Source organism: Ylistrum balloti, unplaced genomic scaffold (assembly GCF_031769215.1).
Source record: "Ylistrum balloti isolate Yb309-2 unplaced genomic scaffold, AGI_CSIRO_Ybal_v1 Utg370076, whole genome shotgun sequence".
Taxonomy (NCBI): Eukaryota; Metazoa; Mollusca; class Bivalvia; order Pectinida; family Pectinidae; genus Ylistrum; species Ylistrum balloti.
The window spans coordinates 164,111-308,289 of NW_026782115.1; the positions used below are offsets into that span (position 1 = coordinate 164,111).

General features: G+C 35.0%; 8 protein-coding genes and 1 pseudogene across 10 annotated transcripts; 5 read left to right on the forward strand and 4 right to left on the reverse strand.

Annotated features, from left to right (window-relative positions):
* The first annotated feature begins 331 nt into the window (after positions 1-331).
* Positions 332-27,597, forward strand: LOC132549710 (methylosome protein WDR77-like). The gene is made up of 9 exons (XM_060213665.1): positions 332-411; positions 22,004-22,189; positions 22,714-22,855; positions 23,405-23,454; positions 23,768-23,838; positions 24,073-24,127; positions 24,550-24,733; positions 25,102-25,179; positions 25,545-27,597. Exons 1-9 carry the CDS (start codon positions 354-356, stop codon positions 25,804-25,806), a joined length of 1,086 nt encoding a protein of 361 aa, XP_060069648.1. The 5' UTR covers positions 332-353; the 3' UTR covers positions 25,807-27,597.
* Positions 27,598-28,104: 507 nt separating this feature from the next.
* On the reverse strand, positions 28,105-31,356 carry LOC132549730 (transmembrane protein 216-like). Its single transcript, XM_060213685.1, has 6 exons — positions 31,323-31,356; positions 31,029-31,045; positions 29,978-30,071; positions 29,607-29,699; positions 29,073-29,274; positions 28,105-28,800 (listed from the first exon to the last, which is right to left on the reverse strand). Exons 1-6 carry the CDS (start codon positions 31,354-31,356, stop codon positions 28,785-28,787), a joined length of 456 nt encoding a protein of 151 aa, XP_060069668.1. The 3' UTR covers positions 28,105-28,784.
* A 467-nt stretch (positions 31,357-31,823) lies between these two features.
* LOC132549753 (staphylococcal nuclease domain-containing protein 1-like) lies at positions 31,824-45,851 on the forward strand. Of its 2 annotated transcripts, XM_060213710.1 has the most exons (21): positions 31,824-31,879; positions 33,023-33,172; positions 33,405-33,528; positions 34,485-34,566; positions 35,181-35,344; positions 35,821-35,912; positions 36,283-36,441; positions 36,782-36,888; positions 37,272-37,362; positions 37,611-37,699; positions 38,125-38,257; positions 38,490-38,572; positions 39,008-39,191; positions 39,448-39,589; positions 39,929-40,230; positions 40,701-40,842; positions 41,141-41,267; positions 41,646-41,712; positions 41,961-42,068; positions 42,367-42,615; positions 42,977-45,851. In XM_060213710.1, the coding sequence occupies exons 1-21, from the start codon at positions 31,835-31,837 to the stop codon at positions 43,040-43,042; spliced, it is 2,706 nt and encodes a 901-aa protein (XP_060069693.1). In that variant the 5' UTR covers positions 31,824-31,834; the 3' UTR covers positions 43,043-45,851. The 2 variants fall into 2 exon arrangements, with proteins under 2 accessions (XP_060069693.1, XP_060069694.1); XM_060213711.1 differs by lacking the exon at positions 42,977-45,851 and having other exon boundaries at positions 41,961-41,983; positions 42,367-42,507.
* A 4,124-nt stretch (positions 45,852-49,975) lies between these two features.
* LOC132549668 (organic cation transporter protein-like) lies at positions 49,976-56,904 on the forward strand (annotated as a pseudogene).
* A 2,383-nt stretch (positions 56,905-59,287) lies between these two features.
* On the reverse strand, positions 59,288-62,913 carry LOC132549715 (BLOC-1-related complex subunit 5-like). 2 transcript variants are annotated; one of them, XM_060213671.1, is made up of 4 exons: positions 62,815-62,913; positions 61,833-61,965; positions 61,047-61,390; positions 59,288-60,383 (listed from the first exon to the last, which is right to left on the reverse strand). In XM_060213671.1, exons 2-4 carry the CDS (start codon positions 61,948-61,950, stop codon positions 60,147-60,149), a joined length of 699 nt encoding a protein of 232 aa, XP_060069654.1. In that variant the 5' UTR covers positions 61,951-61,965; positions 62,815-62,913; the 3' UTR covers positions 59,288-60,146. The 2 variants fall into 2 exon arrangements, with proteins under 2 accessions (XP_060069654.1, XP_060069653.1); XM_060213670.1 differs by having other exon boundaries at positions 62,521-62,913.
* A 1,800-nt stretch (positions 62,914-64,713) lies between these two features.
* On the forward strand, positions 64,714-65,723 carry LOC132549741 (uncharacterized). Its single transcript, XM_060213698.1, has 4 exons — positions 64,714-64,796; positions 64,943-65,039; positions 65,164-65,299; positions 65,431-65,723. Exons 1-4 carry the CDS (start codon positions 64,714-64,716, stop codon positions 65,721-65,723), a joined length of 609 nt encoding a protein of 202 aa, XP_060069681.1.
* A 20,230-nt stretch (positions 65,724-85,953) lies between these two features.
* LOC132549669 (caspase-2-like) lies at positions 85,954-103,824 on the reverse strand. Its single transcript, XM_060213620.1, has 12 exons — positions 103,784-103,824; positions 98,052-98,378; positions 97,239-97,477; positions 95,883-95,951; positions 93,416-93,496; positions 92,960-93,040; positions 90,789-90,872; positions 90,449-90,538; positions 89,344-89,442; positions 87,570-87,872; positions 86,301-86,505; positions 85,954-86,104 (listed from the first exon to the last, which is right to left on the reverse strand). Exons 1-12 carry the CDS (start codon positions 103,822-103,824, stop codon positions 85,954-85,956), a joined length of 1,770 nt encoding a protein of 589 aa, XP_060069603.1.
* Positions 103,825-109,907: 6,083 nt separating this feature from the next.
* On the reverse strand, positions 109,908-111,205 carry LOC132549695 (uncharacterized). Its single transcript, XM_060213645.1, has 2 exons — positions 111,110-111,205; positions 109,908-110,699 (listed from the first exon to the last, which is right to left on the reverse strand). The coding sequence occupies exons 1-2, from the start codon at positions 111,203-111,205 to the stop codon at positions 109,908-109,910; spliced, it is 888 nt and encodes a 295-aa protein (XP_060069628.1).
* Positions 111,206-117,871: 6,666 nt separating this feature from the next.
* Positions 117,872-119,171, forward strand: LOC132549694 (uncharacterized). Its single transcript, XM_060213644.1, has 2 exons — positions 117,872-117,967; positions 118,380-119,171. The coding sequence occupies exons 1-2, from the start codon at positions 117,872-117,874 to the stop codon at positions 119,169-119,171; spliced, it is 888 nt and encodes a 295-aa protein (XP_060069627.1).
* Positions 119,172-144,179: the final 25,008 nt, after the last annotated feature.

Consider the following 144,179-nt stretch of genomic DNA (forward strand, 5'->3'; position numbering starts at 1 on the left):
TGACAAGCGACATTCCCCACACCGTGCCTCTTTCAACTTAATGGTCTAGGGGACATAACTCTGTCAAGCTTAACGACAATAAAATGTTCCAATGCATTATTTTTCATTTCCGAACGAAATTCCCATCTTATTGCAACATACATATGTTTGTTAATCTTTATGCAGACAAGTAGGTTCCACTGGTGATATAAATATTTCAATAATATCAAAAAGATTGTCGCAAATTGATGTTTGATTCTGCGCAGAAACGACATTTGAGTCTTCGCGCGGGCTTCCGGTATTGGTTAGAATACACATGGTCGACCTCTGAAAATTTCTTTCCGGTGTTAAAAATAGGTTTCGGTTGAGCAGTGATGGATAATATACCAGCGGCCATGGACAGACACTTAGACGTGATTCAGTGTCATGAAGGTGAGCTGTTTTTATTCATTTATTAGTGATTTGAAATTGTAATTTTGGAATATACGAACACCACCCTCTTGGTACAGTCTCTCCACTGCAGTGATGTACATGTGTTGACTTCTATTGTTGCTGATGGAAACACAGATAACATGTTAAGAAAGAGTTTCATAGACTCACGTGGGTGAGGGCAGCATGGCTTGTGCTGGACAAACACAGAACATGACGGTGTACACTATATATAAATACAAGCTGTTTAGCGTGTTTTCTTTCACCATTGCTCGCAGTCAATATTAAAGTTGAATTCGGTACAATTTGGAAATTCACAGGCTACCATCAGAATGTATTGACAATTTCATTTTTCATTTTGCTAGAGGTTTACTTGATTTTGTTTGAAATTCGTATACTTTTCATTTTTTACAATAACTTTCAATTAACATAAACTCATTGCAAAACAATTGTTTCCATTTTGGTTAGTTGGAAAGTTGGTACAGACACCCAAGAATATGATTTTTTCAGAAAACATTAATTTGTAAGAACCTAAAGAGGTGTCTGGTCTGTACACCTATGGGTCCATTTATGTTATCACTGTCATCTTCATCAGACCAGTTAGGTAGCAAATCATTTGTATACTTAAGTATACAGACTGACGTACAGGGATTTCCAGCAGTCCCATAATATGTGCCTTTGAAGGTTCATATTGAAAGGAGAATCAACAGTAACATACATTTGAAATAAACCTTATAAATCAGGATATGAACAATTGAGGGTATCATCACATGGGACTAGAATTTTCACCTGTTACAATCCTATCATATATACAAAGTTAGAAACTTTGACACAGATAAATTTGAAGCCAAAACTGAAATCCGATTAAGTTGATAGTATTCCATACATACATGAGGTTGTTACAATGTACATATTTGGCATAATATTTTTTTCCTAATTGTGATCTATGAAAATAGGCAAATGAAGGCTTATACATATCCAACATGTTTGAGACAAATGTAGGTTATAGAAGTGCAATGCACTCAAGTAGTAATTTTTGTAGGATTTTTTCGGCAAATCCAGAATACCAATTCCAAAATTTGGATGAGTCATGATACTTAGAGATATAGTGAATTCTCAAAATTTGATTGGGCCCCACAGGAAAATTGCAGGACTCAGGTGCGAGTCCCAAAAATCATTGCTCTAGAGAAGATTATGTAAGTGTAGATTTTGTAAACTTATAAAAAATTCAAAGATATAAAAGTTTAGGGCTGTCAGTAGTGACTGGGTAACCAGTTAGGGGTCAGAATTAAACCGACCCTGATGAAAAATGTGTACCACTCCAGGCAGATGTACCTGTAGTCTTGAAGCCAGAAATATTTGTATTTCAGAACTTGAGACTGAAGAAACAATAAAAAGCTCTGCAGCCTTGACAAACATGTTGTAACTTATGTTCTTACACTTTAAACACAACTATGAATTTCCTGTACATACTTATGTTGGATGTACAATGTAGAAATTTACTTTTTGTTGTACAGACAGATGACACTTTCTCATGACCTATAAATGAGGAAGCATTGACCTCATTCACTTTTACTGTAGGGACCTCTGATGTATTTATAGAATTCAGCAAATTACTGTAAATAACTTTACATACACATTACTTTGGTCACAAACTGTTGCATGACTAAGCCTGACGTTTACTCATCTGCATGTACCTGGAAGCGATGAATCTGTTTACAAGTCTGATTAATGTTTACACACAAAGACTTCATGATATTAATTAGTGGTTTCCCAATCAGTGCTTATTTGCATTTCATAATGTGGGGATTTTATGCACTAAAAAGCAAGCAAGTAACAGGTTATATAAGAGGGCATTTACCAGAAACCAGACATGGGGCGGCGTGAGGCAGTTACCAGTTTTGCAAAATAAGTACCTGGTTACCTATCAAAATAGGAAACAGTTATGTCCTCTCCAAAAGCAGATTCACTAACCTCCAGTCATTTAATATCTGGTAAAAGTCTTAATGTCAAGTGTGGCTAAGTGTTTTATTAAGGATCATCAACGGAAAAAGGTCTTGTAATCAATTTATTGTAGAGTTATCATACTGTAATGTATTTAGATGACATTCTAGGCTGTTTTAATACCCTTTTGACTACGTTTTCCAAAAAAAATTGTAAAATTTTATAAAATCTAATTAAAAGTAAAGAAATATGAGGTGATTCTTCACACTTTAAGGAAGTCATTATGTGGCCAATATCAGGTTGACTTTATGAAATCAAAAGAGTTGGCGACAATGCAAGAGTAAAGTGATTTAGGTAATACAATATCTCAGATAGCTCTGTTTTCTGTCATCGAGGTTGACGCTTTTGTCAGGGGATTTGTAGGTAAACTAATCACTGATCAATAACTAGAAACATTGATTAGATTTGACAAAAGTTCAATCCAATAATCAATTTAGTTTATGCAAGATCATGCTTGTTATTCCATAATATGCATACATTTCTTGTTTATATTACTCTGTCAAATTATCCAAGATTATGTCCATCATTTCTTTAGGTAAATTTCCATTTGAAATCATTTCCACATTCAAGCATCATGTAGAAAAAGCAACATTTTATGATCATGTATATTGAAATGTTTTATTTACTGCTTTACAAATAACTTACAAAAGTCAGAGACTCTGGAAATTTGTTCTGCAATAGATATCTATGGATTATTCTAACATTTGATTCTTCATCAATTTGATTAATTTATTGATGAAACGAAATAAGTAAGACTTGCTACAATAGTTTACAAGCCCTGATTCAGCTGCTTAATTATACTAATTATAAGCGATGGAACTACTACAGGTTACGTCACTTCTTTTTAACCTATCTTCATTTTGACCCATATATCAACTGTTAACTGATTGATGATGAAACTCTAATATTTGACTGATTCCCAGCACCAATATCAATATAGTACTCCTTCCTTCACAAATACTTTTAAGAAACTATCAAACTGTTCTTTGCAACTGCAATCATCACTTTCAATCAGTAGATGAACTGAGAAATGATACTTCAGTCATCTGGGTTTTAGAGTCTGAACTCCTTGGATGTTACTAGACCAAAGTAATGTGTGAGAAACAACCTGGTGCTGTTGCATTAAGCATAGTAGCATCATATGCAACTCTACATCATTAGGTTTTCAAAACAGTTCAAGAGAAAAATCCTCGGACACCTGTGTTTTTCTGTTACTGTTGATTGCAATATTGATGACAGAAACTTGCTGGAAAACTGAAACACTTGAGATACGTCAGACATGCGACAGTGATACAAATGTATCATACGCAGGAAGGCCTTCAGTGAATGAAACATTATAATGTAGACCGTCCAGTATTTTTTCATGACCATTGCTTCGGGTCATCTGACCCGAAGGGTTTGTCATCTGCCATAAACATTTTCAACTTCTTCTTAAGTTCTACAAGTCTCATTGAGCTGAAACTTACCTGAAAAGATTGTGACATGAACTTGACCAAAGTTTGTTAACTTCGGGTTGGTCCGAAATCCAAGATGGCCGCCATATTGAAAACACATTTTCGACTTCTTCTCAAGTTCCACCAGTGCAATTGAGCCAAAACTTGCATGAAATGATCATTACATGGTCCTGACCAAAGTTTGTTACTTCAAACATCCTCTGAATAACCAGAACACCCAGGGTGATGATATTTGGCCTGTAGCATGCTGGGATTACAAAGGTTTACAAAGTTTGTTGAAATGAATAACCTTAACCCATTTTCAAGGTGCAGGTTGAGTGCCCGAGATTCTTAAATCCAGGTGAAATAGTTCAAAATTTGAAATCTTTTATTTTATGTCAGATGACCGTTAAGGCCCATTGGCCTTTTGTTTTTAATTGCCACCAAGTAGGAAGTCATATTTTTTTATCTTTTGTGCCATAAAAGTGGGAATCATGTGAAAAGTAGGATATATTGATATTGCAGAAATTTTGTTTTCTTGAATAAAAGATAACCTGATTTAAAGGTTTTGGGAAATTTGATGTCTCTGGGGAACCTTTTAAAACATAGTAAGCAATTGAGAATAGGTCCAAATACTGATAAGCTACATGTGAAGAGAAATTTGGCATCATGAAATATTTGTTCCTTTTAAAATTATCTCCGAATCTTGTTTGTTGAATGAAGCATTAATTATATCAATTGAAAGTTTCTCAAACAAGGATATAACTACCAAAACATTTTGTAATATTATGAAATATTTACATCACAAATTTACAATATAAATGTTACTTCAAAGTTATACTTAGAATGGCGTTAACTTGTATATTCTGCCATGTGGTTGTGTATATTCTCGCGGAAATGGATGGTGTCCTGGTACTAGCAAATGTAGTGAAAAAACCTCTGAACATGTTTTAAAGAAATCAAGTCTTTAGCGCTTGTGTAAATTTTGTTATAAAAGTGATTACTTTGTATTAAGACTTTAGTATATGTTTCATGACATCATATTAGAGGCACTTATCACAGATCAGTTTCTGGCTGTTTAATGTGCGTCTTCACTACCATGTTGCAAAAGATGGCTGACAAGGTATTGTGCTGTGATTATTATGACCAATTTTAGCCAAGGTTTGCTACATTGTTTGATGCGGTTTAGCATCTATCATTTCTGATGAATAACTCTCAAATGTGACTGATATATTTTATTCTTAGCTTTATATATCAAGAAAACTCTAAATATACAAGAATGACCTTTTTACATTTAACACATGGGAGTATAAGAAGCGTGTATTGTGGGAGGCACAGAAAACCAGACACAATTTAGTGTCTTCATTACAGCTTTCTATTATGCAATATATTTAGTGTTTTGATGATGAAATGTCACAGACAATACACTTTGTAAAACAATTTTACCTGACATTACAGTTAACATTTAAGTTTTCTGGTATATCCAGGGCTCTTGATCTGCCAGATTTGGGGCCGATATTCGGCCCCATTCCCAATGCAAAATAGTATCTTTTTTCCCAGTTTTACCAATTCTAAGGAAAACACCATTATTTTTCCCAATTCAAAGGGCCCCGGGCCCCAGTCCCAAAATGGAGTGTGAGAGCCCTGATATCACAGGTGTGTGTGCTTTTTTTTTTCAAAAAACAGATTCGAATTCTGAACTGGACGTAACCCAGGACACCCTAATGGATCTGGTGAATAAAATATTATCAAGAGATAAGTTTCTTTTAAGTTGCTGACTGTAAAATTGGTGTCCTGTTACATCCGCTAATTATTTTTGTAAATAAAACTTATTTGATTGTCTAAAATTGAAGTGACCAGGTACAAATATTCATGGCAATGCGTTATGTAAATAGATAATAACTTTTCATGAATTTGACAATAAAAAGTACTTCAGAAAGAAATCTATTCCCAAATGAACAGTCTTTGGTTTACCGTTATGTCCAGAAACTCTATATAAACAGCTGCATTTTCTCCATCAAAGCAGAACTTTCTTCTCCTTTATTAATCAGGATGCAACATCATTTTGTGATGTGAAATAAACTGTATCTTGGCGTTTTACATTGTTTTAAATTTTCAAAAGTGGTAACAAATATTTTATGATGCCAAAGTCTGCCTCATATACAGGTGGTACATAGACAGGGAAAATGCCAGAGTCCTGATGATAAGGTGTCATTGATGTGGCCAAAAACAAGACATGAAGAAAAAATGGTTTAATCTGTTTTAGTTAGGTATACCTGTTTTAATGGCTACTCTGTTATTCATATACTTTTTTGAACACAACAAAATGTTTTTTATGTCCAAAATGAATTTCGATTCTTCAGTATGAAGTCCAGATTAATAACGGTTTAAAATCCAACGCAGCACATCTGAAGCAGTCTGTGTGTAAGCTGTTCCTTGACGAAACAGAGAAATTATTCCAATTATTCCAAAATATGCTGGAGAGCCTCATATAATCTAATCACAATCAAGAACTGATCACAATGTTATTTCATAAATGATCGGAATTTATCAAAATTAGAAAAATCCATGTTACTGATACAGAATGAAACCAGAGAACTGAAATGCAAAATGTAGTTAATGAATAGCACTTTTGTTGTATAACAGGTAACACATTCCCTGAACCCTCTCCCCACTTTAAATACATTTGACTTGTAATTCACTCTCTGAAAATATTTATGCAATTTTGAATTAACCTAAAATGATATTAATTCAAATTTAATATGTAATTTTCAAATTAAAGTCGAATTTCTGATACATTCCATCTATTGTTCTTGTATATTTCTGACCTGTTTGATATGTAATTGATACACTTGATATCAACATACCTATACCACAATGTGTGAATAAATATTTCTGCTTTGTTGTGAGTATATAACTTAATCAATGGTGTGTCATACAGTTCGTGTATTGGAGGTTACTTCCAAACTAGTGCTGATGACACAGATCAACTTACAGGTCTAGAACTGTGGCATTGAATGTCTCAATCAAATCTCATGCATATGACATGTCCATTGTCACACTTGACAATGCAGTGCTCACCTGCGGTACTCCCTCACCTGGACACAACCAGGTAGATCATACTGCTATACAGGCCAGCCACTCAAATGTAAACAGATCTCTGGATTGATTGATGTGTATTATCCTGATAATACCATCTACCCTGTTTTTGTCCCAAGAAACTATTGAGAGCTAGGAATACAATAATTATGTATGATAATCAAACCAGATGATAATGAATGTGCGAGAAGTGAGTATTGATACTCGATTAAGGATATTTATTTGTACTCTGCAGATCATTCGAAAGTTGTATTTTGTTTAGAAAGAAGTTTTTCTGAAGAACTTGATGAAACAAGTTGTGAAACACCTCATTTCAGAATCGATTAGACACATATTGAATGATCGACAGATGTTTTGATACACTGTTGAGATACAATCTACAAGTTTTGATACACTAGAGGTCAAGACAAAGTCTTATATTACATTCTCGGTAGCTTAGTTGCTTAAACATGTGACTAAGAAATGTGTGTGAAATTCAAAGAATGCTTGCCTAATTGTTGACAAAGTACTAGAAATGGGACTGAACTAGTAATATTGAAGATTGCGTGACAGTTTCTAGTTAAACAACTTGTATAGCACTCTCAACAATACATACAATGACCATTTCATATAACCTCGTAGGTAGGTAATTATAATATTGGTACTGAAAAGTCCATCAACCAGATGTAGGTCAGTCCTACCTGTTTGTTATATATAACTATTTCTTTCATCTGATCTATAAACCTGTTGTCATTGTTCAGGATATAGAATTGTCTGGAATTTCAATTCATACTATTCATATTTGTTACAGTGTACATTCTTTTACATAGCTTCATGTGTATGTTTCTTGTTAGTTTTACAGAAGTTGTGTGTGTTGGAGGTGGGAAGGGAATGGCCAGTATATTAATCGTCCCTTGTACAGTGTACTATTCTGTCCCAAATAGTCATCACCTGTGTATGTAGCAATGGTGACTTCATGCTGAGTTCGTGTTTCATAATTCCAAGGGCAAGGTCACCATCATTATTTATAGAAAATTGTTGACAATTCTGCATCTTAGATTTAGTGACTTCAATTCTTCAGAGCTTTGGCCTAAAAAAAATTATTGTTATGTGTGGGAATATTTTTGGAAGAGGTCATTTTTCAGGGTTCCAAGGTCAAGGTAACTTGTACTTTGAATAGAAAACAGTATCATTTACCATTACAAAGTAATAGCTTATGCATTCTAATTTCTTTATAAAATTTTATCAAATGGTCAATTAGTCCAATACCTCCTATGTTTCAATGTTTATTTGAGAAGTTCAAATACTAAATAACAGGTGGGGAGTAAGATAGGGGACCAGGTTACACATTTTGGAATATTGATTGTCCATGAATCTGTCAAGGCTGAAAGTTTTGGAAAGGAAAGACCATCGTGTAACAAGAAATTCAGGGCCTTGATATAGCTATCTTTAGGTCAGTAGGTGTATTCAACTGTAATTATTCATCTTGTTTTAGGCATTGGTACAGGGTGCACCCCTCAATGTTCTTCTTGGTTGTGTCTTTATCATTCGTTTGAGTTATGCTATTGGTGAGAATAGGGTATGACGGAGGTAGGTTACAGAACTAATCTGGTCTATAAACAACACACCTTTAGACTAGTTTTTAGTGCCTTGCTAATCCAACAGGTAAACATTGATGTGTCAGAGATCATCGCTTCAAGACCAGTCAGGTGACGATTCATGTTAAAATTTCTTTCGGACTCAATACATGTCTATCATTGTCCAGGGGGTAAAACTGAATTTAAATTTTGAATAATTTTCAAAATGTTATGAAGTAAAATTCAAATTATGTCTTTTAGAATAAAAAATAAAATATTTTCTTGTATTGAGTAACAATTGGATCACTTTCCTTGTAGAATGACCATTTCTTACTGTTTTTAGGTCATCTGACCCAAAGGTGTGTTGTAAGTAAACTTTCAATTCAAATGACTTCTTCTCAATAACTCAATAACTAGAATGCTCAGGATGATGGTATTGGGCCTGTAGCATTCTTGGAGATAGGGCTACCAAGTTTGTTAATATAAATGACCTTGACCTGCTTTCAAGGTCACAGATGTCAAAATCTTTTAACAACATTTTCTCAATAACCAAAAGGCCCAGGGTGCTGGTATTGGGCCTGTAGCATGCTTTTGTCAACAAACAATATGTTTGGAGTAATGGCATTTGTGTAGTGCATGTATAAATAGTATGATTTCAAGTTTGCAGAAAGCGTCTTTATCAACCACCCAGTGTCTTCAATGTAAGCTGTAGTGTAGTTGAGCAATCTATTTTAGGCCTATTTGGCCTCTTTCATATGCAGGCCTTTATAGTCAGATGACCCTTAAGGCCCGTGAAATTTGGCATTACCAAAAGTCAAGTCACAAATCTTGTCAAAACAGATGTAAAATACATGGTTCTTCTTATCCAACAATCCAAATTTACTTTGAGGGGCTAAAATCACTCTGTCTCACTTGTCTACTGAATGTGCTGATACATCTAGGGATGTTTTACAGAATGCTTGTCGCCAGTGTTTAAGAAGTGTCACTCTGTGTTTAACCGTAACTTTAATAAGCACAGATCAAGATGTCCGTTTTAACCCTATTTGTGCAGGCAGTAATTGAGAGACTATTTGAGTTGCATCAATGATACTGGAGAAAAGGATACAATTTTGGATATTGAATTGTGAATGTAGGTGGCGAGCTGACATGCCTTATATAATTGATAAATTGGCTAACGTCATCTCCTCTAAAAAAAAATTTTTTTTTGTAAGGTGATAAGCAACAGATGTTTGTCAAAACACTCTCAGTAGTGTACCTTGGATAATCAAGTTTTCACTCTGTCTGATAGACTTGCTCTATTAATCCTATATTTCCATTGTTTATCACAATGTACATGTTGAAGAAGCTGAATTGGACCGACTTTTACGATTCAGTGATCACTTAGGTTGAAATCCATTTAAGAAGAAGTATGATGTCCATACCTGAAAGATCATGGCACACTTACGAATTTATATTGCCAAAGAACGGTGCTACATTGTGATATGGCAAATCTGGATTGCAGAATATTGAGGATGGTGTCTATGTCTTATTTTTTTCACTTTTAATGAATTGCATGAATTTTTTACTTATGCTTGCTGTTATAAATGATGTAATGGTATATCATTGTTTGTATAGAAGATGAGAGAAGACACCTGAAAGGTACTGAAGTATTACATAATATTCTCCTTATAGATATAACAGAGCTTTATTTCATCATTTCCTGCGGCATGTAAGTTTCACGACAGCCACACAATGACACAGTTATTGCCTGATCAGGAAGGAAAGGGACTGCTACATATTAGATTTTGTACACTATATAGTATACAGTAACACAGACTATAAACCATAAAACAATTACCTGTTATATATTTGTCCTTTTAATTATGAGCAAGACCTGTGACCAATAGAGTAACAAAATCATTTCCATTACATGTTACAAGAAGCATTATGACTCAAATGACTGTTCAGGCCCTTGGGCCTCTTGTTGTATTTCAAGTTCATTACTTTTAACATTGTATTAAAAACGATTCCAGATTTGATGTCTAGATCTGTGATCCAGAAGTCTGGTGCTCCAGTAACAGTGCTACCCCTGCTAAACTTTAGAATATAGATTGCACTCATTACAAATGTCAGATCTGACAAGGTCAAAAGTAAATGAAGAATGATAGAGTTCATTTTTAGAAAACTCTAAATGCCAAATAATCATGTATGCATGTTTAGCAAATTAGGTGTATAAACCAAGAGAATATTTAAGCAGTTTGTACCATGAATTTTTACTTCTAGTAAAACAGTTTAAAAGTTTATCTAATATATCAAATATTTGGCTTAGCTCAGGACAATGAATTCAGACTCGGTATTGTTGAATTCTGTATTTACTGTTGTATGGAAGTATTTGTATCAGTGTTTGAGCTTTCGCAGTGTATGAATAACACACTTCCTCGGATAATTCTTATAATCAACACTAAATTCATTCATGTGTTTAACTGTAATCACAAAAGTAAAATTGGCCTGTATCTACTCTAACCCCATAAAGATACAATAGTACTCCATAAGTAGAAATTATAGATTTTATAATACATTGTGGTAACCTATTCAAATCACCTGAAAGCCATAGATTGTTAAATGTAAGATATTTTCAATGCAAGAAACAACAATTCTTCGCTTAACAATGGAAATTCACTATTGTTGATTAATTACTGTAAACATTGTATTACCACTTTTTGGCAGATTAAGTTTGAGCATAGACAATAATCACTATATAATCAACATGAAGAAATGGCAATTAGTGCATTACGCTCAGAAAAAGGGCTAAAATAACATTACTGTTATAATATATATGAATATATATTTTAAAATATGTGTATAAAATTATTGATTATGAAACTGGAACCAGTGCTCATCATTTGCGTTCTACCCCAGTGCCCACGACACGTTAAATCAAATGTATAGTACACTGTTATTGACAATTTGATTACCAGGTTCTCAAAAGGGAAACATAGTGGCTATCCAAGTTGTTGGCTTAGTTTGGGACACTAGTAGAAATCACACATCAGCCATGATGAAGTAGTTGAAATGAAAGAACATAATGTATTGAATTTCATATCATCCTTGTGTGTATACACGGTGTACTGAACACACTAGTCAGTATGAATAATTAAAGTCAATATCATTCAGTAATTTCTAGGGGGAAAAAATTATGAAAAAATCCATCATATATAGTGTACATGTTATTCGGAGTAGGAAGAAGATTGCACTTTTAAAATCATAGAACATGCAAGATGAACTCTTTCAAATGTCGATGTGGACAGAGTTAAGCTTACAGCAACAATGAAATAATACATCGTTTGATATTGTTTTTTGGCATTAGTGATTCATATGTATGGTAAGTAATAGATTATCTGTACTGTACCCATGGCCCTAGTTTAGTCTCAGAGTTCATCAATATTGTAATATTACTACAGGTAGAACTGGGCCCAAGGCCACCAAATATAAACATTCTTTTTTCAGAATTGTATGCAAAGAGCCCTCTGTAAAATCTCGCAATCATAATTTTCTTACTTACTTTTTCCCCTATAGAATAAATTTTTATCAAGTCCAGATTCAGCTCTCATGAAAGTACAAAGCACTTGACACCTCACCTAAATGAACAACAGAGGACGTCAGTGTCATAGTGAGGTGTGCACCCTGAATTGACACTTGTGTAATTAATGAAGAATCTGCAATGATGAATGTCCTTTAGAACATTTTTTTATCAATATATTTTGTATGTACAACTTCAAGGATTTAACCATTGTTAAAATACTCAAACAGACATACATATTTATTCAGCAAGAAGACCAAATGGCCGACACATTACTTCTGATGACTCAAAGTCGGGGATGGGCTTATTACAGAACAACACAATGATATTTATTGCTTATTTTCTTCATCGGCTTAGTAGTAAGCATTTTCAGACAAACATGAGTAAATGGTGTCTAGATTGGTTAGAAATATTAAATAAAATGCATTCGCATGTTACCAGGTACAGCTTGTAAGCTATGAAAATGACAATAGTTGAATGAGACTCTCAAACCTCCTGAAATTCTATCAGAATGGTTTTACTACTATCAGGTCGGTTTTGGATTTTTTTTGTCTACACAGAACACCTCCTTACTGTACCAATTATAAAAAACACTGGCAGATGAGATGTAATTACTAGCAGACATACAGTCCGTAAATCAAGAAAGCTAATTATAATGAATGGTTTATGTTGTAGAAGATAAGAAAGTTTGTTTCCGACACATCTGTGTGGATATTTTTGTAGACCTTTTCTAACCTAATGTCATTAATTGGTTGTAATCCTGACATCAGAACTACAAACGTCAGTATGAATGGTGTAGTATGTTCTGTAATGAATTATCTGTACTTCAAATGCAACTTGTTTACAAGGTGGGTTTACTGTGCCAACATGTTAAATACAAAAATGGTGGGTATTATTTCATTGGAAGGTTACCTAAGAATGGCCCTTGATGATATCACAGACTCTTCGCATATCTCTCATTGATATGTCTAACAAAAGTCCTTGGAGCATCAATGACAGAAATTGAAATTATGTATTCCATAGCTAAAAGTTAACTCCAAATAGGAAAGAAGACATTGTGCCTGATTATATAGTGTTTGTCTTCATGTTAATTGTTCTGTTGTAAGTATACTACAAAGCAACATAGTTTAAGGAAACTGAAAGTTCTGTCTTTAGAAAATTAATTTTATGAAAATAAAGTAAAAACAATTGTGGAAAAGGAGAGTAGATGGAGCCATATCTCAGTCGGTTTAGTTTGGTGACAACAGCATGACTTTGACCTGAGAGCAACTCCCAGGATTATTGCAGACAATTTATTATTATCATTCATCAAACAACAAATAGGCAGTTTATCTTGAAAAAAATCAACAGATGGAAAATCTGAAGGCAGGGGCCTGGTATATATGGAATAAATGGAGCAGCCTCTTGTTGGGATGTGAATCCTGAGATAACTACAGGTTTTATTGGTGGCAGTAAGGGGGCAGTCACCTTCCTGTAATTTAGATAAGGTACACTGCTATGGTAACTGTGACTTCATACCAAGAAAAGAAAGATAGTCAACTGTTATAAAAAATATCCTCAGATTATGTTTGTTTATGCTCCCAAGGTTAGTTTAAGGACACTTGTAAATCAGTATTTAGGAATTAGATCAGTTTTGTTTGAAGTTGTAGTTGCAATTTTTTTTACCAGAGAAATGTGGTGCTTCTGTACTGGATCTTTGATCAACCATTTTATTTGATTATGTACAATTTTTCTATATAGAGATGTCATTGTCTCTTACCCTGGACAGCTGTATTCAGAACGCCTAAAACTTGATGGTGTAAGATTTTGTTTTTCCTTGTAAGGATAGAGGCTGGGAGGTGCCATGGCAACATAAAAATTTCAAATAATTGATCCCTTTTAGAGTATCAAAGTCATATGCTTAATTATAACCCCTATAATCATGTGACCATGTGAGTAGATTGACATCATGTGACTTTAGCTATTTTGAAAGAATGTCTTGATTAAGACATTGAAACATGTGATATTCAATTTCTCAATATTCATTTTCATCGAAGATAGTACAAGATAAAATACACAACATTGAAACATGTGAAATTCAATTTCTCAATATTCATTTTCATCAAAGAAAGTACAAGATAAAATACACAACATTGAAACATGTGAAATTCAATTTCTCAATATTCATTTTCATCAAAGATAGTACAAGATAAAATACACAACAAATAATGAATAGAAATCAAAATAAAAGGAAATCTATGTTGTATGTTTTTATACACCAGAACATTGACATGTGAACAATTTAAACACTGTTAAATAATCGAAACTGGGATAACCAGGAAATATTAGCCCCTGTGAATTAAACATCTATACATCAACATTATAACCATGATTTTGTTTTAAGTACCTTTCTTTTTTCTGGTGTCAGAGTTCCTTCATTGTTAAACAAACCAGAAATAATTTTGTATGTGTACACTTTGCTTGGTGCTCAACCACATGAAGAGACGGAGCACAGATGTACAGTAGATAAGAAATCAGGTCCAAGTCTTCTGAAAAACATGCATACACAAACAGAGATAACGAGTTAAAAAGTAGCACAATTTCTAACTTGGTAAGATAACCACAGAAAATAGGAAGGGAAAGGAACTCATTATTTCGTGGAAGAATAGTTTTGCTACTAAATTTTGAAGTTTTGTAGATGTTCAGAAATGTTCATTAAATCCCTGTAAAGTTAGTGAGTCAAGTCACCCTGGAGATGATTAAGTGGAATATGTATTTGTAATTTCCTTATTAAGTTTTTTCATTAAGAATATTTCTGCAGATACGCTGTTGCCTTTAAAAAATAATTCCAGGCTGGGTTAGAGAAATAGGTACTGCTTTTCATGTGTCCAGATATACAGGAAGAAGGTAGATTTATATACACAGTGGAAGTAGATATATATGCTGGGGTCCTGTTTATCATCGAATAACATAAAGTTGATTACAAATTAGTCTACCCTTTAAACCATACAGATACTGCAGGAAAATTCACACCATTTGGTTTATAAGGTAACCTGCATACATTCAGAAGTGCATATATTTGAGCTTACTAGTATGTGATATAGCATTCAATATCACACATCCATTAGTTGACATCTGTATTAGCCAACTTAGAATTCTTCTTTAGAACCACAAGTCACAGAGTCATATTTGTCCAGTAGCTTACAGTAAATCACGGTCACGCTGTGTTCAGGAAAGATCAGATTTATTTATTGGTATTTTTACATTGTATATACGATACAGACTCAGTAAAGACAGGTGTTTATGTAAAGGGCATCAACTTAATTGAATGTTGTTTTTTTATTATTTTATGAGTGGTTTGAGATTTATTTCAGTGCACTTAATGTGAACATCAATGATATTCAGTACCATGGAAACTTAAACTGAAAAATATATATATATGTATAGAAATTATAGTATTGAGTTGATCTGTAAATGCTGCGAGGGGGGATTTGATATGTTTCAGTTCTAGAAATATCTGGAGCAGTGAGAGATTTTATCTGTGGGGTGCCTCATTGATGTAGGTGTGAGAGATATATAGACATCCATTCATGGGCAATCAAGTGAAACACTGGAGAAACACTTTTAACAAGCTTGGAATGCTTAACATTTGTAGGATCATTTTTAAATTTATAATTTTTGCAAATATTTGAAGATTTATGTCTTTGTGACTATGTGGAAACCATGTGTATTTTCAGTGTGTTAATGTCGTGGGACATTGCCTAATCTTTGTATCATGAGAAAATAATGTATTACTGGTGTGAATTCTCAGTTTATTCAGCTGATAGAACATTAAAGAGTATATTTTATGTACAGGTGGTTCTTTCTAAAATCTGTTAGATAACTTTAAACTGGGTATTTACCTATACAACTGCCATTAAATGAATTGTATATCAGTTTTTGTTGTCCTGGAGACTCAGTCTACAGTAAAACTGCTTTATAAGTAGAAATTGACACTCGTGGAGACACAATTATTTGTTTGATGGCAGAACCATAGATATGATACTATATTATAATGAGTTCTACAGTATATTAAGGTTTCTGATGAAGCAAGACATCAAAATACTCAGGTATCTTTTTAGACAATGTCAGAACTCATTGATCAGAGCAGACAGGCTTTGCTTTAGAAATTTTTCTTTGCATTCTGTTTTTTTTTGTAATGCAGAGTTATCTGCTCTTATAAGCAAGTATGGATTTTTATTTTGTTTGTTTGCCTGAGAAGATTGTGTTTTCTCACAAATCTCTATGACGTTACTCTCACAAACAAATAACACAACAATCTGTACCTGCTCAGAACAGAAAACTCTGCATTGCAAAGAGATAGAATTATTGGTCTGAATGCCTATGTTACAAAAGTTGGCTTGGTGTACATAAATAAAAATGGAGCCAACCTTTGATACATGAATGAATATATGTAATTTTTAGAGTTATGGCCCTTTGTTTATTTTTTATGTTAAGTTTTGGTATTCACATTGTTTTATATCCAATTTCAGAAAAAAGTGTATTATATGCAATGAAGACATCATGTGTTCTAATCTTTTCTTCAAAGATTTTAATTTGGGGAATCACTTTGAATTTTATGAAAAAGGGTAGAATGAGTGCAGGATGGCATGTTGCTTTGTATACAGCCAATGTCTGATGAAGACACGTTGCTTTGGTTAAAAGCCAAGTGATAAAAAACAATTTAACAAATATTTTCATTATTTATAGTATATAAGACAAATACAAGCTTGCTGAATTTTAAAGATGCTGTTGGTTTTATTGGATCAAATTAATCAGCCTGTTGATACATATACATAATGCTACTGAGATCAAAATCAAGTGGGACTTTCCGGGTATATATACATACCCTGCAGGTGAGTTCTCTCAAACGGCTGTCATCTTTTATTTTCTAAGTTGGTAGATTATCTAAAGAAGATACATTGGAGCAGCTTATAACTGTGATCTCAGGGTTTTAGGGGTTAGGAGCAGAGGGATGATAGGCCTAATCTGTCTTATCTCTCTTTTATGTTGTTTAAATACAGGGAGTATTTAGTTAAGATACATAGACTACTGGTGGTACCAAATATAAACATGTAACCAGGTTCAGCTTTATAGTTTTGTGACCATGTGTGTATTTGACTAATGATACACATGTACCAGTAGTTAAGAAATCTGTGCCATATCCATCTTTCAGAGAAGATGTTTATGTTTTTGCTGAAAAAAAAACAATTTAATTACGGATTCTGCAGAGTTTCTATTGGCAAAGAAAGAAAAAAGAAAACAATTTTGAAAAAGGGATAATTATTGAGTGAGTCACGGAGACATTATCCTCTCAAGAATAAAATTGATCCATTGAAATTTTCATTTTCTATGAATTTTACATTTAATGGACTGTCTATATTCCTATATTAATTAAATTTTCTGAAAATGACACATAAATATGTACTCCAGGATTTTTGTGTGAAAATATGCAGTGATTTCGAATTAAAAAAAAAGTATCACTTTTTAAAACTTAAATAAATCTGATCTGTACTATGTATGAGTGAAAGTGATTCTAACTTTATATGTGCAACTAGAGAATAGTGTTTTGTATCTTCAACAATTTACAATATTTTGAAAATTTACTTTAAAAGTTGAACTGGGAGCTTCGGCTAATTAAATTACTATTGAAATCACACTACACAAGATGATAAATTTGATTGAAAAAGTGTTGTTATTGTTAAAAGTCGTTTGTTATACAATGTGTATGTCTTTGATTGACGTAATTGTACTTGGGAACCTGTTTGTGAAATAGCAGTAGGTAATGTGAACTTTTTGTGTTGTCGTTAACTGTCATGTACATGTATTGTAGTTGTGTAAGTAACAGGCATTATTAGGGGAGGGGCTTAATGAGTAATGGGTATAATTACTGCCACAGGTCACCCGACACTATAAACTGAAAGTGTATACGAGCGGTGATGTCGTGGTGTTTACTTTTAACTTCACTTTTACTGTGGTTTTGTTGGGTCTTTTTTCCTACATGTTACTGGTACACTTCAATCTTGATTCAGTTTGAATTTATTTTAAACTTGAAGCAATGTAAATTTTAAGTATAACTACTTGATACAACATATTCCTTATGCTGTAGAATATGAGAAAACACTCTTACAGTTTTGCTTTTTTCTGGCATGTCCACTGTTAAAGATTAAAAAAAAGAGAGATCTTGTTTCATCTTTAACATGTACTCCAGTCTACCTTTTTGTTTTTGCCCAAATTAGATGGACAAGTAAACATTTAACTGTAGAGAAAATTTCCTAATGTACAGTATTTTGAAGTTTTAACATAGAAGTTGTTGATGGGGCTGGGTTGAGTTGCACAAGTTAAAAGTGAAGTATACATACATGTATATGAAATTCAAAAGATGAAATAAGAACCAATGTACCATTTGCATAGACAGTTTTAACAAAATTTGACTGCATACATCCCTAAGGAACCATGTATCAAAGTTCATTATTCAAACTAATGTATAGTATTGTGTTTAAGGAAGCCTGGGGAAAGTTCATTTCAGGATTTAAATCCCTTATAACATTTGTAAGCATGAAATGTATATTTGCTTGCACAAAAAACATAAAAAGACCAATGGAAACTCTGCATGTTTATGTTCAAAAAATATTAATCTTGACCCTGCTATCTACATCCTTCAATTTGAAACTTTCATTAAGTAGCCATTTTAATATAATGCACAGATTACCTAGACTAACAAAAGTTTTATGCATGTTTTAGCATAGAAGTATAATTTACTACTCTTGTCATAGTATGTCAATTGTCCTGTCAATTTGGAGAGTGTATCCTGACTTTGTGGGAAGAGAAAATGAAATCTTAGGTTGAAAAGTAATATCTTGTGATTCTGATTCTGGCTGGCAACAGGAACAGCTCCATGGGGAGATCCCAGCTTATTGCTCAAGACAGGGTTAAATTTGTCCATGTAGATAGTGACACTGGTTGCTGGGGTGGATCAGAACGAAGGAAAATGTCAGAGGCAGTACATGTATCCCATTTAAATGTTTGGACTGAGACTGTGTGGTGGTCTGTAATATTCTGGATATTGTGATGTCTGACATGTATGCACACTCAATTAATGTCAGTTCTGAAGAAGGCTTTATACATGATATCTTCCAGTATTTTAGACCTACTTGTATGTGTAAAAGATGCATGCATACTCAAAAACAACAATGGTAATTTTTTGCAAAGTTTTAATAAACTAATTCATGTTTGGATTCAAAATGTTCACTAGAAAAGGTGTTTGTAGATTTTTTTAATTGCGATATAGAATTTTAAAAAAAATTCAGACTTTTACAATTAAAAGTTTTGAGAAATATCCATGTTAAGATGACTATGCTTTTTGTTGTTGATATCATAGAGTGAGAGCAGGATGACCTGCAGGCAATGCAAGACATTCTGCAGACTAGGGCAGTCACATACACTTACCTTGTATGCTGTTATTAACACTGGACATTTATCATTGTCAAAAGCTGTTCTACGTCTGCTGTGTTATTGGAACTGTGTTTTCATTCAGTTTACATATCATTTTAAAAAATAACCATATTGTTTTACAATACCACATTTATAGTGGCTGTTTTAAAAATTCTGACATCTCTGGTCAATACCATTCAACATATGGTGTAATACCTTACAGGAAGTTTTCCTCTGAAAAAGAACTTTATTCACAAAAAACATGATATCTTTCACATTTAAATGAGGAGAATCAGTCCAGACTTTTCAAGTAACATCTCATGTACTACTTCTCTGTCGACATGCTTGCCAACTTCTCAGCTATTCATTTTAGAGAAAATGTTACAAAATAGAAAAAGAAGAATTGAAAAGTAGCTTTAGGGAACTTAACTTGATAGATAGTTGTGTGAATTGTCAATGCTAATGTGATAAGGTGTTGATTGTTTTGAAAGAAAAACAGGATAGTCTGTAATATAGGGAGAATCACAAGGCCTGTAATGTATCTTGGGCAGGAAGACTATAGTATACTAAACTAGCTTTATGTCGTGCACTCTCCCCCAGAAACATTGTCACATGTACGCCTCTGTGATATGGAGACTTCATTTAGATTAATATAATTGTATGAGATAATTATTGATATATATTTTGTAAGAAACTTCCTTAAACATCTTAAGCTGAAATAAAAATAAAGAACATGTCATTAGGCATGCTCTGCTCATGTCTACACAGCTGTATGACTGTATAGAGACATATGAAGATAAATACAAATGACTGTCAGAAATAATTAGAACTTTCTGACTTGGAAAGGATTCTGACATACATAGAGCCAGGTATATCTGTCCAGGAGTTATTCAGGTTCAGCCTATCCTGTCGCTGATGTCATACTTCTGTAGCTGAGGGGAGGAATGCCAACTGACCTGTGTACATACACAGTATGTACACATGTCTATCTTAACTCCCCTAGTCATTACCTTGATGAGATATTAGAATTTCATTCTAAACACTTTCAGTTCCCATGTTTATAATATTTGAATATTTTCAGCCATCTGCTTTACAGGGCGTTAATATTTTGACTTGCACCATGTAGAGATTATGTAATCATTTTTTCAAAGTGCACATGTGATGGAAGTAGAAAACGAACTTTTATGGGTGTGATGTAAATGTGCTTTTCTGTAAAATTTAGGCCACCATCTGGCTATCTTATTGTATATAGAGAGGCCTAAGGGGATTAGGTAGAACATCAGTCACACTTCCTGGGATGAGTTTTCTTAGAAAAAAAACTTATCTTGTTAGGAAAAGCTGTCAGATTTATGATGCAAATATATTGAATTTCTGCCTAAAAGATGTTAAATATTCTCTGGTCAGTTTGAGCCAAGTGGTCAAGATGAGGTTCACGGACTTCAGACGTCCGAGTTGGTACATTGTACTTATGTACCATTGCACAAACTTAACCTGGTATTGAGATACACATCACGAAACAGAGTATGATTTAAAGTGCTTTCCCTCATTTACCTGTATTTTTGTAAAGTTATGGTAAGAAGATGTGACCTCAAAGCAAGCGACTTAAAGGGATAGAAAAATCCTATTAAAACTCCGAGTGGCAGATGTGGTTACCAGAAACACATCATAACTCTATCCAAATTGTAACTTAAGGATTTGGCCAATTCCAAATGAAAGCTCAAAAGATCCTCATAATATTGTCTTCCTGACATCTCTAATTAAATGTCTACATCCTAATTTTAGATCTGATGAAATTTCTCTTATCGGATACTAGTGGTGTAGGACAACTTATCGATGTATTGCGATAGCTTTGCTCTCAATAACAATAGGTTAATAACATATTTTCAAGTTGATAATTATTGCGATAGTTTGTTCAACTATTAATTGTTAATTACAGTTTTATAACTTAACAAAAATGCTTCTTGAAAGCAAGATTTTTCGTCGAGTTATTGCCATTTTGAAATTTTACTATTGCAATACTATTGTGATTGCTTTTCCTGGCCTCAATAGTCACCCTTATTTGATACTGCAGCAATATGTTAGACAAGATGTTGGAATACTAAGGGGTCAGATTAGAAGATGTGTTTGAAACTCTGGGATGAAATGAGATCTTATGTCATAATATTCAGGGGTCAGATTAAACAGTGCATCTCAATACCATGGTCTCAGATGAAATCTTATGTCATGATATTCAGAGGTCAGATTAGACAGTGTATCTGAATACCCTGTGGTCTGATGAGATTATTTGGAGGTCGGATGAGACAGTGTATTTGAATACCTGGGGTCAGATGAGAGCTTATAATATTTAGGAATGTTATTAGCAAATGTGTCCGAATAATCTGGGGTCATGACAACAGAATACTCAGGTATCATATTAGACAAATGTTGAAAAAGGTTTAAAGATCAAATATGACTGGTCTCGGTAAACGTGTACATCTTTTCATTCTTTACAGATGGAGGAATATTACTTGGGGCATCAAACCTGACCGGTCGTTACTGGTATGGGTCTATATGGTACTATCAGGATCCCTCATGTGCCCCTGATGTGGAGAAGTGTAAGGCTGGTGTGCAACTGGAGGCGGGGCTAAGTGATGCCTTGTGGCTCAGCAGTACCAAGGTCCTAGTTGGTTTAGATACAGGTGAGATACTTACATAAGAAACTGTACGATTTCTTGTCCTCAACATGCATTTGTTCAGTTTGTTCCACCAGTATTTCAGTCCCCATCAGGTACTAACAGATGCAACAAGTTTGTTTTTCTCCATTACTACCAGTGGGACAACAGATAGGTTAAATATGACTGGTACTACTATTAGGAAATTTTTTATTTACTTTTCTTATGACACTGGTATATGTCTTCGATACTTCTTCAGGTGGTATCGTCAGAATGACAAAATTCACATACCAAAAATTTAGTCTTCAACTCCAGCTAGATTTATGGCCTTTAACTCACCTCACATCATTAGGCCCAATCATCTTATGTATGTCCATTGAATGTCATTTCCTGTTGGCTTTAGAATTACTGGAGTTCACATGAAATGTTCTTGTTTAAGCAAAAAATAAATCTAGTCAATTTGATCATAATGTCTTCACTTCTTAGTTTGATAAAAACAGGAATTCTTAGTTTTATAGATGAATCTAAAATACATTTGATGATTTTTACAGGCGGACTGGCAGTATGGGAGCTAATTGATGACTTTGATACATTTATGCAGCAGTTATCGACGGTAGAACATGATGATATTGTCAGCTCAATATCTATTTGTAGTGACAAGCAGAGGGCCATATCAGGAAGTCATGACAGATGGTATGCAAATAGTAAACTAGGTTTAAACTCATCTTGTAGATAGGAAAACCAACCAACCAACCAATCAGAATTGTTTGGTCAAATATAAAGATACCCAACACTGTACATACATGTATAAAGATACCCAACACTGTACATACATGTATAAAGATACCCAACACTGTACATACATGTATAAAGATACCCAACACTGTACATACATGTATATGTGTTGACAGAGCTTTTCGCTTAATAGTCATTTCAGTTTTCACAAGTATTATTGATAGATGATTTGTAGATCAGACTGATCGCATACAATGTTGCTTTATGTACAACATGTATGTACTCATTTTGAAGTATGTATGGTGTTGGGTGGAGGTCACAACTGTATTTTTATGAAATATTAAAACTACTGATACCAGCTCCAGGTTTTGTGCCTGAAAATAAAATTAATAAATGCTATAACTGCATTTATTAAATTTAGAACGAAAAATAATAAAATGGTCATTGGAAGGTAAGGCATTGAGAAGTAAAGTTCCCTGCAATGATATGACTGTATTTTGATTTCAGTGTGAAGGTATGGGATTTAGAAACTCTAGCATCTAGAAATACATACAGAGGTAAGATATCTGTTATCCCTGATTAGTTCACATTTGTCAGGTTTTGCAAGTTTTCATGTCTTAGGGAAATCCTCAACGAACTACGGAAAGTGTCTACAGTATTCTGGTGTTAATTCCATCCATAATTATGTACCCAGTGTATTTGGGTAGAATTTCCTACATATTTTATGTCATTGTCCACTGCATTGGAATAAAAGCATTCGTTTTGGTCGCCTGGACTTAATGCAGGATAGATACAATAAGACAAGAAAAAATAATCTGAATTTAATCATTACAAAATACTGGTGTGTCAATACTGTGTTTTGTGTTCCAGCTCACGGGGACCTGGTAAACTGTGTCAAGTGTCATCCAACAGAGTCTGCCATTTTCCTATCCTGTTCACAGGTAAGTCAACACTCTGAAATTTCACTCCGTATCTCCAAATATTGTAGAGTGCTGGGATGACAGTATTTCAGTATTTAAATTTGGCTATGCATTTGGTGTAATAAATCTTGTTTTATCAATCATTATTATGTCTTAAATGGAAAAAAGTCTTCTTACAAATTTATAAGGCCAGAAAAAAGTCATTACACAAGTAAAAAAAAAAGTTCAACAAAAATTATTTCTTTCCTTTTTCAGGATGGTAGCATATTTTTATGGGACACACGAAAACCTAAACCAGTTAGTATTGTAGGTAAGTAAATAATTGCATATATTTAAACAATTGTTTATCGTAAAAACATCATAATTGAAGCAAATACAAAATTAATCAAATTGAAAAATTTCACTGGTAGAAAACGTGAGATAGATATTGTGTTGGAAGGAAGAGGTTTTTGTGTCGCCTGCAGAGCTAGTGGACACTTAGGGATCACTTTGTCCATTGTCACGCGTCCAGACTTTTTTGGCTTATGCTTTGAGTTATCAAAATGAAATTTGGTATATGGCTTCTTGTTGGAAGGGTACAGGTTAGTTTTGACATCCAGTTCAATTTCTGGGTGACCGTGACACTTTATGCAGTCGACACATACAGTTTCGAGGAACTCTTGTTATTCACATATTAGTAAATGGCAAGATAAAAAGAAATTCTAAATCATTGTATTTCCTTGTGTACTTCAGACAAATCACCCCTTCAACATTCCTCCAAATGTGTTGTCTGGCAGCCCAACTCTCAACATTCATTTGCTGTTGGTGATGAAACCGGTCAAATTGTGGTCAAAGATACGCGGATGTCAATAGGAACACCAGTGACCTACACAGCACACTGCCGCTGTGTCAACAGACTCGAGTTCTCAAGGGATAGGTAAAGCTATAAGCAACAGTTTACAATAGGAGGACATCGTCAAGATATAGTAACTCTGAACAAACAAACACACATGAACTTTGTGTGGGAGTTGTGAGATATAGAACCCAAATGGAATTAAAATGTATATTTGAACTATATTTGGGTCCAAATCATGTCTATTTTGAAGCCCGAATTTAATCCCCAATACCTGGGTAGTTATGAAAAAAAATTTGTACTAACATCTTACCAGATTATATAGAGTAGATGTCACAAATGCAGTGTAATATAAAGTAACTTGCTACACAACTGGTTGTTACGGATGTGTATGGCTTCTTGTTTTAGATACTACTTGCATCCAAATATCTTGTTTATTTGCTATATTACAGTCCCAGTCTGCTGGCCTCAGTATCCGACGATTGTGAGGTTGTGATCACGGACACTAGTTCTGTGAAATGTACAGAAGTGTGAGTATCCCTGTTGAAATCAACCATTTTGATGCTTAATGAATTGACTGTGTAAATTTTGAAAATTTTGTCTGTCCCATAAAAAATGTGAAAGGTGGCACTTTTTTAAACGCTCACTTTGAAGAATTATCTTTTGTTTAGTTTAAATTTGAGTAACTGCCCAAAAAAGGAATTAGCAGAATAGGCCTGAAAAAGGAAAAGACACTAAAAGTGGATCTTTTCATAACTTCCTTGTCAGAAGTTGTGAAATTGTAAGCTTGCCTAGTTGTAGTTCTTCCTCAGAAATTGATGTAATTATTTCATTTTCACAATAGGATACCTTAGGGAAAACTTTGTTTGAAATTATGTTGTTTTTTTTTTAACAGCTACAGAAACCGATCCCACCGTGACTTTGTACAAGGATTGTCCTGGAAAGGGAACCAAATTTTCACATGTGGCTGGGACTCACAAGTGTTAACACACACCATAGACAATGTAGCCATGACAACTTCTGGCACCGTAACCATAGCAGACAAGGTCAAAGGTCAGACAACTATAGGTGATATGAACTGTAAGGTTGAGACTTCAATGAAGGATATGGTGAAGTGCAATGGAAATGGTGATTCCATGTCCGTGGAGAGTACCTGACCTCACAACTACCTCAGATGTTACAAGGTCCATCATCTATTGTTCACGCCAAGGACACTGAAGATATTTTATTGGATGCTGAAGGCCATTGAAGGTCATTTTAGGTCATTACAGGGCATTTTAAAGGACAATCTTGGTCATTTCCATGCATTCTTCTGTGTGATCGAGGTCACTTCCATGCATTTTATTTGGATGATCTAGGTTGATTTCATGCATTTTCTTGGACGACCTAGGTTGTTTCTATTTCCATGCATTTTTCTTTCTTCTTCTTTTTTTTTTTTTTTTTTTGACAGGTTTCCATGCATATTTCTGGATGATCAAGGTAGTTTCCATGCATTTAATTGGATGATCTAGATCATTTCCATGGATTTAATTGGACGATCTAGGTCATTTCCATGCATTTAATTGGACGATCTAGGTCATTTCCATGCATTTAATTGAATGATCTAGGTCATTTCCATGCATTTAATTGAATGATCTAGGTCATGTCCACGCATTTTCTTGGATGATCAAGGTCATTGTCCTGGAGATCACTCAGAGGGTGTTTTTCATTGACAATTATTGGAGAATTTTTAGATCTGAAGTTAAAGGGTTTTATTGTAAGAAGCTTGTCTATTAGTGTTATGTATGATACAAGGCTTGGATTACTGTCATGAGTTTTTATCCTCATCAGTCAATACAAGCCAAGCCTTGAATTCATAGAGGTTTACAACCTTCTGATGAGGGAAAAAAATCTATTAATACAGTGCAATGATTATTAAAGACCTTAACACACCATTGGATCCCACTGGTGTCATTAACTGGTGTGCTCATAATGGCCATGTCATTCATTCTTTTATAAACCAGCAAATTTGAGGAATACTAGATGTTCATAACAGGCCATGGGAACAAAACTATGGAGTCACAATCAACATAACACACTTTTGTGTTGAGTGTCTCCCAATATTGAACTTAAAAGTGTTATACTGCTAACTATTTAGATTATATAAAGATAGGTTTTATATGTTGATATATATCTCATTAAAGTTTATAAGTTTGAATGACACCAGGTGTACCATGTTTTACAATTTGAAGTTGTTGGTAGGTGAACATCTTCCCATGGAAAGCTTTTAGTTGTATTCAGTAAATATTTTTTCTTTCCATCATCGATTGATCTCTGTATTCTTTTGCTATGTCAAAGCAGTGATCAGTTGTAGTATATAACTGACTGAAAATTCAGACTGTTAAGAATTTTCTTTTGTATTATTACAATAAGTTGTATAGGGTGTACTATATATCAATACATTATGCAGTACTCTAATATAAAGAGTTGTCTCCCCTCTTAAAATTGTAATATTTGTTAGTTTGTTTTTTAAATGTTTAATCATACTCAAAAGGTTAGGGGGGAATCCTCAGGAAAGATTTCAAGGCCCAGATCTCTTCTAAGAAGTTGTGTTCTGGCCTTATAGACTTGATTAAATCATTTGTTTTAAACATTTATCTATCTCTTTATTGCTTCAGTTACAAAATTATATTTGTCCTATATAAAAAAATGTACAATACATTACAAAAGGAGTTTCCTCAAGTAGCAAGAGAAAATGGAAGGACTAGGCCTAATTTTACGCAAGCTCGTGATTTCATACTTTGTTGAAAATGTGATTTCGAATGATGGCTATGAAAGATGTGTGTGTGTGCAAGGGACTTAATCAGCTGGAATGAATGCTGAAAAATACAGGCAAAGACAGAAGTTGTCTTTTTATGATAAAACAGATTAGCAATATTACACAATAAACATTAACAGTAATGTGTTCATACGATGTGCTTTTGTTATCTTTTAGTGTTATATTTACAAGTACCTTTGTAAGTTGCCATCTTGGATAATATTAAGGAGACAATCTTGATATGTTTTGAGATTTTCTGTGATTTATTGTGATTGCAGTCGGCATCTCCTTTCAGTTTGTGTCGTGAATACATTTAAGGAATATTTGAATTCTGTAGAATCAGAGATGAATATGGGGAAAATTTTAATTTAAGAGAAAAAAAATCCTGAGGTAAAATTTCAACAACTTTGGTTTGTTGATATGCAAATAATATTCAACAAAGTGGATCTACATATAAAAATTTTGAGATGAAAAAAATTACACAATTGACAGTAACAAGAGTATCTGGATGGCCATCAGCAAAGCCATTTTTTCCTTCCTACATCTTGTCATACTGCAAGGTTCAAATTGCATGTTTAGATTTTAAAGCTCTGTTTAAACATCCAACTCACAGTGTGATTTATACACATTACAACTTCAAGAAATAATACAAGACAGATGAATTGTAAAAGTTTACTTTTTTTACAATGTACATAAAATCATATTTTGCATTCAATATTCTATGTTAATAATTACAATATATATATACAAACACATATTTCAGTTATAATCAAATGCTGCGTTTAGGGATTCATCATTTGATAAATTCATTACTTCTACGTGAAGGGGTAGAAAATGCAAGAAACCCTATAATATAGAGATTCTTAAACAATGGAACACAATAGTTGTTAAAGTTATATCCCCTTGTCGATGATGAGACATAAACCCTGACACAGACATTATACATCTGTTTACAATTGTGCTAATTCTACCATATCAACTCTGTATCACAGCCTTTAAAGCTTTTGAATGTGTGGTAATGTAGCTTGTCTGTCATACACCATGAAGATATGAAACCTGACCAGGTGTAATCATCGTGTTCCAATCCTTCTTTCTACAGTACCTTACATATTCGGTCTGTGACCCTTTTATTCAGACAAAGCAATTGTACACATGCAAGCACTAATGTCCTATGGTAGAAACACTGGCCCTGTTCTCCTAAACACCAGCATGAAGCCTGTGTTTGATGACAGGCTCTGGTAAAAGTCTTTCCAACACCTGCCATCCAAATTAAGGTAGGACATGGATACATGATACTGGAAATGTCTGTCTCATAGTTCTAATGATGATACTATCTTCTTAATATGGCGTAGCTCTGGAAAAAATCAAGTTCTTTCATATGAATGGGCTTAATGGTATACATGTCAAATATTTCTAGCAAAACAAGATATTTTCACTTAAACAAAGCAATATCAGTGAGTAAAACAATACCCAGCATATGCCAGGATTAAACATTTTGTGAGACAATGTCAGTACGATAATTCCACAGTTACATTACAAGCATGAGAAGTTGCTAGGGTGAATGAAATTATTTGGAATATGATCTTTGTTGTGTGTTTTCATTATCCTATTGGTGTGAAAACTTACCGTGCAAAGTTGATGATAGAAACAATGGCCATAATGAGTTCGAGTCCTGTGAATGCCAACTGTATCGCAGCCAAGATTACGTCGACTTTGAGGACATATGTCTGCCAAAGTAGGAGGAACAACGCCCCCAGAATGGCTGGTATGCTAAGCATGATTGAAACAATAACCCCTACAATCTTCTCTGTCAGGTTTCCCTTTTGTGCTGAAAAGAATAAAATATTTGAATTTTTGTTAAGTTTAATTTCACAAAGGACCATCCTTCAAGAACACACCAATGACTCATTATATAGCTGATAAGTAACTCATAATTGATGATTTGAAACCTTCAGTAGGATTTTTTTTTATCTGTAAGTGCTGCATGGAGATGTAGTATTTGTTGATATGAACAATCTTTTTTATAAAATCAAGACTAAAAAATAAAAGAAATAGATCTGTCAAACATGGAGAGCCTGAAGTAAATTCAATGACAATACATTTACCCCCAGTAAATTCAAAGACAATACATTATACAAAAAAAGATTTTAGATGGCATACCGAAAAATATCCTCAGTGCTTCAATTGCTGCAAGGACAAATAGCAGAATTACCTCGGCAAGTAAAACATTATCTGCATATGGAAGGGTTTCACCTGAAAAAGACATTTAATTTGCATTACCATGGGTAGTCTTAACTTTTATATGATGCCACAACTCACAAAAAATTGAATTCAGGAAGAGTTCTTTTCTATTGGTCAATGTTTTGTACTTTTTTTCTTCTGGTTCAATATCATTTTTTTTGTGCATATTTTTTTTTTTAAAATCAAAGCATTAAATAAGTACTTAATCAGTCCGTATCTGTACAATATTAAACACATAATAAGGATTATCAATAACAATTAAGCAAAAAATAAGGATGCAGGTAACTTACCTTTGAAAATAAATATCAATATCTCACATATGAAGAAAAATCCAAAGTACCATCCATTTAAGTACAGGAGCACTTGGTAAGGAAGGGATGATCTCTTAGATCAAAGGTCAAGGATTAAACATGAAACAAGAGTACAGAAGGGCAGGGCAAATGTCAGGTATCTACATTGTAGTACCAAAATGCATACTGTTATATAGCAATGCAATAAGACAACTCATCAAATGAAACCACTGTCTGACAGTTCATGGTAATAAGATGTCAAAACATATTAATCAATTTATCAAGACAATTCAGCAAATTACAGTCCCCCACCAAAAATGAAACTGTCTGCCAAGAAAATCCACTGTGACTCATACTCAAAATAAGAAGTATTAGTGACTAGTGATATAGGAGACTAGATTTGTTTTGTGGGACAAAGAACCCAAACAAACTTTTTTTCTTTGAAGTAGGTCATAGAATAAAATGTAGGTCACAGTGACCTACTTTTGAATCGCAACACACGCCCTCACCAAGGTGAGCCCATAACCCAAGTATGAAGTTCCAGTGAACTCTATGGCCAATGACAATAGCATCATCTTTAAAACTAACCTGGAACTGTAAAACTTGACCAGTGTTTTGATGGGTCATTTCTGATATCTCCATAGGGCTCCAGCCTGTCAATGTGCATCTTGTCGGCATGGCATTCACATTGTTAATTCTCTGGTAAGTTTCATATATTAATAGGTTCTGTGTAAACTTTCATTCATCATATTATTCATTGCACACTTATGAAAAAGTCGAAATATTTATCTATCTGCTGTTTTGCAGACTCGTATATAATTATTGTGATCATCAAAGTGCAGAAATCAGAACCCGGTCTTGTTGTTATTTAAAATAATATAAGAAAAAATACACTATGCTTAACTACTGTTTTCGTAAGGTAAATGTTGCTTCTTAATTAATTATGCTTGAAGTAAATGTTGTTTTGCTAGTACTAACTGTGAATGTTTGCATGCCTAAAGGGGGAGGGGGCTGGGGTCATAGCAAATTACTTCTATGCTACAAAGGATACAATTACTTGAACTCGACCTGTAAAAACAGAGAAATATATCTTTTAATCAGAAAACCAAATGATAACTGTCCCAAAACAAATGTATTGTAATTCAGAGCAACTGTAATTTTTGCTGCTTGGAGGTAAACTTGTCAGAGCTTGATCACTTCATTTACTTTCGAGATCATTTGATTTAAGTGAATGCGAAATAAATCTACCAACCGTCTCATGCAAAGTTGTGTAATGAATTTTGAGAATGACATTAATCAAATTCAGTTTAATCATTACTTTGGACATAAACAGTAAAAACTTTACCTTTGTTGCCTGCTTGTTGTTGTGTGTTCGCCATTTTTATACAAACGTGTTACTGCGGGACTGCCTTCAAAAATTATTTGTAAATCAATGATCGGTGGAATACAGGATAAAAAATGAAAAGGTATGGCTTACAAAGTAGATTTTTATTTTTCTTATTGTTTCATCTAGCCATTTCAATAATGATATAAATTAATATAACGCAACAAAAATATAGGCTCTTAGTTGATCATACGCTTGTCTAATGCTCTCTATCGTCTCAAACCTGTCACTGACTACGATGCGCCACATCACCAAAAAATTTCATAAATTCTATAAAATTCCACAATTTTGCTGAACATTTACATCATAACTTTGACATTACATAGAAAATAATCAGATTTGAAAACGCCATCAATGACAGTCTCCTAAAAAATCAGAAATATAGAGTTATATCAAAATATAGTGACCAATACATTTGATCACGTGACACATCCACACTTCCTTTTTCTAACGTCGACGCACGAGTTGACAACATGACTTCACCATCACCAGCTGTTCAGAAGGGAATAGTGAAACAGGTAAAGTACAAATAGACTCAAAATAAGAACTGAATATACACAAAGTTGTAGAGAATGATATTTGAATGCAGTATTATCGAGTTTAGCGTGTGGCGCTCGACAGAAAATAATTTTAGGGTTCCAGATGTTCACCGGTTCTACAAATTACAATAACGTTAATGACTGTGCATCTTCGGCCCTCATGTATTACGGTTCTTGTGATCCCTGAAGTTCGTGATGATATATTTTATAAATTTCATCATACAGACTATGCTCCAATCCTGTTTTTGATGAAAATTTCGTTATTTTAAACATAATTGTCTTGGATTGAATTATTTATTAAAATACACTACCGGACAGTCTTGGTAAGTAAAAACAGAATTTAAAAAGTATTGTTCATTCAGTTTTCAAGAGAAGTGCGGTCTCAGGTTTAAGTAAGAATAAGTCACTGTTTGATTAAATTCGAAACAAAGCTCTTGAAAGTATTCAAAATCTATATCACTATAGAAGTTATTGACAGAGTATCCAGATGTGGTCAGTTTAGAGAAGCCTGGTGGGCTATAAGATGCCCCGTTTATCAATGTACAAATGTTTGATATTGAGTATTATTTCTTGCTGATATTTTACTCTCTCTGTTCAATAACAAACTATACTTGACGTACATATCATGATGAGCCATGTTAGAGGAATTTTATTTAGTTTACATGTCATTATTAAGAGTATTTACATGGTATTTTAATTTTTTCATGAATTTGAATTAATAATGATGTCATAACGTAATGATAATGGTTTATCTGTCCTTACTACTTTGTCCATATGATTAGATAATAATACAAGTTGAACCCATAAAAAAGTACTTCAGGGGTGCAAAATTTGTTTAAAATTGTCCTGATGAAGCATCGACCGGAGGCAAGACTAGCTAACTGTAAAGTTTATTAGCCTACTTATTTTGTAACACTTGATCTTGTTACGATTAACCTTTCCCTAGTACATATTCCTGTCGATCGCATGAATACCTGAAGGTATCCAAGTTCAAGTGGTGTGCCCCGCTGAAGAACACACCTACCTGTAGACCAACATTGGCTCTATATCCTTGTTTTATCTTTAATTTTAAAAATAAGTCGGAAAAATAAGTAAATTTTCATAACTTAATACCACTTTTAGATCCTCTCAGGGGATGCTGTTGTTATTAGAGGTCAGCCCCGTGGGGGGCCACCACCAGAGAAGACTATCTGTTTCTCCAACATCACAGCTCCAAGGATGGCTCGACGACCAAATCCAAACATGGAGGGAGCAACAGAAACCAAAGATGAGGTAGTGTATGTTAAATTTTTATTTATCTTTTTATTAGTTCTTAAGTCAGATCTTCATTATATCAATTTTGCATCAAGAATATGAAAGAAAACTTCAAAAATTCAAATAATTGATTTCTGCCTAATAAGACATGTTAGATAACAAGTAATTTGACCAGTAGCTGTAGGGTTGTTCTTATTCAGTTTAGAAATCGGGACTATTCTCTCCTTAAAGATATTTATTTTGTTTTCAGCCATTTGCTTGGGAGGCAAGAGAATTTCTCAGGAAAAAGTTGATAAACAAGGAAGTTGTCTTCACTGTAGAGTACAAAGTTCCAGGAACTGGACGAGAATATGGATGTGTGTACTTGGGAAAAGGTAAACAGCATTGGATATATAGACTGTACTATTCTTTGTAGAGGATAACATTTTTTAATAAGAAATGTGTACCCTTGGTGTGTACCTTGTTATAAAGGAGGGTTATTGTTTTTTGGTAAACAGAAATGAGAGTGTTCTTCTTGTAAGAGTAAGCACTCCATTAAGTTATGATCAAATATTATAAATGCTACATCATCCACCTCTAAGAAGGGAGGTGACATCTGTATTAATAACTTTATATTAAAAAGATATAAAAAGAGTTATGTTTTTATTGATATCAAAATAAACACGAGAATAAAAATGGCCTAAGGGAACAGATCTCATGATGTTGAGGCAATATTTATGTCTAATAGGTTTCTGTAGCCTCAGGGAAATGTTGTCTTTTTATTAATGCACAATTTCGGATCAGACCCCGAAGGTAATGATTCAGCTAAGACCTATATAGGCCTTGGTGCCCTAGGATGACAGATGATGTTCTTGACAATGATTCATTGATATGGCACTGTAACGATGCATAGTGTTGTTTTATCTTAGAATATGATTGCACAGATTGGTTAAGAAATGAACCCAAACAGAGAATAGCATTCAAACTTATGATAAACATAATTCAATAAAACTTAGAACAGTAAAACCAGGACTCTCAATCTGTCAGATTTGGGGCCGAATTCCCAATGCAAAATAGTCCTTTTTTCCCCAATTTAGACCCCAAGTTTTCCCAATTCTAAGAAAAAGCGCCGCTATTTTTTTTGGTTTTTTTTTCCAATTTTAAGGGCCCTGGGCCCCAGTCCCAAAATGGGGTGTGAGAGCCCTGAAAACCCTAACTGAGCATAATATGTAATTTCACAAACATTTATTTTATTATTGCAAGACTGAAATTTTCAGATGAAAATATTCAACTTAAAAGAACATCCCAATAACAGAAGCATTTAAGAAATTGAATGTTTGATTGTTTTCAGACATGAATGGTGAGAACATGACAGAACAGTTGGTCTCCGAGGGACTGGTAGAAGTCAGGAGAGGTGGAGTTCGAGCTGATGAGTACGTATATGTCTTGATTTCAAACTAAAATCTAGGGTAGTGACTGCTAAAGTTTCGGTGCATATTTCACCTTTGGGACCCTCTTTAATGTTGTTAAACACCAGATTAGCATACAACAGCTTCAATTTCTCATTACAGTTGTAATAATTATGTTACTGTATACACTGTAGAGGATTTATTTCACAGAGCTAATATATAATGGTTTGTCCCAGTTAGGGCTTGTTCAGAGCAATCACATTTTATGCAACTGTACAGTGTATTTTAATCTAACATTTTGAATCACTGTAAAATATTTAATGGTTTTGATGTTTTGGAAATCTTGAATGCTGGTGAATATAGCTAACCTTAACGCCAACTCCTTCAATATTTTACAAAACTGAACCTCTACAACATTAAGGTCACTTAGAAATCTATAGAGATCATTTGGCAGTTGGATATATATATGTATATATAAATAAAGATATATAAAAGTATAATTGCCAGTATGTTTACAATACACAGGTCAATGTATATTAAATGTGTTTTACCAAATGGTTCTCCCCACAAGAAAATTTTACTGAAGTATGTTTTGAATCTTGGTTTTGAATAAATGGTATTCCTGGTATATGTTCCAGTGCCAGCCAAAGTGCTTTAATACAATTGGAAGATGGCGCCAAATCCGCAGGCAAAGGAAAATGGGCAACAGAAGGCATTAAACCAAACAGTATCAGAGATGTAACCTGGGTAGTAGAAAACCCTCGTAACTTTGTAGACTCGCACCATAACGAACCAATAAACGGTGAGTGCAAGGGACATCACATAGATCCCAAAGAGCCTCTATGCATATTTTTCATGGTCGATGTTTCTTTTAACTATTCGAAATAAAGAATAGTTGGAATTAATCACATGGATTTAAAACTGCTGAGAAATTAGTTGATTTCATTTTAATGCACATTGCTTTTGAAATTATCCTTAGATAATGCCATTTTATGAGTGTACATATAGTGTTAGAGATGTCTGTAAGTCATGTCTTGTCACATCCCATGGCAGTGTTCTAGCTTGTTAACACACACACACACACCCACACCTTTATTGTGCTAGAATTCAAAATTGAAAGAAAAATGTCCATCAAAATTAATATGTACAAAAAGAAAATTGAAAAATTTCCGATTCCTAGATGCTACAGTTATTAGAAAAACAACTAAAAGATTAACTTACTTGAAAAGCATATCACACAAAAAAATTGTAGACTTTGAATTTATTTCTTTTTTACAGCTGTGATTGAACATGTACGAGATGGTTGTACTGTGCGGGCATTCCTCCTTCCAACATTTGATTATGTAACAGTAATGTTGTCCGGAATCAAGGTGAGTACGATACATCATGATTTTGGTTTACATTGGTTTGTGTTACATCATAATATATCCTGATATCTGTTTATAGGCAGTCGAAAGAACTCTTATACATGAGTGAGTAATTTAGCGAGTTGACCAGTCATATGTTACATGTGACAACAAAGTCTTACTGTGCCTGACTGCACCAACATGTAAACAGTAGAGTAGAAGACAGATATTTTTCATGTGATTCTGTATTTTTGCGATACCCTTGATTGTAAGTGAAAGATTCTAACTAAACACTCTATATTGTTGTACAAAATCTAGAGCAAACAAAACTGTTTAAAAAAAATGTTAGTCAAAAATCCACATGGAAGGATCACAAGTTGTTGTGTTGTTCCAGTGTCCAATGTTCAAACAAGATGAAGAAGGTAAACAGATGGCAGAACCCTTTGCTACGGAGGCTAAGTACTTCACTGAAGTTAGACTGTTACAACGGGATGTGAAGATCATCCTGGAGGGCGTGTCAAATCAGAATTTACTTGGCACAGTATTACACCCGGTAATTGATGCTCGTTCATTATGATGTAATTTGATGGGCATGGCCAGTAAAAAAAAATTAGTGTCACATGTAAACTGCTCAGGCATAAATCTTTCTTTCCGAATTACAGAATCAGTCCAATTAGCACATTGCCAATATAAAAATGTGCATAAAGAAATATTCACCTGTAAGAGATAATATTAAGAGAAGGTTGGAAATCCCAGGAAAAGGGAACAGAATTTCAGATTGTTTGAAAATTCAAATAAAATTTGGAGTTAATTTTTGGTAAGAGAGTAATGTTTTTGTGTTTCATTTTACTTAAAAACACAATAATGGACAGTGTTGATTTTATTTTACACAGAATGGTAATATAGCTGAGCTTCTGCTGAAGGAAGGGTTTGCACGTTGTGTGGACTGGAGCATGGGTGTCGTAACACAGGGAGCCGATAAACTCAGGGCAGCCGAAAAGTAGGTCATCCATATTGTGTATCTGTGGAATAATGACCACATGTCGATGTTATATAGCAACAGAGAAATGATAAACTTGGAACAGTGAAAATTAGGTCAGACAGAGATAATTCAAGCCTGGTCAACAGTTAGATGAATTATATTATTTCTGTGGATGGGCAGCATTTCCATTAAAAGAAAATCACTTCTGTAAGTGATTACAAAATGCATTGTAAAAATCCTATTTCATGTCATTGTGTGAAAAAAATGCTTCTGTTGGTGGTTCCTGTCAGAAAAAGCTCTTTTAGAAGGGTTCCCTAGTATCTTATTGTTTTTATCAATGTCGCTAAGGTTATAATGGAAACAGCTATTTCTGACAAGCCATTTATTTCAATTTATTATAGATTGGCCAAAGAGAAGAAATTGCGCATGTGGAAAGATTACAAAGCACAGGAGCAAAGTGTTGACCTCAAAGACCAGAGTTTTTCTGGCAAGGTACAAATAAATTCTCTAAGTTTTATACATGATGTCTTGGCAATGATTTTTGATGCAACATTACTTTTATCTGTAAAAAAGTTATCTTATTTGAAATATTTCAGCACCCTTGTGTGGTCAAATTAGTTAGCATGTTTAGATTTGTTTAGTTTTTACATCACAGAGAATTATACACTGATGTTAGATAAAAAAAGAATATCAGAAGAGTATATTTGTCAGGTTTTAATTTAAACATTTTCTCTTTTTAGGTTGTAGAAGTTGTAAATGGAGATGCATTAAATGTGAAAACAGGTGATACAATCAAGAAGGTATTCCTAGCTAGCATACGACCACCAAGGTAATTACACTTTATTAAAAGAGGGGTCATGGATTAAGAAATATTTCCAAAGGCATGCCTAATATATATACAGAGTTACTGTCTTCGGATTGTTTTTTTTTCTGCTTGTTGAGACTTTCAGATTTTTTTCTGTCATGGGCTAATACACTTTTTATGCATAATCATAATACATTCAGATATTTAAGAGTCTCTCTGAAATACATAACTGATGCTCATTTCTCCCAAACTTGTATAGTTATTGCCTTCAGTTTCTGAATTTTGGTTCCAGGGAAGTATGTCCAGACTATCAAGCTACATTATAGCTAGCCATAACTTTCAGACATATCAATTTTTTAAACCGTTATCATAATGTTTGAATAAGTTGCATAGAAAATATTTGATTGATTGGTTGATAAGTCTTATATAATTACAAATTCTTTTTACAGACCATCACTTGAGCAGAATGAGAATGCACCACCAGCCCCCAAAGAAGCTAACAAGAGGCCACGGCCTCTGTATGATATACCCTACATGTTTGAGGCACGAGAATTCCTCAGGAAAAAACTGATTGGAAAGAAAGTAAGATTTAGAAAAACAGGACAAAAATGATTCTAAAAGAAATTCCAAATGTCCATTCATATGATGTTATATTGAAATTCTAACACACAGAGTTATGTCCCTTGGGCTTTGTTGTTTTTGCATTATAAAAGATACGTTAATGATCAACTGTATATTTCACTTCGTTATAAATCTAGTCGTTAATTGTCTGTCTATAAACAATCTGTTATAAGTATCTTTGATTTGACTACAGGTGAATGTACAAGTAGACTACATACAGCCTCCTAACCAGGGCTTCCCAGAGAAAATGTGTGCAACAGTAACAACAGGAGGAGTGTAAGTAGCCAGGCTGTAATAGCATTGACATATACAAGAGTAAATATTTTGTAGGATTTGTGCAAAAAGCCTATTGGCCTAAACTGGTGCCTGAAAACTGGGAAATAAGAGTCAAAGGGATGACACCTGGTATAGTGGCTAGTATTGCTGGCTTTGATTAGTTTAGAATGTGTACCTGTTAGTCACTTTGATGGATTTGCTGATCCTGTGTGGTAGCCATGTAGCTTTGAAGGTGATGAATGCTGTTTGTATAGGATGGTATTGAGGTTTTTGTCCTCTCTGTAGGCAGGCACACTTGATGTAGAGTTACGGGAAATTTTTTATGCAAATTTGTAGATATTGAGATGAATGGGATATAACAAAACTATACAGGCATTTCCTTATTTATAGCTTTACACTAATACGTTTGTATATATAGACTTGTTTTCGCTACAGAAATGTCGGAGAAGCATTAGTGGGTAAAGGCTTGGCCACAGTGATACGTTATCGCCAGGATGATGATCAACGCTCCTCTCATTATGACGAGTTACTGGCAGCTGAAGCCAGGGCTATCAAAAAAGGCATGGGTCTACACTCTAAAAAGGAACCCCCAATCCACAGAGTGGCTGATGTATCAGGGGTAAGTTTTGTAAATTATGTATGGAAATAGCATTTAGAGAGAAATTGTGTAACTGTTTTTCCAAATAACAAACACATTTTGCATATTCTTTGAATAGGAAAAGTATTCCAATAGCTGTCACAATGCTGACATTGATAGGGAAAATAAACAAATGTTGCTTAATTTGATTTAGGTATTCAATGAGAGAGTGGTACCTGCTAATTTTACCTTGAAATTGTATGAGGTTTAGCAGTTTAAATTAATTTTTTTGTTGTAGGATATCACAAAAGCCAAACAATTCCTGCCCTTCCTGCAGAGGGCTGGCAGATCTGAAGCCATTGTAGAGTTTGTAGCCAGCGGCTCTCGACTTCGTCTTTTCATTCCACGAGAAACGTGTCTCATTACATTCCTCGTGTCTGGTAAGTGTCAAAAATGTTGGGGATTTACTTCAAAACATTTGTTTTAAACTTGTTACGTCTGTGTGTCCTGTTTTTCTTTCTTTCTTTTCTGTAAAGAAATTATTTCATATTTATCTTATCACATTAATGATTTATGAGAAAAAAAACTTTTATCATGCTGCTGGCATTTTAGTCATGACTGAAGTTTTTGGTTTAAAAATAACTGTACATGAAAAATCATACTGCTGTTGAATTTCCTGATATTGAGCATATACAAAATATTTGTTGTTTTGAAAATAACATAACTTTTAGTGGGAGGAAGAAGCTCTTTAGGTCAAAAGCTCTTTGATTTATTTCCAGGTATTTCCTGTCCAAGAGGTACTCGTACTATGCCGGGTGGTGTAGTAACTCCTGCAGAGCCTTTTGGTGATGAAGCAACGCTTTTCACTAAGGAGATGTGTCTACAGCGTGAGGTTGAAGTTCAGGTAGAGGCCATGGACAAGGGAGGTAACTTTATTGGCTGGCTGTTTGTAGAGAATGTAAACCTGTCCGTTTCACTTGTGGAGGAAGGATTGTCCAAGGTTCACTTCACTGCTGAGCGCAGCAACTACTACAAAGCTTTGTGTGTGGCACAGGACCAAGCCAAGTCAAAAAAACTTAATGTAAGTCTCATATCTGCTGGGGCATTCATTAGTGATAAGGAAAGTGACAATGAACGTTCACATGACAAACATCTAGTTCCTTCTCATATTATGTCCATCTTTTGTGCATCAGTATTGAGGGATAAGAGTTTTCATTAATATATGTAATGCACACAATTTCATGATAAAACCTATCTACTGTCAGTACATATCTACTACCAGTGTAAGATTTGTATGATATCTAAATGATCTACAACTTTATCAAAATGTTGTTCTCAGTAGACTAAGGCAAAATCTTGGGATAAACAAATATGAATGTTTGATATAAATTATTATGTTTATCTCCCAGTAGTGCTTAAGTAAACATTTAATTATTCTTACTTTAGAAAGCTGTATTGGTATATTGTAATTGTTTTGAATGGCATGGCCAGTTTAACACTGGTGTAGAGCTCCTCGGTGTTTTAATCGGTATATGTTTATTTGATTCATAGCAATGGGCAGCATATGAAGAACCTGTAGAAAAGGAGGAGGTGATTGAAGACACATCAGATAGAAAAGTTAACTACAAACAGGTGGTCGTCACAGAAGTCTCTCCTGAAGAACTCAAATTCTATGCTCAATATGTAGACAATGGTAGGAACCCTGTGTTATTAACTATCTGTAACTAACATAAAATTATTAACAAAGTGCTTTGTACATGACTTTAATCTTTAACAAGTTTTAAGTTCAAAATGTAAGATAGTGAACATATTCTACAACTTTATAGCTGTTCAAAACTCAAAAAACAGCTATGCTTATTTTCACTCCTCTTAACACCAGTTCTTGACACACTTAACTTTTTTCTGATAGTGTTGAAATTTGTGTACATTTGGAAATTTTTTTTAGAAGATTTTCTGGTTAAATAATAATGAAAAGAAATGCCAATTTACAGGGCCTCAGTTAGAGAAACTGATGGAGCAGTTACGACAAGATATGGAGTCCAACCCTCCACTGCCTGGATCCTACACACCAAAGAAGGGCGAAGTTTGTGCTGCCCAATTTTCAGCTGACGAATCCTGGTAAGTATTCAGCTCATTTGTTTGTAGATAGGTACTGCTTTATTTTCCTAGAATCACCATCCTTATAGTAATGGGCAATGTGACTTGCTGCTGTTTTATGGTTAAGATAAAAGATTATCAGGACCAGCATACACTTTCTACAGCATTTTATTCTGATAGACAACAATATTAAAAACAAGCAAATTTTTCCAAGTGGGAAAAAAGATGGTGTTGATAAATTACCACACATCACCCTTAAGATTTTGCAGTTATAACCATAATTTACATATTGAATCAAAAGTTTTGAAGAATGATGTAAATTAATAAGTTGATAAAACTGAACAGATTTCAGGGCTTGTTTTGGTGACAGCGTTATTGAAAAAAAAATTGCTGTTTCAGGTACCGTGCCAAGGTGGAGAAAGTTGAAAGGTCTCATGTAACAGTTCTATTCATCGACTATGGGAATGTAAGTTAGCTTTACCTATTTTCCTGAAATGTTAAATGGTGCTACAGAAACCTCTAGTACAAAGATATGTACAAAGTGTTGCCAAATGAAAAACTTCGACGTGTAATTGAAGAGAACATCATGAAATATCCAAAACTAAAAATCATTGTCATGGTGTTTAACACATTGGAAGAAGTTTATTTATGTAGATAACGTTTTATTTCTTTAATATATTATACATAATAAATATATATTTCATTTATTTTCAGAGAGAAAAGACCGATGCCTCAAGGTTAGCAAAGTTGCCTGCCACATATCAAACACTGGCACCCCAAGCTCAGGAGTTCGCCATGGCATGTGTAACACTACCCCCTGATGTAAGCAACCTGTTTCACTTTCCTACTCATTTTTCCTTTGTTTTTCCCAATGCTCACTTTTGGTTGGTGTCCTGTTGTAACCCCATTTTCTTGGTTGGACCCCTTTTTCTGTCCATTTCTATGCCCAACATTTCCACAGTTTTAACGACCATTGTTTGAGTCTTGTTTGTTGTTTCATCATTCTTGCTTAACCATTCCCTTCCATATGCATGGATCCAAATGTCTCTCCCCCAACAGCATCACCATTGTATCATCCACAACAACCAGCATAACAAGATATTCTGTTGTTTGTTTACAGGAGGATTCAAAAGCAGATGCCCTTGATGCATTCTACAATGACATTATAAACAAGGAACTGATGATGAACGTTGAGTACAGGGTCCCTGGTCAGGACTATGTCACACTCGTCTACCCGGACAACAAGGATGACGTTTCACAGGGGCTCATATCTGCAGGCTGGATCCTTGCAGAAAAGAGACGTGAGAAACGAGTAGCCAAAATAGTAACTGACTACCAGAAAGCCCAGGAAAAAGCAAAGATTGCTCGGGTAAGTGTTCACAGCAATGAAATGTAACTATAAAGAACTTTGAAGTTCACAAATAGTTGAGTTTGTGAATTTTCATTAGATGGGTTATTTATTCTCTTAGATTATTCCTGAAGATGAAAATTCACGAATTTAATAGTATTTATGTTTTTAATAATTCAAAATTTATTCCAAATGAATGTATATGAAATGTTACAGTTTGTTGATAAAAGAAGTAATTATTTACTACAGTTGGTGGCAATATATATTTAAATTTTACAAATCCTCTCCCCTTGGGTGGCTTAGTTTGCATTAGGCAGCATTTTATGTTTATTCAAAAGAAACAAAATTAAATCCGTCATTCCTATGACTTGTGTCATTTCAGGTAAACCTATGGAGGTATGGTGACTTCACAGAAGATGATGCCAAGGAATTTGGCTATAAGAAGTGAAAATGATTCTGATCAGCTGCTGCCCTACACCCCTTCTGGAAGAAAGGGTACTTCTGATTGGCTGTAGGACTCGGCAACCATTTCTGTCAACACAAGTGAAATATAGAAATACTTTAAACATACACAAGTGGAATCTAGAAATTCATGAACGAAACAGTACAAAGGGGACTTTTCTCAGACAAACAATGATTAACTTGCATTTGATGACTTGGATTCTTCCATTTTTTTTTTTTTAAATATGCTGCAGAATTGTTTGTTGAAATGATCTGAAAACCATTCGGTTTGCCCAGCTCTTTACTTCAGTTTGCTAAACAGCTACCTCGGTTGTCTTTAGTAGTAGAGGTACAGTTTTTTGTTGAGTGAGCTAGATGGTAAGAAGGGTTCATTTGTTTGGAGGAGATCTTCCCTCTGTCACTGTTTTCGTTGTGATATATAACAAAAAATTGATACATCAACACAAGTGGAATCTAGCTAAATTTATTTAATTTTTTTTACTACAAAATAAGAAAAATTCAAATATTTAAAGAAATAGACAGAACATGTGGAATCTAGCTATTTTGTATGTATTTTTTATTTAGGAGCTCTGTATCATTCTGGATGTTAGGCCTTGTTGGTTTTTACTATTGGTGAATGTCGTCCCATGGCCTGAGTTCAGGGCATGATTGCTGAGTGAAAGGAGTGTTTGAGTTAGTGACTTTATTAACGTAGCCGGCGTGCTTGGTGCTGAGACATTCACAATGTGATTGCCGTGTTAAATAGAGAAAGTGCATGAGATATTCTGTTACTTAATTTTTCTGCAATATGCACGTGATTCAATGTTTTTATCACAGGCCACTATCCCCTGCAGAAATGGCCAATAAAGAGATAGAAAAAAATGTAGTTTGTAGCATGGGAAGGGAACCATATATAGTGTATAAACCAACATTGTTGTCTCTAAGTTACAGTATTTAAAATGACCGATTGATTTTATAACTTGTTGTCATTGCATTTTTTGAGAAACAAAAGCATTTGATAGGTCATGCCCCGAAGTTATTTTTGTAAACCACTGCAGCAGTTCCTCAACAAAGGGCATTCTGATTTAAGATCAGCCAAGAGGAGAGATACTTTTAGAAGTCCTGTCCATGTCTGTATTACAGTCACAGAAATATTTTTATATTAGAAATAATTACCTTGTGTTATATTTTAATCAGACACTGGCCTAATTTGAAGTTACTTGTTTAGAATACCTGTCTACACATACCAGGTATATACAATGTGTAAACTTTAAAGATGGCTGTGATGTACCTGCAGGGTTTTACTGGCATCAGTTTTGGAATGTGAAGTGTACACTTGGCAAGTTGTTCGTTGTCAGTTTATAGTAGGTGCTCGGCTGTCTGTACAAACAGATATTCAAGCTGATTGGGGATGGGAATCATATTGTTCATTCACCATATATATCCATAAACACCAATCTTCTTATACATGTGATCTCTACGTCATTGACTCGGTCATCTAGTGGTTTTAGGGACAGCAAAATTATTAATTAGATAATCAAACGGGCCTCTGTCATCACATACAACTAGGAAGTCATTATCTGTCCATGTAAAAGATTATCAAGGATATTGGACAATGCAATTCTGACATTCCTGTTGTTAGATTTGTGTATTTTTATTGTGATCGACTGTGTTCGCTGTCACTATAACTATGGAATGTTTCCCATTATGTAGAAGTCTGATTGTGTTTAAGTTAGCTCACCTTTTACAATAAGAAAAAGAGCACATCAATCTTCATTTTGTGTCATCTTGCTTTATTGTTATTAAGGTTTATTTTGTATTTATGTAGATAAGTTAAGTAGATAAAAGACATTTAATCAAATTATAGACATTTCTGTACTGAAAACCGAAATTCTTCCTAACCTTAAAGGCCAAATACTGATAAACAGTCTAATTATTGATGCAAATGACTTATGCTGTTTTAGCACATTCACAAGGATTGTGTGGTACTGCGTAAGAATGTATTTATTGATATTGCATGTTAAAGGCCAGGTTCTCCAGACTTTACTGTAGAAGAAAGTGCTGGTCACTGAGATAAAAACTGGGTTGTTGTTTGGCCTGTTCTGGTCTTAATGACAGGGAACCGGATACAATACTTGTTCTTTTTCATTCTTTTTTTTTTTTTTTTTAAATTAATCTTTATTTATAATATATTATTTAAGCTTAATATTAATTACCTATGTTGCCCCCGACAGAAGTGCAGAAGGGGTCTTGCTGTGGGATGTGTTAGAATTCTGGAAAAAACCTGGATGCTCGGTCCATTCCCAGGAACAAACCTGGACACCTAGGTGATAGGTAATTACATTACCACTGCACCACCCATCCACCCTGAAGTAAAACTGGGTTTAAAATGTTGTTCATAGTGTAGTGATGAATATATGTCTATACAGGCCAAGGATAAATAAGCTTAACATGTCTCCCTTTGGTTTATATGGATTTGAATCCTTGTATAATGTATTTGCCTGTTGTTCATAGGTTTATTAAGCATTCTATTCACCTGTTGTTCATAGGTTAATGAATCCATGTATAATGTATGTACTAATGGTCCATAGGTTTAGGAATCGTATGATTTATGTACTTGTGGTTCAAAATTTTGTACCAGTTCATCTTTATACTTGTGGTTCATTGACTTGAGAATCCCTTCTGTTGTTCATGATCATATGAACGGCAATATGCTATATGCCAGTGTTTGTTTCCACTACGATGACCCTGTTATTGACAACATTGTGAACATGTATATCAGAATTAAACCATTTTACGTAAAGATAAACCACTTACTCTGTGTTATGTTGTCTTGTTATTTTCTAGGCCATAAACATTAAAGTGTTTTTGTGTCGACTGTCCCATCACACATTAAGTGTAAAGCTGCAACAGTTTTTCATATTCCAACATATTGTGATATTCAAAGGGATATTGCGATATATCATTAAATATTGTATTTTAGTATATTTAAATGAATTTCATAATTTTAAAATAGTCAAGATGACCTATTGCTATTGTGTATTGTCTGTTACTTTAAAACATTACTCCTGCCAAACGCCTAGGTGGATTTCAAACAAATATGGTCTGAAACATCATTGGGGGTTGGGAATCCTTTCTCCTTTCTTAAATTTGAAAATTTGATTGGACCGCTAGTGACCTTGGGATGGGGCCCCAAAGGGGGAAGTAAGATCATATTTTGCTTTAAATGCTACTCTTCCTTAGTGCTTGAATGAATTTCATTCCAGTTTTGTCTATAACATCTGTAGGGTTGGTAAATAATTCTTAAATTCAGAAATTTGATTTGACCCCTAGGGATTTGGGGGAGGGCCCCAAAAGAGGAAATTAGACAATGTTTTGTTTTAAAAAGTGACTTCTTCATAATTCCTGGGTAGATTGCAACCAAATTTGGTCTGAAATATTGCAGTTGGGGTATTTTTATTTAAATTAATAGAAAATTTATTCGATCCCAAGGAACCTGAGAGGCCCCAAATGGGAAAGTTGGTCAATATTTTGCTCCAAAATGCTACTCTTCCTTAATGCTTGAATGGATTTTATACCAAATATGGTCTGAAATATTATCGTGGGAATTGATCAGATTTATCAGACCATTATCTGCAATTATGTGGTTTGTCCATCCATTCATCAATCAGATGGCCGTTAAGGGTCATTTTGTTTGACGGACAAGTGTGTAAATGTGAGACCAATAGCTTTATCTGCTGCCGTGATGTATTGAAGACTACGGAAGTTTGAATTTATGTAACCACACGTCTGAGAACGCATGACACGAGCTGAAGTAGGATTTCAAGAAAACAAAATGTAAGGGAAATTATTGTCACTCTTATGTGTCTTGCATAAACCATCGCATATTCAGATTTGATGAACTTTAACATCGCATTTATAAAACTGGTTTTAGGTCGCGACATATAACATATTGCTCGTCAGGGTGAGTAGATCTAACGCCTTAGTCAGATGGATTGGGAATTTTCAATCATATAAACTGTTTATTTTAGTGATAATGTTTCCGCGCTTAAAGTATAGCGCTATTGATATAATTATTCTAACTGCATTCGATATATGCTGCTTACATAGTAATTATCGTAGTTGTGTAGATATATTATTGATTCTACTTACAAAGTGATGATATGCGAAGATTTGATTGACAATTGTTTGCGATCACATTTTTCTCTTAGAACTGCAGGAGGAATCCTTTCAAAATATCATCACAATTAGTATGAACCCTAGATGAGCATATCTTTCGAAAACAATCGTTTTTTGTGTACTGTGTCCATTGCCAACTTTTCATTTTAAGCGACTTCTTTTCAATAACCAAATGGCCCAGGTTCCGTATATTTTGGTTGAAGGGATGCCAAGATAGCTCAAATAATTACCTTGACCTAATATCAATGCCACCGATGTCAAATATGTTAAAATTGTTAAGCAACTTCTCAATAACCAACTGGCTCAAGATCATCATGTTTGGTCCGTAGAATGCATGGACGAAGGACTACAAAGCTTGTTTTAACCAATGACCTTGGCACCCTTTAAAGGTGACAGACGTAAGAATTAATGACTTTGACCTACAATCAGTGTCACAGTAGTTTGTTTTCAGTTACAGCCAGAGAAATGTTGGGTTGATTCTAGGAACTCCAACCCACTAAACTAGAAATTATAAACATTAAAAGGCCATTCTATAACATGTGTTGACGTCTTTCAAACGTGGCTGCTTTGCTTATATGGTCGTTTAACTTTCCATTTCTTAACAGTTACCTACTGTCTCTCCGATTCACAAACTTGCTCGTATCATCATTTCCTTGGTAAAAATCATATGTGGGGAGTCAAATCTTAGTGGTAGGTAATTGCTGGCGATGAACTTAAAATATGTAAGTTTCCTATAATACAAATTGTAATTTCAGTGAACATTGGTTTATGTTGCATTAATTATGCGTAATTGATCAAATTTTAACCGTTTAGGCGAATAGCTGTTTCGTTTCAAAATGAACTGGGAAAATACTTGAGATATACAATTCATTGCATGACCGAACTGTTTGACAATAGGATATTTAAAGTTAAAATAGAAACAACGAAGAAAGTACAAGGTACTATACTTTTTATAGCTTAAGAAGTTGTTGACTATGTTAAGGTTCAACATACGTTATTCATTGAATAGGACTAGGGATAATGCCACATCAATTTCTCATGCATCTCAAAAGCCATTACAATATCCAGGTTATTTGTTGAACCTTAACGATATAGCCCTTATTATCTTCTGATTGTTAGTGGTTACAAGGAAATCTCGTCTCAAACTTTAAAAGTTTTGTCTCGCCTTCGTTTTATAAAATTTTATAAGAAATGAAAGTTCATTTAAAATTCAATATGCATGATACCTTAAACCTTTTTAAATTTTTGATCTTTCTGATTGTTGTTAGGTTAAGGGTGTATGGTACATTGTACTCGCTGATTGTTGTTAGGTTAAGGGTGTATGGTACATTGTACATTCTGATTGTTGGTAAGATTGGGATACTTTAGTAGTAAAGTATTAGTACATTGTACTCTCTGATTGTTGTTAGGTTAAGGGTGTATGGTACATTGCATTTTCTGGTTGTTGGTACTTGATGGTGTATAGTATCTAGTGTATTCTTATTATTGGTAAGGTTAAGGGAGTACGGCACCATGAACATTCTGATTTATCTCCATTACATTTTCAACAGGTATCTTGATGTATTTACAGCAATTATCGTCTGTAGATTAAAGGACAATAGTACCTTGTAATTTCTTTAGCTACCTTTACATCTTCAACAAAGTATGTACTGTGAAAAAAATACTGAATGATCGTTTAAATTTGGGAGGGAGGTAACTCGGAAAGTATCATGCACCATGCACCCTTAAACTTCTACTAATAATCGCTTGATGGTACAAGTTCAACAATTTTCAAATATAGTTCCAATACTGTAATACTATATCAACACTCTGTCGCTATATTTTGGTTTTACGAAATAACATTTTAAAAAGATTTAATCACATTATAAGCCTTCCACTAGAGAGCGAGTTATTAACTGAAATTAATCCCTTATCTTTTACTGAGTATGCATTTCAAGAGGATTGTGCATTTAACAATAACAATTCAAAGAACAAAAACTAAGTCTGTTCAAACTCATTTTAGATTTTATTGAAAGAGGAAATATGAACTTTTAAAATAAACGTAAGAGTTTGTAAAGATGGATTTTAGCCTACATAGTTCGTTAGAATGACTTAATCAAAAACGAAAATATGTTATTTTATCAATCGTGTGTATTGATTTCTCTGAAGTATATCATTTTGTCTGACAAATCATATTTTCATAACTAATACAAGATTCAATATAGAAGGTCGACTGAAAGTTCACCTAGACATCCACACATACGGACAACAGGTGTTAAACTTATCTGTACGATGTTTGACTTATACTGTGTATCTCCTTCAAGCGACCATTCTACCTGTGTATAGTTTACAATAATAAAACCAAGTACGCATGCTCAGGGTGCGTTATCACGATTGCAAAAAGACATCTACGTGTAGATGCACTGGTCCTATTAAAATGTGTCGGGAATCGAACCTTCAGATTTAACAATTATTTCATCTGTATGATATACCGGAATTTACAACAAAGTGTTTTTTGTGGAAATACCCGGGACTGGGGCATGAAAACTTGTGAATTTGTGCAATAGTGTCATTAGGACTTACCAACAATAAGTGTTACTTTGTGTCCAGGGAGGTATGATAGGTCAGTTAAAATTTTGAACTTACTTTAAAATGTAAATATTTTTCCCGCAACACAGGCTCGCCAACGGATACCTCGTTTTACAGCGTATCAGTGAAGAAACAGTTAAATTGCAACCAATGTTTGTATCTATACGTATCTGAGGTGGTAGCAAAAGACATTATGAAGACATTTGATGATATACTCGTCTCTATCGGGGACTTCGGCACGTACCAAAAAAGACTGTATGCGTTATGTGTGACATCAAATTTTGTCACCGCTGCTGTGACGCTCATCACCGTGTTTACTCTGAACGAACATCAACACAGGTAAAAAAAGTACAGGTAACTACACAATACAATGCAATATACAGTACAGTACAGTACAACAGATCACATCACAGTACAGTACAGTACAACAAAACACGTCACAGTACAGTACAGTACAATACATACAGTACAGTGCAGTACAGTACAGTACAACAGAACACGTCACAGTACAGTACAGAACAAACAGTACAACAAATCACATCACAGTACAGTACAGTACAACAAAACACATCACAGTACAGTTCAGAACAGTACAACAAAACACATCACAGTACAGTACAATACAGTACCACAAAACACATCAAAATAGAATGATATTTTATTACAATACAGCTAGACCTAGTACCTGTGTATTAACACATAGATTGGGTGAAACCATTCCAGATAACACTTTGTCACTAGTTAGCAGGTATACATTATACTCCCGTATGGTCTGAAGAAACTCGATATGATATTAAAATATTGACACAATTTTATGATCGTATTTACACTACTATCATATCAGATAGGACTTGTTTACCCCTGACCTGACTTTAAATACACTTCGTGTGTCCGATGCCTCAGGTACAATTTCATTCTGATATGTAGAGTTTTGTCCGTTGCGTAAGGGGCCTGAACTAATACAGAGAAAAAAATATCTTCTCCACAAATTAACTAGCATATCACGAATGCTAATTTTCGGTGTTGTAAGCACAACTACGTCGTTAAATGTCTTCTGTATGCCCAATGGTCAAGAACATTGAAAACAAATTTGATTCAACCTGTATGTATTAATAATAAACCAGTAGTGTCGGGTTCGAATCTTAGCGGAAACGCTGAAATGCACAATAACCTCTGTAACATCGGCGCCCATGTAGGGACTTGAGAATAATGCTTGATTAACTTGAGGACAAGCTGGTCTGAAGAGGGAGTATGTAACCCTGGTAAAAACTAGCTGCAACATCTCAATCGGTAAGACAAGAAATCATGAGTTTCCGGGTTCGAATCCTGGCGGAGACTTTGGAATTTTGATACGTTCTCCATTGACGATCCTTTCAAAAGAAATCGTACCCGGAAGCAGCATTTACGACAAATATAAAAGATATTTAGGAAAACACGAAAAATACTTATTTTCTCTTTGCTCACCTCAAAAAAGGAGGAGGAAGGGGGGGTGTGTGTGGGGGGGGGGGGGCTCAGGCTAATTAACGCCAAGTATAGCTGATTACCTACATGTATCGAAAATCGCACACGTTAATTATTGTCTCTTATACCTATGTTTAATATTTGTTGTTTATATGTGACCTCTTGTAACACACTCTGTGTGTCTGAGCGTACAATAAAATCAGAAATCTGAAATCTTATACCTATACAAATACCTGTATTACGTACAGGCAGTGCTCAAACGGGATCACGTTTTGATTTTTGCAGTGTGATGAACACGTGGTTGTTTTATCGAAGGGTTTTTTTGGTTTTTTTTTTTTTTTTTTGGGGGGGGGGGGGGGGTTCAAGACAAGTTAAACATGAGATTTAACCTATAATAGCATATAACTTGCATTCGCGACAATTACATTTTGTATGTCTGATATACTTAATATGATGCTGTCGCGATATCGTATCGTCATCACCACCAGTAGCATCACATTTACAGATTCTATATACATTTACCAAACATACATTTTCAGAGATGTTTGTGGTATATTTAGGTATTTGCCATAACAAGTCTTGATAGATTGAGATTTTATTTCGTAACTTTGGACATTTGTCGTTTAAACATTCGACTTCTTGCAGTATTAACATAAAAATACATGATCTAATTTCTCCGGTATACAACGGTCATACTATCCCCTATTTCGAAATTAAAAATCCCAATGTATTATTTGTGCTAAAAGAAGTTTTTTTATAATTTTTTTACAGGTGTGAAATTCCGGACATATTTCAAAATTCAACGGTTTCTTCGTCCATTGTAAGATATTTCAATTACTCTGATGTTCTCGGTAACTTAAACGAGAGTCGTTTCCAGAAGAGATGGGCGTCACAGTGTCACATCAACAACTTCAACGAAACAGCAAATGTGACGTCACAGATTAAATGTGGAAAGTGGGAATATGCTACAGAGGAAATGACAAAAACACCCATCTCTGATGTGAGTTGTATGTCATTCTTATACACCATTGTTGTAGGACCTTCATTGATAATGGCTCCTGATGGGTTCTTAAAGTTTAATAACACAAAAGTATATGAATATCAAGCTTAGAATATAAACCGATGTGTTATATCAGGTTGATAAATCGATGTAATGACGTCATCAGACGTCAATGATAGTACATACTTACTTCTGATTGTTTTACACTTATGAAACGTTGATAATATTGTATTTCACGTGATTTTTGATTAACCGAGCTTAATAAATCGTATCACTGAAAAATTGTCTATCAGTTCGAGGTTGAATCTTTATGCATATTGTAAATGTTTTTTTCCCGAATAGTTTTATTTTGATTACTTTTGAAGGTGGAAAAGTCACAAAAATAGACACTTCGAAAATAAATATTTATACATTTAATACATTAAATTAATACATTTCCTGATTTTCTTGAAATTACATACCACAGCTGTGAGAATTACTGTTATTTTTATGTTTGTTTCCCCAGTTCGATCTCGTCTGTGACAATGTCGTACTTCGTTCTCATGCGACAATGGCTTTCTTTGGAGGAACCTTGCTCGGCGTCATTTTTGCGGGAATGCTTGGCGATGTGTATGTATATCATTATCACCCATTTTATATTATATATTTGTATGTGTTGCCGGTTGGGGAAAACTTTTGTTGTTATGAATGTTGTCGATATGCCGTAAAGTATCATCCGGGACAGCGATGAACTACTGTAAATATGTTGCTTCTTGTGTCACATATGTGGTAATTCTTTGTCCCTATTTACATATCATTGTTATTACAATATTATATAAAACGTTTGGTACAGTAAACGATTAAAATAATTTATAACCTATTTCAATAACCTAATTTATGAAAATATCACAAAAACAGCTCTTCCGGAATTTACTCCGATTCCGCTACATACACGCGTCGGGCCTCTTGTATGTTGTTCATTGAGGTAGCCACAAGCTACTGAAAGGAGACCAGTGCTTTAAAATGACACCGGCTGTTCATAGGACGATAACGCCAGCACATAAGCGAACAAACTCGTCCATTGGTATATACGTGTGTGGCCGAAAGTATTGCAATGTAATATACTGCACGGATACATATGTATGACCAAGTTAGCCGGAACTTATTATCATGGCTGTTTTATTGTACATATGTGTCGTTGTACACACGTGACCGTGTAGTCGGCAGTTCTTTATAACTAATATTTCATCTCACTGTATGTTTTCCTGGTTTGGACGGAAGACACTACAATGCATATTCTGTTGTGTGTGTTACAGAATTGGACGGAAGCCAGTGATGGTCATCGGTGTGTTTACACTGGCAACATCAGCCATGGCGTGCGTCTGGTCAGTAAACTACCAAATGTTTCTGGTCACGCGCTTCCTGTCTGGAATCTCAACGTTAATGGTTTTCGCGCCGTGCATGGTTATCCGTAAGTACCAAAACGATATGATATCTACAACGATACTTTCGGAGGAGGCGCCTTCGATAATTATCGTAGATCATCGGTTCCGAACAGTTGAAAGGTCAAAAGACGACGGTTGAAAATGTACTTTCAAAAAGAAATGGATGTCAAAGAAAACACAGACTTCCCAAGAAATATAATCAAGGCGTCAAGCCGCATTTAAGTCGAATCGAGCTCTTTCGATAAAGACACATATGACAATCATGACATACAAAATGCAACAATTACTTTCATCATATTTTAATCATCAATTGTAATTCTGATCAATCGTCCAAAAATTGGAAATGAAATAATTCTTATTCTTCGCGGCTATTTTATCAATATTAATCTCTCTATCACTTTTTATGCTTTATTTGTTTATCTATTTGCATATTTTGTTTCTTAATATGCTTTCTTTCCGTCACAGCGATGGAGATGGTTGGTCCGTCGAGGCGCGTTTTTGTAGGAATAATTATTGAGTTGACGTGGTGTCTGGGTGAGGTTGTACTGTGTGGTCTAGCGTACTTTATCCGAGATTGGCGAACCTTGCAGCTGGTCGTGGCCATTCCTTGTATCCTTCTGTTCTCGTATATAATGCAAGTCCTTTTAACAAATATATACTCTTTAACAAAAATATTTTGAATATTCGTCCCAAACTTTACTTAAATACTAGACTTATCTTATCAATAAAGTGATTAAGTTCATGTTTATGAGAAAATATTTTACATGGCAAATTCGCTTTGTGATAAGATCACTCAGTTGAATTCGATTAATGTTTCGTAGGAAAATATTATAGTGATGGTGAAATATTGTCTGTGCATCTTAGGTTTTTATTTAGCAGCCACGGAAAGATTTATCCAATATATACGGCAATAGATGCAGGTGGTTTTTTCAAAAACCATTTTTAAGTATTTTTACGTTAAACCCTTCGAACGAAGTGAAGTATGAATTTTCTCCCCTCTTACTTTATACTAATTCATGGCGAAAAAAAGGAATAACCTTATTTTATTTTCAAGAATTATTCCGGAATCCCCTCGATGGCTAATGTTAGTAGGAAGAAGGAGACAGGCAATGAAAATCCTCCGAAAAATCGCCAAAGTCAACGGAACGACCTTGACCGGAGAAGTGACAGATGTAGGTCGAGAGAAAGCGTCACTGAAGGATGTCCTCATCTTACTGAGGAACCCTAGGCTCGTCTCCAGATGGGCCATCGTCTCATTTATCTGGTAGGCTTTTCAATAACTTATCGGCTATCTTTTAAGGCGATTACCATCCTGAATTCTCATGAAGAATTCCATAATTCTATTTCAAACCATTTTAAACTCTATGGTCGTAATTTGTTATGATGTATATATACGGGACGTTGGTTGGGAATGTGAACTCGTGCAAAGATCTTTTGGGTAATTTCGACACAGTGAAACGCCATAGTGAACATGGAAGTTCTGTTTTTAAAATGTAGTGCAATTAACTACCTGTGTTAAAATCCTACTGTTTATTCGATGCACTATATAATTTCGTTATAAATATTTACGATGTATTTGCTTTAGGTTTGCTATTTCTCTGTCCTACTACGGTCTCATCCTAAACGCCGGTAGAATTGGCGGGAATATCTACCTCAACTTCCTGGTGTCGGCCATTGTTGAGGCCCTGGGTTACAGCTCGTGCCTTGTTATCAACGACAGGTATGGACGAAAGGTCATGAACTGTGGTAGCCTCGTTCTGACGGGAGTAGCTTGTCTGTCCACCATCCTCACAACACAACTGGCTGACGATTGTGAGAATTTTTTTTTCTGAAAAAAACCCCAACAGTTTGTATATATAACGAGATTAAAACAAAGAAATAAAAGACATCATTCTGAAAATTCTAAAGAATGATCCTGAATTAGATTTTATCTATAATACTTTTTTCAAAATTTAGATTCTAAACTTACATTTTTATCCGGCTTTGAACAATAGTCGACTAAATATTCTGAGATCATTTATAAATGTATGTAATTTCTTTTTTTAAGTGAAAAAATGTCTCTTATGATCATTTTGGGTTTTTTTTGTTTGTTTGTTTCTGTTTTTGATTTTTGTTTTGTAGTAAGGTTTATGCAAACTGCAGAATTTCCCTTATTTTTCAGCCTTAAGTTGGATAACTATTACGCTCTCCATGATTGGAAAGTTCGGAGTATCAGCAGCGTTTGGAAACATTTTTATCTATACATCGGAATTGTTTCCTACATCTACTCGGAGTTTCATTCTCTCATCGTCAAATATCTTCGCGCGCGTGGGATCCTTAACGTCACCGTACATAGCGGACCTGGTAATCAACCGAAAACATTCTGTCTCTACAATGATGATTTAGTGCCAATATCTATTATACTGTTATTAATAGTTAAATGTTTAATGACGCAACAGCATAATACATATGTACATGTGAAAATTGACATTAAATTATCATTTTAGAGACAAACATTTTCAGTCTAACCTAGCAACACCCCCAACCAAGGTTGTTACTGCTTCAATAAATTAATAATATCTTAACGAATTGAATTCTTCGCAGATATGGCATCTCAGTATATACCAATATAGTTACTGATACCGAAAAACCAGAAAAAAGTGTGTGAATTGATTTTTCGCTTTAAATAGATAATAAATAATACAGTCATAATCAGTGTAACCTCTGAATGTATGAATCGATAGGAACTTCTTACTTTAATTGGAATAAACATATTCAATTCATTAATTAGTGGTTTTAACCTTTTTTTCCATGTCCACAGTCTCTCCTGGTTGACAGCATGTTTGGGAAGGCGCTGCCCCTCATTATATTCGGCTGTCTTGGTCTATCGGCTGGCTTGGTGTCACTGATTCTACCAGAAACCCTGAACGTTTCTCTGCCCGACACCATCCATGATATCATGTCAACACACGACAGGAACTCCAAAAGGTACCGCAGTCCTGCTCATCTCGCTCCCGTTGATAACCCAATCAAATATCTTAACCTATTCGTCAAAGTTCGACCAAGGTCACGTGACCACACAATTTGTAATGCCAAATATCATAGGAAGGAACAGAATATTGCTTTATTTGGAAGCATTTGATATGTAATATTAATCTTTAATTATATGTTTAAATTCCTTTCAGGACATGGGAACATTACCATGACGACATAGACGATGACGTCATATTTGATATACCATTGCGATCGTCATCTTGACCCTAGAGACGCTTTACAACACAATAAATATATCATAATATTCCCTTGTTTGTGTCGTTTTCCTGGTGTAAATCTAATACGTATGTGTTGAAACTGTTAGGGATAATTACAGAAATCTCGGTAGGTCAGTCAGATTTATCCGTTTCCTTAGGTGTGAAGTGGAGAAAGCAACATGGGAAGTAAACACTACCGACAGCTGTTCAAATATTATTTCACAACTCTGAATCGGTGAAACGAAGGCATCGTCTATTTTATCGACGACATCTGTCATGTAAAAATCTGAATAAATGATGTCACGTTCTGAAATAAGAACAGTTGCTATTGATAAAACTGTTTGGTGCAATACCGTCTGTCGTGTCTTCCTGAATCTCCTTCCCTACTGAAATATCTGTCCGTTGTCCTCCCCGATGTTTGTATGTTTTGACCCTCGCCGTCTCAAACTGGTTGATCCCTATCACAAACGGTGAAAGCTAAACAATTTTTTCTACAATTTGTAAGAAATACCATGAAACCAACTGAAGTCCTAATGTCATTTTATAATGTCAGTCCCGTGCCCAAATAGTTCCCATGTGATCCATACCCTGATCGCCTTCTATGGACAGGGTCATATGAGTTCACGTCGGCGATTTTTCACTTTCCGATGTGTCCGTATTGAAAAATACGTTTAAATGTAATAGTAAGACACATGTCCTCGTGCTTAAATTGGAGGATCCTCCCGCCCAGGTCGCAATTAACGTCACGGTGTCACGTGAACGTGCAGCCATTTAAATTTTGACTGAGCGGCAGCATCCTGGCTACTTTAAATGGTTGGAAATAGGCAATGGGGTATACCTTAGCGCTCACAAATACCCGCTTTGCTTAAGTTAAAAATCGTGTCCTTGTCCTTTAAAAGGCGTACAAGGGTTACAATTAGCTTTGCAAAAGAGGAATATCTGCCTCTCAAATGTCACTAAGAGACTGTCAGCGTACATGGACAGCACACATATATATCAGTGGCGTAGCAAAACATTTTTAAGAGTGTATGCTTTTAGCCCCGGTTAAGGGGGTTTAAGGTTAAAAAAGTAGGGCAAATATATCTCAATGGAATTCGAGTGTATGTTTAAGCATACAAGCATACATTATTGCTACGCCTCTGAAAGGGTTACTTACTTACTTAAAAAAAACAACGCTTACGGATCAGTGAAACATAACAGGAACTTGTGGTCATTCAAGATGGTCAGTGCGACAGTGCGACAACATGGCAAAGCCCGGATGTGTTACTCAACTAGTATCTTCATTTTTGTTGCGGAAATGCATTTTTTTTAGATTTAAACATATTTATTGTCCCAAAATTGGGCAGAGGATTAGGCACCAGTTATTTCAACTTATGACCGCGGAAATGTATGAGCATATGTGAAATGGAAACTGCCCGAACGGCAATGGTCAAGGTCCGCGTTGTTCCGGAAAGGGCGTTGTCAACATTGTAACTGATTTTAGCAAATAAATGTGATTAAATTAACCAAGAAAATGCCGATACAGGAGTTGAATTGGTTGGAACTTTTTCACTATAGAGATGACGGGGATGTTACAACATTTACTTTGAACCAGACATTGCTTAGAGGAGAAGCATATTTGTATAGGTTGTGGACCAAATACGGAAAACAGGCTATTTGTTTAAACATTTTCTAGTTCCTTCAAACTATAACACAAATTTTGACGTTTTTTTTTTAAAAAAAAAAAACATCACTAGGAAGTACAACACTAGTTTCTGCTTTAAAATTATATACTCAATTTTTGCACCAGAATATTGACCTTTTCGATCAAGTTGACCGTAAGAGTAGGCCTACATGTATATAACCACTCTGGCCAGCTTTCAGTACATTATTGACTTAAAATACATGTACATGCAACTGCTCACAATCCCTTGACCACAACTGACCGACTAACTTTTGACCACATCAATCCTACTGATTAGATGTAATTGTAAATGACTATTTCTGACCACCAAAGACTACTTGACCACTGCTATATTGGTAGTGAATATAACAGGTTATATACTGCATACATTTTATATTAGTGCAAAGTAATACTCAAATGATGCAGATATTTCAATGAATATTGATGTTATATAACTGAATTCTACTCTAATTCAATAAGCTTGCAATAAAATTGTTGTTAAAATCACAGATACAATTTACCTAAAGGTTTTTCTTTCTTTTTTAATGAATATGAGTTACATTTTATATGGCCAACAAACATTTATCAACATAATACTAAATTAATATGCCATTAATGGTCATCATTTTGCTAAGGACAGCCAAATGATTGAACATTTCAAAATACCTCACCTTAAAATTTTCATGCAAGATATACCGGGTATGATAAATAACAACACAGATATTCCTTTTATGTTTGAGTCATCTAATTGTATATGCTTTAAAAGGATTTTCATTCAAATGCCTTTACTATAAATAAAAATGTGACATATAAAGACTAATTTCAACAGAAATTCAACAGAAACAGGTGGACAAACAGGAACATACACAATACCAACTTTTTAAAGGAAAAAAATGAATAATTTATGCTGATATTCTACAAACTTTACTTCCTGGTGGTCAATGTAAAGGGTCCAAAATAAGGCTAGAAAATTCAAAGAAAATGTCAAGCTTATACATGTATAGTATTGATGGCATTGTAGTTGCTTGAATTAAAAAATACATATCATATAATGTTTTGATTCATTTAAACTCCCCTAAAATAAAACAAAAATATGATAATTTTATTCTTTTAAACAGAAAAAATTTGCAATAAATTTACATTAAACAAAATATACTGAAAAAGTCAGTGTCTTATAGTGAATATGCAATGACAGCAGTGAATCCAAACAGACCTAATAATGTGTGAATTACACATAACAGTATTTTCACTACAAAAGGATTGAAAGTACACATCTTTTTATAGAATTCTTATATTCAACAACTTACCTATAATTTATGATCTAAGTGAGAAATGTCTGTCAATTTATTTAACTAAAAAAAAAAGAGATATATCACATTTTACTTTTTTTTGAGATTTTTTCCAAATTTTCCTAAAATCTTTGAGAAGCTAGTGATGAATACAGAAATATTGATGAAAAACCTCAATATCGAAACTGTTTTACAAACATCTATTTTGTTCACAATGATCTTTTGCTATTGCAATTCAACCAAGGCATAAAAACGTGAAAAACATCCAAAATACAGGTCTGTCCTATAGATAATCACCTATTTGCTAGAAGATGTTGGAGTGTTTATATATATACTGAATGGTTCTAGCTGATCTCCCTCTGGCAGAAGTTGGTTCAGTCGTTCCATTTTAGGAATGATATTGTCCATGGAATCCTTGACCCTATTTAAAACAGTCAGGGTCTCTGAGGCTCTTGTAAACTGTTCAGCATATTTGTGGTATTTCTTTTGACGATCAGACATCAATTTCACAAGCATGTTTATGGCACAGTCAATCTACAATAAAGTAACGCAGAGGTAATCTCAAAATCACTTTTTATACAGCAAACAATGTAATATAAGGTACTTACTAACCATGTCCACTAATAAGCCCACCACCATCTATTGTTATTAAGTAAAATCAACAAATGAAATTGTAATGTTTAGTCATTGCAGGAATACTCTAGTAGGAGGTGGGTACCAAAGTCCCCTCAAAACTTAAACTGACCCCTCAATCTTTTTTCATTTCCTATATATTTTTACACAGTACAGCCAGCATTATTTTTTATTTACTAAAGATGTTGCTGAAAGTTGCCAATTGCTCTTGGTTGATAGAATCTTCCCTATATTATTCTGAGATAACCCTACCCACACATTCAGAGGTGATGTGTTGGTCTATTATGCCTATAAACTTTTTCTCAGTCGTCATTTGATACGTATTTAGATCCTGGGTTCAAATAGTGAAACCTTAGACAATATGACACAATCGTAGAAAGATGCACTGACAGGATGGATTGCACCTTACAATTATAGAACATGAACATGCTAATTAAAGTTTCTTTTTAATGACAAGAAATTAACTAACTGAATCAGCTTCGCATACCAAAAGATAGATTTTAAACTACAGTGTAATCAGGTAGTATTCTTACAATTACTTTAAACAGTATATAGTACCCTCACCTCTTTAATGCGGACACACAGAGCATTCTGATCAAAAGAAACTGCCTCTGATAACTGTCGGAGATGTTCTTGGTAGCGAATACACAGCAGTAGGATTTGCTGATGATCAAGTTTATCAAGAATGTCTGGGTCACGTGAACTAGTGGGAATGTTGAGTGATCCTCTCATAATTGGATAGAACACAGGAATGGCATCGAGCTTGGTCAACTCTGGATCTTTGTCTTTAGGTGACACATTACCGTCAGCAACCACTACAATTTTATGTTTGGGAGTGTCCTCTTTAGCATCTTTTGTAGATGAACGTGGTCGACCACCCACATTCCGGGGAGAGTGACGCATTGGTTCTACAAACACAGTTTATTATATAGCAGATTAATCTGGATTTTTGGGAACTTCATTCTTAATTTTTTCTTGAACTTTTTAAATATTTCAAAACACAGTCTCTGAATTTTGATTTTACCCAAATTCAAACAGAACTGTTTATCAATAATAGCAACACAACTATACAAATTATTGGTAAAAACAGACCTGGTAGTTTGAAATAATTTTTAAACATGTATGTAACCTTGGTAAATACTAACTGCAATACAGTAAAATCTTGCAATTTCAAACACCTCAGGATCATGTCAATTGTTTAAGCAATATGAGGTATTCAAGTAAGCCAAGGTTCACCATTTAACGTAAGGTTGCGATTATCTGTGAACACAGTCAGTGAATTACTTCCTCCATCATTCTACACTGTATTGAATCAATAATTAACCCCCCCCCCCCCTTTATCCCACATACCCCCATCTATTGGTTTACTGATGGAAAATGATGTGTAGGGAATATCTTCATCTCTTTGTGACTTTATATTGCTCCCTGGGGCTCCAGCTGGAGGCTGTGTACTCTGATCAGATCCCATCTAACAGTCTACCATCTGCAATACATGAAAAAATCTTAGGTTTGTCAAAATTGTTAATTAAGTCTTCATCCTTTAATAAATTCCAAAAACAGGGATATACAATAGAAGCGATGGGCCACAGCCTAGATCTCTTTCTATTGCTTTGACAAATAACTTTGAGCGAATCACCTTTGCATTTTTAACTTAAAAGTACATAACTTTCTGGTTTTAACAAATGAAACATTTCCCTATATATTTCATATCATTTTTGAGCTTAAAAATATTGAAAAATGTTGAAAAAAGTTTCAAAATCAAAGCGGAGTCACTTCCCTTTGACACATTGATAAATCATTAAATTTTTTTCTAGGAAAATGAACTGATCTCACTGGACAAAATGTCTAGCCAGCTGCAAGTCAACACTAACAACATGTTACAGTACTTCTAGATGTTTTAGGTAAATTATCTCACCCAGTTGAGATATTAATTGGGTACAGGCAGATAATTGCAACATATTGAGCGGGTTTGATGATTTCACTGTCCACAAGATGAGCCTACAGTATGCCTGGTTCGCAATCCATCCATTATACATACCTGTTAAAATAATTAAATTCTGTTTAATTATTTCACAGAATGGACTGGAGGGTGTCGGCTGAATACTGTACACGGGTTTCAAATCAGCACCTTCTTGCCCCACTAGACATACAAACAGTCAGTACAATACTTTTGACTGTTCGATGCACCACAAGAACCTATATCCGGAATGTAAACAACGACCACTAATTCCTATGCATTTTTGCTCGAGTAGAATGACGTATTTAACGGAAATAGCAATGCAATGTTACTATTAAACCATTAATGAAGATGACTAGATTTCTCTCAAAGCACCATTTACGTGTGTCCAACTTCCATTGTCAAAAACGAATCCCACTTGTTAACGGATTTCGTGGAGATAATTGTACTCCCACTGCAGGCAGCGATGACCGAACATCTCATACGTCTAATGGAGCGGAATGTTACCCACTCAATCCCATATTTATCGACTACTTTATCCTATTTCTCGTGTTATATCAAATGACTTATAAATAGATAGGGATGCTTTGTTATCTATTTTTTCGTATAGAAGAAGTTCAGATATGAATACCAATCAGTGTAGATTTGAAGAAAAGGTCAAATAATAAATATAAAGTTCAGTACGACTGAGGAATCAACCGGAGTCGCGCGGTCGTCTGCTAACTGATCAATTAATTATCAGTGATCGTTGTATGAGGAGATCAGGTAGGGTATTATGGTGAGATCAGAAATTACAGAACGGCGTATACAAAACATATAGATAATGAGATGCACATTATATTATACAATTGGTTGATTATTTCTTAATTGATTACCTTCAGCAGAGACGTATATAACACAGGCTGAGACTGATTGTGATTCACGTTATACCGACAGGTAGTATAAACGCTGAGACTGATTGTGATTCACGTTATACCGACAGGTAGTATAAACGTTGAGACTGATTGTGAATCACGTTATACCGACAGGTAGTATAAACGTTGAGACTGATTGTGAATCACGTTATACCGAAAGGTAGTAAAACCATTGAGACTGATTGTGAATCACGTTATAACGACAGGTAGTATAAACCGTTGAGACTGATTGTGAATCACGTTATAACGACAGGTAGTATAAACCGTTGAGACTGATTGTGATTCACGTTATAACGACAGGTAGTATAAACGTTGAGACTGATTGTGAATCACGTTATACCGACAGGTAGTAAAACCATTGAGACTGATTGTGAATCACGTTATAACGACAGGTAGTATAAACCGTTGAGACTGATTGTGAATCACGTTATAACGACAGGTAGTATAAACGCTGAGACTGATTTCGAATCACGTTATAACGACAGGTAGTATAAACGCTGAGACTGATTGTGAATCACGTTGTAACGACAGGTGGTAAAACCGTTTAGATTGATTATGAATCACGTTATACCGACAGGTAGTAAAAAGGTTGAGACTGATTGTGAATCACGTTATAACGACAGGTAGTATAAACCATTGAGACTGATTTTGAATCACGTTATAACGACAGCTAGTATAAACCATTGAGAATGATTGTGAATCACGTTATAACGACAGGTAGTATAAACGTTGAGACTGATTGTGAATCACGTTATACCGACAGGTAGTATAAACCGTTGAGACTGATTGTGAATCACGTTATAACGACAGGTAGTATAAACCGTTGAGACTGATTGTGAATCACGTTACACCGACAGGTAGTATAAACGTTGAGACTGATTGTGAATCACGTTATACCGACAGGTAGTATAAACCGTTGAGACTGATTGTGAATCACGTTATACTGACAGCTAGTATAAACCGTTGAGACTGATTGTGAAAAAAGGCGTGATTAACATGCGCTCAAACCAGAAATCGGAAAGTGGCGTTGGGCCAAAGATTGTGTCTAATTGTTGCATTCAGTCTTCGATAAAAGTAAAAGTATTACGTCAATACCAACAGGAACCACATATATTGTTAAATAAAATTATACTTAAAGGTTCAACGGTGATGTGTAAAATTCGTAGTGCGATCGGGGGAAGTTTAATTCGTTTCGTCTACATTTGTTCAATAGACAATTGCATGACGTCATGATGGGAAATAATGTGGTAATTGTGACGTCACATTCTAGTTGCTAAGCTGCTTAGCAATCGGCGAAGGCGGAAATGATGAGTCTCTCCCCTGAATTTTACTTTATATTGTAAGATCTTGGCTGACCACAATGAATATCAGGTCATTCCTGCTATTTGTGGTAATGCTGAGCGCAATACAACAGGGTCCCGCTGTATACCGGGGCCTTGTATGGTAAGTTTTCTTGGTGAAGTCTACCATGGCTGTTTTGAAGGATTTTATATGTTAAGTAAAAGCTTACACTATTGACAGCTTGCAAAAATATTGTTACGTTTATTTAAAGACACATTTCATCCCTTAATTTCACTTTCCTTCTACAGTGTTGAGCCCGCGCCAGGATATGTCCAAAGATTTTACCACTATTTCGTCGCATCGGAATTCGAGAAAATTTGTTCAACATCTGCCGATATCGCACTGGTAATATTCTTTATTTTTGAAGTATTCAGTCAGCTTAATCATATCAAATTTTCTTACGTCAGTTGTTTTCTTCATTTGAAGCTGTTTTCTCTGTTAAAATGCAATGCATTTTCTTACATTTCAGCAAATAGGAAACGAGATCTTGTGTACTCTCTTCTGTACCCTTGTAAGCCTACTATTAAGGAACATTCCAGCCATTGGGAGGTTTACCAGAAAGGGATGCTCAACCATGATGTCGATGATCCATGAATGGAGGACTCGTAAGTATTACTGTCTGATGAGTTACGTCACTCTGTTTGTTTCATCGTAAACTTTAATATCAAAGTACACAGTATCTACTGACAGTGTTCAACTCCGATATCGTAACATACTCGTACATGTACTTGAACAGGTCCTTCACGCTGTCCTCACTGCGGAACGGTTCCATGTCAAGTCAAAAGAAGATCCTTGTGGAAGCCATCAGGATCTCGGAAGATGGACAAAGCCAACTTCGCCCAGCGGGCAAAAGCAATGGAACTGTTCAACTATGGACTCGAGTTATCCGTGGTGGTTACAAAGGAACTTCCCCGGGATGACCTCTACTGGCAGAGGAAATTCTGTCATCAGTTTGAAGAGAAGCACATGGTGCTGTTTCCACTTTGTATTCAGCGCCAGATCAACTACTGGTACCCAGTTCCTCGTTAGGTATGTGCTGTATTGCTTCAGTAGTTTTTCTGATACCTCTAACAGTTAGTAGATATTTATCAAAGGGTAATTATTCTCCTTATGTTTATGAAGTATTACATTTCTGTCAGAGTTTGTTTTACTTGAGTTTGATGAGTAAATAAGATGTTTCGCAGGTTTTCATATTAACTAAAATTGAAAAAAATGACTTAAACAGTTGTCGACAGACCGTTTAAAGTAAGCTGATAAACAACAGGGAAAGTAATGTTTTAAAAGATGTTGTTTATGTTTCAGATTCGGTTTTTTAAAAAGGATGTGGAGAATAGTCGAATGATGGAATAGGAATGTGTTGATTAGATTGACGGCATCAGTTTATGTGTGGTGTTCCTTTCGGTGTGTTTCTATTTATGATAGTGTTGCTGTCGGATGCAGCCTGGACAATCCTGGATACTGATATATATAAAAATATATAGCCTTTGATTATAAATAAATTATTTATTATTCCAGTCGAAGGTAATTTGAAATTATCTTTTACACCTAAAATGAAGTTTGTTGTAGTGGTCACTGTGGACCTTTTAGAGTGACAGAATAGGTCTTTGCTTTTATTTTATTTTTTTTTAGATTTCGCTTAATAAGATAAATATTTACATCGGTCAATAATCGGTTTTTAAGATTGTTGGTAGATATTTCTATACTGCTTTTGTTAAATCGATTTTTTGTATTTGTTAATCGTATATCGGCATAATATGGCGCGCTTTAATTGTATAAATACGTGTAAGGTCAATCTGGCAAAAACAGCAATATTTGTACTATTTTTAACCAAATAGCCAATCATATAAGTAATAAGTACTAACTGTTATGGAGACCGATACACATGTTCCCCAAACATCCCGGAGTCGTAATCGATGTGTTTTGATAAGAAAAAAAAATTAAGAATTAAACAATGTTTGAAATTCACCACATTAGTCCTCTGTGTTGGGCAATCATTTTGTCGCATAGATAAAAAAATAATCGTTGTTTGTCATGTCAAACAACACTTATGTTGTCACCTGTTTCGCTTACATGGAGAAGGAGCAGATGCATGATCTACATATATACAAAGTATTCTAGACATACAAAGTTCGTGTTATACACCTCTCTCTCTCTCTCTCTCTCTCTCTCTCTCTCTCTCTCTCTCTCTCTCTCTCACCCCCCCCCCCCTCTCTCTCTCTCCCTCTCTCTCTCTCTCTCTCTCTCTCTCTCTCTCTCTCTCTCTCTCTCTCTCTCTCCCTCCACCCTCTCTCTCTTCTCCCCTTTTCTCTCTTCTCCTCTCTCTCTACCTCCCCTCTCTCTCTCCCCCTCTTTCTCCCTCTCCCCCCTCTCTCTAAACTTATTTTTAAGTGTTTCCTATTATATCATAATTCCACCTTGTAAACATGTGTGTGTATTAATATGTTTGGAAATGGCTTTCTATAAGTTGTAAAACTTGTGCCTAATCCTATTGCTACTTATATGTAATAATATATGTTTAAATCATACACAATTGGTAGTGACGTCATGCCATGGATACAGTTGTACTTGAGGATGCTCCGTAGCCAACGGGGTAATTTTCGTCGATAATTTGCCGATAAGGAGGTAATTATCGATACATATATTATGGAAGTGATCCGGAGACCATCCTTGAATTCTTGGATACGAAAATATTCGCGAAATTACAGATAAAATTACTAAAGGCAAAACCGGAAGTGCAGGAAGTAGCAAGAAATCGGCTTCTCAACTGGGATCCAACTCGGAAGAGTCCTTCAACGACGCGTTGATGGAGGAACAGTATAACTGAAAGATATGCTCGAAGGAAGCAAAGAAGTACATGAAGTGTGATCGATGCCAGGACCATTTTCTGCATCAGATGTTTGGATTTTGATTCAAAGAAATATGACATCCTATCAAAATCAGATACAATGTGGTTTTGTCCACCATGCAGAATGACAGTCGAAAAGAATATTCTCACGGACAGAAAAATAGAAGAGAGGTGTAGGCAAATCACGCAAGAATTTGAAGATAGAATTGCGGAACTTGAAAGAGAGGTAAAAGGGTTAATCGTTAAACTGGAAATAAACTTGAAATCTGAGAAATCTGCTCCAAGCAAAGACGAAATAGTTGCTGAAATTAAAGAGAGAGCAGAGAGGGAAACAACATAATTCTATTTGGAGTTCCGGAACAGTCCCATCACGACGGAAAGAAAAGTATGGAAGAAGATGCTAAAGTTCTAGGAAATGTATTAGAAATCTGTGGAGTGTCAAACCGGCCTATTCTAGTTCGTTTTGAGTCGCAACAACCAAAGAAAGGAATCTTTAAAAATATATGAAAAATAAGAAATCCTAGCCAACTTTCCTCAATAGGAATAAGAAACGACCTGACACATTGTGAAAGAGAATCACAGAACGCATTATACGAGGAAGCGAAGCAGAAAGAAAACAATGAAACGGAGCATTCTGTATACCGTGTCCGTGGGCCGCCTTGGTGTAGAAAAATTGTGCGCCTTCCCAGACACAATATATAAAGAGGAAACTGTTAATGTCATTTCAACTTGAAAATAGTGAAATGTTTTTGCTATTTAGCATTTAATTGGCTATACATATGTAATAACTGAGAATATAAGACTTTTTATAGGAAACACCTCCTGATCATCATATAATTTTAGATATGGATATAGTGGCAGTAGTTTTGCCTGCGTCCATTATTTACTTATTACTAATTATGTTGGCCTACAGGTCTTCAAAAAATCTGACAGTATGTAAAATTTCAATAAATCAGAGACTACCCTCGGTGGCCATTTTGATATACCAGACTCCGTTATTGTGTTAGTGATGTCAGATCATGTCTACAGACTGAAATAATCCTTATTTTCTTGAAAATAGGACAAGATATAAATTTCAACCAAGCAGAAGTCGATATTTGAAAGCTGTCTTCTCCCATCGGAAAACAAGGAATGGCGCCTTAGTGTTCCTAAAATTTCAACCAATGAGAAGCCGCTATATGGCAGATATCGGACAATCAGTTAGGCCGCAACTGACCGATGACCGATCGGAAAACGAAAAATCTATTGCACGCTGTCTCTCATACACAAAATCTCATTTTCTATTCCCCTATATTCCATAAAACATAGTTTTTGAGAAACGCGTCATAAACTTTAATAACTTTATTTTATGTTATACCGTAGCAACTTAAAAACTGATGTGAGTATTTTTTGACGGAATTAGATGATCTAAGCAGAGAGTATATACGTCTCTGCCTTCAGGCATATATTTCCCCAGAGTCTGACACCGTCTTCACAATTATTTTTTTCCAATAGTAACTTTTATGATCTTTTTTCCTTATATATTGTACGTATCAATTCAAGAATTAAAAAAAAAAGACAAAGAAACGTTTTGCATATATTTCAAAATCGCCTAGACATTGGAGTATTATCGTATCAACAAAAAACAATCAGGACGCAGTATCGCGTAATTATTTATAAGAATTCTACATTTTAATGACTGATATACTAAGTTAAGTTATCACGGCGGAGTATAGTTTCAATATTGAAGCTCACATTACTACATTTTTAGACAACTCTTTTCTACCTTGGTTAGAAAGCGGATTTTGATCATTGTTAAATTTGTTATCAAATCTCAAGTTTATCCCTAAATTTTGTAAATTTATTAACACAAATGATATCTCTGCCTTTATAAGTCCATTTCTTGTAACAATGTACTGTCCCCTCCTCTCTCTCTCTTAAGTCTTGAAACCCATGAGGCGAGTCACAATGTGTTATAGAAAATGCTTAAAAATCGTTGAAATACGAAGAAAGTATCGATGACAGAATTTACACCTGGAAGAGACAGAACCTCGTTATTGAAGAAATCAGAGTGATCTCATGTAAGATTTATACATGATTTTACTTTTCATATAAAAGCTTAGTTGAATTTAAAAGTTTTCATAGTATTCCCAATTTTTTTTTAGTTTAAACCGCTCATTAACACGATCAACACGGTCAAACATTTTCTTGGAAATCAACGAAACGGTTGCATATAAAAGTTTGTTGTTACCGAAAAAAATTGTAGTAATAAGACGAAAACATAAACAGTATCAGTTGTACTCAGTCTAGAATTCAGTATAGATGTAAATGTATAATTTGCCAATACAGTTCAATAAACTTATACCTTGGATATTATTTGAACTGGATTTGTCATCCGTCTTGTGCTCTTAAGTAATAACCGCTCTGAACCACTCAACCGGAACAAATCCTGAATTAAAATGATTTCTTATTTTTTTCTCAACTTTATCTAAAAACAAGCATGTAAGCAATCATTTCTACGGCAGATATGTGGGAGCAAATGAAAAGCACACCAACATTTCCACGTGTATGGGGGCGTGGTCTGATGGCATCTTGAAATTTCCATTGATAAACTCAGTACCGATGTAAATAAAGACGGACAAAATGTGCTCTGATGCAAGAGTGTTTACGTCATTGATTGATGCAACCGACCATTTAAATGACATAGAAATAAGAACAAATGCACAATTTTATACATCCAAAAGACATGAATTTCGACACGAAGCGGAAGTAGTTATTTTGCATATTATTTTTTTGCTTGGCGATTTCACGATGGGCGCTATTGAATTTTGTTAATCATAACTGTCAAAGTTTGATATGGACCGATTTTTCCTCGCGTTGAAAACGTTTCAAAGCCTATCATTGATTGAATATTAGCCTCTTATATATCTGCATAAGCATTAATTTTATTTCTTATTTTAACATGAATTTATGTATGATAGTATTCCTATATCGCATCGTATGGTATCGTTTATTTCAATACACAAATGTATCCACTTCCCAAATCTTATAAGATATAAAAACAAAAAACAAAAAACGTTACATTGTTAAGATTGAAATGTAGTGACCGAAAAGTTAAGTGGTAATTTAATTGCTGTTTCAGATTTTTTGTCAATTATAAACTGTCCTGTTAGCCAGTCCACGAAGATAAAAAATTCATAGCTGTCCATTAGACGGATAGAAACAATAACTAAGTATTAAAAAGGAGATGTCCATTTGACGGATAGGAAAAATAACAAATAGTCCTTGTGCTGGGTGCCAGAATTTCCGATATTGGTACCAAAAAAGGGACAAATTCTAACTATGTTTTTCTGAAAGATAGCAATCCAGAACTCACAGCTTATTGGTAGTAATTCGCCTTTGAAGTTGGCATATCAAGTTCTGCATTTGTACTTCTGTATAACTCAAAATTGGGGTAGGGAAATATAAACTCAATTATCTTCTGTTCTAAAAGGTGTTTAATAACATTTCACCACTCAAAATGATTGTCGTGATGGGTTCTATATGAAGATTTATCGATTATGCAAATACATGTTGTAGCTTTTGTTTTTAATCGTCTGATGGATATACCTTATTTATCCATTGTTACTTTTTCTGTCAGTTCTACTGGCATCTCCTACACTGATATATCCAAAGTTATCGTTTTTCCTGCTGTAAAAAGTGACATGCGTAAGTCTAGTATAAGGGTAATACATTGTATCAGGCCTATATATGCGATAAAGTATTGTCGGTACCTACGCGCTTGCATCTAGTAGTTTGTCCATTAGACGTATTTGTACGTACGTAGTTTATGAAACGGTGATCGGGCGACGTCGGAAACAATTATAAAATTTTTATGCCTATTGATCCACTACCACTACTACTAGGAGACACAGCTCATAACAGTTTAAATGTTACTACTCAAGTATACTATGACATGATCCGGTCCAAGGTTCACATAAGTTGCTATCATTTGGTTGGTTGGTAGAATTTTTTTATCTCCGAGACCCCTCCCGTGTCTGGACATCGTCTCACCGATCAACGTCAATGTTCTGGCGACGAAAGTTTTAGAAGACGTCTCTAGCGCTTAATAATGTCTTATCCTAACTCTGGCAGTTCGAAACATGTCTAGCACTTGAAAGGAAAAATTGGGGGCATACATCGATTTGGTTTATGTAAGGGTAATTTTGAAGTCCGACAAATGCCTTAGAAGTAAATATATAGCTAAACGCTATCGCTAAACCTCTTGCCTTTCAATTGGACGTAATAACATAAATATGTTTTATGCATCATGACGTCACCAAAGAAAGATAAAATTAGAACATTACTTGAGGACTTTTTATCACTCTAATTAGTATCCTTTAGAAAACTTTGCTCAAAAAATAACTGAATAATTGATGAAAATTTTGATAATTATCCATATTCTTGGGTTATTTTTTATACTGGTTGGTCTTGTCTTCTGCTGAATGGTGACAAACAGGTGTGGTTGTTACCCCCAACGTAGAAGCGGACCTTGCGCACAGGCCAATATCGGCCGTCAAGGAAAGAGAAAATCAGGCACCATTTCAATTTGTGCAACCCGTCCAGGTCTTATTTTCCCGAACAAGTTCAAACATCCACACAATTTTTGTACTTGTGTTTCGTATAATTTCGATTATCATTTTGTGTGGCTATTGTTAGAGTCATAAAGAGTCAACTGACCCTGTAAATGTGGGAAGACATATTTACATTTACGCTTTTTAGATCATCAGACCCAAATTATCAAGACGACCTATAGCCATCGTGTTTTTGAATTGAATTAAACATATTTTATTGCAAAAATTATTACAACAGGATTAGGTACAAGTTATTACAACTTATGAAACACCCTTTTCCCAATATATAACAAATATAGTTAGACAACGCAATAGCCATATGGCAACAAATACACTAACTACATATTTTAGGAGAGAGAGAGAGAGAGAGAGAGAGAGAGAGAGAGAGAGAGAGAGGGGGGGGGAGAGAGAGAGAGAGAGAGGGGGGGGGGTTAGTTTAGGCGGATGACGTCAAGTGAACCTATTACTAGATTTAATTAAGTTTTGGACATTCAAAAAAATTTTCGAGGTTGTTTCAAAAGAAAGATCATTATTACCATACAATATCAAATCTAAATCACAATGTATGGGTAAATTTAAATCATCTAAATGTTGAAAAAGAACATTTCTTTGTAAATTATAATGACAACACATAAAGAAAAAATGATAAGAATTTTCACACAAATGTCCACAAGAACAACTGGGGTATCCACAAGGTTTATCCTGAATAAATTATAATTTAAAGAACTGCATTGGTGTCTAAGTTTCGTTAGTATGATATTAATTTACGGTCATCTATCCCAAAATGAGAAGGTGGAGAGATGTGATCGATAGGTTTTAGAGACTTTTTAAAAACACTTAATGAGGATGACGACCTGATTGAGTTATCCAGATTATTCCAACAACGCATAGTAGACGGCAAGAAAGAAGAATTAGTTGTAGAAAGATGGAAAAAGGGAATTCTATAATTATTACTATTTCTCAAAGAATATTGAGCTTGATCTTGTACAGTAGAGGAAAGTAACGAGGAAAGGTATTCAGGTGTTTGGTTAGTATGCATTTTGTAGAAGAGTTAAAAGTTTTCTTCTTTTCCTTCTAGAAGACAAAGTTTCTAAAACCGTTTCAAAATTAAAAGCATGAATACTAGCATAAGAAGGAAGGCCTGTAATAATTCTAGCTGCTTCACGTTGGGCTATTTCTAATTTCTCAGATTCCAAATTTGAACAACCATCCCACAATTCGCAAGCGTATTCTATAATTGGTAATATAAAAGTACGATAATTTCTTAAAAGCGCATCCCGTTTTAATACAAATTTCAATTTTCTCAAAACATTTATTTTTTTCATAACAGATGAGTAAATCACTTCAATATGATCCCCCCCATTTGATACTTGAGTTGAGAATAACACCTAGATGTCTGTGACTATCAGTGAGATCTAAAATATTTCCATCAAATTCTAATTCTAATAAACCTTCTATTTCATTAATATTAGAGATGAAAAGTACATCCGTTTTGTCAGGATTAGAAGTTACAAGCCATGTTTTAGCCCATGAATTAAGAGATTCAAGGTCTTTGTTAAGGATAGTTTGAATTTCTTGATAGGAGGAAGAAGAACATTGGAGAGAAGTGTCATCTGCGAAAAGTCTTGAAGCTGAATCAAATACATCTGCTATATCATTAATAAAAATCAGAAATAAAAGAGGGCCAAGAATAGAACCCTGTGGAACCCCAGCATCTATAAAACCTAATTTAGAAAAAGACCCATTAACACATACTTTTTGATGTCTCTGATGTAAATAGTCCTTCAACCAAGCCAATAGCTCTCCGTCTATTCCATAGGATTTTAACTTAATAAACAAACCTTTATGCCAAACTCTATCAAAAGCTTTTGAGATGTCACAAAAGACGATACATGTATTTTTTTTTCTTCGAGTGCTAGACATATATTGTGATACATTTCAATCAGTTGATATAAAGTAGAATGTCCGGGCAAGAAACCAGACTGATATTGATAAAACAATGAATTTTCTATGAAATAATTATAGATATGATTGAAAACTACACGTTCGAAAACTTTGCCAACAGTAAACAGTAGAGATATTGGCCTGTAGTTAGAAGGAGAGTGTCTATCACCCTTTTTAAACAACGGCATAACTTTAGCTAATTTCCATACTTTGGGATAAACACCAACAGAGAGTGACATATTAAATAGTAACTCAAGTGGTTTACAAACAGTATTACAAACATTTTTTAGCATATAATGACTAATTTTATCCTGGCCCGAGGCCTTTCCAAGTTTCAGTATTTGCAACACATCTTTTATTTCCATATAATTTACTCTAATAAAATTAAAAGTTTTATTGATTTTTGGAGCAATATCTGGAACTTGGGCGTCACAATCATCAATACTAGTTATACTGCAAAAATAGTCATTAAGTAGATCAGCTTTATCTACATCACTAGTAATTACAGTATCAGTAAAAGGGTCTACCAGAATTGGTATGTCATTAGATGTACCACAAGAACTTATTAACCGTTTGATTAATCTCCAGTAAGCTTTGGGATCAGTAGATAAGAAATTATCAATAAAGCCATGGACATGCTCATAAAACTGTATCCTGCAGTACTTTTTCATATTATTGACTTTGTTACGTTGTGTTTTAAACTTTTGAATAGCCGAAGAAGATTTTAGTAGGTATCCCTAGATACACTGGTAATGAAACGGAAACCCGGTAGGTATCCCTAGATACACTGGTAATGAAACGGAAACCCGGTAGGTATCCCTAGATACACTGGTAATGAAACGGAAACCCGGTAGGTATCCCTAGATACACTGGTAATGAAACGGAAACCCGGTAGGTATCACTAGATACACTGGTAATGAAACGGAAACACACTAGATACACTGGTAATGAAACGGAAACCCGGTAGGTATCACTAGATATACTGGTAATGAAACGGAAACACGGTAGGTATCCCTAGATACACTGGTAATGAAACGGAAACCCGGTAGGTATCCCTAGATACACTGGTAATGAAACGGAAACCCGGTAGGTATCACTAGATACACTGGTAATGAAACGGAAACCCGGTAGGTATCCCTAGATACACTGGTAATGAAACGGAAACCCGGTAGGTATCACTAGATACACTGGTAATGAAACGGAAACACGGTAGGTATCCTAGATACTAGATACACTGGTAATGAAACGGAAACACGGTAGGTATCACTAGATACACTGGTAGTAAAAAAGTAAGTATCACCGGTAATGAAAACGGAATTACAGTAGGTATCATTAAATACATTATTAGTGAAACGGGATTACAATAGGTATAATTTAAATATTTTAATATATGACTTTGAGCATCCAATTACTAGGAAATTTACCACTTTGAATATTCATGCTTATTATAAGTGAGCGAAGATGCAATCTGTGTTCCAGCTCGTTTCAGAAGCTTTAAGTAGAGTTCACCTAATCCCATTGCTTTATGCTTATGACGAGAACATAAATTCTTAATGGTAAAACTCAACTGTTATATTATGCATACATGTATTAAAACGAGTTTAGTGCCATAGGTAATCGATCAAAAAGTTAAAAATAGGAAGATAAACTCAGATTAAATATGTTATCATTATGGAACTGACTGCAATTTGTTTAAGGTGAAATATGTTATTAGTATGGAACTTACTATAATCTGTTTAACATTGTCTTCGTACAACGACATCTTTCTTTGTCTCATAAAGAGTAGGCATATCGAGAACCCGGATTGTTCCAAGCACGTTGTACTTAACATCTATCTAATTTCAAGATATTCATGTATTATGACACATCTGAAGACTTGTAATAAGTTACTTACTGGTTTGAGCAATAGCTGAGCTGATATCTGTCAATAGTTGCTACAAAGACACTCATTGAAAGAGATCACAGATATTGGCATGATTTAAAGCGGATATTACCTTAGATTTCAACATCGGGAAATGGAGAATTCGGCTTATGAATGATAAAATATATCCATAATAAAGCGATACACGCGCCTATAACGTCAAATTTGTTGTTTTTGTACATATTTTCGGCGTCGGAACATTATTTATCTTGACTATTGTTTATAAACATGTTCACGCTCGGTTGATTTGTTCAGGCTTGTCGTGCGAGAATTATCTATGGCAATTGTGGGCGCTAAACTAGTAGGGTCCCAAAGGGGGTAACTACAATCGGATATGAAAAAAACTCATTGTGCAGAAATGCACAAGAACTGATATTTAGTCTGTACACATTAATATATATTTTTACTATTCAACATGTGTCTATGTGTTTATTATGAAGGTTATGTTTATCATCACGGTCGTTATTCTCACAGTAACACCAGTACCGTCATATTTTACACTTAGAACGAGTACCCCCAATTGGGCCCCACCTTGCAGTCAACAACAAACACACGTTGTCGATAGTAAATTCAAGCGAATAACACCACTATTTTCATTCAACATTTATCAGATAACACTTTTAGTAGTGTTGTTCATAACATATTCACACGTCAAACACTGGATATTGGATTATAATCAATGACAGGCGGATACGTTATAATTATAGGGCTGACGTTAAGCTAACCAGTCAAGCAGCAGCTTCGCAAATTCCGAATCCGTATTCAGTCCAAGATCCTCCTTCATCTTTCGCTATCTATCGATCTCCTGTCTAATATAAATTCTTTCCTGTCCTCTTTTCTGGTTTGACTCCTTATTCTAACGCTTTCTGGCACTTTCTGTAAAGTAACTTTTAGGTCCTGGTCGCCTATATGTATTTGCGTCCGCCATATTGCTTCTTTCTCGGCATCAGGGTTACGAGCGATAATGTATAAATTAGATCAAGACCGCAATGTTTACATCCTTTATTTTTTAAATATCAATAAAAATGGTTGCAGTGACTTTTAATTTTAGTTATTAACAGAAAGTCTTATTTTTGTAGCATACTATTGGAAAATAGAACGTTTTATATCGTTTTCTCGTAGTGTTTTTAACATTATAGTCGTTTTTAGATACTTTCCTGGCTGTTTAAATGGTGCATATATAGTGTAGCGTACTTTGACTGCAAGTTGATATCTTTGCTTGCGATATATCTTGAAAGTTTCAGATGTCGCCATTTTATCTAGATTCAATCTGAATTATGATTTTAAAACATTTAAAACAACTTTTCAAGATTCAAAAACAAAATAACAACAAAACAACCAACTTCCGGAATGGAGTTAATTTCCCCTATGTCATGAATATAGCAAAATTGGATGTCTCACTAGCCTTTAAATTTTGTCGTGAACATAACTTAGTAGGTGAAATAGGTATGTGGCCATTCTAAGAATGACAGCAATGTCTAAATATACATTTTAATTTAACCTTAATGGTACTTAGTTTACGTGAAAAGTTTCTTTCCTCATTTCACAGTGTAAAACAAAGAATGGAAGACACATTCTGACCGGAACAATATAACTGCATCTAGACACCAGTCCATAATATAATATAATAAACATGATTATAATACCGTATTTGATTCAATAAGCACCCAGGGCGCTTAAATGCAATAAAGGGGGGGGCCGCTTATTAGAGACCATCTTAGATGTAAAAGAAACAAATTCAGTACTAAAAAATCTGCCACCACCAGGAACATTCCTTTTCCTTTTTGAGGTGTTTTGTACTGAAGAGGTTTTGAATTCACTCTCTTTTTGTCTCCAATTGCGAATTCGCTTCCTATCTATACCGTACTGCTTTGATGCTTTGCTGTTTCCCCATTCCTAGGCAAACTCCACAACTTTTATTTTAACTTGAAAGAAATTTCATACGACTTGATTCGGCCCCCTTTGTGAGAATGTGATGTGTCTGTGGTCGCCATAATTTTAGTGTCAACCTCTATGTAACAAGGTGCACTTTGTCATTATGTGCTCGTCGATAAATTGTTTCAGATCATCTTAACATGATGACACGAAAGGGAATTTGTTTATGATAAAGATATAAAATTCCATTCATACTGTTTTAGCACAACTATTTTAATTGTCATTTGAGATATCTAACTGCTTCATTTGTTTCTGTCAGATAATCTATCACACATGAAAATATTATTTCTTAATCTGCTGTATCAATGGCTATCTTACCTGTTAAGTAATGGACTATGCCTATTCAGTCGTCGTTACTGGGCTGAGCGCGCGACACCAATGTACACAAGGTAAAGGTCATCTACCACGTGGTTTAGGAATGTGTGGAAAAAATGTCTTTTATGTATGAATATTCGTCTGTGGTCAGGGGATATCATGTTTATAGAGAGTGTTGGAAACAATTCATAGGGCAGTGCCTTGATACAGTTATAAGACCTTTCACTGTGACGTCACGAAGTCATGTGCGTGAATGGTCTAATTGAGGATAATAATCCGTTTGCAATCAGAGTTGTGAAAGTGGTGAAAACAGTGGGTCACATTCCAAGTGAACTGTCAAAAACAGCTATTTTTTATCAGGCATGGTCGGAAAATTGTGTTAGTAGATACAGAGGACACTTATCGACATTCCTCTGTTGCTGGTGGACTGGTGATTAACTGTTTTTACGTTTTTCTGGAGTACATCTCCTTATAAACCAACTTAAACCACTTCTTGATCGTGACTAAAACGTAAGTAAATCTAGACTTTTAGGTGTCTGATGGGGCGCTTATAGGGACACGTGCGCTTATTGGGTCGAATACGGTATATGATATGACATAAAATGGTATAATATCTCTTTATTTTACAACAATCGTGAAGCAAGTGAACTAATCACCCGGATGTAAGCCCGCGAGGTGTTTTATTATGGTACCCGGGAGAATCCCACTTACCTTATCATGTCTGTCTTGGGAATCGAATCCCGGACGGTTAGATTAAAGACGGATGCGTTACCTCTGAGCTCTTTGACCACCCAATGTATTAAAATGATTAAAACTATAATGCTATTGTTAAGAATCTACTTAACCTCATTTACAGTTGAAAGCGGTAGTAAAAGGAAAATAAAATGTCTTGGAGACAAAACTTCAACAAATCATAATAGTTTAAATGTTGTGTTTGGAGTGGGAGAAAAACAAATTACCTTTAAATTAGTAAATATGATCATATACAATATATGAAAAATAAATTCGAATAGTAAGTATACTGTTCACATATCTACAACTGAAAATCAACCATCGGTAGCTTCTGGAAGCAGTCGCTGTACCTTTGTACTATAATTTCATCCAAGACTCGAATATTTGTCACGTTATTTTGTTACCTCCAAACACCAAACACACTGCGCAAAAGAGGATTATATGCCAAACGTATTCTTTTTGATGTAATGTATAAAACAACCACTTACAATCTTCCACATACGCTACTTATACATAAACACAGAAGATCGAATGATATTTCAATAATCTTCCTCATTGCTTATGCATTAACCCAAATCACTTCCGGTATAAGAATGTGATTTTCCTCCTTTTGGAATCAGCGGGGACCATATGAGTTCGTTGGTGTGTATAGTTATATCATGTGAACGTATGTGTCTTTGAACTGGTATCTCTCAATATGTAACTTTGATGCTTTACATACAAGATATCTTCCTATTTGTAATCGTGTGTTCATTCAACCATGAAATGACTGACATTCCAATCGTTTTCACCTGTACGTGCTAGATACTGACCTTTTCACTTGTCCGCGTATGCTCTGTGACACACACACTTTGAACATACTTTGAACACTGTGGTTTGTTTACGTACGTGGCATTGCTATACATGTATAGTAACAATAAATTCAAGAGAGGACGTTCCATAAGTTCTTCGTCAACTCCATCCCCTGTAATTAGATCAGCTAAAAAGGTCAAAGCCCTTTGTGATTCTCCTGTTATGAAAGATTCCTTTTCTATGACAACCTCTCCTATGGCTGAAGGAAGCAGTCCCAACCTATCCACCCCTCACCACTCTCTACCTGCCCCACCCCCGGGGGTCTCTCAGCAATTTGCACCACAAATGATGCCGATGTTCCCCACTATCCAGCAGGCTGGGTACGGCGTCGGAGGTATTTCTGACATCGATATACAACGCATTGCTAGTGGTGTGCGGAATCTGCTATTAGATGATTTTAACGCAATTGTGGAAAAAAAGATGGCACCAGTTCTTAATCGTATAACTACGTTGGAGGCCGAAAACGCTGAGCTGCGGCTCAAACTTGATGACCTAGAGCAATATAGTCGAAGATCTTTGGTGCGTTTCTCGGGTGTTTCCGAATCTGAAGGTGAGGATACTACCAACAAAATCCTCGACGCGGTTACCGCCTGTGGAATTGATCTTACTCCGGACGAGATCGAAAGATCTCACCGTGTTGGAAAGCCGCGCAACGGTAAACCCCGTCAGATTATAATGAGACTCAAATCCGTGGACACAAAATTCAAGCTGTTGAAGTCCGGCCGTGAATTTCGAAACAAACCAGCGTATAGCCACATTTCAGTCAATGAAGATCTGACTAAATATCGAAATACTCTTGCGTATCATGCCAGGCAACTCGTCAAGAACAGGCTAATTCTACAAACCTGGACCACTAACGGCAAGATAATGGTAAAGGACAAGTCGTCCAAGATCTTCCAAATTAAGTTGGAAAGTGATTTGGTTCCATTTGGGCATGCAATGGAAATCTCCGGTGACCAGCCTATATAATCTTCTGGCGGCACGAAAGAGCCTGGGGGTATCCATGGACTCACCACCCCCTCCTTCGTATCCGTCAACTGTTTACCTCGTACTTATGTATATACACTACTTCTGCGGTCACACGACTTAACGTAAATTTATCTAAACAGTGCTTGGTTTTGTTTTGTCCTAACCCGGCGTCTAATACGATTGAATTCTTCATAGCAGAAATAAGCTTGCTGATCAATATTTTGAATCTGAATATTAATAAAGTAAACTAGTTGTTTTACTACTTGTGTTTAGTCCCTCGGCTGTACTCAAAACATTGAGGTGTGAGAAAAAAAAATCACAATGAGTATCGATTTATATATAATTTCATTATGAGACAGTAATATGTCGAGATTTATCTTGTAGTTTTGATATCACGTTCTTTTTTATGAGGTATTATTTATCTCACAATTCAGATAATAATGAAGTTTTCATTATCTCATGATTTAGGTTATTTTGGGGTGTTCTACATCTCCTGATTAAGACAATTATGAGGTGTTCTTTATCTCTCGATTTCTTTACGAATAACTACGAGGAATTCTTTAACTAACAATTTATATAATTATACCATGTTTTTTATCTCACGATTTTGAGAACTATGAGGTGCTCCTTATCTCACGATTTATATTAAAAGATGTTCTTTATCTCTCGATTAAGATATTATTTAGGTGTCCTTTATCTCATGATTTAGATAATTATGAGGTTATGGATTATTCCTTATCTAACAATTTAAATAATTATGAGGTGTTCCTTCAGTAATTGAGAACACCTCATGTTTCATGTTTCATGTTTTTGTGTTTTTACTTGTATGTACTGTACATGTTCCTTAATTTTGATTAATGTAATATGTCATACATCCTGATTTCTTTCGGCTCATGATTCTTATTTCGAAAAATATATTTAGCTTACTTAGGTGATTATGAAAATATAATTTCTTTTTCCAGTTACGGTCTTCTAAGATATATGGTCTTCCCCTGATTCTCCCATTCCAAGTACTATGATTTCAATCATAATGTTATTACTCTTTCTTAAACTCCTCCTCTTTTTCTCAAACTTCTCTGTTTTTTCTACCATGCCATTATCTTTTGCTCAAGCTGTGATACCTATTCTTGCATGTTTACCCAATATGTACTTTGCTTGTTTTGGCATAACATAATGCCAGTCAGTCTATCGTTATACCGTGCTCGAATCGGTGCCTTTAACAACTGTGTAATGTCATCCAATTTTGTTATCTTTCTGACCGTCAACGACATTTTATCTTTAGTGTTGCTACTATGGTTTATTCATTGTTTTGTATTATATGTTACCCAGTCCATTTCGTCTCTTCACAAATATTGTCAACATATATATAAGTCATCTTATGGTTCTATTTATGGATTGATAGAAGTTATTAGTCTTCTTTCGATATTCATTGCTATCATCCGGTATCAACTAATATTATCTGGTGATATTGAATTAAATCCAGGTCCGTCGTCTTTGAGTACATCGGATACATCATTGTTGTCTGACTTCAGTGACCAGATTTGCTCAGACAGCCATTATTCTTTTGTTCATCTTAATGTTCAAAGTTTGAAGCATAAGCTCGACCTACTCTATTCTGAACTTAATACCATTTCCATTCTATCTTTCACCGAGACATGGCTAAGTGAGAGTGATATTTCACCTGATCTGAACTTGCCTGGTTACTCTGACCCATTCTGTTACTGTAGGCCTGATCGTATTGGTGGTGGTATTTCTGTCTATGTTAAAGACTATATTTCTGCGAAAAGAAGGCGAGATCTAGAATTGCCAACCATAGAATGTGTATGGCTGGAATTAGCTCTCGGTACAGAGAAATGTCTCTATGGCACTTTCTATAGGCCTCCCAACTCTCCAGTTCCTTTATGGTCTCATATCTCTCAGTCTATTGAAAATGCCTTTAACACTGGTATGTCTAATATTGTTATAACAGGTGATTTTAACGCGAATCTTCTTGTCGATAACCTCTCTTCCCAATTGCGTTCTTTGCTTCTATTATTTGATCTTTCTCAGTTAGTCGACTCCCCAACATTCTATACTGAAGCTTCCTCCTCACTTATTGATATAGTTTGCACAAACAATCCAAATTTCATTAGCAAATGCTTCGTTGGTGAAAATTTTCTTGACCAACCCCTAAGGTATCATTGTCCAACTTACTCCTCGCTTAATATCTCCAGGCCCATGCAGCAATGTTTCAAGCGCAACGTCTGGCTGTTTGATTTAGGTAATTACGATCTATTTAGAGAAAAACTTAATTCTGTCAACTGGAATTCATTAATCAATGTTGATGATATAAATATTTCTGTTCACAATTTTGCAGATAAATTACTTGACATTGCAAGATTATGCATTCCAAACAAAACCGTGAATTTTAGATCTCATGAACCCCCGTGGATGTCAAATGAAATTCGTAGGTTAATTATGAAACGCAAACGTGTACATAAACATGCCAAACGTAGCCCTACCATTGCTCACTGGTCCAAATTTCGTCAAATTCGTAACAAATGTATTAATAAAATTAAACAGGCTAAAGACAAATATATCCAAAATCTGTGTGAATCCCTGAATAAACCTTCTAATCTCTGTGTTAAGAAATGGTGGAAGACTGTGTATTCATTACTTCCAAACAATAGGAAATCTTATATACCACCTCTCTCTCACAATGATACTGTTATCTCTGATGATTCTGAAAAGGCGTCTTTATTCAATGATTTCTTCTGTGCTCAATCCACTATTGATGATTCTAACGCTAACCTTCCACCAATTGACAACAATTATAACTATTCTCTTTCTAGTATAACAATAAGCGCTTCTGATGTCAAAGATGCAATACTAATGCTTGACTGTTCTAAAGCAATCGGTCCCGATCTTATAAACCCTCGTCTGCTTAAGGAATCTGTTGATATTTTATGTAACCCTTTAAGTTTACTTTTTAACAAATCTCTTACCTCTTGTGTGTTTCCTTCCGATTGGAAGTCTGCCAATGTAACTCCGGTTTTCAAAAAAGGTGACAAGTCCACATTAACTAATTATAGACCTATCTCCCTATTATCTATTGTAGGAAAACTGATGGAAAGATGTGTTTTTAAATATGTTTACAATTTTCTGCATGCTAACTCCTTACTTTCTCCCCACCAATCTGGATTTAGACAAGGTGATTCACCTGTTAATCAACTTCTTTCTATCACTCATGATATTTACTCTGCCTAAGATACTGGTAAAGAAATACGAATGGTCTTTTGCGACATCAGTAAAGCGTTCGATCGTGTTTGGCATAGGGGACTCCTACTTAAACTTTCTAGCTTTGGAATTCAAGGTTCACTTCTAAATTGGTTCACTAATTATCTTCAAAATCGTAAACAAAGAGTTGTCATTAATGGTAAATTTTCTAACTGGTCAACTATTAATGCTGGAGTTCCACACGGTTCGATATTAGGTCCTCTCTTGTTCCTTTTATTTATAAATGACATAGTAATTGGTATACAAGCTAATATTAAATTATTCGCTGATGACACTTCTTTGTATGTGATTGTTGATTCTCCTCTGGCTAGTGCAGATGTTTTAAACAATGACCTTGATAAAATTCATAGATGGTCTGAATTATGGTTGGTAAATTTCAACCCTTCTAAAACTGACACTTTGCTAATATCCAAAAAAACTAACATGCCAGTACATCCTAATTTAATTATGAATAACACCTTTCTTTCTGATGTGAGTTCACATAAGCATCTCGGTCTTTTTTTATCTAACAACGGTGGTTGGACCGATCACATTAACTACATAATATCCAAGGTTTCTCCTAAATTAAATATCCTTCGTAAATTTAGATTCACTCTTGACCGCACCTCTCTACAAACTCTTTATTTCACCCTTATCCGGCCTATTTTTGAATATGGTGATATTGTCTGGGACAACATTTCAAAATCTCAATCTGATATGTTAGAAGATCTCCAATTAGAGGCAGCTCGTATTGTTACTGGTGGAACAAACCTCACTAGTAGAGTTAAACTGTATATTGAAACGGGTTGGCTTCCTCTCGAGCAAAGGCGTAAGCACCATAAAATTATCCACTTTCATAAAATGGTTCATGGCCTTCTTCCTCAATATCTGCAAGAAATTCTCCCCAGCCGTAACAACACTATTCATGATCACAATACTCGTGTCAGAAATAACTTTCGTACTCCTTCCTGTCGCACAAATCTTTTTATGAGATCTTTCCTTCCGTCTGTCATTCACCTCTGGAATTCTTTGCCAGAAATAATTAAAAATGATCCTTCAGTTACTAAATTAAAAAATCATCTGGATTTACCAGGTTTCGTTGTTCCACGTTATTTCTCTCACGGTAGCAGACTGGGTCAGATTCTCCATGCGAGATTGCGGAAGGAATGTAGTTCACTAAATTTCTATTTATTTCGTCGAAATCTTGTTAACAGTCCTAGGTGTTCTTGTAATGAAGGAGAAGAGACAAATGAACATTTTCTATTAAAGTGTCCCCTCTTCTCCGACCTCCGTTTACGCTGTCTCGGTCAATTAGACAACCATATCACTGTTGAAGTCTTGCTTTTCGGTGATAGTGAATTATCATACGACGAAAATTCTTTCACTTTTTCATGTGTTCAAAATTTTGTTATTAGTTCAAAGAGATTTAAATAATTTGTTTGTTTATGTTATGTCTTTAATCGTAACAGTTTTCCCCCATGTTCTTCTTATCACAATACACAGTTGTTAATTGAGCTTATCACAGAGATGAATTTAATGTACTTATACCTTCTATTCTTGTTAATGGCATGGTAAACCTACCAGTCTTATTCTTTAAGCTCTTCTTTCCTTATCCTCTTTTCCTATTTCTTTTCTTTCATAAGAAATGCATTTATTTATTGTTTTGTTTGTGATCTGTTTCCCATTTGTCAACATCTTGCTTGTTACAGAAATGGAGACGGATTTATATAAGTATAACTTGTTTCCGAATCCAATTTCAATTGTTATTTTTTGTGATGTTTCATGTCTATGTATGTAAAGAAAATGAAATAAAATAAAGTTTACAACAACCCAAATCCTAGTTTTTGGCACTGACACGTATTTTGTTTTTGACACTAATCCCACATTCAAATTGTCCTCCTATTTTGTATCTGGAATGGAACGGAAAACAATTTTTCTTCGAAGTGTTCCTGTGGTGCTTAAAGTTTGAGCACAAGGAATTCCATCTACGGTTCCTGTTTTTTCTCCTAGAACACTATTGGTTCTGGTGAGGATATCCATAAGACCATGACTACAAAAAAAGTTGAAACAAATTTACATAGAGTAATATATAAATAGTATTACTGGTTAGCTTGTACTAATAATAATGATAAGAAAGACATGGAACAATATCAATAAGGCTCCCACCCGGTAAAAACAATATGTCCCATAACTTAATGCTAAGAAAATATATATTAACTCCTATCATAAGATATGGATATCGCCACCTGTCGTGATTTTTGTGAAGCGTTTCAATGAATGTACTGATGAACCATGATCCTTTTTTTTCGTCTCTGTATGAAACATATCCAGGAGGTGCAGGAAAACAGACAAGAAAATCGGCTTCGTCTGGAGTTTGCTTCCATTCTGGTTCAGTAGGAATATACCGTGGTGGTTTAACACGAACAGTGTCTGTCGCCAAATGATTGTAAACTAGATCAACCAGAAAAAAAAGACATATCAAAAGTACGAACTGAAAAACGATGGCAAAACTTGCACTAAATAGACTATATAGTCTTTAGATATATCGTATCTAAGCCTTATTTGTATATCTAAATATGTTATTAATTTTTATATCTTGTGTACAATCATTTGAGATTGTATCAGGTATAACCTGCCGGTTGACTTTAGTCCTCATAGTTTTCAATGGAATATTTTAATTCACTTGATATTGTACAAAAGACACACATTTGAATAACACCTTTTAATACAAATTTAAATAGTGTATAGTAGAGCCTTACCGTTAATTAGTTCAACCATTGATGATAAAAATGTAGTATTAACTAGATAATGTATTGCAATATTAAATTAAATAGAAATAAATTAAATAGAATGTGCAACCTTTGGTAAGTTCGATAAAATGTAATAATAACTTAATCAATTACGTCACAAAACGTTTGTAATGCCCTATTATCTAAAAGTGTAATTAAAGTTTATATATAAATATATTTATTAAGATGAATAGATCATATTCTAAAACGTTTAGATTTTCGAAGGATCTTTCGAGTAAGCTTTCCTGCGAGTCAATGAAACAGGAATGAGTGACTGACCTCACCAATCCGCAACAATTATTTTAGCTAGAGGTGTTAAAGCAAGAAATAAATAAAAGTATCTAGTATTCCTTGCACAAAGCTACTGGTTACGAAATCTTGGAAACAAGGCAGTACAGTTTTCAAAATAGTCTCTCCTAATGTTTTGAAGAATTAATAATTAGCACGGGATTCTAACTGCATTTACACACACTTAAGAACGATATATTAAGAGCCTGTTTCCAGTATCACGATTTTCAAGCAAAACCTCAACCTCAATAAGGGTCTTTGAGAATTGGAGGGGGTGTTTAATTCTCGTTAATTTGCCTTGTGGTTCCGTTCTTGTTTCCTTGTTTTTATTTTGGAACACGTTTTAGTTTGCTAGATTTGACTAAGAATGTCATGAAACAAGAGACGCTTACCCTTCCGAACCTCTATTTTTTTAAAAACATATCAATCTATACATACTTCCTTGGGATTCCGGTCCCATACAAGCCTGAATGAAGAACATCTTCGGCTTCCCAGCAAGCGTCATGCAATTGCTGGCATTGAAGTACTTGCGAAGGGGTTCTAAATCGAAAGGTGTACCATGAACGTCTAAAAGTCGGCCTTTTTGACCATGCGTAAGAATGAATATCACAATACAATCGGCGTTGCTGTGATCGGTTTCGTTTCCAAGAGACCTGAGTCGATCATCTATGAAATTGAATGTACAGTCATTGTAACGCTCAACTTCAAAATGTAACTGACCAAAGATCCTTTCAAGGCCATCTGAAATGAGGAGTCATTAAATTACGAAATTGCATTATGGTACCCATATGATAGGATAGGTTTGGAGGGAACTCGAGCCTACACTGTACAATATGCATCAACTGAAATGTGTTGTATCTAAGTTATCCCTGTATCCTCAAACTATGGTCTTTAAATGCCTCGGGTGATTCGATCTTCAAGAGGCTGTTCCAATTATCAGGATTTTCGTGCAAGAATATGTCAAATGACGGAAAAAAACTTGTAACAAGGTTTTCAACGATAAAGTTTGATAAAAATATGGGTAAGTTTTGCGGTCATCGTAGTGACGTCATTGAGAAATATTCTCTTTCTTCGTGCTATATGAAGCTGGACGTGTTTGATGCTCGTACGTGTGCCTGTTAGTTCCATTGACGTATACCCTGTTCTCATTTGAAATGAAGCAGACGCTTTCTCTTCCAGAACAATTGGTCTTATTCTCCTTGTACTTTTTCAGAAGTGTCCTCGTAAATCTTTTGTTCATATTTTGTCCTACTTTTATTGAATTTGAGATTTTGATTATGTATATATTGACATGTTGGTGTTCTCGTGGTTGAAATTTAATAGGGTACAGAGTACCCATAGACTAAAATATGTTCCCAATATTCTTAAAAAGGATTAATATCTTAAAATAACTATTCCTCCATCAAAATTGCCTGTAGATAGGAATGTGTTTCTGATAATATATGATTATCCATTTCAAATTATAATGTTATTGATAAACAAAAGCAGGTATAAATACATGTATGATACTTCAACAGTGAAAGTATTGTCATCATATCAGATCACCGCCTTATAAGCCTTCTAGTCTTATTCAGAAATATATGTGATGCATAACATTTTGAACCATTTAGTAAGTATTATGAGCTCTTACCGAATAGTGTATGTGTTCGTATTCGGTGCATATGCACGAAGAATGTAAGGCATCTATGTGTAATGCCATATTCTAACGTACACCAAGACAAAACGAAGTTAACTAAATGTAATATAAACTTTGATGCAGGCACAGAGAGTAAAGCATAATCTCACAATCAGAAATAATTCCATCAAACACTTAATTCTGATAAACACTTTCAGTCACTATCTATTGCGTGGATTAATCTAGCTTAGATTGTAGAAGAAGAAAAATAAATCTACAATGCATCATGGTTTACCTACTGTAACAGTTCAACTGTAATTGCGTTTACTGGGTAGTCCTCAACCGACAGAAATCAACAGATTCCGACAGGGTAACAAATGTTAAATTCAAATCGAGAAAATGTGGAAAAATGAAAAAAAAAAGATAGAAAAACAGTACTAAAGGTCAAGTAGAGTATCCATAGTTAAAAATAAACTGGAGTTTTCGAAGATCAAAAATCAAGTGGAGTATCATAAATAAAACTCAATTGGAGAGTGGAGTATTCATACTAGATAAAGCTCAAGTGGAGTGTAATTACAGTGTTGTATATATACATACCGGCATCAATTGAAGAACCTCTTCGGTCTGGTATCTCTTGGCTAAGAGGATTTTTGTGGTCTATTCGGAATTTCTCTATGTTAAAAATGACAGCTTTTCCTGGAATTATAATTACGTTACATGTAAAAAAAAACTGCATTCAGAAAATAGTTAACCGAAGAAAATAGTAAAAGTCACAAGTGGAATCGCTAGAATAAACAATCGGAAATGAAATGTTTTGATGGGTTGTGAAGGAGTTCGGGATAACAAATCGACTGATTGTTTCCTTTGTACTTGAATAATTTCAAATCAATTGAAATTTTGTGGCAGGGTAAATGGCGTTTTTTAATTATCTATATGGATACAATACCTGCTTAACATAATGAATAATAGCAACCTTAGAATGTCGAAATTTCTTATTTGTCTCAAAAGACAGCAGTCACGTTCATGACCCAAGATAGATTTGAATAATAGCCTAAACGTTTGAAAACTTAGTTCGCCACCTTATCGGATATGTTGTTTCAATTATTAGTCTCAAAATGATTACAAGATAGTATACTTTGCTTTAATACTGACGATTACATCATGAATTTGGTTTTGGCACGAGCCAAAGTCGAGTTTTGGTAATATTGATTCGTAATGTTCATAACCTAAATTCGTCATGACTATCTGTAAATGGCACACGTGTTCGTTTACTAAATTAGATCTATAACACAGCGGGTATTTTAGAGAGGATTCGACAAGTGACATGAGACTTGTTCCGAGTTATAAGCACATTTCTTTCAATTGGTAATTGACATTTATGTATCATTCTGCATAGACTAATCCAGTTAAGGTAGGAGACAGTACCATATGACGTATATCATGACCCAATTTAGTATGTCGTTACCAAAAAATTCTCTACAATGTTGAGGTCGATCATCTGCCTCAACAGGAAAGATGACAGCTATATCTGGCCTAGCGTCAGCATGATTGTTATAGCAACGATGATCGTGAAAAGTATCAAATTAAAACTCGTTACATGGCCATTATTTCAGAAAACTTCTCAGTTATAGATATTGTTAGAAAGGGTGGTATAACTGTTTTTAAGCACATCATCTATCATTATGAAAAAGACTACTTATACCTCTAGGTTTTCTTGTCATTCTGTATTCTTCAATTCTGACATGTTCCACACGCTGATAAACTACTTTGTGTTTAGATGTTTTGAAAGACACTGGAAGAAAGAAACATGTTTTGAAAACGGGTTTTATTCCCCCCCCCCCCCAAAAAAAAAAAAAAAAAAATAAAAAAAGATTAAGAGACATATGTTTTTACGTTTTGTCATAGGAATTTGGATCTGAATTCTGTTTGCAATAGCGGTATAAGTTACATGAGTTCAAAGAAATAGATAAAGACACATGCTTGATTCATAGTAAGTTGGATTTAAATTTGAAAACAGCATTTTTTTTTTGTAAATAACTTACCATTTATGGAGGATTGAATGGGCGGCCAGGAATCGAGTCTGCAGTACGCACCCACATCCATATGGTCAAATCCTGTGATGATATCTGAAATGCAAAACCAATTCTATTTTGTTTTAGGCGTTTTAGAGGACATATTACAACACTACAAAGAAATTGCTTGTTATCATGGAATTGAGCCAATAACAAACCAGGACATCACCACCATTGTCGCAGGGTCATATTATGATGTCCACAATGTGCTCTGGTCCCAATACACAATTATCAACGACCTGGTTAAGTTAATATGATGACTTATTAACCTGAGAAAGTAATATCAATTTTGACGGTCGTTTAATCATCGTTTTCACCTCAAAACAGGTCGAGAAATGTTTAATATGACATTTCCCCGATATTTTCACATTACAAAATTTTCGTTTCCTGTCATCTGAGAGTGGGGACGTATAAGATGTTTTATATCAAAGTCCCTACTACAATAGATAAAAAGAAAGAAAAGAACATTATAATATTGAACTTAATAAATAATTTAATATTTGCTAAAATTCGACAGATATAATCAGCAGTAAACTTTCAAATTAATCCTTATTGATCGTGACAAATCTTCTGCTGTCTGCCATTCTTTCAACAACTGTCATCGGCTGGCGCTGTTCTGACGTCACGGAAAAATCTTTATTTCTATATCTGGTTACGGACTAGAATTGTTGGATTTTTTATATGAAAGATGAAGTACATTTTATTTATCTATTCTGCAGGATGTACAAGTAGAAATCTTAACCTTTGTCAACTTTACATTTTCTTGAAATTTAAATATAATTTAAGAACCTAATATGTGAATACCTGTGCTCTGATTTAAAGTACCTCCTCCTACTGTGACCATGTCGGGATGCATATATGCTGCTCCTTTCCACTCATCATTTATAAAACATGATTAACAATTGAAATGCTTTTACTATAAAAATGAATACTACAGAAACGGGGTTATAAAGAATTAAAGCAATAATATCTCTGGTTACAACACAGCTGTGCTCTCATCCATTGTAATTAGTGTACTTCCCCATTAAACGCTGTAGATAAAACATGTACCAATGCTGAACAATTAAAACTTTACAAGCGTACCAGAAAATCTCTATGAAATATGTCCTTTGATGCTAATACATTTTGTTATAAATGTGAACTCTTGAGTCATAGAATGATTTTGCTTTCGTTTAATGAAGGTACTTATGAAAGTTTACGAGCCCGTTCTTTAAAGGAGATGCACAATCCTTTTGATTTTTATAATTGGTGATTTCATTTTGAACAATAAGAAAAACAATCACGCAAATTTGGAATGGGTTGAAAGAACAAATATGAACATTCGAACAAAAACAATTTAACAATGGAGAAATGTGTAAATTTTATTATTGCTAAATCATATTATTTTCGGATCTGACGCACTAGTTTATCGTTGCTTAGAGACCGAAACGTTTGATTACTTTTTATCTGAATACATAGCATGATACATATTCTCCTTGTACGTTGTCAAATCTTTTTTCTTTGTGATATATGAATATTAGTAAATTAACACAACTGTGTTAACTTAATCTTTTGAGGCGGGAACTGGTGTTTAACTCATTGAACATCATACAGAAGGCTCATCACATGCCATATAGAACAATTAGGGTGAAGTGACATGCACAGGCCGGTCAGTTTCTTTTTCCGAACGACAGATTAACACGCACAATCCTTCAAAAGGGACAATTGTTTCCGTCAACCTGCATAGAATGGCCGGTAGCCACTGCAGGTCTATACTTAGTCCTCGAGGTTTGCAGTAACCTGCATGCCATGGTTAATACCATTCAAACAGAAGCAGGTTGTTTATTACTGTATAGAGAGGGCTATCATAGGCTGTGCATGTTGTCAAGTGAAATAGAATCAACTTCGCTTTTCTTTTTCATATTCTTTCGCTCTATATCTGGATTTCCCCGCCATGTCATTTTTCTACTCTAAAGATATTTATTGTGTGTCAATAGTGTAAATCAAAATGCTGTTTTAACACGTTCGAACATCGGATATTTCAGTGTTTAAAAGAATATATAGAAATATTTGGTATAATTAAAACAATTGAAAAGAAATCACTTAGAAATAAATAGATTTTACTGCATCTTGACTTAGTTATAGGGGTTGTTAACATATACCTAAATGTTGCTCATTGCTTTCCTCTTTTATCTCGTTGGGATGGGAATAGTATGATTCCAACACCTCTTTTGGTACACTTTCTGAAAGACAAGAAAGATAACCACTAAATCATACTTTTTAAAAGATCTATTCGCAATGAAATATTCTGAAATTAAACTAATCTCCTTTTTTCTTTTTCATATTCCTTCGCTTGAAATTAGGATTTACTCGCCATTTCATTTCTCTACTACTAAGATATCTGATTGTTTAGAGTTTTTCTATGACGTCAAGCAAACTCCATTCTGAACAAGTTCAACGTTATCAGAATGAGTACAGATGTTTTATAAGGATATATACAAATATCTGATACACGTACATTATAAATAACAAACACCGAAAGAAGATGGATGTATCGTACTTTATCATATTTGACTATTAGATTATAGTTGACATAGTTATTGGGTATAAGTATATACCTAAATGCTGGTCATTGGTTTCCTCCTTCCCTTCTCTTGGTTGGATATAACTTGGTTGCACCACCTCTTTCGGTACAGTTTCTGAAAGACAAGAAATTTTTCTTATGCTTTGTTATCGAAGAGGTAGCCACGATGAGATATGGCTTTCAATTGTCTGTACTGTCTATCCTAGTTCAGACAACATATCAGTTACCATGTAAAATTGCAAAAATATGGCCTACCCCACCTATCTCGAATGAGTAAATTATATGCAGGTATGGAAAAAGATATATTTGAACTAGACTAAATAAATTTCATTGTCATGCTATGCTGTATCAATTTTTTAAATGTGTATTTATGTGTGTGTGCGTGTGTGTGTGTGTGTGTGTGTGTGTGTGTGTGTGTGTGTGTGTGTGTGTGTGGTTGTGTGTGTGTGCGCGCATAATCGTTTGAGCCTGCAGGGATAAACTCTGTTTAGATAAATGCATTTAAATAGTGGCACAATACAGAATTTACCTTTTCACTTGAATTCTTAATTTTGTGAATTATTGTATACATCCCAATCTATATTTTGACACTTATTGCGGCATCTTAAAAAAATCTTTATCGTTTCATTATTGTAAATATTTATTATCGCTATTGTGTAAAAATAGAAATAAAGGACAAAATAATTACATAATAACGTTTTCGTTACTGTTTGACTGTGCTGTATCTTATTCTTATTCTAAAAATGCTATTCAGTTGTGTGCTTTTTTTTCACACTTTTTATGAATGTATAATCAAGAAATGTTTTAAAACTTTTGAAACTCGAACTGTTCGGAAAAAAAATATTTGAAGCTAGAGTGAATTTTTCAGGTAGTACCAAGGAAAAATTAAATGCTTTTTAGGGAACAAATCAAATCCATAAAACAAGTGTTAGACAAGCTGCGAAGTTGCAAAATACAGAGTACGTCACCTGTACAAACCTGAAAGACCTCATATTTAGATAAATTCATGGGAGACAAAACGCACTAACACCGACGTTTTGGATAGAAAAGAATAAAGAAACAATTAACTATCGATTTAAAAAGGATTTCATATTACAAGAAACCGCAATACAATGACGTTCTGAAGAATAATGCATTTACTTTCAACGGCAAACACTTGCTGCAGATTAAACTATAGTTACCAAAATTACCCCCAACATACGCAATTGGATATCAAGGAACATTTTTACCAACAATCGGAAGATGTATGGGACACAGAAATTCGACAGTAAACAGTAATAACAGCTTTCTAAACGTGCTCACTCCACATTCAGAAGATTGGTAATGCTGTTAATCTTTCTGTGTCCTACACCCAAACACTGAAACAATCATCTGAAAATCTCTTCCAATTTTTACTGTACTGTTGAAATTCTGAACATGCTACCTCCAACCAATAAATTTACCTTTAAAATCAATTCAAATGGTATTTCATTTTTAGATTTCCTTGTAAAAAGTAAGTAGACAAAATGTTAAAAGATGTTTTTCATAATCCATGACATACACGCCAATACCTTTATGTTGGTCACTTAGGGCTTAAAATGTAACAAGAATATATCTGCACAATTGCAAGCAAGAGGGACAACCGAAAAATAACGATTGAGGGAATTGAGGACTCAAATCAAGTTCCAACACTATCACGCAAAAATAATAAAGGAGTGCATAAAACAGAAACATTAATAAGCAGAACAACATTACTTAACCAAACGATAAACCAGAATCATCTATTATACCGCTAATTAGAAACCACAATCCACGAAATAGGAATATCAGCCAAACATTGAATCATTTGAATATTTTACTGAAAGAAAATTAACTAAGTGTATTTGAAAACAAATAATTCATCAACAGTAAAGCACAATCAAAACATTTCAGAAGATTACTATGCTCATCGCATTGTCAATAGAAAACAAATTTCAATGTTTCAAAATGTTAAGATCCGCGATGTGAAACATACGCATATCTACATAAAGGGACATTGAAAGTGTTTGCGGAACCAAAGAAGTTACCATCAACGCATTTTTTTCTTGTGAATCGAAAAACTTAAACTGTTTAATAATGTGACCGAGTAAGACGTATAAGTAGGTTATGAGCACTAAATTGGAGACACGTTTGAAATTTGTGAAAAAAAGAGTTTAAGATATTTCCTTTTGATTAACTAATTTCGGAGAATGCTATTGGAAGTAAGGAGACACAGAACAAAATTATAAAAAATTTAAAACCAAGCATATACATGAATATATCCCATTTCCTTGACGTCATGATAGACAATCTAGTCGTTATTGAAGACCTCATATTGTGTTGCCGTTGGCAACCGTGTAGGCTTACCCAGGTAACTAACTGGTGAATATTTACATTTTCTGCTTTATAGAGAACACTCGCTATGCAAATTCAGGTCAATCCGTGGAATGAATATTCCGAAATGGTATAAATGAATATATTTCACATGCGAGTCATTGAATTACCTGTAGTTTGTGAGACTCTTGACCCTTCGGTTTCTTCTGCCTCTCGCAAGGATAATCTTTCCTTAAAACCTGTAAATAGGCATTGCAATAAGCATGCTCATTTTTTAACAGAACACCTTATTAACATCCTATTGTTTAATATCATCTAGTATAGAAAGTAAAAAAAATGTTTCGCTGCAGGTATAAGTCCTACATAATCTAATTTCTGATAAACTTCATTTTAATAGCTTTGACATACATCAATTGCTTAATGTTGTTACTATACGTATTGAAATTCTAATGTGTTTTGTTGATTTAATATAGCAATAAATTGTTCGTGTAATATTGAAGTCCATTGTTGATGTTTTAACAGAACATTTTTGATGTACTGCAGAATCGCATTGCTGATAAACAGAAGTACATTATTAATATAATAGGTGTAAATTATTAATGTAATATAGCAGTGCATTGTTGATGAAACAGATGTTGATTATTGATATAACATAACAGTACATTGTTGATGAAAGAGATGTAGATTATTAATGTAACATAACAGTACATTGTTGATGAAAGAGATGTAGATTATTATGTAATATAGTAGTACATTGTTTAATGAAATAGATGTAGATTGTTGATGAAACAGATGTAGATTATTAACGTAATATAGCAGTACATAGTTGATGAAATAGATGTAGATTATTGATGTAATATAACAGTACATTGTTGATGAAATAGATGTAGATTATTGATGTAATATAACAGTACATTGTTGATGAAACAGATGTTGATTATTTATATAACATGACAGTACATTGTTGATGAAAGAGATGTAGATTATTGATGTAACATAACCGTACATTGTTGATGAAACAGATGTATGTAATACAGATTAACAGATTAATGTAATATAACAGTACATTGATGATGAAAGAGATGTATATTATTAATGTAATATAGCAGTACATTGTTGATGAAATAGATGTAGATTATTGATGTAATATAATAGTACATTGTTGATGAAAGAGATGTAGATTATTAATGTAATATAGCAGTACATTGTTGATGAAATAGATGTAGATTATTGATGTAATATAGCAGTACATTGTGGATAAAACAGATGTATTTAATACAGATTAACAGATTAATGTAATATAGCAGTACATTGTTGATGAAAGAGATGTAGATTATTGATGTAACATAACAGTGCATTGTTGATGTAATGCAAAGTATGTACAGAAAAGTGTTTACATTTTCCGTTTTACTGAATACGTCTTGTCTGTAGTCAATGCTTAAGGAAATATAAGTTAGAATAACTCTATACTTTAAATCATTTACATCAAAATTTCAAACGTGTAACCAGGAACAGAATTTTATTACCTGATATTTTCCTCGAGTGTTTCAGCCAAGATGTCATCTTAAGTTCAGCCATTGGTTCCAACAGAGCATTTTCTAATGTTTTAGGTTGTAAAATGTCACGTTGTATGAGTAGAGTAAAGAATTCCAGGACAGTGCGTACTTTTCCCACAGATCCCCTGGGGATATTTGTTGTAACACTTTTAAGTTTTTCCAGGTCATCGTCATCTGTCAGCTCATCAGATATACAAAGCAATAAAACCCTGAAACCATATTTGAACCAAAATCATAATTTTATGAAAAATACAAGAAAATATGTTAATTTATATGAGAAAATATATAATAGATTTAATACGGTTACAGCTGGACACACATTCACATTAAGGTCACATTTCTCCATTAACTATTGTGGTTTGTAAAATTCTAGTATTATACCCAAGACACACAACAGAGAAAGGTGTCTTTTAATACAACTTCAGACTGGCGACTGACTGCATCATTCTATCATGAAATAACGTGTCAAACATCGTTGTGAAGAGATGCAACAACCGCGCAATCCAATCAATTTCATAATGGGCAGTGTCACCATTTAATCAAAACATGTCATGAAGGTTGTGGCAAACATAGCAGGATGAAGTAGCAAAGTCTACTACTTGCTATCTCAAAGCCTTGTACTTAAGTCACACAAGAGTGCAGCATATTTCAATACAAATTCAAATTAGATACAGCTGATTTGAATATGAAGTAAACTGTGTCATTTAGCTGTTTAGTCCTATCAGTCGATTGTTAGTGAGGAAAACGTCCTGTGCAATATGTGCAGTATATAATGAATCTCACCTAAATTCATCAAAATATGTCTTTTCAAGGTAATCGAGGTCTTTTAAAATCCGGTCATATAGAAGCTCTCCTTCCTGGCTACATTCTTTGCCATATCTGATGGCAAGATCTAGTCTTCCTACCCTAGCTAATCCTTCTACTACATGCTCGTCGTTTCCGTTTGTGGAAATTTCAAAAAGCAATGTTGAACCATCAGCGCATGCTTGTAGCTTCCCGGCCAAACTATCACCCTGGGAGAGGAATTTCAATTTACAAATTTCCTCTAAATCAAGCTTCTTCCCAATGGTTTCTACTCGAGATTTCCTTCTGGCTTCACTAACGTCCATCCTACAAATAAAAACGTGATAAAGATATCGCCATTAGAGTATATATAAATATATATATATTCATGGATACGAATTGTACATATAGTATTATACACGTGTACAATTTCAGAAAATTCAAATCTTAAATCAAATGATTCATTGTTTTAATTGATTGATATTTGGAAATGGTAACACATCTGACAAATGAAGAAAACTTTTGATTCGTGCCCAATTTGGCCCTAGAACTCACGCTCTTTGGCAACAAATCGCCCAGCCAAGAAATTCAACAACTGCCTAATTAGATAAATCACCCCGACATCCACCAAGAAAAGATCGCAATATATATACTAAACATGGGTATAATTTTCAAAAGAAATATATATATATATGATTAAATTTTACTTATAAGGCTATGTACTTAGGTAATATGCTTAATCAATATTGTAGTATCAATTTAACCTATTTGATATCAATGTGTTTCATGCTTATGTGTACAGATTTGATTTAAATCATACACCGGTATTTGATAAATTGATTTGGAGATAATGATATAAATTAAATGATCTATGTATACCACGAATAAACATGTAAATGTATTTGGCATGCAACAACCGAGCAGTTGTGTAATTGGCATGGATTTCAATGCATTTTATATCTAGTGTTTTTATTTTGTGTGTTTATACCTTGCCTCGAGATAAGCACGTTAATATCGATAAGTATACAAACTGAAAAATCAACTGTTATGCATTTGAAAATGAGCTTTATCAAAAGTCCGACAACGAAGATGTGGCTTATTCCAAAAACAAAAATTCAATATTTTTGTATTGATAAGAAGATATCTTTTGAAATGTGAGGTGGTGTACTCACTTACTTTACACACTAAATGCTGTAGTATTCATTTAACCCGATTGATGCCAAATTCTTTATAGGCTAATGTGTGCTAAGATCATATCAACGGAGGGGCATAGGAACTGTCTATATTTTAAATTTTCACTTAAATGTCCCCTCCTTTGAAAAGTGATTTATGGTTTAAATCAATAATTTGCTGCATGAATAATATGAAAAGTGCACTGAAATGTCTGATATCGTTGTTAATATGATACTGTATAGGTATCATATGAGCAATACATCCAGTGGACAAAAACATGTAAATACTCGATATCTCACCCGCTTCAAGCACTGACTATAAAATCAACTTCTATATCATGTGAATTTAGAAATTCCCTTTTATACTTTTCACATCGATAATGGTGTTCACAATGTTTGTCCTGATATTTCCATTGCAGAAAATTGCACAATAGTCAATAGGGATTACTTGGATTTGGACCACTACCAGATTAATTGCTTCTTCCCACTTTATGCAGTAAAGAACAAAACGACGCTGGCGACAAGCAGCGGTACGGGGCAGATCTACAAACGGATGGCGTGCCCGCAGAACAACTTCCCGCAATCATTTTATCACAGTTGTTGCATGGATAGGACGGTCATGAGTACCTAATGTATGAAGAGCAAATTCAGTAGCAGTAAGGTGTCAATTGCGCAAATGCGCGCGACGAATAAACCTGTCCTTACGTTGTGACGTCACGCGCGGACGATAAGACATATGTCCGTCAGCAACCCACCCAGTTTCCCTTAGACGACTAACAAGACGTTCTATAGTGCATATAGTACCTGACCACTCTGAACTTCTGTCAGTCGTGTCATTGTTTAATGCTATCAGCAATTTATCAAAATATCGGGAAAAGATGTGTCTCTATGAAGACTACCAAATGGTATGAAGAGCAGTGTTACTCAATGTCAGAACACTGCTGTGCACGAGATTTACCTGTTTCGTGCTTTCACAGGAAGACATCGTCACGCAATACAATTATGCAATATTCGATACAGCACTACGTGCAGTGTAACCTTGAGAGTTGCTTGACCGTTTGTCATTGTTTCTGAACAGCGCGTTCGCAAGATATTCCCAATAATGTTACCCTACGTTTCTTTATCTTTTAACTACATTAATTTTGATCATTGTTAAGGTCACAAGGCCATATTAAGTAAAAATCTTCTTCTCAATAACCAATACGCTGAACAGTTCTTGCAAAATGAAATTCCATTTTCTCACATTGAAATTTCAAAGGGTGAAATTTAAAAAAAAAAAAAAAAAAAAACCTTCTAACGACATCTTCTGATGAACCAAAAGTACTAAATTCATAATAAGTAGGTTCCTTTGTTGAAGCCCGGAAAAAGGTTACGAAGAAAATTTACTTTCTTTGAACATATTCGATACAGATGATCATTGACATTTAACAGATCTATTTGTAATGCCAGATAAACATTTCTTACCTTTCTAATCATCTCTTTTGCGAAAAATTGATGTCTTTGGTTAATAGCAATATCTTTTTGGTTTGTCGACCTTTTAAAAATTATTTAGTAAAAGTGGAAATCAGTTTAAAGGCGCCACACCTTTTTTTCTCAGATTTACGTTTATCAATGTACATACTGTGAAACATTTTCTTTTCCAACACCAATAGCTCACAGGAGGTACGCTTCAAATGCGAATATGTATATGATTACACCTCCGTCAGTAATTGGAGCGTGTCCTAAATGAGGAAGGTATTTCTGTGTTATCGTTTACAACCAAGACCCGAGGTGTATATCATGTAACAACTGATGTGGACATTAACTATATAAATTATAGTAACATTAACTAACTGTGTGTATATTGATTATTTCTTATGTATTTTTATTAAACAAAACAAGGGCATGTATGTAAATTTATTCCAGATTACGTTCTTGTTACCAGGTTATAGAGTTAAGAACAAAACGAAAGTATAATTTTTAAAATGCGTATTTTTGATAAATTACATTTACCAATAGACATCAATACTTACTGTTTTCCCCGGTATCGCCCCGGCGATAAACTTCTCCCTTGAAGCACAGCTTTAATCGTTGTCAGTATTTCACCTTTCAGAATATACCTGTCCTAATGGCGTATCAATCTACAAATACGTACAATGTACACTGAAATTACGTCATATAGATGTAGCCAACCACATTCTACAAATATACCTATTAAATACAATGCATTATTAAACCGAAAGTACAAATATTGACGGACGCAAAAGTTTTGCAGAAAGTACAGCACGTTTCTTGATCTTTAGTGATTCTAAAAAAGTGACAGTTTGTTTGAAATAAAGGTTGTAAGACACAACTGTAAAAGTATTTTTTCTTCAGAAATTGTTTGACTGTGCAAATGCAAAGTCTATTTATAGCATGTGGGTATTTCCAAACGGATCACTCTCTTGGGTATATCAGCGCGAGCAAATGTTCTAAAGGATCTCGCTTGTTTTGCAGATGTATTTCACCATTATGTGTTGTAAACTCTTAGTGAGAATGGTAATCACATGTTCTTACGTGTAATGACTTCGCAAAATAATGACATGTTCCAATTCAGGCAATAGAATTCACACGTGCCGATTGACAGTCGGATATGAACAGGACTTTTTCAGGAATAATATAATTTTGTCCACGACCGAATTTCAACTTTACTTGGTGTTGTTGATAGCACCTTCAGAGGCAATCCAGAAAATGTATTTTTTTTAAATCCAAAAGGTCCCTAGAGCCTGTATCATGGTGTATTTAGTGTCACGAACCAAGGATTCACTACTTCGCCAAATATATCAATCAAAACAATAGTTTACACTATCAAATGATATAACTTTTAATATGTAGGAACTACTACTAATTATGATCTCAAACATTTATCAACATTTTGCAAAATAAAAGAATTATACAATTTCATACATGAAAAATTTTGAAATTTAATTCGCTCATTTTCAGATATTACAATTTTACACTGAAAAGATGTACCCTATTTCGCTATTCGTATTCCCCAAAAGGTTTTGTTCGTTACTTGGCGCATTACGTAGAGAGCCTATGGAAAATATTTCAGAAATTGATAGTCAAACAATCACTCTTAGCTACATGTATATATATTCTTTACTGCTTACATAGCAGCAGATAGGCCTGAGTGATCGCTAAAATTAACCTCGTAAAATCACACCTTTTCCTCCACTTAAGCTATTTTGATAAAATTTCAGATTGATTTTAATTTGAAATTTATTATTTATATCGTTACTGAATATTTCTGATTTCGAAAAGTTGTTGCTAAGTGTATATCCGGTTGCAGAACGATGCGATACAGTAGTCAGTGGTAACGTACACTAAAAACTCCCTTATGTACGAATCAGTCGTGGTATTTATGACATATGCTATCAAGTTATAGCATACGATGAAAAATTTAAGTTAAATGTAATGAATAACTGTAATTTATCTAGGTATGTTGGCAATGAATCATCTTGTTCACGTGACTGTGTATAGTCGTGTCCCGTAGTTGCTTCCCTTTCAAACAAAAAGCCCAAATTAAGACTTTATATCATCGTTACACTACACGTTTACATTAACCCTTCGGGTAAGTATCACATTTTCGTCATTAGGTGAGTCGGTCATTTTTTCAATATTTATTTTAATATCACAGCACTACAGCACATTTGATGAGTCATCATAACGTTTTAGCAGGATATCACGAAATCAACACCTTGTGAAAATGATTGACAGAGAATTCTTGCTGCAGCCAGAATGACGTTATCACAAAGGAAACCAACGTAGTTTGAAATTATTTACGATGTAATAATGTTCCTGACTTCTTTCAGTAAAATATCAGTGACCAGTTTGTATCAGTTGTTATTCATGTTTTTGTTCTTTCAGTGTTGTAATCACAAGGAGATACCATACAGAATTTAAGCAATAGGTGATTCTTTATAGATTTAAAATACATTTTGACCACGTCGACGAATGATTTTTTATTTTAAACATGTAGTTGAACCTAAATACATGAAAAGAGGGGGGATCTTGTGCACTAGTACAGAGTATTAAACTGTCGCCTAGGAAACCGTGCTAGTTCTCATAATTATGATCTCTTTAGAGCAAATCTTATAGATTCTGCTGAATGTCAATGTGGACATCCCTGTGGAAATTGCTACCACTTTTTTATTACTTGCCCTTTATATGCTTTTTTAGGAATGAATTGAAAACGGAGCAAGCTACCTACAGCACAGGATGTGATGAACTTTAGCAAGGAATAATGGTTTGGTGTAATAGTCAGTTTTAATATGCGCAGTCTTAGATACTTGATTATAGCTGAAACCTAATAGGAAGACCTCTCTCTCTCTCTCTCTCTCTCTCTCTCTCTCTCTCTCTCTCTCTCTCTCTCTCTCTCTCTCTCTCAGAATAACATCATGAACAAGTGTTTAACTGTATTAATCGGGATATATACATATATACTTAGTGTCACCATTGAAATTCGTAAAATGTTTGCAGATATCTCTTAAGTACGTTGAGGTCCTTTATTCATGTGAAAGTGAGTGCATCTAGATTTACCATCTCATGTGGATGTCGATTTCATTTTCTAATCTCTGCATATTTACGATAAAATGTTACAAAAGACGAGGAAATTGCTATTTTTTCTGTATCTTACACAAATACACAGTCTCTATTTCTCCGCGATTCCGGCTACAGTTACCATATAGTAATTAACCAGTATATATACATGTATGGGTGTATTTTTCTCAATCTGCTATACATATATATCGTAAACATTGTTCTGGAAAAAGGCCAATTTAACTGCTTCCAGCAACTTGTATCTCATAAGAGCTTGTGTTATATCACATGCATAAGTTACAAGTAAAAAGTTATTTTTAAAGATTTGCATCCGAGTCGAAAAATGGCTTGAAGTTTTATTTTCTTCCCTATTTACTGTCATTGCAGTATGAAGTCGTAGTAAGATTAGAACAAGGACACAATGTGCTAAATAATAATATGTCATTATAGTAATTAAAAAATATTTTTTTAAAAAAATGACCAGTTTCATTGCCGGGCTATACCTGTGTTACATAAGAACACCTAAGTGCAAAGAACGCTCAATGTGTAGTGTAATGTGAAGAGGTTGATGTGATCAAACAACAATAAAACAGTATTGTTTGTTGATGGGTTTGTTGACTTGAATGGTAGACTAAGGAATTTACATCTAAATCAATCAATACACGGTTTCCATAATAGCTTTACTTAAGAGATAATATAGTTTTATTTTAGTTTACACAATCTTTGTATTATCTATTAAAAGCCATAATATTGGATAATCTCCAATCTCCTTATAGAAGGCAAAACAATGGCAGGTGGGAGGAGGTATACTTTATTGGGCAGTCAGTCGTTTGAGTAAGTCGTAGTAAGAAGACAATGCCTAAATACCGATTCAGATGAATAGCACTACTGTATTATTAATGTGAAGGAATGCCTCACAAGTAATTGTGTAATCGGTAAACTTGGCACAAGTGTCCCATTTCCAACCTCAAGTAAAAAGGTAAAATTACAGACAGCGTTTTGAAAATCAACCTCTTAAAAAGGGCTGTACGGTATCAGAAAACATTACTATGTCAAGCGGCATTATTACCGTCACTCGACTCAAAGTTTTTATAACATTAACGTTAGCTCATTTAACTGCAGAAAAATGGAACACAAAAAACATTCCTTTGTCAAGTTCGTCCTTTTTGACCTATAAGTTTTTTTTTAAAAGTCACTGCTCGATGACACCGTGGATATTTTCATTTCTGCTGACACGGGTCATACAAAACATTAATTGAATTACAGTGCAATGTATATTGCAGATGAGGCCACACGATTAAATCTTATTCCTTCGTAACGTATTTCTACCCGGAAAATATATTGTTAAATGCATCATTCGTGCATACTTAGCCTATGGCGTTTACACGCAACATTTGATTCAATACCATAAGGGCTTTCCCCTGTAACTATTTTTGTGTAAGATATTTTGGTCTTTCTCGGCAAACAGACCACCGCGAAATTGCTTCCGTCTCAATTTAACATAGTCTGCTGAATATGCGTATTTTTACTGCTGAAAGAGATCGGTGATTTTACATTTGTTAAAAATGATTTTGAAGTGAAATATGTATACAGTGTTATTCACATGTAGTGTACTATTGACATAATAATGTATGACAGCGAAGAATAATATGATTTTTCTACATCCCTTTGTTTTGAAATGTTAGATACACCGGTACTCGACTATATGCAGGTATGTGATTGACCTTCTCCAAGAGGAGACAGCCTATATACTTAGAATAGCTATACAAACAAAATAACTACAGTTAAGTATTACTTTTATTTAAAGAATTGCATGGAATTTGAAGAGCGTAAAAAGCATAAATGCCAACATCGATTATTGTATAACGTTCATGTATTTTTGAAGTGTATCATGGCATTCCACGCGCATTTATACACTTATTAACACCTCGAAATCAGAAGCATTCAGTTATATTTGTCATGTTTTAATATATGTTCTCAGTAACGATTAAAGCCGTAAATTTAAAGACAAAATCAAACTGAAATTTTCATAATAATTGAAGCAATGAAAACCAAATGAACCCCTACAGACAGCCGATAACGAAACTGAATGAAAATAATGACTTGCGGTTGGCCTACTGTTTATCCTTTATGCGTTAAATGTTGTTTGTATCTTTCGATAACTTGTTATAATCAATAAATAAACAGAACGGCCCTCTATATCTACATTGTATATAACTTAGGGGTTTACTGTTTTGGCATGTACAATAATTATTTCTTTGTACTCTGAAAACGTTGTGTACAGATAAATATCAAACTCCTGACTATTGATAAAGTTTCGTACCACCAGTCAAAGCACGTGAAAGACATTCGTATTAGCAAATTACAGGAAATTTAACACTCATAATCATTCACGTCATTTAGTTTATGTGCAACTAAATGTGTATGCAATTGAACTGTGTAAACATGTCATCGTTTGTAAAACCCGCTGTTACAAAACAATATTATGCATGTAACTCTCAAACGGACGAGCCGATATCGTTAAAACAATCGTTAAAGTGACCCTTAACGAAAATATGAATGAATAAATATATTTTTCGTATGATCCAAAATTAAGAAGGTTGAATACCACATAAAAACCGGTTTGTCCAAATAGTATGCAGATGGTATTCAGCCAGATGAAATTTGCCAAAACATTCAGACAAAGAGTTAAATCGAAACCAAACAGACGGCTCAAGTGTAGAAAAGCCTGGCAACATTGCACACAATTCTAGGCACTGATGAGAATGTCAAATAAAAAAGTTTTGGGGATAATTCAACAGAATACCTCTCAATGTTGATGATCTAAGATAATTGCTTCTTAAATTTTACATGGGAAGTCAGTTTGCAATCATTCTATTATTCCAGATCATGTCGTTGGTCATCGATATTTCGTGCCAGTTTTTCAATATTCCAAGGTTGTTTACCATTGTACCGCTACGGTTTAAAAACATAGAAACGTGTCGTGAAAAATATTTACAAAATATATTCAACGTTCGTGTCTGCTGTTTTCCTTACGATGTATGATGTACTTTACATGTATTCAGGGAGGTACATGACCACTCTCTGATTTACAAAATATACCTATCAAGTCGTTTTCGTTGTGTGCACACCTTCGCTGGAAGGTCAATATTAAGTTCCGCGGAAGATAATCCATAAAATAAAACATTAATCTACTTTTCCCAAACAAATTGCCTTTGTTATAGATTCTGGACCAGTAATATATATCTTATAGATACTGTATACACTAAATTTTAAACATTCAGATAGATTTTCTGTGAAATAATACCATTGGATTATTGAACAAAAGATACACGAGAGAAAAGCGCCTGTTACTACATTTTTTTTTCTTTAAAAAAAATGCCCAAACCTACAGTGCAAATTTTACAAGATCAGTATAAGAGTTCCTCAACTACAACGACAGTTACTGTACGCGTTGTGACAAATTTGAATATTTTAGAGTGAAGACCATTACTACTTTTCCTCCTGTTACCTATAATGTCAATTTATACATACTGTGTGATATCAGTAAAACTATTTAACTCTTCGAATCATTGGAAAACTTTACCAATATTGTGCTTTAAAACTTCTTTTATACAATATAACTTTGATGTCGATATATTAAACAGTAGAATTCAAAATTTTGTGAGGACTCCGGCACATACGGCTGTTGATGACTAATCGTGAATTCATTGATTTCATTTTCTCTCTTGTATACCAAATAGAAATCTACAGATTTTTTATATAACGTTATCTGAACCTGAGAGGCAGTGTATGTATTACCTAATCAATGCTTATGACAATTGTTATCAAAAAGGGGCATGCGCTGATTAAAACCTCTTCCCAAGAAAGGTGAACGCTGGTACAAATACGTGGTTGTGAACTATGCTGACGCGTATTTCGTGAAGTATACGTCCAAATCAAAAAAGAAGTATACAAAGGACGACATCATCTAAATGATCGAGTTTCTGGTTTATAGCATATTTGTCGACGTTGGTTGTAAGTTCTTCCAACAATCTTCAGCATTGTCAGAATGGTCAATGGCTTGACAATGATCGGGTTTACACTGATGTTCGGGTTTACACTACTTGTCGGGTATACACTGGTGTTCGGGTTTACACTGTTAGTCGGGTATACACTGTTAGTCGGGTATACACTGTTAGTCGGGTTTACACTGCTTGTCGGGTATACACTGGTGTTCGGGTTTACACTGATTAGCGGGTTTACACTGATATTGACGTGTAGATATGTCACAGTAATTTTTCAAAGCATGCATTCATTAAATACTTTCATCACTAATAACTGTCGCAGTTACTGACTAGCTCCTATCTACCACCTTCGTGTACATTCCAAGTATCGATGACAATATTTCAGTGCTGAATGCCAACTAGCATGATAGAAATAAGGATCTAATCTCAAGCCCTTCCTCTAGGATTTCGTTTTCTTTCATTAATCTAAATTAATCAATCTTTATGTACTGGAAAAACAAAGTACCCGAACAGAACCCACGTAGTCGGGCTGATGACCCCATACCTTTTCACGTCCGATCGGGGATTTGAATCCCGTCGTCATGGTAGAAGATGACTACGCTAACCACTGCGCCTTGTGGCCACCACTGCGTATGATTCCGTCTTGTGTCGAGGCTATTGCATGAAACGTTTAAGTTATACAGTGTACATATGATAAAATGTATGAATATGTTGTGATTGTACCTAGTGGGCAGTGAAATATCAACACCACAACAAAGGAATCGAATTGATCTCTAACTGTCCTATATTTTACACTTAGCGAGCGAATACATGTAGAATCAAAACTTCACAGTGGAATATAAACACTGTACACAGAGATACAGAAGTCATGTTCGTCGTGATTTTGTAGATAACGAAACTCGAAGTAGTTCATCTCGATACACACGTCCAGTAACGGATGTAGTCCGCGTATGTATAAAAGTGCCCTCGACCTCCTGGAACGCCAACGCACCTATGTGATAGATGTAAATAGTATTTTGAGATTTGGCTATCAGACAAACCAGTTTTGTAACCTCAAACAAGTTCTGTGACCTTGTAACTTTACCGAAAATAACACTGAACAGATTAATCTAATAAGATAATGACATAATTCTCAAGCAAAAAAGTCCCGAATAACTTACAGAATGATATTGTATCCCTCCGAAAAAAACTGAGGTATAGATAAAGTACAAATCTGAGTTCGGGAAAATCTATTTTCAATTAAGGGTGTATGTCACCTTCCGCGAGGTACTTTTACTTTGCTGAGTTATCGTCCTTCATTAAGTCTTACGTAACAAGAATTAACATAACTAGTAAGGTTAAGGACCATGTCTCCCAAATCAAACATTATGTGGTGACAGATGTTTGTACATCGATAACAGCGACCAACATTAACACCGTACGTTCAAATATGTATCAATTATAATTTCCCTGAATGGCTATATCAGAATTGACTGGTTGATTTCGATGTCATAGGTGGTCAAATGTATTGAAAACATTAGCAAGAGTGAGATGTTTATGTGGATTATAAGATGAATGAAAAATTAAAGTTTTTTTCCGAAATACCAGAAGAACCACGACCGCTATATTTGGAGACCAAGAACACTACTTAGAATTTACATATTATCTCAAAACATAGAGTTTCAAAAACAATTATTCTTAACTAAAAAACATTATGAGTAAATCTTTACTACTAGTTATCAAACTTTATTTTTAGTAAAATGTTTCATCATAATGTTTCAATACCAAAGTGATTTAAGTTTATTAAATCATCATCATCATCATCATCATCATCATCTTCTTCTTCTTCTGCTTCTTCTTCTTCTTCTTTATCATCATCATCATCATCATCATCATCATCATCATCATCATCATCATCATCATCATCATCATCATCATCAGCATCAGCATCATCATCTTCTTCTTCTTCTTCTTCTTCTTCATCATCATCATCATCATCATCATCATCATCATCATCATCATCATCATCATCATCTTCTTCTTCTTCTTCATCATCATCATCATCATCATCATCATCATCATCATCATCATCATCATCATCTTCTTCTTCTTCTTCGTTTCGTCTTAACCCTCGCCGTCTAAATTTCTAATTTAGTTGACGATGGTAAAGGTGTGCTGACGCTTCTGCTTCTTTTAATTGCTTCGATCTTTCTCTCTTTCTTTTCCCATTTCTCCCTCATTCCTTCAAGTTGTTTTTCTCTGTTCTTTCGAGCACGCTCTAATTTCTCTTCTGTTGATATCCTGTTTGGTTTCTCTGTAATTGGAATTCTTGCCAATTTCTTACAGATTTTCTCCCGTCTTTCTTCAGCCTTCAATTCTCTGTAGATCCGTGCCCTTTCCAGTTTTTCATCCACCTTCACCTTTTCAATTTCGTCGTTCTCATGTGACAGATTTTTCGTCATCTTTGCTTCCAGTCGCTTCCGTATTTCTGCTTGTCTTTCCTCTCTTTTGGCTGCCGCCAATTCTCGTCGGTGATCAGACAGTCGCGCCATTTTTCCTTTCCGTCGTAGTTCTTCACTCCTCAAAACATCTGCGTCTGCTTCTCGTGTTTTGGAAGGCAGTTTAACAACACTTCTGGTGGTAAGGGGAGGTAACTTTCGGGGACGTAAGGAGACTGATTTTACGTTATTTTGTGTGTATTGTGGAACTCCAGGTAGTTGATTATAGGCGTCATTTGAGGTTGACTGGTCTGGAATTTCCTCATTTATTTCTACAGTGAATGACACGCCTCCTACTCCCTTATTAGGAATGATCCCCTCCTCTCTCAGCTGCATAAGCACAGTCTGCTCTGTCTTCCGTGACAAATTTAACATGGGTGTGCCCTCACTTACTGGAACTCCAACAGGATTCCCAATATGAATGGTTTGAACCTGTAGTGGGAATGAAAGTCTGGAATAATGCGACTAGACTTCGATAACTTAATTCAATGATCGTATATGTCCTTAATACTGTCTTACAGAGTTAAAATGAAAGAGGAATTCTATTGAATAAATTAAACCAACGAATTCAGTATAACGAGGTTACATTATATAGAAAATAATGACACATATGTACATGTATTTCAGACATTTTACTTAGTACTGTTGAAATATTGGCGTCGTGGAAATGAAATACACAACATGGAAAAAAGTCCTGATGTAAAGTAAATCTCTATCGTTTTGTCGAAACGTTTAATAAATTTTGACTACATCGTTTCAGAGTGTTTCCATAATACCTGGTCTGCCGGAGCTTCCTGTCTTACAAAATTACAACTGTTGTGGGCATTTTGTTTCCTAATTACCTTGTTACGCTTGTGATCCCTTCCAAACAGCGCTCTCAATCGACATCTCTTTGGTTTTTCTTCAAACTCAATCGTCCTCGTGTACGTGCATCCCATGATTTGCGGAGAAATGTACAAAGCTGCTTTTGCAAAATGCTTGAAGTATACATAGAAACAAGGTATTATGACGTAATAATAGTAGAGAACGTTTGACGTCATAATGTTCCGGAACTGGACGGGGTTGACTGCTGGTAGATCAACGATTGGCTATAGTGTTTAGAACTAATGTTTCAAAACTGAGTTAAGTATTGTATCAGTCAATGAAAAAGTATCCATAACAGTAACACAGAGCAGTACTGCGTTTTGCAGGCAATTTCTAGATTTGCTTGCAAAGCTATGTCATTCACAAACACCATAAATGTGTGTTTATATTTATATTCTGTAGACATACTGTTTTTTTTTTTTTTTTTTTTTTAACATTTTCTTCAGGTTGATAATGTCAATAGAATAGAAGTTCTTGTTTAACACTTGGTCATGGAAAGAAATTGAAGCAGAATGTGTTTACAAAATCGGATGCAAGAACTGCGACGCATCATATATCAGAGAAACAGACAGGAGATTCGGGATTCGACTCAATGAACACCAAAAAGGCGCGGAATCCAAAAAAGGCAAAAACTTCAGTAGATAAGAGTGAAAACATTCACAGTCCCAGATAAATAAATCTGCACTTACAAATCATTCCACACAGCAAAATCATATCACTGACTGGGAAAATTGAAAAAAATTCGACAGGGAAAACAACCTTTTTCAGACGGTTGGTTAAGGAAGCCATCTGGAAACGCCGCAGCGGGCCAGTACAGAATAGAGACGAGTGGGGCCAAACACTCTCGCTTATTTAGACCAAGTGTTAAACAAAGCGTAGCCGAATTGACAACAGTACATGGTTACCACCTGGTGTATTATTTTGGTCTATAATCTTTTTACCACTATTTTCGGCCTTAGTGTACATAGGATTATAGAGCAGCCGAAAAAGTTGGTCGATCCGTACCATCTCGTACACTACGTACGTCAGTGCTAGTATGCTCAACACTGGTCATTTCTCTGACGAAAGTGACCGTGTAGTCATCGAAATGTTACACTCAAATCTTCTACCGGTTATGTTTCAAAAACTTCTATTCTATATTGCTGTTTTATACCAGTCATAACTTGATTTGAATCAAACTAAACGATTCATTATCGAAAGTGTACTTCGTCAGAAAGTACATCCATTTTAACGGCTAACCGTCCCCGTTTTTATCCCCACAAAACTGGCGTCATAATGGTCGCACACTCGCAATGTCATTGGTGGTACCTAAAAATTACACTTGTTTCATAAGGTGGCACTACAGGGACCTGACACAAATTCTCAACGGTTAACATATTAAAGTATGGATTGTGGTTTGGGAATCCGTGTCAAGTCCCTGTGGATGGCTTTGTCGTGTATATATACAATCAAGGGACGGACGAATGAATAGATGCACAAGATTCCTCTGCCGCCTACCTTCAGCTCACATTAGAAAACTCAATGCTAAAAAACAGCTGATTGAAGCAAGATCTGTTTCGACATTACAGGAATGGACAGGTAACACACAGGTGCTTACTTACGTCACAACCGTCTTCAACACGATGTGCCTTTAAGTACTTAAGTATCGTCCATGTTCGTATCAATAAAAACTGTTTCGTAGCAAGACATAAGGCTTGAAGAGCCACAGTCTCGACAGAAAGCGGGCGTTATCATACCACGTAGTTTCTGTCGAGTGTTGGGCTGTATCAGTTGCGATGTGACGCCCCATCAGCTTATTCTGGGGTGTTTTGGTGTTTTCCTTGGCTGTGTATATGAATGGACAATATATACAAACCAATATGAAGGTATAACGAACACTTTGTTGACTTTGAATTTATTGTTTCACGTGAACCAGGGGTGTTAACTATAGGATAAATATGAATGAACAATATATACAAGACACTATCAATAACGTACACTTTGTTGTCTAAAGAACCATTCACATCGAATTTATTGTTTCACGTGAACCAGGGGTGTTAACTATAGGATAAATATGTATATAATTTTACAACAATTTTGAAATATTCTATCAGAACTGATTTTAATCATTCTTGTTGGCCTTACTGGAAGCATTCAGTGGGTCAGTATGGGAAAGTACAAATGATTGTAGTGGGGGGGGTTTAACAACAATGTTAACTATTTCCTGATAAAAATTCAGTTACATGTAACTTTAGGAAACTTAACCTGAATACATGGCCGAAGTTGTTTTCGGATAATCTCGTGATTCAATGTCCATCATGTTGTTTTTGTAAAACCATCCTAAGTCGCTCCCGATCGGTTTATAGTTTGAGTTATGAAACTCAATACCCACGTAAATGTAACTGATAAGATCTTCAGATGAATTTTTTTTTATGTTAATGAGGTTCAGGGCATCTGGTGCCTGACGCATACTCTACAGAGATACACGGTGACGAAATCTCGTATACCCTCCCTACAGCAGTTATATATAATGTTGTTCTTTTAACCATCCTTTTCAGGAATTCAGCCAACAAGTATTTTTCTTATATCATTACAAGCAAAAAAACATTTATCTCCAATAAACTGCTGCAAAACAGACACCCCAAACTTTCAAGAATGATCTCCCTTATCTCTGGCCTTTGAAGTCGACTTCGCCGCTTTGTTTACATGACCTATCATATATAGTACTGGCCCGTTATTTGTGATATTTGAGTTGGAATATCATCACCAGTAATCATTGTTTGATTCCAAGAAAATGTGAAACACATACCTGTTTTACACTGTAAGATGACGCCTGCAGTATGGGTTTCACATTTTCTATGAATAATGTATAATCGTTACAAAAGCTCATCTTGGAATCAAACAATGATTACTGGTTAGTCATATATCATTCAATGAAAAATAAACAAGTTCATTGTAACATTTTACTGCGTTGTGATAATAAAACCTTGAAAAAAAGTGAAAAGGTAACAGGTAAGTCCGCTTTTCCAATTACCAGCAAATTATATCGAATAAATCTAGTCCGTGTTGATTACTTACATAACAAGTAGATCTTGATCAAGCGTAAATTGAAAATATCGGGAAAATCCAATTTGCATATTTAAATAACTCATTTAAATATGTTGTAAAATTTGGACATAGTGACGTTTAAAAGCACCCTTTTTTAAAGAAAAGACACGCCCACCATCTCCCTTTGGTGCATTTCTTATATTGGTGTCATGACGTCGACTATGTGGTTTTAGAGTCATTTGCATACATGGTGCTGTGCCACTTAAAATTCAATGTAACGAAAAAAACCTACCTGTTAGGAGATATTTATGTTTAAAATAACCAAACGTAGCAATATTTTCGCGAAAAAAATGAAATATGGTGAGATTTTGAAGCTATTATGCTCTGGTGTTACGGGTCTCTTTCACATACGTTCTATATACGTTACCTATCCCGTGATACCTAATGATAGCATGTAAAAATAATGAAATAAAATCAGTTAAAAGGAAGTGAAAACCGAAATTCATTACCACAATTTGCAAAATGCAATGCCCGACATTAGATCACTGTCTGATTTCATTGGTATTCTGAAATGAGTGCATTTGAAAGGAATAGACTTGAAACACCGCGATTAAGAATTGTCCTGTTGTATATATACAGAATATACGTGTTAAAAACGTCTTAATAGAAGCCAAGTGTGATTTTCCTGTCAAGCATGGGTTGTCACATGAACAAAGTTCCCTGAAAGAGTGCTCCGCTTGTGCCCATTCCTAATCGCTTCTATAAATGCGGTCGTGCTATGTGCGGTACGGTATACTGAGGTTTTGTACACTGTTAGGGTTTCTTGTGAGCACATGTTAGCAGTGTCTTTATTTCATGGTATCAGAGAATGACTTTTCGTTATTGTCTGTGCAAAATGTTTATCAATATGAAGATGTGTGATTACAAAAGGTTCGGTCATTAATTCGTTTATCTAACTTTATATCAACTGTTGTAAACTGCATCCTGTCGATATATGTGATCTAGGGCCCCTTAGTATGAATGTCAATGTTGTATAATTTAGATTGGTCTATATAGACAAGTTTGATACAATCTCGAGAAATAGGCGATCATGACAGGTACTTGTTTTCAGCTAATACAAAATAGACTTCTCTGACAGTGGAAGAAAGTCGGTATGTATCCAGTTTCGAACAAAATGTAATAATGCAATTTATATCAAATGATGTTTTATGTGGAAATTGAGAGAGAGAGAGAGAGAGAGAGAGAGAGAGAGAGAGAGAGAGAGAGAGAGAGAGAGAGAGAGAGAGAGAGAGAGCCAAATAGCTGGACAAAAGTTGACACAGTCGGAGGAAATGTTACACAGACAGTCTAACGGACAGACGGACATAAAGACACACAATAGATGCAAATGGAGACAGGTGAATACGCAGGCGGACAAACATTTCCATAAAGAAGGAGATACAGACATCCAGACAAACATAAGACGGACGGATGGGCGAAGGGACGAACGGATACACTGACATCCGCAGATCTATAATCTTCGAAGCGTCATCAATTATTCTATACCGAATTAGCGTTAACAACTCACAAGATCGTCCTTCTTTTCCTCCACAATCCGACTATGGGACCAATTAGAAAATTAAATCCGACAACATGTATGATATTCAGCCTTTCAAATGTCCCTTCTTAAACTTCGAGATATACAAATTCCCTACTACTATCGAATTGGTGACAGAAAAATACCAATTTGCACGTTAGATTCAGAACTTGTTCAAGCCTTCTAAATCAAGACTTATTTCATGCTAATTTGATTAATTATGGAAATTGGCAGTGTCGACATCCTGTTGAAGATGCTTCTCACTTCATTTTTGTCTGTAATAAATTAAGTATAAAATTGTGTCGTGAGCTAAATGAATTCATTCCGTTGGACTTGCACCTTCTACTATTTGGAAATCATGAGTTATCAAAACAAGAAAATGAAATTATTTGCCAATCCACTCAACAGTATATTAAAAATACTATTAGATTTTTATTCTTCCTCACCATCATCTTTTTTCTCTCTTTCGTTCTACCTACTTTTCTCTCTCCTGTCTCAAGACTGCTCAATAGAACAAACTATGTGTAACGTATAACATTTAAAGAGATTTAAAATTGTAATATCTTCTAGTTCTTGCGGCAAATGTGTGTGATATACGTTATAGAAATCGGATAAACAAGGGAACAGAGAAAGAAACCGCCGGTACTGGATGTGATAGATTTCGATAAGTTATAATGGTATGAGGAATGACAAGTGTCAACGATTGTGATTGCCGCCTGAGTCGGCTGAAACTTAATCATTTTTTCTTATCAGTTTATATATATATATATACACATATATATACTGATCTCCATTCATTTTAATGATACACTTTAAAGCGCTCAACATTTATCTTTCATTTCCAAAATTAAAAAAAAAACACTTTGAAATCATACCATTAGCTTTCATTAGTTACCATGTATTAGTAATCAATATACTTAGACTGTCCACTTAGAATGTTAAATTACTTAACTAAATAACATGGAACACGACTTTGCATACAGACGGCAGCATCGACCAATATATTAACTTAAAATGTATGGTTAAAAATTGAAGTGGAGAAAGATTTGGTAAACCTCCTTTAGAAAAGGGAAATAACTCCTACAAATTGATTAGACTTAGTTAACACGTCAAATCAAGCAATAGATATTCTGACGTTGGAATTCATAGTTGACATATATACGAAAGCATTTAGTCGGTGCTGAGACTTGAAGCATGCTTGGGTAAAGAGAAATCAATTTACGAACATGGAAGATACTTAAGTACTTAAAGGCACATCGGGTCGTGACATAAGCAAGCACCTGTGTGTTACCTGTCCATTCCTATAATGTCGAAACAAATCTTGCTTCAATCAGCTGTGTTAGGCACCACTCGTCCCCATTCAGTACTGGCCCGCTGCGGCGTATCCAGGTGGCTTCCTTAACCAACTGTCTGAAAAAAAAGTGGTTTTTACCTGTCGGCTGTTTTTTTTTTTTTTTTTTCAGTTTTCCCAGTCAATGATATGATTTTGCTGTGTGGAATGATTTGTAAGTGCAGATTTATTGATCTAGGACTGTGAATGTTTTCACTCTTATCTAGTGAAGTTTTTGCCTTTTTTGGACTCCGCGTCTTTTTGGTATACATTGAGTCGAATCCCGAATCTCCTGTCTGTTTCTCTGATATATGATGCGTCGCAGTTCTTGCATCCGATTTTGTAAACACATTCTGCTTCAATTTCTTTCCATGACCAAGTGTTAAACAAGAACTTCTATTCTATTGACATTATCAACCTGAAGAAAATGTTAAAAAACAACAACAACAGAAAAACAATATGTCTAGAAAATATAGATATAAACACCGAATTGTCATGCTATGGCATTTATGGTGTTTGTGAATGACATAGCTTTGCAAGCAAATCTAGAAATTGCCTGCAAAACGCAGTATTGCTCTGTGTTACTGTTATGGATACTTTTTCATTGACTGATACAATACTTAATTCAGTTTTGAAACATTAGTTCTAAACACTATAGCCAATCGTTGATCTACCAGCAGTCAACCCCGTCCAGTTTGCGACATTATGACGTCAAACGTTCTCTACTATTATTACGTCATAATACCTTGTTTCTATGTATGCTTCAAGCATTTCGCAAAAGCAGCTTTGTACATTTCTCCGCAAATCATGGGATGCACGTACACGAGGACGATTGAGTTTGAAGAAAAACCAAAGAAATGCCGATTGAGAGCGCTGTTTGGAAGGGATCACAAACGTAACAAGGTAATTAGGAAACAAAATGCCCACAACAGTTGTAATTTTGTAAAGACAGGAAGCTCCGGCAGACCAGGTATTATGGAGACACTCTGAAACGATGTAGTCAAAATTTATTAAACGTTTCGACAAAACAATAGAGATTTACTTTACATCAGGACTTTTTTCCATGGTGTGTATTTCATTTCCACGATGCCAATATTTCAACAGTACTAAGTAAAATGTCTGAAATACATGTACATATGTGTCATTATTTTCTATATAATGTAACCTCGTTAGACCGGATTCGTTAGCTTCATTGATTCTAATAGAATTCCTCTTTCATTTTAACTCTGTAAGAAAGTATTATGGACATATACAATCATTGAATTAAGTTATTAAAGTCCAGTCGCATTATTCCAGAATTTCATTCCCACTACAGGTTCAAACCATTCATATTGGGAATCCTGTTGGAGTTCCAGTAAGTGAGGGCACACCCATGTTAAATTTGTCACGGAAGACAGAGCAGACTGTGCTTATGCAGCTGAGAGAGGAGGGGATCATTCCTAATAAGGGAGTAGGAGGCGTGTCATTCACTGTAGAAATAAATGAGGAAATTCCAGACCAGTCAACCTCAAATGACGCCTATAATCAACTACCTGGAGTTCCACAATACACACAAAATAACGTAAAATCAGTCTCCTTACGTCCCCGAAAGTTACCTCCCCTTACCACCAGAAGTGTTGTTAAACTGCCTTCCAAAACACGAGAAGCAGACGCAGATGTTTTGAGGAGTGAAGAACTACGACGGAAAGGAAAAATGGCGCGACTGTCTGATCACCGACGAGAATTGGCGGCAGCCAAAAGAGAGGAAAGACAAGCAGAAATACGGAAGCGACTGGAAGCAAAGATGACGAAAAATCTGTCACATGAGAACGACGAAATTGAAAAGGTGAAGGTGGATGAAAAGCTAGAAAGGGCACGGATCTACAGAGAATTGAAGGCTGAAGAAAGACGGGAGAAAATCTGTAAGAAATTGGCAAGAATTCCAATTACAGAGAAACTAAACAGGATATCAACAGAAGAGAAATTAGAGCGTGCTCGAAAGAACAGAGAAAAACGACTTGAAGGAATGAGGGAGAAATGGGAAAAGAAAGAGAGAAAGATCGAAGCAATTAAAAGAAGCAGAAGCGTCAGCACACCTTTACCATCGTCAACTAAATTAGAAATTTAGACGGCGAGGGATAAGACGAAAAGAAGAAGAAGAAGAAGAAGAAGATGATGATGATGATGATGATGATGATGATGATGAAGAAGAAGAAGAAGAAGAAGAAGAAGAAGATGATGATGATGATGATGATGATGATGATGAAGAAGAAGAAGAAGATGATGATGATGATGATGATGATGATGATGATGATGATGATGATGATGGTGAAGATGATGATGATGATGATGATGATGATGATGATGATGATGATGATGATAAAGAAGAAGAAGAAGAAGAAGAAGAAGATGATGATGATTTAATAAACTTAAATCACGTTGGTATTGAAACATTATTATGAAACATTTTACTGAAAATAAATAGTTTTATAACTAGTAGTACAGATTTACTCATAATGTTTTTTAGTTAAGAATAATTGTTTTTGAAACTCTATGTTTTGAGATAATATGTAAATTCTAAATAGTGTTCTTGGTTTCCAAATATGGTGGCCGTGGTTCTTCTGGTATTTCGGAAAAAAAACTTTAATTTTTCACTCATCTTATAATCCAAATTAACATTTCACTCTTGCTATTGTTTTCAATACATTTGACCACCTATGACATCGAAATCAACCAGTCAATTCTGATATAGCAATTCAGGGAAATAATAATTGATACATATTTGAACGTACGGTGTTAATGTTGGTCGCTGTTATCGATGTACAAACATCTGTCACCACATAATGTTTGATTTGGTAGACATGGTCCTTAACCTTACTAGTTATGTTAATTCTTGTTACGTAAGACTTAATGAAGGACGATAACTCAGCAAAGTGAAAGTACCTCGCGGAAGGTGGAATACACCCTTAATTGAAAATAGATTTTCCCGAACTCAGATTTGTACTTTAACTATACCTCAGTTTTTTTTCGGAGGGATACAATATCATTCTGTAAGATATTCGGGACTTTTTTGCTTGAGAATTATGTCATTATCTTATTAGATTAATCTGTTCAGTGTTATTTTCGGTAAAGGTACAAGGTCACAGAACTTGTTTGAGGTTACAAAACTGGTTTGTCTGATAGCCAAATCTCAAAATACTATTTACATCTATCACATAGGTGCGTTGGCGTTCCAGGAGGTCGAGGGCACTTGTATACATATGCGGACTACATCCGTTACCGGACGTGTATATCGAGATGAACTACTTCGAGTTTCGTTATCTACAAAATCACGACGAACATAACTTCTGTATCTCTGTGTACAGTGTTTATATTTCACTGTGAAGCTTTGATTCTACATGTATTCGCTCGCTAAGTGTAAAATATAGGACAGTTAGAGATCAATTCGATTCCTTTGTTGTGGTGTTGATATTTCACTGCCCACTAGGTACAATCACAACATATTCATACATTTTATCATATGTACACTGTAGCACTTAAACGTTTCCTGCAATAGCCTCGACACAAGACGGAATCATACGCAGTGGTGGCCACAAGGCGCAGTGGTTAGCGTAGCCGTCTTCTACCATGACGACGGGATTCAAATCCCCGATCGGACTGAAAAAGTATTATATTGGGTCATCAGCCCGACCATGTGGGTTCTGTTCGGGTACTTTGTTTTTCCAGTACATAAAGATTGATTAATTTAGATTAATGAAAGATTGATCCTTATTTCTATCATGCTAGTTGGCATTCAGCACTGAAATATTGTCATCGATACTTGGAATGTACACGAAGGTGTTAGATATGAGCTAGTCAGTAACGGCGACAGTTATAAGTGAAAAATTACTGACATGTGTAGACACCATAATTATTGTAAACCCGATCATCAGTGTAAACCCGAACACCAGTGTAAACCCGATCATCATTGTAAACCCGATCATCATTGTAAACCCGATAAGCAGTGTAAACCCGATCATCAGTGTAAACCCGAACATCAGTGTAAACCCGACAAACAGTGTAAACCCGAACACCAGTGTAAACCCGAACATCAGTGTAAACCCGATCATCAGTGTAAACCCGAACACCAGTGTAAACCCGATCATCAGTGTAAACCCGAACATCAGAGTAAACCCGATCATTATTGTAAACCCGATCATCATGTAAACCCGATCATTATTGTAAACCCGATCATTATTGTAAACCCGATCATCAGTGTAAACCCGATCATTATTGTAAACCCGATCATCAGTGTAAACCCGACAAACAGTGTAAACCCGAACACAAGTGTAAACCCGATCATCAGTGTAAACCCAATCATCAGTGTAAACCCGATCATCAGTGTAAACCCGACAAGCAGTGTATACCCGATCATCAGTGTAAACCCGATCATTATTGTAAACGCGATCATTATTGTAAACCCGATCATCATTGTAAACCCGATCATTATTGTAAACCCGATGATTATTGTAAACCCGATCATCAGTGTAACCCGATCATTATTGTAAACCCGATCATCAGTGTAAACCCGATCATTATTGTAAACCCGATCATCAGTGTAAACCCGATCATCATTGTAAACCCGATCATCATTGTAAACCCGATCATCATTGTAAACCCGATAAGCAGTGTAAACCCGATCATCAGTGTAAACCCGATCATCATTGTAAACCCGATCATCAGTATAAACCCGATCATCAGTGTAAACCCGATCATCATTGTAAACCCGATCATCAGTGTAAACCCGATTATCATTGTAAACCCGATCATTATTGTAAACCCGATCATTATTGTAAACCCGATCATCATTGTAAACCCGATCATTATTGTAAACCCGATAAGCAGTGTAAACCCGATCATCAGTGTAAACCCGAACATCAGTGTAAACCCGACAAACAGTGTAAACCCGAACACCAGTGTAAACCCGAACATCAGTGTAAACCCGATCATCAGTGTAAACCCGAACACCAGTGTAAACCCGATCATCAGTGTAAACCCGAACATCAGACTAAACCCGATCATTATTGTAAACCCGATCATCATGTAAACCCGATCATTATTGTAAACCCGATCATTATTGTAAACCCGATCATCAGTGTAAACCCGATCATTATTGTAAACCCGATCATCAGTGTAAACCCGACAAACAGTGTAAACTCGAACACCAGTGTAAACCCGATCATCAGTGTAAACCCAATCATCAGTGTAAACCCGATCATCAGTGTAAACCCGACAAGCAGTGTAAACCCGATCATCAGTGTAAACCCGATCATTATTGTAAACGCGATCATTATTGTAAACCCGATCATTATTGTAAACGCGATCATTATTGTAAACCCGATCATCATTGTAAACCCGATCATTATTGTAAACCCGATGATTATTGTAAACCCGATCATCAGTGTAACCCGATCATTATTGTAAACCCGATCATCAGTGTAAACCCGATCATTATTGTAAACCCGATCATCAGTGTAAACCCGATCATCAGTGTAAACCCGATCATCATTGTAAACCCGATCATCATTGTAAACCCGATCATCATTGTAAACCCGATAAGCAGTGTAAACCCGATCATCAGTGTAAACCCGATCATCATTGTAAACCCGATCATCAGTATAAACCCGATCATCAGTGTAAACCCGATCATCATTGTAAACCCGATCATCAGTGTAAACCCGATTATCATTGTAAACCCGATCATTATTGTAAACCCGATCATCATTGTAAACCCGATCCATCAGTGTAAACCCGATCATTATTGTAAACCCGATCATTATTGTAAACCCGATCATCATTGTAAACCCGATCATTATTGTAAACCCGATCATCAGTGTAAACCCGATCATTATTGTAAACCCGATCATCATTGTAAACCCGATCATCAGTGTAAACCCGATCATCATTGTAAACCCGATCATTATTGTAAACCCGATCATTATTGTAAACCCGATCATCAGTGTAAACCCGATCATTATTGTAAACCCGATGATTATTGTAAACCCGATCATCAGTGTAAACCCGATCATTATTGTAAGCCCGATCATCAGTTTAAACCCGAACACCAGTGTAAACCCGATCATCAGTGTAAACCCGACAAGCAGTGTAAACCCGACAATCAGTGTAAACCCGAACACCAGTGTAAACCCGATCATTATTGTAAACCCGATCATCAGTGTAAACCCGAACATCATTGTAAACCCGATCATCATTGTAAACCCAATCATCATTGTAAACCCGATCATCATTGTAAACCCGAACACCAGTGTAAACCTGACAAGCAGTGTAAACCCGACAATCAATGTAAACCCAATCATCATTGTAAACCCGATCATCATTGTAAACCCGATCATCATTGTAAACCCGATCATCATAGTAAACCCGATCATCATTGTAAACCCGATCATCATTGTAAACCCGATCATCAGTGTAAACCCGATCATTATTGTAAACCCGATCATCAGCGTAAACCCTAACACCAGTGTAAACCCGATCATCATTGTAAACCCGATCATCATTGTAAACCCGATCATCATTGTAAACCCGAACACCAGTGTAAACCCAATCATCATTGTAAACCCGATCATTATTGTAAACCCGAACACCAGTGTAAACCCGATCATCAGTGTAAACCCGATCATCATTGTAAACCCGATCATCATTGTAAACCCGATCATCATTGTAAACCCGAACACCAGTGTAAACCCGATCATCAGTGTAAACCCGATCATCAGTGTAAACCCGACAAGCAGTGTAAACCCGATCATCATTGTAAACCCGATCATCAGTGTAAACCCGACAATCAGTGTAAACCCGAACACCAGTGTAAACCCGATCATCATTGTAAACCCGATCATCAGTGTAAACCCGATCATCATTGTAAACCCGATCATCATTGTAAACCCGATCATCAGTGTAAACCCGATCATCAGTGTAAACCCGATCATCATTGTAAACCCGATCATCAGTGTAAACCCGATCATCATTGTAAACCCGATCATCAGTGTAAACCCGATCATCAGTGTAAACCCGATCATCATTGTAAACCCGAACACCAGTGTAAACCCGATCATCAGTGTAAACCCGACAAGCAGTGTAAACCCGATCATCAGTGTAAACCCGATCATCAGTGTAAACTCAATAATCAGAGCAAAGGAGAATCCTCGCCCCTTTTAAATTTAATTTGTATATAACGTTGAGTACTCGTGAGGTTATGAACGCGTAGTAAGGCTTGTAGTTTCAGATAGTTTAATTCTACTGTTGTAATGTAAAGGTTCTCGTATTCACCGATCTCAGACGGATACAATTCCAATGTTTTCAAGGACTCTGCCTGATTGGTGTGTTTACTTGTTTTACGGCATGCAACGAAGCTGCTACTAAGACAAAAAGTGCCAAACGCTATATATATATTACATACATTGAAAATGAGATTTGTCCTGAACAACAGAAAAAGACAAACCAGAGGTCCTATAGTGGATGGTGGTATATGTTCAACTGCCATAAAAAATCAACAGTTATACCTAGAGACTCAGAGCGGACAAGAAACTGAAACATGTTAGTCTGGAGTATGATGGTAACAAGGTCCAGTATTGCACGTGAGCTCGTGAACGAGTCCTGTCTGGTGTAATAATTCAGCACGTTTACACATCGGGGGCTGTAGTCGCCTCATATGCCACAGAAAACATTGTATTGGGTTTGAGTTGTTCATTTTTATGATTTGGTTTCATCAACATATAACATAGTTTTACAATTGTACGATATATATTTGTGAAAACTAATCAAAATAATGATGACGTCAAATCAAAGAAGAGGCGAGAAGGAGGAGAGGATTACGGAGGCTACAAAAGGGATCCGTGTCAATAGAATCCCTACAATGGATATATCTAATTCCTTAACCACGCTACTAAGGATGTGAACGAAATACCTGTCGTTTCCCTGTACATGTACTTCAATGAATGCAATTCAAAAGAAAAATGTCGTTTTAAATTTCATGTTGTTGCAAAACATTGTAGGACAAACATTATGAACAGAGTTATTTTTATCTCCTAAAGTCGCCACTACATTCCTCTTTACGTGATGTTTACGTGCTACACACTTATCTCTACGATTGTGTTTCTGCTCAGACGGATATTTCTAAGGTATTATGTATCTCTGTCTTTACTGATAACACGTTTACATGTATTTCATGTCGTAAAAATAAAGACACGTGATCAACGGATTTCTCATTTTCTCTCATTTGCTCAACCCTTCTCTGTCTGTCTGTCTGTCTGTCTGTCTGCCTGTTGTCTGTCTATTTGTCATTATAAGATATGATTTACTATAAATTGTCTAAATTGTATTATCAGTTAATTGCTTGTAGCCATCATTTGCCAATAAAATAATTTTTAACTAATAGCATTACAATACAAAATAAGGTTATCATCTGACCATTGCTAATACTTTAATAGGAATCAATAAAATAAATGTAATGCCTCATTTCACATGTACTGTAAATCTCATAGCGGGGTCATAAGTTAGGAACCATCAATTTCAGCATGAACATTTCAATTAAAGCTGATCATTCCTTTGGGAAAATAAATCTTGTCTTGATAATTGCAGTGTCTCGTTTTGCTCCGCCCCGTATGCCACAAAGCGATTCACCCAACCTAACGGTAACCCGAATTAAACAGGACTACCCCGTACTCTAACAATACACAAGTTTGCTGAAAGACAGGAAGCTTTTGGAATGGGTTCAAGGAAGTGTACTATACAGGCAAGAAGTTGTATGTTTTCATGTCAGCCATTCTGTTATTTCTCGGCAGCGCCTGAACCACACAAGTGCATGTTGCGAGCGTCCATGGTCTTGCAGACCTCGGAAGACTATTAATACAGACTATTGCACAGACGACACACAAGTGAATGTTATCTTTTACAACACTAAAGCTAAACAATGCATTGATCTGCATCATACAGCTATTTCGTCCTTTGAAGACTTGTCAGTGATGCTAGGAGCATAAATTTTAAACCTGGGAGGCGACCGAGGAAAATCTAAGGCGATCGAATGAAATGTCAAAAACTAGACGGAGAGGGGCACTAGCCCAATAAATCAGTATATTTCGTAAATCTCATATATATGAAAAGAAGGTGCATGTGTATGATAAAACCCGTGCTATTCGGATGAATCAAAATGTAGCATGTAGATCCACCAGCAGTGTCTACCACCTGCAATCTCCAAAACGTACAAAAGACACACAAGTGAATAGCGCATTTTAATATAAATTTAGATAAAACCGACATCAGTGTAGACAATCACAGTCACATTCATCACTTAGGCTCAGAGGACATTGGAACGTCAATGTTCACTTAGCTGGTTGTCAACAGGGTTTGGAATAAATAGATTACTTCGCTCTAGTCGACCAGTAAATCGCCCTCTGTTCACTGGAAGGCAAACACAAGCAGGACTGCAATGGTCTTGGTGAAGCGTCATCTGATCTGATGAAAGCTGCAGAAGCCAGTGTCCGTGGTTGAAGACCACGAAAATAGCATACCATAAGAATCAAACAATCAAACCAAACAACATTTGGTGATGGCGATGTTTCTGTTTGAGAATGATTTCGCTCGTGTGTTCTTGATGAAACTTTAAATGGAACTTCAATTGAGTGTGTTTTGGACAATCGCGGACACTAGAATCAGGTTGTCCGCATGTATGTACAGTTTTTATCAAAAGATTGTGAACATCTGTTGATATAGTCAGTTTCGTTTATTTTTACATTTGCTTGTTTTGTTTCATTTATTATGATTTTAGCCTGAATCTTGCCCAAACATCTACAGGTTTAAAACAATACTAAGCCATCAAGACACATTGATTGTGAGTGGTTGCGCATGTTCCATGGATCCGCCTATTTGTTAATTCAGTCTTAAAGCTAAGCTTGAGAACATCGTGATAGATATGACGCAAAGTAGAAACGGACCAACGTGGAATGTTGTGTGAAAAGAATTTGGGGTGATGGAAGAGGGACAAGGCATTGTGAAAATAACAGATATGATGAAACAGGGGAATCGGCTGAAGTGACAAGGAGTTCGCGAGAGGAACCTCACACAGAGCAACATCTGGACCTTATTGGAAAGCTGTATTTATTAATTTTTTTTATTGAAATCGATGTAGAATGTGATACCAATGACCAACTGCGAAGGGGGAAGGGTGAGTATCCGTATCCGAAGTGCACCATGTACCAATTGGAAAGCTTAGTCCAGAAGTTCAGGGCAAAAAACTGCAAAAGTGAGAAAAACCCAAGTTGGTCTCTTCTGTACGATCTGGAGAACGTGGAAAGGGAAGCGTCGAGGTAGCAGAGATCGTGGCAACTGTGGAGGATTGGCATGTAAGGGCAGACCTGAACGGCCGTCTTCCAGAGGAGGTCATCATTACGTACTGAATACCAGGATCTGGTGGATGATTGTCAACTGAAAGGATGACGGATATTGTCTTTTCCTATGGCGATTAGCTGCGGGAGATGTATAGGGCAGCTTTGAAAAACGCTATGAAAAATCTAGGTGTTTTAATTTTACTGTACTGCACTGTTACTGTACACTGATTATAAACAAATTTCAATCGAGGTTTAAAAAAACCGTCAATTGTTGTATTTATAACTTAGGCCGTGCACTTGCTCACATTGATGAAGCCGCCTGCTTGTATTGCAGTTATGTCCATGTTAAATACCTGTTAATAATCTTTTAGCATTTACTACTAATTTAATTTATGTATCATATTGATATTTGTTTGTTTTGGGACTGTCACATAAACCGTTTACATAAAATATGTTTTACAAAAATGTTCAGTATCTTTTATAAAACAAACTCAAAAAGACAAAAAGTTAAACATGTTCTAGTACCCATTATAAATATCACAAGCATCATACAGACGGAAAGAAAGAAAAAGGGAAATTCAGATTACCCACACTTAGTTGATTTGGACATTTAAAAAAGAAGAGAAAAATGCCATCAATAACATTGACATTTGTTTGACATGGAATGTCAAGATCTCCCCACAAAATATATTGACATGAGCGACTGGTCAGATAGCAATGTCCAATAGAGAATTGAAGAAACCTACTCGTGGATTTTACAATTTTACAATTGTATCTTACATGTACATACATCAGTTTGTACATCTGAAGAGAGGTACCAGGGTTAAAACGATCTCTTGAATTTAAAAGAACAACAGCTATTTATTTCATTAGTTTATTTATTTATTTTTGTAACGTCATAAAAATAAACTTGTTGACAATTTTAGGGGGAAGCTCTTGGGTTTATGAATTGCATAATTTCGTTTAATTTGAAGATGTGTTCGCCAATGGCAGACATTTACATCTGCCGAAAGAACTTTGCAAAGTCCTGGTCAGTTTGATTCCCTACGATTCTGCCCTTAGAGTCAATGAAGTCATTGTAACTATACGCCAATCATTACACTGCCATCGCACACTTGCATCTGGAACCTATTTGGAATTATGTTATTTATCTTTTTTTTCATTACTATTAACCATATAACCTATAACGCAAGGAAATACTAGATCCTTCGTAACTCATGACCTCGAGGCATCTTTATGCATGGAATGTTGCTACAAATTTTCTCTAAAACAGGTTTCTGTCTACTAAGAAGTCGAAAAGACGGACGGAAGAAGCAAAACAGACGACGATAGACAAAAGATAATCACAACAGGTCTCTTGAATAATATTTGTATGTAAACAAGATAAAAAGATATCGATTATTATTGAAATGATAATTGTCAACTTGAAATATTTATGTGCGCTTATCTATTAATCATCTCCCTAAATAAAAAGAGTAAAATATCAACATACATCCAATATATATAGATATGTTTTGCTTGTTTGTCTCCTTTTTTGACAAATGAATATATTGCACAACATACATTTTTTATATAACGAATAAAGATTCCTGAAGATATGTGAAGTGAGTATTTGAACATAATTTTCAAATGTAACTTTATCGAATGTGGCAAATGTTTAAAAAACAATGTACTTGTTCATTTTGCTTCTACAGAAAGTTTCTAATTACTCATTTGTACATTACAATGATGAAATTCATGTTTTGGAAAATGTACGTACATTACTGAGAATTGGAAACTGTAGCAAAACAAAATTAGATATTTACAATAAACAAAGCTTATAATACAAATTGTGATAGCAGAAATGTAACTTTTGAATGAAATCAAATCAAAACAAAAAAACATTTCACTACTAAGGATATGCAATGCGTGACTATTTAAGAAGTCAGTGTACAGTTTATTGAACTACTCAAAATCAATGCTATTATAAAAATATTAGTAGGTTTTGCCGCCATTTTTGTAACGTTGTTAAATTAACAGCAGGGTGCGTCATCAGTTTTCCGTTCCAGAATTAAATCCCAAACATGCATGTTTGTTGCTTCAGAAAGGTCAAACTGTTTTCCACTTCCAGACGTTGCGCACATACGAGAACCATTTTGATTTATTGTAAAACAAACAACATTCACTTGCAATCATCCACATTGTCAGTTATACATAAATCCAAAATATTGAGGACATTTTGCTGGTCCCATCCTTGGCTGTTGCAAAAACTTTCGTTTGACATTTATTCTATTTGTGTTTATGAGACTAACCACCTCCATCGTTTTTTATCAAGTCATATTCACATTTTCATATGTATCTGGAGTAGTTCTGAAAAAAATGTTTCCTCGAAGTGAATCTGTGACGACTGCAATTTGAACACATTTTTTGCCGTCTATGGATCCAGTTTTATTTGCAAGAACCCGTTTCATTTCGATAAGGATGTCCGAGAGATGCCATCTATAAACGAATGAAAAGAATTAAGAGAATCACTTTCATTCTCATATAGTTCGCTTTATACCATTGTAATATTTACACCTGCGTAGCTTAGATATGAAGGTTATAAACTACGTGAGGATTTATCAATATTAACACGTGGCTGTTAGGCATGTATGGTCTTGTCATATCATTTTACCGGTCGTAAATGACCGTTGCTTGCTTATGTAATAAACTTGTATACATAAACGTAGTTTAGGTAGAGACATGCAATACATTTGAATGTAATGTTACATATTTCCATGTATTAAGGAAAAAAGTTATAAAACTATTACGTTAAGCATCTGATATTGTAACTTTTTTTGTCAAGTTGTCGTCAATGACGGCTAATACGTATTACAATGGAGTAACTACACAAAAATCAATTTGTAGTAACTTTAGTGTAAATACACTTTGATGTACGTATAGATAAAAGTAATAAACTAGCAAGAAAATACTCATGGCCCGTCACAAGCTGTAACTACTGTTTTCAATGTTATTCAATAGAAACGTTGGTTTGAAAAATGAAATTTTATCATATTACAATATATGTATATCTACCTCTTGTGGTGCTCCTGGAGCGTTTCAATTAAAGTACTGATAAACCAGGATCCTTTGTCCACGTCTCTAATTGCAGCGCATTGCGGGGTAGTAGCATAACAAAAGAGAAAATCGGCGTGGGCTGGTGACTGCATCCATTGTGATTCATTAGGTATATTCTGTGCTGGTGCAACAACAATGTCTCTCTCTATGTGATTGTAGCCTGATAATCAACAAGTAAATATCAAACCAATTAATACAAACTCAGACACGAGACATATATATGTGGTCATACTAAGTTTGTTATGTTTTATCTCAATTACGAACACGTATAACTCGACGTAATCGATATGATGATGGTTAAAAGTGCAATTTAAAGACTTAAAGAAGGTTTTGATACCTATATTGATAAATTCAGCTCTATGCATTTAGTGTCATATAGAAATATCAAAGTCAGCCAAGAAATGGCTAAGGGGAGTAAAATGAAAATTTAATATTAAAATACTTTTTATATAAAATAATTTGGCGTAAGACAAACAGTGGAATTGTTAAAGACTTTATATTGTTATGTATAAATATTGTGTATTAATCTAAATTCAGATGTGCTGTGTTTACATGCATTGTATCATATTGATTGTTTACATAAAAACCTATAGATAATTATTTGTCAAAATATGTGTAGATAGTGCTAGGCAGATTTTTCTAGAAAGCTCGGTTACTAGAATGACTTCTTCTGGATCTAGTGTTTTGCTTCAAGGTGTGGAATTAGGTTTTATTAATGTGCCTCTCCATTGTGTGTATCTAATCAGACTTGGTTACTGGACCTGTGACTATTAGTGTTAGACCAGAACTTTCTGTAGAAGGCGTGTCGCTCATTTTAGGCAATGACTTAGCTGGAGAGAAAGTTAGGGTAGATCCCTTAGTGTCCAACACTCCTTGTAAGGTAGATGCTGAGACTTTGGACCAGGATGTGGTCTTTATCCTTCTTGTGCTGTTACTCGTTCAATGAGTAAGAAGGCCTCAGAAGCTGTGGACTTATGTGATACGTTTCTGACTTATGAGTTAAGTGAGGACCAGAGTTGCTCTGTAAGTCAAGATATGGCTACAGATATTGAGGCTGGTACGCCCATAACTATTTCTACTGATGATATGAGTTCGTCATCTTTATCTAGGAAAGAGCTTATATTAGAACAGGAAAAAGATCCTGAGCTCTCTCTGTTGTGTGATAAGGCTTTAACTGAAGAAGAAGCTGATCAAGTCCCAGTTTGTGACTTTAGAAAATCTGGAGTATTGATGCGGAAGTGGCGTCCTCCTAATGTCTCCCCTGAGGAAGACTGGAAGGTTGTAACCCAGATTGTTGTTCCTAAGGTCTATAGGAAAGAATTGTTGAGTTTAGCTCATGCCTTACCTTTGGCAGAACATTGAGTGTGACTTAGATCTACAACATGATCTTGGATCACTTCTTCTGGCCAAAACTCAAGCAGGATGTTGCTGAGTACTGTAGGTCATGCCATACATGCCAGATGGTAGGAAAACCTAATCAGAAAATACCTGTGGCGCCTTTAAAGCCCATACCAGCTTTTGAGGAACCCTTTAGCAGAATTATCATAGGCCCTTTACCTAAAACTAGGTCAGGCAATCAGTATTTGATGACAGTCATGTGTGCTTCTACTAGATTTCCAGAAACTATACCTTTGAGAAACATCAAAGCCCAAGCATTGTCAAGGCCTTGGTTAAATTTTTCACACTTGTAGGACTGCCGAAGTCAATCCAATCTGACCAAGGGTAAAACTTTATGTCTGGCATACTCAGCAAGTTATGTATGAGCTTAAGATTAAGCAGTACAAGTCCAGTGCTTATCAACCCGAGTCCCAGGGTGCTTTAAAACAGTTCAATCAGACAGAAAAAACATGATGAGAACCTACTCTCTAGAAAATGAGAAAGATTGGGACGAGGGTCTGCATATTTTGTTATTTGCTGTTAAAAGAAACTGTACAAGAATCTCTTGGGTTTAGTCCCTTTGAACTTGTTTTTGGACACAGTGTCCGTGGCCCTTTGAAGATTTTTAAAGACAAATAGTTGGATGACCACTCTGAGATTAACCTATTGGATTATGTGTCCAAGTTTAAGCAAAGATTGACCAGGGCTCGTGAACTGGCTAAAGAAAATTTGGCCGCCTCTCAAGCCAAGATGAAACGTGGTATGATAAAGATGCTAGAGAAAGAAATTTTCAGCCTAGTGACAAAGTTTTGACCTTGCTGCCTATACCTGGTCAACTTTTGCAAGCAAGATATTTTGGGCCATATGTTGTTGAGAAAAAGATTGATAATATTAATTATGTTGTACAAACACCAGGGAGGCACAAGAAAACTCAATTATGTCATGTAAATACGCTCAAAGAGTATTTTGAAAGAAATGAGAGCAAATACTCTCAACCTGTTGCTACTTTGTACTCTGTACCAGCACCTTGTGCAGGCACAGCTTTAGATATTGATGTCGGAATAGATGATGGTGTACAAGAGATAGGTGTTAAGATGTGTAATTCTGTTGTGCTCTCCGACCTGGACGGAAAGCTACGACACTTATCGGACAATGAGTGACATGAACTGAAAGAGCTGATTCTGGAGTAAAGACATTTGTGTGCTGACGTACCGGGAAGGACTGATGTTGTCTATCCCGATATCGATGTCGGAGATGCAAAACCTATAAAGCAGCATCCATATCGTGTGAATCCACTGAAAGCTGAACAAATGGAGAAAGAACTGAAATACATGTTAGAAAATGACATTATTGAACCAAGCAGCAGTGAGTGGAGTTCTCTGTGCATTCTTGTACCGAAACCGGACAAGTCATTCAGATTTTGTACGGACTTCAGAAAAATGTATTCGCTGACCAAAAGTGACTCTTACCCGATACCCAGAATCGATGACTGTATTGAAAAAAAATGGGCAAAGCAAAGTATGTCAGTAAATTTGCCTTACTGAAAGGGTATTGGCAAGTTCCACTCACAGAGAGCTAAAGAAGTTTCAGCATTCGTCACTCCAAAGAGCTTGTTCCAATACAAAGTCATGGCTTTCGTCATGATAAATGCCCCAGCAACGTTTCAGCGACTTTTGAACAATGTTCTGGTTGGATGTGATGGGTAAATCGATTATGTGATCATATACATCGACACCTGGGAGGAACATGTTCAACACATTTGCGGTTTCTTCGACAGACTCACAAGTATGAAACTGACTGCTGACTTGATAAATGTTGTAAACAAGGTTGTTTTGTGTACGTAGTTACTGTCAAGTTGAGTTGAGTTCAAACATTTGATATAGAAAATGATAATAAAATTTGTGTTCCTTAAATTATGTTTTGATGCCTTTTTTCTTCGGGTGAGTGAATATTGGATTCGGGCAAGTGAATTTCAAGTTTCACTTGCCCGACAGACGAGTAGCTGAAAATATTTTTTTCTAGCCCTGGGAGTTTAACTCTCCAATGGTACAAACATGACATCCGGCATATCAAAGTTAAAGACGATGTTATCGCAGATGCTTTATCTCACGTTTAAGAATTTCACGTCAAAAGAAAGTTTTCCTCAAAAGAAAAGAACTTTCTAGAAACCTTTGGTGTATATAAACATGATGGAACTGAGCCTGAGGAGCCTTTTTGAAGTATTAGCGCCTTGAGTGAGTTTACTTTGAGACTTCAGTCTGTGAAGTGTGGACACTTATATATACCCAACGAGGAAACAATTCTTGGATTAGTCTTCGGATACCCTGTTTTCGGGACAATCTTTTGTGAATTCTGCTGGATTTGGAGGACTTCCATCGCAAGTTCCGACGTTTGATTAATTATTGGCTAGCTCTGTACACCATCGCAATATTTGTAACTTTTCTGTAGAATTTATTTGTTGTTATTAAATTGTTGAATTGTAAACCTGGCTGTTGGGTTTCATTTGCTGTACGAAAAGTAACGAGCACATCAACAGGCAGATGTTCTGTGCAACAATATTGTCAACTAATGGAAACCAAAGAAACAAAAGTTGAATGCATCCAGAAATATTGTTATTCGAAATCAAACTACATTATGTATTCTTTATCATAAACAGACATTTTAGAAAAAAGATGGCTTGATATTACGTTTGCTCTTATACTTATCTGATAAACGTCTTCATTAAAAAAAAACACAACTTTTTCCCGGGTTACATATGAAAGAAAACGTTATCCTGTCATCGAGGAATAATTAAATCACTTCAAATAACGGAGATACGTGACGAAGTTACAATCGCACTGTGTAAGGATCTTCTGCTTTCTGGTGGAATCGTTAATCCCCAACGTTTGCCATGCCACATATCAATTCATTTGATAGTGCAAATGTATATCATATATGCATCCACCTAACGGTATTTTGAAATTACCCAATATTGAATAATTTGCTTTCAAGCATTTAAGCATTTAAAGTTTGTTACTAGTATCAACGTGTTACCGCAACTGCTGACTTCGAAAAACCTATTTGAATAACATCAGGTGTTCCGGAATGGTATACGTCTTTTGCTTCTACTCGATAGCCGCAATGCAAATCTATAAGTATTTTCACGTTATAGGTTGACAATCACGAAACCATCAAGCATTCTAAAGAGCGTCGGCCATATCTGATGTCTCCTAAGGATCAGATTGAGCAATACCACTTTAAAAAATATGTGGCGCCCATTTATATATGCACCATGAATTATACATTTTCAATATCTTACTTAAATTACAATGAAATTAGATAGAAATATTATATGTGAATTCTAGATTTGGTAATGTGTTAGTGCTACAAGACTATGAGAATACTTTCAGAAAGACGGTTATCGTCAACACGAACAGCGACTGAAAGTGTTATTCCACGTGTTTTCTTATGAACCATTCTAGATAACCATATGTAGTGAAAGCCTGCTTGATATGACACTTCTCATTTTTATGTTAATCTTTCCTGTTACTGTATCTGTCTGAGCGGGTGCATGCCACCTCCAACTTCTGGTGGAAGTCACTGAAATGCTCAACAAGACTAAGGCCAATAAAACTTTTACACACAGTTCATATTAATTATTGATTAGGGGATTTTAAAACCGACCCCCACATATCGATGTTCATTATTTGAATGTCGATTTCGTTCAGCTGTCCATATTAGTGACACGTTTTCGCTAAAAGATTGCGCAAGGTCAAATTTCTGCGTGATGTTAATGCTGTTCTTGAACTATGAAACTCTTATTTGCTTTCTGATGTACTCTTTAGCAACAGTAATTAATACACACGTTGCAAAACGATCATCGGTGCTATCAAGTTTTACGTTTTAGAACTACGACAGTTTTTTTTTTATTTCCACGACGTTATTCACATCGCTGTATAAATTATCACCTGCAGAAATACAGCACACTTCTAAAATAGGTCCTTTTAATGTATAATTGTCAATGTTGCTCAAAATGTTGAAAGTTGAACATCTTATAAGACACACACACAAAAAAACGATTGAACAACACAAAATAAACTGATATGACAGCCCGTACACACGGCCGTTGTTCACAATATGACGTCATTGAAGCGTTGACATTGCTAGAAACAAGATGTATTTTATGAATACGATGATGAGCCGGAGATTTAGGCGCAGTATCGACTTCAATTCGTTTTGGGACGAAAACGCGTCGTGATAATTTGACAGTTGACTTTTCATTTTATATATCAACTGGGTGTTGTCGTGAAGATAAAGGAAACAGACTAAGGACATTTACGAAAGCTAAGATACGATTTTCAATCGCTGCTTGTGTTAATGAAAAACATCTGAAATATATTTATAATCACATTACGAACATAACGGGAATACAGTGATATATATCCTTACTTTTATCGCCAATCGATCAGAAAAAAAAAAGAAAATTACTTACGTATTACATCAAGAGGTATATACATATATACTATACATACTTCCTTGGAATGTTGTCCCCAAACAGGCCTGGATGAAGAACATTTTCGGTTTCCCAGCAAGTGTCCCACACTTGGTGGAATCGAAATATCTGCTAAGATGCTCCAAATCGAAAGTTCTACCATTTGCATCTAAAAGCTTGCCATTTCTGCCATGCGTTAGAAAGAATATCGCAATGCAATCGGCTTTTTCATGATTGGTTTCTAATCCAAGGGTACGGAGTATATCATCTATCTCTTGGGATGATAGATTATCGTGTTGCATCACGTCAAAGTATAACTGACTGAAGATTCGTTTAAGTCCATCTAAAATAACAATAATGAAGATAAAGGATGAAACGAGTAGATAGTATTATTTACATCAGTATTTATAGAGTAATACCACGTAGGAAAATTGTATAAGGTTTACAGACCGAAATATACGCTACTTGATTATCGATCCAAGCTGTATGAAGTTATCTCCTTTGTCAAATGTTAAGTAAACGTTTGCATGTTGGTACCGTTGTATACCTTGTTCTCAATTGAGAAAGTGATATTACTTACTTAGATTGACAAAGGTTTAAATGGCGCTTACTCTTCCGAAACACTTAGTCTTATTCTCCTTGTACTTTTCGTGAGTCTCCGTGTAAATCTTTCTTTAGTTCATATTTTGCCCTAGTTTTATGGCATTTGAGCATGAATTATGATTAAGTTGCCATGTTGCTACTTTCTTGAATTTCAATGAGCCGAAATAATACACTTTGTCGACTTCTTTACTTGATTTAGCCACTAATATTCAACTTAATGGCACCATGTTTTTTTTTAAGATGACGGTTACCTTGCATTTCGAACTAGTTCAGACTAAGTCAGGAAAATTCCAGGCAAGTTTGATCAAAATCCCACTGGTTGAACTTTAAAAGTATGAAAAATTTACTGTTGGCGGACAGCAGACAGCGGACGCGCACGATGGAGTATGAACCATCCGTTCATGTCCAAAGATTGACTTGACTTTTACATCATTTTCGTTTATATCTGTCTTGACTGAGAATGAATATCGCTTTTAATTAACTTTGTTTATACTTAATGAGAGTTAAAGCTTAAAACACACAAGTGTTTCCTTTTGTCTAAATAAAGTAGGTGTTTCATATCCTTATGAACATGATCTACTGATCTAAATGAAATTATATCAGCTTGAAAACGCTGTATTATGTTATATGATGTATACACATAGATATATATACCTGCATCAACTGAAGACCCTGGTCGATCTGCTATTTTCTGACATCCTGGTTGTTGTTTGAATTTCTCTATGTTAAAGATGACAGCCTTTCCTAAAAACACATTTGTAAATTATTTGATGTTGTAATCTAAAGTCTTAAAACTAATGTTCTCTCATGAAAATAACAGATACTATGTCAATAAAAATGTATTGTGACTACTGTACGGCGGATGTACGAACGAACACATCATTCAATGCAGAATTCGAGACAACACTAGCTGAATAATACCTCACGTACATTTTGTGTTAATGTTTCTGTTTTATTTTTATACCAACGATAAAGATATACTTTGAAAATTTTGATTATCTTTCATATCGATAATCTAGGATACTAATGCGGTTTTCGTAACATTATAAACATACAAGATGTCCAAAGTGATGACCTAGATGTACGAAGCAGTCAAGTATGTACACAATTAGTCATGTGAATGTCATGTGATACTACATTAACATATGATCGCTAAATCTTGCCAGCGTACCAATATCGATATTTTCAGACAACATTGACATGATACACACATTAGGTGTGACTCCAAACAGAAGACTGTTATACATTATTCTGATCTTTAATATGTTCAGATTTTAGTGTTAAAATGACGGACTACGGCGATATTTCGACACTACCATTTGAAGGAATCACAAAATATAGCAAAATTATCGGCCGATGTATACGCTGAAAACATTGGGATGTCTACCATGTATCATTTTATATGATTTTTATCCTACAACACATATATCGGTGTTCCGCACTACCACGAGGCCGAAATACATAGTTTTGTACAACCACGTCGTTTGGAAATATATTATGGGTTTGTTCGAACCTAATTTAAAAGAATTCTCTGGTGTACATTTCGTTGTAATTCATTGGGTCACCTCAGTATGCCATATTGCCTTTACCGTCGTGTATATATAAATTCTTACATATATAGTCGTTGTTCGTTTTCCACGACTTCGCGAACATAAGCAAACTAGGGACTTCTCGTGATGGAATGTCCGTCGTTGTAAAGACGTAATTGCTTAAAGAGTAATGTTCCAATCTGTTTGCGGCAGATCGCGTTAAAATTCTTGAGAGTAATGGACATAAAGCTTACACAGGAATTCCATTGATTTCCAATTTGTTACTGACTTTGATACAAAAAACACTACAAATTTGTATAAAAGTTTCAACACATAGAAAGTTTTGCTCAGAGTATCTCTGATTGATTTTGGATGATTATTTGCGCTTAATTTAGGCCTTCGCCATCACTAACGAGTCCTAGAAAGAACGAAACAGCAGTATGATGTAGTTTAATTCATTGCTTGTCTCTAATGTATCCAACTGTAAACAATTTATCAAGCAAATTTTAACAGCGCAGTGACAGGAGGAATGGAATATATATACCAATAATAAATTGCACTCCGTAAAACCTATCATCGATGAATGGTCACCATGCTATAGAGACAACCACCGAGACGAAGTTGTCCTTGCTCGTCTTCGGATGAGCCATACGTGCCTTACACATTAATATATGTTGAAAGGCGGTGCATAGGATATAATGAGCCATTCACCGTTAAACATTTTTTATTGGACTGCATTGACTTTCTATCTGGTCGAAAATGTTTTTTTATCGTAACATTACAAGTCAAAAAACACTTTTGATACTGTTGAGATTTGTAAATTTCTAGGTTACCTGACAGATGTTGGTCACTATAATAGACTATGATGTACCATTTTAATATTTTGTGATAATATACCGATTTAAGCTTTTTAGCGGTTGTCCTTTACCCTTTTGTTTGTTTAATGTCAGTTCCTGTTGGATCGCTGTGTGTTTGTACCGGTTGATGGCCCTAATGACCTTTTATGTGTTGACTGGCCGTTAAGAATGTCATAATAATAATAATATCTAACTCTAAAGTTGTATTGAAAATTGTTATTCACACGCGTGTCATTGAAACAATCTTCTGAAATTCACAAATTAATAATAATCGATTATCTTGTATGAAATTTAGCAAAACAAATTCTTAGGATATTTGAGTATTTTTCGTTAGTAAAAATGTGCTGCTAATAATAAGCTCATTAAATGGCTGACGGATAAGGCATAACATTGAAGATAATCAGTTGCTTCTACCTCTTGGATTTTTTGTCATGTTGTACTCTCTGGGTCTTTCATCTTTAACTCGTATATACAGAATTGTTTTGTCATCTCCTGAAAGAGAATCAAACATCAAATCAAATTTAATTTTCTGTTAAAAAAACAGAAAGCGGAGGAAAGATAAGGAGACTGAGACGTATCAATGTGATGATCAGCAGTTGTATTCATGGGAATAAATTTCCGAGTATGTCCTTTGATTTTTCATAGAGGACAGACCTGGCCACAAGTCGCCTATTTCAAGCGGATAGCAGTTGAGGCATCGAACCATGTTCATGTGGTCAAATCCTGAATGGCTATTTGGAATGTTTGTAAAAACAAAACAGTGTGTATTTTTGTGCGAATCTGAAAAATTATGAACAAAAGCAAAATTGTCAGCTTCAGTTGGTATTTAAGCTTTAAAGGAAATACCAATCAAAATGTTACTTGATGGTCAAAAATTGTCTGGCTGTATTTTAAATAAAGAGCTCGAGCAAACTAAAAATAGATGTGAACTATGCAATATCAGAATATTGCTCTCATGTATCTTACATGATACATTCTTAGTTACAAAAAACGAATTCAACACTTTAAATAGGTATTTTTGAAACACTTATTAATTAAAAGAATTGTCACAATTGTTATTACTTGTATTCTGTCTTCTCTCCAGGTCAGTCTGGCTCTGTACAATGCCGGCTTCCAGTAAGTTTTCTAAATGAATATCGAGGTCATGTTGACAAATATCAAAATATATCACTAAATTATCATTTTTATCAAACATTATATTGTTCCTAAGTCAGAAATATTCAAATATCTAATACAAATTACACATATATACATTTACTTTGATTTAGTATTAGACATCTCAAATGTTCTATTTCAACATGATTTTGCCGTCGTAATAGTGTTAAATGATTTTATATTTTGTAAAAATAATTAAGCATCTTTAGGCATTTCTCAATGGGAAAAACAGAAAGAATGAAATACTGAAAAAATTGCACCTTGTATATTCAATTATACTTTAATTTGTGAAAAAAAAATTAAATAGACAGAAAAGGGGAAAGAATACCAAAATGGAGATTTATGAAAATGATATGACAACATAAAGAAATCATAACTAATAAGAAATTAATACCAAGGGGAAGAAAAGGGACACTGTAAACAAAATATTCAAGTATACATAGCTATATCTTTCAACATTGAAAAAATTAATAGAACCATTGTCCAATTTTCAGTAATTTTTTACCAGATTATGACATAATTTTCATGGAATGATATGATATTTCACAATTTTTGAAGATTAATTCTGTTTACATAGTGCTTTCATATTGTGTTAATTTAGAATATCATTTTGTTCTTTTGTCAAGTATACCAATGTGTCCGACCACCAATTTCGTGTTGGTCTTGTTGGATAATTTGGAACATAATCGCATATTGCAACTAATGGTGATAATCAACTTCATAAGATATCTTAATGAGCATTAAGTGCATTGTATAACACTGAAATATTGTTTATGATTTATTTTCTCTTTCTTTGTTCACCATAAATAAATTATTCAGTTGCTGACTCGTATTCCTCACTTTGTGGTGGGACTTATAGTTGTAAATGAAACAGTGCAAAGTCTAGCTATTAAACCATTTTTAATCAAGCACTGAATCACAATATCTGTTTGGTCATTTTCACGGGGTGATGTCACATATTGATTTATCTTATAATTAATATAAATATCTTTATAAATTTAGATTAAGCTATTCTGGAGAAGAATGTATTACTTCAGTTTAATGTATAGCATTAAACATGTGTAAATGCTCTATTCCATTAAAGAATCTGAAAAGGATGCATTCATTCACCCAGATCTATGTTAATCTGGTCAATTTCATGCACATATGTAACAGGCTAAATTTGGTAGTTTCATCACGAGAAATCTTACTAGAGATTGAAATTGAAATTGTTGCTGAGAGTACAGATTTGGTACGAATACCACAAATATTTATTTGAGATATGAATATCAATGAATATGCCTTCCGAAATAATTTTCATGATAAGATGTTATACAGTGGAGGTTTATAGTAACGTTGAAATATCCTGGCAGTTTCATGTGGATATACCTTCAGCTTCATTCGGGCTTCTATCGCTTTCACGAGGAGTTTCTGTCTCCGCTTCTTCTTGTCTATTTTCTGAAGTGTAAACAATATTATGAGATTACATTGTACGGATAGACGAGGGGGAGTCAGTTGAATACGTACAATGAAGGAAAGGGCAACTGTGTCCTAACTTAGAAAAAATATCAAGATAACAAGGTTCATGTTTCAAAAAGGCCGGTGGATGTAATTTAGATCGTTGTTTGAATCATTTGTATCCAGCTCTTAATTTTGTATTCAAATGTGCTATTCATTTGTGTGTCTTTTACAACCTTCGAGATTGCAAATGGTAGACACTGCTGGTGGAGTTTTAGTCCCCGATGTTTACCTATCTTGCATGCCATGTTTTATTTCTTTGGAACGGTGCATGATTCAGAATATACACATGTACTTGACTTTGTTAAAAACGATTATCAGATATGTGAAAATACGAAATATATTGACTAATGGGACTAATATGCCTTCCCATCTTTCGACTATTTGGATTTTCTTCGTTCGCCTCTCAGGCTTCAAACTTTAAACTTTTAGCATCACTGACGAGCTCTAGAAGGCCGAGACAGCTGTATGATACAGTCGGAATAATTGTTTGACGCTACTGTATCTAAATGTGAAATTATATTACAAGGTGCCATTTTTTGTGTGTCTATTTTACAATTTTACAGCAGGGGATTTTTGTTATTTTGATATATAGAGTTTTTTAATGCATTCAGAGTTGGCTGGGTCCTGACAGTTTCTGAGAGGCTATTCCAGATTCTGATGGTTGTGTACCCCAGTACCTGAAAGACTTTAATCTGGAATAAGATTACTGCTTTTAATTCTCAGTACATATCTAATAATCTACACAGATGAGAAGATGTCTGTTTGTATTTTGTAAAATAAATTAAATTTTATCTTTTTTCATCAACTTATTAAAGTTTCCCAAGTTTCGGAATAAATATTTTTATTGGCATACATGTACCTTAGCAGTCCAGTAACAATTCTAGCTGCTTTGAGTTGAATCTTGTTCAATTTAGAAGACGTAAAATTGGGAACAACAACTCCTAAGTGCACAAGCATATCCCAAACTTGGAAGTTTAATAACATTAGCAATGCTCACTATTTACTAAAAAATAAACGTTTTCCAAGTATTTTTTTCTCAATGCTGACTGATCTAAATTTTCGATATGGTCACTCCATCCATCATTAGAACTAAGAGTCACACCTAAATGCCTGTGGTTTTCTCGTTCAACTATAGTTCAAAATCACATTAGAGATAAATGATACTTTAGTTTTGTTAGGATTAAACATAACTGGCCATTGTTTGACGAATAGTCAATGCATTTTATGTTCTGGTTAATTACACGTTCAATTTCTAAACAAAAAGCAGCATACATCAAAGATGTGTCGTCTTCAAAATGTCGAGACATTCTTGATATCTTCAGTCCAACCATTAGATATATTAAAAACAACAGGGGCCCTAATACTGAACATTGAGACATTCTTGTTGTGTATAAGAAACGTCTTGTTTTCTGCACTTAATATATTCCTACCATTTGAATATATTACTTTGATTACCGTATGCTTTTAGCTTTACTATTAGACTTCTGTGCCAAACTCTATCACAAACCATAGAGATATCACAAACATAATACAGGTATGTTTCGTTTTTAAACAAATACAATGATATATTGCAATTAACTGGTAAACGGTAGAGTTACGTGGCATAAACCCTGATTCCACAACGCTAGATATATATATTCTGCAAATGATCTACTGAATACACTTTGTAGAGGCTTACTTATACTTTTAGTTGTGCACGTGACTTGTGGTGACTTATACCATCTAAACCCGAGTCTTAAATGTTTCGCCTCTGACTCTAAAACTGATCTGTTAACATAACACTTACAGAAATAGTAGGTGTATTAGAGACACTAAAATAAAGGAAAACATTGGGCATAGATAGTTACCAATTTGCTCCAGCTGTAATGTACATCAAGTAATATATTTTGTTTCCTTAATTTCGATGTCATTCGCAGCATGCAATGCAATCTGATAGTGACATTTCTTGTAGGAATACATTGTCTATACATGATTAGAAAAATTGTTCAGTAAAATGTACACCCCGCTTTATTGATGTCAACCGACTAAAAGTTCCGTCCTCGGATAAACGTCATTTAATCTGTTAAGTTTATTGAAACGTGCTTGTTTATTACACTAGATTCCGTTCTTCCGCCATTGATCTCGCTGTATTAAGTTGAAATATATAGGTTGCTTATATACTTTGGA

Excerpts from the sequence above, each read along its gene's own strand:
- LOC132549715 (XM_060213671.1), bottom strand. The coding sequence starts at position 61,950 with ATGGGATCTGATCAGAGTACACAGCCTCCAGCTGGAGCCCCAGGGAGC. Across the intron at positions 61,391-61,832 it reads CAGTAAACCAATAGATGGGG|AACCAATGCGTCACTCTCCC; the intron begins GTATGTGGGATA and ends CTGTGTTTGTAG. Across the intron at positions 60,384-61,046 it reads TGTGTGTCCGCATTAAAGAG|ATTGACTGTGCCATAAACAT; the intron begins GTGAGGGTACTA and ends ACTTTATTGTAG.
- LOC132549669 (XM_060213620.1), bottom strand. The coding sequence starts at position 103,824 with ATGCAGAGATTAGAAAATGAAATCGACATCCACATGAGATG. Across the intron at positions 90,539-90,788 it reads CATTCAATCCTCCATAAATG|TGTCTTTCAAAACATCTAAA; the intron begins GTAAGTTATTTA and ends TCTTTCTTCCAG. Across the intron at positions 89,443-90,448 it reads AATGACAAGAAAACCTAGAG|GAAAAGCTGTCATTTTTAAC; the intron begins GTATAAGTAGTC and ends TTATAATTCCAG.
- LOC132549695 (XM_060213645.1), bottom strand. The coding sequence starts at position 111,205 with ATGGGATGCACGTACACGAGGACGATTGAGTTTGAAGAAAAACCAAAG. Across the intron at positions 110,700-111,109 it reads GGGATCACAAGCGTAACAAG|GTTCAAACCATTCATATTGG; the intron begins GTAATTAGGAAA and ends TTCCCACTACAG.
- LOC132549753 (XM_060213710.1), top strand. The coding sequence starts at position 31,835 with ATGACTTCACCATCACCAGCTGTTCAGAAGGGAATAGTGAAACAG. Across the intron at positions 34,567-35,180 it reads GGTGGAGTTCGAGCTGATGA|TGCCAGCCAAAGTGCTTTAA; the intron begins GTACGTATATGT and ends TATATGTTCCAG. Across the intron at positions 35,345-35,820 it reads CCATAACGAACCAATAAACG|CTGTGATTGAACATGTACGA; the intron begins GTGAGTGCAAGG and ends TCTTTTTTACAG.
- LOC132549694 (XM_060213644.1), top strand. The coding sequence starts at position 117,872 with ATGGGATGCACGTACACGAGGACGATTGAGTTTGAAGAAAAACCAAAG. Across the intron at positions 117,968-118,379 it reads GGGATCACAAACGTAACAAG|GTTCAAACCATTCATATTGG; the intron begins GTAATTAGGAAA and ends TTCCCACTACAG.
- LOC132549730 (XM_060213685.1), bottom strand. The coding sequence starts at position 31,356 with ATGGCGAACACACAACAACAAGCAGGCAACAAAG. Across the intron at positions 29,700-29,977 it reads ATTGATATTTATTTTCAAAG|GTGAAACCCTTCCATATGCA; the intron begins GTAAGTTACCTG and ends TGTCTTTTTCAG. Across the intron at positions 29,275-29,606 it reads AGCACTGAGGATATTTTTCG|CACAAAAGGGAAACCTGACA; the intron begins GTATGCCATCTA and ends TATTCTTTTCAG.
- LOC132549741 (XM_060213698.1), top strand. The coding sequence starts at position 64,714 with ATGAATATCAGGTCATTCCTGCTATTTGTGGTAATGCTGAGCGCAATA. Across the intron at positions 64,797-64,942 it reads GTATACCGGGGCCTTGTATG|TGTTGAGCCCGCGCCAGGAT; the intron begins GTAAGTTTTCTT and ends TTCCTTCTACAG. Across the intron at positions 65,300-65,430 it reads GATCCATGAATGGAGGACTC|GTCCTTCACGCTGTCCTCAC; the intron begins GTAAGTATTACT and ends GTACTTGAACAG.
- LOC132549710 (XM_060213665.1), top strand. The coding sequence starts at position 354 with ATGGATAATATACCAGCGGCCATGGACAGACACTTAGACGTGATTCAG. Across the intron at positions 22,856-23,404 it reads TCAGGAAGTCATGACAGATG|TGTGAAGGTATGGGATTTAG; the intron begins GTATGCAAATAG and ends TTTTGATTTCAG. Across the intron at positions 24,734-25,101 it reads CTCGAGTTCTCAAGGGATAG|TCCCAGTCTGCTGGCCTCAG; the intron begins GTAAAGCTATAA and ends GCTATATTACAG.